Raw genomic sequence first — 121,896 nt, 5'->3', positions numbered from 1 at the left:
CATCACTCTATTTCTTTGGAAAATTAGCAAAACATTGTATTTCTTCTCCAAGTTTGCCACATATAAATTATGAGACGATGTTCCCTTGATTTTCATGGAGAGTTATTCGTCGATTACGTTTCACGAACCCCTCCTTTGGCGCAATATAGCCGTTTTGGCGGGACCTGTTTCATTAATCAATTAGGCTATTATTTTCTTTTTTGTTAAATAATAACCGTCGGGACCCATCATGCGATTACGTTATATGGTTTGTTACAATTTGACCGCCGGCCCGCAATCACTGAGTGAGCGAGTAAATTTGTTGTTCAATTTTGCTGGGATTTGTTGGCATTGGACGCGACCGCCGGCTAATAGGAAATTTCTTGTAGTGCAATTGCTTTACATTCCGGTTTTTCTTTTAGAAATCATTCAAAAGACCGTGGTTTGTACTGATGTGATGCTATTAATGAATGAAATTGCCTTCTGGCTTCAAAAAATATAAAAAGAAACTATATTAGATCGGGTATGTTTAAGTAATTTACTTTTTTTAAGTATTTATTAATTCTACCATGATATGGGAAAAACAATTGACTACATGGTAGCAAAAATTCATAGGTGAGTTTTGATTGGTCAATACTCTTTTTATATCATATATTTTCTGCATCATAGATTTTTCTTTATTATAAACATGAAAATATTTTAATTAATTTATCCAAAAAAAATTGTTGTAATAGAATTCAGAAAGAGAATGAATTAATTAATGTCACACTTTGTTTGTTGAATTTGAATCAATAATACTGTACATTAGTATGATAATTTATGACATCATCAATTAGATAATTTATTGAATTTTTCTAGCAATGGATGAATGCGCTGCTTTATTCGCCAACCAGAAAGAAATGTTTAAGAGAAGCTAAAAAATAATAACAGGTATAACACACACAAGTCAATACACATGCAAAAACTTAATTTCTAAGCGCGCGTCTCCACTGGATATTATTAGTGATAAAGAAGGTCCCACCAAGTCCAACTTGCTGGTAAAGTGGGACCAAATATGCCATGCACCGTCAGATGCTTTCCACACATCATCCATCAATTAACGCAATGAAGCGAATGAAGATCCACCGTCCGTCACAGCCTTCCTGCTTTTCTCTTTCATCTCCCCAACCCTTTCTCTAACTACGTTGTTACTATCCATTACGGATACTATTCCTCTCTCTACGTCCTCAGCTGTCACCAGATACCCTCCGTCCTTTTCAAACAGCCCACATCCACCGCCAATCCCATCTCCTTAACCAGCACAGACGCATTGACCTTCTGCTCTGCGTAAAGCGGCCATGCAAGCATCGCTACACCAAACCATAAGCTCTCGAGAGTTGAGTTCCAGCCGCAGTGAGAAACGAAGTCCCCAGTGGCCCTAGTCCTCTCCCTGCCGTCCGATCTAAGAAACCATCGGGCAGAACCTCTTCTACTTCTAGATTGGTGTAATCACTCACAGTGCCGGCTTCAGTCTCCGCCGGCCGACGCAGTGACCACAAGAAGCCGTGCCCACTCCTCTCCAGCCCAACTGCTATCTCCTTCACTCGAGCTTCATTGAACGCCCCCAGGCTTCCAAAGCACAGAAACACGACAGATGATGAAGGCTGATTATATGCTGTCGTCGTTGGTCTGCTGCAACTATTATTTAAAATTAAATATAGATATTTTAATTTTAAATAATAAATATATATATCTAAAAATATATATATTCTGAAATATATCAGATATATATTTCCAGAAATTAGAAAATATATATTTCCATATATTTGTATATATGGTTTGGTTTTAAATATATATTTCCAGAAAATATATTCTAAAATATTATATATAGTATTAGCACTTTGACTTCATGTGCATTGTGCAAGTTTGGAGTTAGTTGAAACACAAACCAACCAGGTCGGTTTTACTTAATAGAGGGTCGGTTTTGGTTTGGTCTATAGGTAATCCAACCAGGTTGGGTCGGTCGAAAAAACAATACTAAACCGACCCAACCCGACCCGTGAACAACCCTAATAACATGCATATAAACTTTTATTTTATATATTATATTGATGGAGCACGATCCGGCTGGTCTTAGCTGTCCGCTGCCTTGCTTTCGAACGAGGTAGCAGGGATCCTGAAACGGGAGAGATGGGAAAGCTCCGGGGGGAACCCAGTGTAGAGGCTCCGAAGCTCAAGTTAGAATCTTTCAAAAGCAAGGTAATACTAGATAGCGCAAAGTTTGCATACCTCCGTTGTCGGGGGGGCAGGGGGCTCTTATAGTCGCTTCGCGTACTCGTCCCGAGGCCCTTGTCAGATCGGGTATGATTACTCTTGCGCTTGTCAACTCGGCTGTCGTCCCTTCTGCTGAGACAGAACCGTCACTGCCTAACCGTCTAACTGGAGACGGCGGCGTCAGTGGCGGTGGCAGGTGGCCGTTTAGAGTGCTGCTGCCAAAACGTCAGATCCCAAGTCAGTCAGGCGTGGAGCCCTCGGGCACGGAATTCCCTGGTGCCAGGCATGGTATGACTTGTTTGGCTTTGGTGCCTAGAAGATGATGCGAAGTGCTGAGCGAGGCGGTCTTGAGCTCGGAGGTATCCCGAACTGTAACAAGGGTCAGTTCGGCGAAGTGTGTCCCGAGCTGTTACAAGGTGGCAGTTCGGCGAAGTCTATCCCGAGCTGTTACAAGGCGGTCAGTTGGGCGAAGTCTATCCCGAGCTGTTACAAGGTGGGTTAGTTCAGCGAAGTGTGCCCTTGTTCCCACCTAGGCTTGACCCCTTTTGCCGAGCTGTCGTTTCTGCCACGTGTCTCATAATAAAGAGGTCGGGCCAAATTTTCCTTCATCAATTGCCCCCCACTCCTTGCGCCGAGGGCCTTGCCATGGTGCGGGGAGTTTTCACGAGGTGGTTGTAGATTTGTCCCGTCCTTCAAACCTTCACTGTATGAGACGCTTTTGCTAGGGTTTTTTCGGTTTTCGAGAAGGTTGGAAACGTGCCTTACTCAAGAACGCTGGTGGTTGTGACCGTGCGTTTTAAATTTCAAACCAACTCGCGCCGCTGGGACGTGACAGCGGGTCATTTCAAAAAGGCACGCCACTGCTGTACGTACGCCGTCGACTGTCAGGGAGACGTGCGGCGCGTCAGATTCGAAAAGACGCGTGTCGAAGTGATGTCGGTTTCAAAAAGACGTGCTGACGTTTTGCTTTTTTCGGAAAGATGTGCGCCAATCACGTCTCGACTTTAAGGGTTGCACGGTTGGTAAGAACGTGGGCCGTCGGATCGTCTTCAGTCTGCACGGTCGATTCTTGGTTACTGTAGCTATAAATAGTGGGGGACCCCGGTTGGTTTGTCACTTCTGCGGTTGTCTATTGAGTTCGCGTCCAACCTTCCAACTCGCGTCTGAGTCTCTTCCAGCTCGCGTCAAGGCTGGTTATACAGTCTTCACGGTTCTTTAGCTTGTTCTTCAAACTTTCTGGTGAGTACTTTCTTGAATCTATCTTTTCCCCAATGTCTAGCTTTGATAGCTCAGACGATTCTTCGAGTAGGGCCGACGTAGGTTCCACCAACCGAGCCGTGTCCCCAGACTGCCTCAGTGACCCCGAGGTGGAGCTTGAAGACTATGAACTAGTGGGCCGAGTTGCTTCGGGCAGTTTGGCGTCTACCTCCCGCCGAGGTCGGATGCTATACAGGTTTGGTCCTTCGACCATGACGCCTGAGGGGCTTCAATCCATACTTCTGTCCTACAATCTTCATGGGGGGTACACATATTTCATTCCTTCGGGTAGCTTTCCTTGGGAACACGGTCCCGACGAGATCGTGATTTTTCGAGAGCAACTTACCGCAGGGATGCGACTTCCTTTCCATCCCCTCCTCGTCGAAGTCATAAACCACTTCGGTGTCACCATTGGCCAGCTTCATCCGAACTCTATTCGGAACCTGGTGGGGACGATATCCCTTTTTTGCAAGCAGAATTTCCCCATGGACTTAGAGATATTCTCCTCCATCTTGATGCTCAAGAGACAGGCGGGTCCTCTTCCTGGGGGGAGACAGGCGTATTACCTTACTCCTCGCCAGGGTTATAAGCTTCTGCACGATCTCCCTAACAAGGTCCCGGCGTGGAAGCGGGACTACTTCGGCGTGCGAAGTGCACAAGGATGGCCCTTTCAGACCGGGTGGGGTGAGGCCGCTCCCGACTCGGGCGTAACTCTTGATAAAGAGACGGTGAAGGGTCTCCGGCAGTGGGCACGGCAAGGCTTAAAGTGCCACCACTACTTAACGGAGGCTAAGCTTTTTGCAGTCGGCCTGAGTTCGGATAGGTTTCTGGCTATGCGGTTTCTTGCTTGCTCTGTTCCTTCATTTTTTCTGATGTCGAACTCGTTCTGCAGGTGTGATGGATGCGGAGAGAACTCGTGGCGGGCATTTGTTCCAAGGTATGAAGAGGAGGAAGCGGGTCGCCAAGCGAACTCGTAACGAGCTGCCCCTGGATGAGGAGCCCCAAGCCCCAGACCATACGACAGAGGATCTGCCCAGGGAGCCCGAAGTGACTCCACTGGTGCACGAGACTGCCGGGGCACCTTTCGCTGAAACCACTCATACGGGCGCTCCTGCGTACTCAAGTGCTCCTCACTCCGGGTCTGCTCATACGCGGGCTGGGCCCTCAGGCTCGGGAGCTCAAGGGGAGTTTAGGAGCGTGTTGATGCCGAACTACGCTCTTCAAAAGAGTAGGGATGCTACTTTCCCCGAGGAGGTCGTGGCGTGGACCGATCTTCCCTTGAATCAGGTCGCTTGCCGCGCCGTAACACATGCCATGGTGGTAAGTGAGATTCCGTCTTCCTTTTTTATTCTGTTGCTTCTACTGTTATTTGCTCACTTGTTTCTTTTGGTAGGTGAATTCTTCGATTCATGCCTTGGCTGCCCAAGTGGAGAGGAGCTCGCGACAGGCGCAAGCTGCTGAGGCTGCTGCTCATGCTGCTGAAGAAGCCTTCCGTGCTGCAGAGGCAAATACCCGGGCTGCTGAGTCAGCTGCTTACGCTGCTGAAAAGGCTACTCACGTCGCGATGGCTAGACAGGCGAGGTCTCAGCGTGACGCCGAGGCCATGGGGGTAGTTGTCAAGCACATGGCGGACTTGAAGTTGGATTTGCAGCATCAAGTCGAGTATCTTCAGGAGGACATTAGGGAGAGAACACAGATTTTCTCCCAAGGCATTGAAGACGCCAAAAAGAAGGCAGTTGAAGACTACATTGCCTCCCCGCGTTTTGGCGATCTGATGGTGGACTCTTACAGGAGGGGGTTCAAGTTGAGCCGGTGGATGATCCGGAATACATACCCCGACCTCGATGTAAGTGCCATAACCACTTCGCGCATAACTCAGGAGATGGCCAAAGCTGCCGATGGCGAGCCGGACTCTGAAGGAGAGGCAGGGCCTTCGGGTGTTATTGAAGTGCCTTCCGATGGCGAAGAAGTGGCTCCGGGCATGTAAATTTTTTTTTTTGCCAATGTACTATTTCTTGCAATGGAGTGTCTTTTTCCCCTTGCTCATCTTCCCCGAGCTGTTTCTTTGTCGGGTTTTTAGATTTCCGTGGTCTTTTATGCCGCGAACTGATTTTTTGCCGAGCTGATAATGTGCTGAAGTTCCTCGGCTTGCCTTGTGGCACGGCTTGATTTCGTCCACTTCGCTAGGTGGTTTATAGGTAGTATCGCCTCAAGTTCACGATGTTCCACGTTCGGGGTACTCGTTTGCCTTCCAAGGTTTCGAGTTCATATGCGCCCCCGAGCATTGTTTTTACTTTATAGGGACCTTCCCAATTAGGTCCAAGCTTGCCGACGCCGGGTTCGGGCACCATAATTTTCCGGAGGACCAGGTCGCCGACTCGGAAGCTACGTCGCTTTACTCTGCTATTGTAGTAGCGAGCTACCTGCTGCTGGTATGCCGCAGTTCGGATGTGCGCGAGGTCCCTTAGCTCGTCTAGTAGGTCGAGGTTGGTGCGTAACTCATCTCCGTTCGTCCGATCGTCGTATGTTTCTAATCGCAACGTTGGTATTTCGATTTCCGCCGGGATCACCGCTTCAGTGCCGTAGGTGAGGTTGAAGGGGGTTTCTCCCGTGGCTGTTTTTTCGGTCGTTCGGTGAGCCCATAAGACACTTGGTAGCTCTTCGGCCCACAATCCCTTAGCTCGATCCAGACGTGCTTTCAGTCCGCGCAGGATGGCTCTGTTCATTACTTCCATCTGACCGTTTGCCTGTGGGTGTGCAACTGACGTGAAATTTTGCCAAATCCCCATGTCCTGGCACCACTCTTGGAACTTGATATCCTCGAACTGTTTGCCGTTGTCGGAAATTAGAACCCGAGGTAATCCGAACCGACATACTATGTTCTTCCAAAAGAAGTTCTGTATGTTTCGGGCCGTAACAGTTGCCAGAGGTTCGGCTTCTATCCACTTCATAAAATAATCTACCGCAACAACTAAGAATTTTCTCCCGCCTGTTGCTGGTTGGAATGGCCCAAGGAGGTCGATGCCCCATTGTGCAAAGAGCCACGGGCTGGCAAGGTATTTGAGGTCGGAGGCAGGTTGATGGTGGATGTTAGTGTGCTTCTGACACTTGTCACATTTTCTGACGAGCTCGACAGCTTCTGCCTTCATCGTTGGCCAGTAGTATCCTTGTCAAAGTGCCTTTTGGGCGAGTGCTCTGCCCCCCAAGTGTCCGCCGCACAGGCCTTCATGAGTGACGCGGAGTACAAACTCAGCTACGGTAGGTCGCAGGCACCGCAAATAGGGGAGCGTGTACGACCGTCGGTATAACCGTTTGTCTATTATGACATATTTGGCCACCTGGCGCTGCACCCTTTTGGCGGCATTGCGTTCTACAGGGAGGGTTCCGTCTATCAGGAAGCTCGCGAGTGGATTGATCCAGCTCGGCTCTGCTTCTAAGATGGGAGCGACCTCCTCTGTCCCCCCGAGAATACTAGGCCGAGGTAAGTCCTCTATGTACACAGTTCTCATATTGTTGAGACTCGTGCTGGCTAACCGGGACAGGGCATCAGCCTCAGAGTTTTCGGACCTCGGGATTTGCCTGATGATGTGTGACCGGAAGTTGAGCAGGGCTTCTTTTACTTTGGCCAAATATGCGATCATGGAGAGATCGCATGCTTCGTACTCGCCGGAAACTTGGTTTACCACGAGCTGAGAATCGCTGCAGATGACCAAGTGTTTTGCCTTTAACTTTCGCGCTAGGTCCAACCCGGCGATTAGCGCTTCGTACTCTGCCTCGTTGTTGGATGCCGCGAACTCAAAGCGTAGCGCGTACTCTACTTTTGTGCCGCTCGGGCCGCGCAAGATTATTCCAGCTCCGCTGCCCTGTCGGTTCGAGGAACCATCCACGTGAAGGATCCAGGGCTCCTCATCCCAATTCGCTCTTCGCCTGATCAGGAGAGATGCCACACTGGATGCTACTTCATGGAGTTCGAACTCTATGGGTTCCAGAGCTCCGGGTTCACCGCAAATGGGGACCTCAGGCTCGACCTGTGGGACTTCGTGGCTGAAAGTGCACTCGGCGATAAAATCTGCCAAAGCTTGGGCCTTGATAGCAGTTCTCGGTCTGTACTGGAGATCGTACTCACTGAGTTCGATGGCCCATTTCGTCAGTCGACCGGAGACTTCGGGTTTGAGTAAAACTTGTCTGAGAGGTTTGTCAGTTAGGACGATGACTGTATGAGCCTGGAAGTACGGGCGGAGTTTCTGAGCTGCTATTACTAGGGCGTATGCTAGTTTTTCTATCTCCGGGTACCTTGCCTCTTTTCCCTGCAAAATTTTACTAACATAATATATGGGTCGTTGGACCCAGTCTGTTTCCTTTATTAGTACCGAACTGACCGCCTCGTCGCTTGCCGAGAGGTACAGTTGTAAGACCTTGCCCACCTCGGGCCGGGCTAAGGTTGGTATACTAGCGAGGTAACCTTTTAGTTCGTCGAACGCGAACTGGCAGTCCTGGGTCCATTCAAACCCTTTGCCTTTGACTGCCTTGAAGAAGGGTAGGCAGCGGTCTGCTGACTTAGATAAGAAGCGGCTTAGAGCGGCTATGCGGTCGTTTAGCCTCTGGACCTCTTTTACTTTCCGAGGTGGTTTCATATCTAGAATGGCTTTTATTTTGTCCGGGTTGGCCTCTATACCGCGCCGATTGACAATGTAGCCTAGGAACTTGCCCGAGGTGACGCCGAAGACACACTTGTTGGGATTCAACTTCATGCTAAAGTGTCGCAGGATTTGGAAAACAGAATCTAAGTCTTGTATTAACTCTTGTGAAAACTGAGTTTTGACGACCATGTCGTCTACATAGCACTCTATCTTCGTACCAATCAGGGGCCGAAATAGCTTATTTACAAGTCTTTGGAAAGTTGCCCCGGCGTTTTTTAGTTCGAAGGGCATGACTTTGTAGCAATACAGGCCGAAATCGGTAATGAAGCTGGTTTTTTCCTCGTCGGATGGGTCCATCCTAACTTGGTTGTAGCCCGAGTAGGCGTCCAGGAAGCTTAGCAACTCGTTTCCTGAGGTCGCGTCCACTAGGCGGTCAATTCTGGGGAGGGGGAAGCAGTCTTTCGGGCAAGCTCGATTCAGGTCGGTATAGTCGACGCACATGCGCCACTTGCCGCTTGCCTTTTTTACCAACACCGGGTTGGCCACCTAGCTCGGGTAATGGACTTCCCTTATGAAGTTTGCTGCGAGGAGCTTCTCAACCTCCTCGTCGACCGCTCTCCAGCGTTCTGGGGCTAAGTTGCGTTTCTTCTGTCTAACGGGTCTGACTACAGGGTCAGTATTAAGCTTGTGAGTTATCAGTCCGGGGCTAATGCCGGGCATGTCGGCCACGGACCAGGCAAAAATATCTAAAATTTGGAGTAAAAAACTTACCAGTTCGGCTCGTAGGGGATCTTCAATGGAAGCTCCGATGCTTAGTGTGCGAGCTGGGTCCGTAGCTGAAGCCTGGATTGCGACTGTTTCCTCCGTGGGCGAAGCTCGCTCCTCACCTTGCTCCGCCGGCCGCTCCAGCTCGAGGTCGTCGGCCGCCTTAGTTTTTCCCTTTAGGGCGGAAACGTAGCACTTGCGGGACTCGAGCTGGACGCCCCGCGCTACCCCTATACCGAAGTCCGTAGGGAACTTCATGGCCAAATAGTAGGTGGAGACCGCCGCCCGTAGGACATGCGTGATCGGCCGCCCTATTATGGCATTGTATGGGGAGGGGGTCGCGACTACCAGGAAATCATGGTTGAGTCTGACCGCACAAGGCCTTGTGCCGACTTCCACAAGGGCAGTTATTTTCCCGAGGGGCCTAACTTCCTCTCCGCTAAAACCTACCAGGGGAGTGTTCGCGGGCTTCAACTCGCTCCTCTTTAACTACAGTTGGTCAAATGCCGATTTGAAAAGGATGTCCGTTGAGCTGCCCGAATCTACGAGCACGCGCCTGACCTCGAAATCGCTAATCCTTAGCTTAATGACAAGCGCGTCATCATGGGGGTGGTGGACTCCTCGCGCGTCGTCCTCCGTGAAAAAGATTGCCTCTTCGGTCTTTGGCCTCTTTGGGGGGTTCCTTTCTTCGAGGGCCACTTCGCGAACTGAAGTCCGGGCTGCTGCCGAGGTACACCCCGCTACTACAGATCCTCCCACTATTACATGGATGGTTCCCCGAACTGGCCTCTCTTCCGGAGGCTGCTTCTGCAACGGTTCGGCAGGTCTGTTGCTAGACTCGGGTGCATCCTTTTCTTGCTCCCCTTGCTGACCTGCTTTATTGTTATTGTTGTGCTGTACAAAATTTCTCAAGTATCTGCGACGGATGAGTCCCTCTATCTCGTCCCGGAGGTTATTACACTGTTCGGTGCTATGACCATGGTCTTTATGGAAACTACAATACAAATTCTTGTTTCTATCGTTCGGATTTCCCTTCAGGCGAGGTGGCCACTTAACGTACGGAGCGTCTTTGATCGTCATTAAGATCTTTGTCCTCCTCGTGTTCAACGGCGTGTAGTCCGTCCGAACTGCTAAGGGGGCCCGGAAGGACTGGTTCGGCTTCGGCTCCCGGATCGGGTTTTTTCTACTCACCGGGTTGGGGAGCTCGCCTTCTCTCTTTCTTTTCTCGTTCCTGCCTTCGGTTCGTTGGTTGATCTCTTCCTCAGTCCTCATGAACTTATCCACGAGTTTGAGGAATTCGGCCACGGTCGTGGGCTGGTTGGCCACCATGTGCCATTTGAACTCTTTGTGTGTCACCCTTCTTTTGGCCGCCGCGAGTTGCACTGCGGGGTCCAACCGTGGTATTTGCAAGCATGCCTCGTTGAACCGCTTGATGTAGCCCCGAATAGACTCTCCTTCTCTTTGGACCACTCCGAAGATGCTTTCCTCTGTTCTGGGGCGAAGTGTGTCCTGAGCTGTTACAAGGTGGGTTAGTTCGGCGAAGTGGTCTGCTACAACTATTATTTAAAATTAAATATAGATATTTTAATTTTAAATAATAAATATATATATCTAAAAATATATATGTTCTGAAATATATCAGATATATATTTCCATAAATTAGAAAATATATATTTCCATATATTTGTATATATGGTTTGGTTTTAAATATATATTTCCAGAAAATATATTCTAAAATATTATATATAGTATTAGCACTTTGACTTCATGTGCATTGTGCAAGTTTGGAGTTAGTTGAAACACAAACCGACCCAAACAATTCAAACCAACCAGGTTGGTCTATAGGTAATCCAACCAGGTTGGGTCGGTCGAAAAAACAATACTAAACCGACCCAACCCGACCCGTGAACAACCCTAATAACATGCATATAAACTTTTATTTTATATATTATATAATATAATATATTACATATAATATAAATTATATATGTCATGTTATAATATTTATGTATAAAATATATAATATAATATAAAAATGACACGCATACATATGTATACATTATACACGAAATGTATAAGTTTAAATATAGGTGGGTTGGGCTGGGCCCGGGCCAGGCTTGAAGTATTAAGCCCAAGCCTGGCCCTAAAATTTGCGGGCTTGATGTGGGTCTGGGCCTGGGCCAGGCCTAAACACAAAACCCAAGCCCAAGCCTAGAATTTCCAGGCCGGGCTGAAATGATCACCCTACTCCTCATCCTATTGCCATTTAATAAAACATCTTGTTAGCTTTCATCTTACATAATAGTTCTCTATTGTTGTACCAAGAAGGCAAGAACTATTATTGGATTCCAGCATATATGCTTTGTTAATGTTTATCCTAATGAGTAAACAATTTTTCACTTTTCTTTCTTACTAGTGAAGCGATGTATGCTGCCTACAAACAGATAAAAGAGGAACTTTTATCTGAGTTCTCTGGGTATTAGGGGTCGATGAGGATGATGAGGAGCCCCTATTTCATACATACAGTAGTAGATTATTAAACTTGGGGAGTTGATGAGAACTCCATCAACCTTCTATTTCTTTTCTATTTCAATCTCTATAACCAAATATAATTTAATTAATCAGTTAAATTAGGGAAGCTTGTAAGACAAATTCTACACATTTCTATCACCTGAAAAAGTTCAGCCTAATCCATGGGTAATGGAGATTTGCTTTCCATTCCAAATTTTTGGTTTCTTTTATTAAAAGAAGATCAATACTTGGAATTTATGAAATTAATTTTTCTATGTGGAGGAATCCCATTATCAGTGATGGAGGTGGGTTGGGCACCTAATTGAAAAGAAAAAAGAAATTTGGAGTTCGATCGGCATTAAGTCTAAACTCCATCAGATTGAAATGGTAAATGGGACGGATGATGTGTGATCTGGTGCTCCCTGTTGGTGGATAGATTAAATGTCGGATTGAGTAAGTCGCTTGGTCGAGTTGCAAGAAAGAGATATCATTTTGCCTGAGTTGCTTTACCAGGGGTGGGCACTCTGATGCTTAAGTTAGCAAACTCGAGATGTGATTGCAAGGATGCAAGAGAGCTAAATCGCGTGTACCTTTTGAGGTTGGGGGTGAGACCCTTATATAGGCAAGTTGTCGTGAACCTCACGAAACATGTTCGAGATCTCCGGCCCGTCTGGTCCAAAGGTGGTTTCATACATGGAGGTGAACTCTATCTAAGCGGGTAGTTCTTATCCAATCGGGGTGATAATCGACTCTTCCGATGTAGTGTCGTGATCCCGAGAAAGTCGGAGACAATAACCCACTTTAAGGAGGAGGTTGCTTGACAGGCTACTAGTTGAACTCAGGTTAGGTTGGCAAAAGCATGTCATCTCTCATGCCAACCTGATGTCTTGTTGGGGCCAAGATAGATCGATGGAAGCCGGTTGCCTCTTACACCGACCTAAGGTCTCGCTTAGTTGTTCATAATTCTATCTACCGAGGTTGCTAATGCAGTTGTGAAGTGTATGAAATAATTTGCTTAAGTGATGTCGAGGTGTCACCCAACTGTTTTGCAATGCCACGTGTCATGATGTCATTAAAGGACCAAGTTACCCCTCATTAGGGACCAATGACGTGTTCAATTACTATTTGTGGGGGACAAAAACATTTATGCCCCTAGGGGACATGTGAGCTCTGGGGTCCTGCATAACTTCCTACAATCCCAATTGCAGGGCAACATGTTAGCATTGCATCATGTGTAGATTTCCCATGTGTCAGTAGAATTAACCGACATTTCAAACATCTCAAACATCTTTATCTTATTTTTAATTTATGAAAAATTATAATTTAATTTAGATGAAATAAAAAAATAGAGAAATTCTTGAGAATTTCTGAAAATAGAATTTCTTCTTCCTTCTTTCACTCAAAGCTTTCCACCACTAAACTAAGCACGCCTGGGCACCAACAGACCACCGATGAAACGCATTTGAGACAAACAATAAAGTTATTCTATTTGACCTTTTTCTCTTGATTCTGTTAAACAAATAAGCAATGAGAATCTTAGAATATAAAGCTGCCTTATATCTTGAATTTATCATATAGAAGGTGAGGCATATGAGAGTTAGGGTTGGATTCTGGATGCGGAAGTGAGACATGTGTTGTCTTGTCAAACCAAGCTACACCAATGGTAGAGTTGAACCGTGCCATAGAAATATGCATTGTTTGAATCTATATATTTTGTACATCAAATGTAGAAATATGTGACTAGTTATAGATCCCTCTCTATTCTGAGATTTTCGTTGCTATTCTAATTAATGAAATTCACAGAAAGGCCAAAATGAGTTCCTATATTGATTATCTCAGGTGTGCAGTTCTCGGTCGATGCTCAGGCATGTAGTTCTCCATCCATACTTCATCAGTGTTCAGGCATGTTGTTTGGTGGAGAAAAGCCTTGAGCATTAAGAAGAAATAGTGTCAAAGAAGGTTAGAAACCCCTTTCTTTTCTAGTAGGCGTTAAAACCCTTCTCTTATCCATTTATCCCTATTTTTATTTCATTTAAAATTTCATGCAATTTTTCTTATCTTAAAAATAAGATGCACGGACGTTTCAAACATCTGTTAAGTCTACTCGCACATGGAAAATCCGCATGTGATGCTAATGCTAACATGGCGCCCTGCAATAGGGAGTGCAGGAAGCGAGTTCACATCTCCGAGTTCAAATCAGCCCCCCACAACGTCCCACAACACATCCTCTCCATGTATTGATAACATCTCCCGATGATGACATCATCATTTCTGGGATTATCATAGGGAGATGTTCCCAATACACGGAAATGATGTGCTATGGGACATTGTGGGGGGCTGATTTGGTCTCCACATCTTTGCCCCACAACGTCCCACAACACATCCCTGTTTGGGAACATCTCTCGATGATAGTACCACTCTCGATGATGTCATCATCAGGAGATGTTCCCAATATACAATAGGGATGTTGTGGAACATTGTGGGGCAGCCCCTTGTGGGACAGAGATCTCACAGGACGGCATGTGCAAGAGATCCAAACTCATAAGCGGATGCTTGCCTTTCTATATACATGATAGAATAAAAGTTGTATCCCAAATAATTTAGGGCTTCTAGTAGATAAGGGCAACTTTTTGCCTTGAATATCAATAAAAAGTTATATTTTATAAAATAATTAAAATAAGGTAACTTTTTTAGAAAAATATCAAAAAAAGGGCATTAATACTGTTCATCGTCTTCCTCTTGTAATATAGGACTTCTAGTAGATAAGGGCAACTTTTTTGCCCAAAAGTTGTATTTTTATAAATTAATTAAAATAGGGTAACTTTTTTAGAAAAATATCAAAAAAGGGCATTAATACTATTCATCATCTTCCTCTCTTGCTCTCTCAAGAGGAAGACGATGGAATGATATTTTTGCCCTGAATAAGGGTAGTGGTTGAAGGTTGTTGTAGCGGTTGAAGGTTTTCTTGCAGAGGTGACACGAAAAATAGGTGTAGCCAATGAGTATCTGGACGGGAGTCGGTATCCAATACTAGGTACCCACACCTACAACAATATTTTTATCTCCCACCATATCGTTTGGTTTTGTGTACGTGGAGGAACTCAAACTATTAGGCAGCCCAATGTGTAAGTGTAGCGCTACGGTGACGCCATTCCCGTCTTCATTGCCGGCCGTCTCATGATTTTCATCTACCGCTAGTGTGGCCGGCCGAAGCAAGCAGCTGAGTAATGGTAGAGGCTCCGCAAAGTTTTGGGTTGTATTATTTGTGTCTCGACATAGAGCACAAGACTCATTATCCTTAGCAAAAGAGTTAGCCACGAGATTTGAGTCATCACGACAATCTACAAAAGATTCCATGTTTAATATTTTAATTCTGATATGATGTATCTCTATCTACACTAGTCTTCACAGACTACACTTGTCTCGAAATCTTGACATATATATGTTTGCATAAATTAAAGATCGCAGTGAAAGTACAGGAAAAATTGCAGTGTTTCAATATTATTACAGAGCCCTCAAACGAATACAAGATGAACGACCCACTGCTTTCAAACGAATTGGGATTGCTGTAAAATATTTTCTTGGGTGAAAAAAGAAAAGGAAGACGATGAACACAAAGCCATTGCCCTTATTCAGGGCAAAAATATCATTCCATCATCTTTCTCTTGAGAGAGCAGCAGAGGGAGAGGATGAACAATATTAATGCCCTTTTTTGATATTTTTCTAAAAAAGTTACCCTATTTTAATTATTTTATAAAAATATTACTTTTTATTGATATTCAGGGAAAAAGTTGCCCTTATCTGCTAGAAACCCTTACATGCACATAATTAAATTTGGAATTAGACATTGCACACGTGCCTACTGTTGGGCTACTATCAACAAATATGGAAAATTATGACCGTTTGGTCGTTTAGAGAAGTCCAATGTTTTCAAATTGCTGTTGATCTAGATGGTTGGATCGTTCAGACCAGGAACTGTCCAGACAATTGGTTTCGTTTTACCTTAAACCTAGTCCCCGGCTAAAAATCGTACGTTGAATTAGTCAATGACCCATTGACCCAAGCAGTCAAATCGTCAACCCATTCGACCTGTGTAATGGTTTTGGCCATTTTTATTTTAATTATTTTTAATTTTTTTTTATCAAAATGGTTGTTCGTTCGAACCAGATAGTCGAACCATCGACCCAGAAACCAATGGCTAGAACGGTTTGAGTTTTGGGCCAGTTTTTAAAACATTGGAGAAGTCTCTAATTTAGATGAGTTCTATGGGACTAGACATAAAAAACTTAAGCCTCTTTTTAATGCTCATTCAACGACCATTATTTTTCCTAAATTTCCCTTGACCCCTTTAAAATAAAACATAGGGGTGCAAGTCAGGTGGGCTGGGCCGGGTTTAAGCTCAACCCAAGCCCAACCCTAAGAATTGGGCCTAAGGCCCAAGCTTGAGGTCAAGCCCAAACTTTCTAACTCAGGGAACTAAAAGTTGATGCACTTGGATTGCACTCAGGCCCAGAATGGGTTTGGGTTGGTCAATCGATCCACATTAAGGATGGTAATTTCCGTCATCTCTATTGAGTACCCAACCTCCCCGACCCCATGGGGGAGCAAAATCCTTGCCACGTCCCGACCCTAATTACATATATTTTATATTATGTCATACTTCAAGCATGTTTTTAAACCTTAATTGTTGTGATTTTGTCTCATTGAGGAATGCTTCAGAGTGGAGTTGTTGGCCTGTGATGTGATTTTCTCTCATGCCTTTCGGGAAGAAAATCAGGCAGCTGATTGGTTGGTTGGTGAAACAAGCTCTCAACTCATATTCTCTTGTCAGGATACCCTGGACTTAGCTCACCTTTATTTAAAAAAAAAATGGGAAAATGAAAGTTAAGCACAAGGTCAGAATTTTTAGGCCCAAAGTAAAATTGGGATAGGTGCCAACTCGAAATTGATGGGGTTTTTAACATTTTGAATGTTCATTGGGCCTTTCCGTACTTTTCCAAAAAAGATACCTCAAGGGTACCTAATTCTAGGGGACAGGATCTCTGCAAGCAAAAGCTTGACACCCTCTGAAAGCACGGGCACCCAGCTGCACGGTGGGATCATTTCCCTGTGAATTCAACATACATATACGGAAGATATTCCCGTTATACGGCTGGATCCAAGAGAGCAAGATTTTTGCTTGCAGGAGATCTGGCCTCAGAATTCCCATGCTTTCTGGATATACCATGCATGGTCTTGGTAAGGAAGGTATTGACCTCTTCCTGTCCGTTCATGTCGGATCTGTTGACTTAAGCAAAGAGTATTTTGGTTTGATGTGCCATTATAACATTGAAGCAACACTCAAACATATACGAAGCTTATGGCCTAGTGAAGAAAATGCCTGTGGAACCTGATACAATCATACAAAGACAAAGCTCAGTGGTGACCATCCAAGCACATCCAATTTGTATGAATGAACCATGGACATTAATACGAGAAAATGGAAACCAAGTGGGCTACTTGCTGAGTAACATGTCTAGGAGTTTTGTTGGCCCTCCCAAAATTTTAGTACATTTCTAGTGACTCAAGAACCCTGCGAGCTTGGATATATAGAGCTGTCTGCCTCTGATCTGGATCAAGGGTTGACCCAAACTGACTTGCTGCCCATATCAATGATGCAGTTTTCTCGCCCAGAAGTCGTCTTATATCTTCATGTATTGTCAACATGGGAGGCCTTTCCCTACCATTTACATGTCCAATGAGCAGCAGCAAGAATTCTCCACATTTGATTCTACAAAAACCATAACTGTTTATCAGTACTGTTGAGATTGAAAGCAACAAAGAAGCGCCTAGCGTTCTTTACAGTTGCCAATTGATTTATGGCAAGGCTTGGATTATAATTAACCATATAGTAAAGTTGGACAAAAGCGATTTGCTATTGATACAGGTTACTAAAATTCTTCAAATAGGTCTTTTAACCAATCTCAGTTCGAAGGCAGCACCTAGCTCTTGCAATATGGTAGGCATAGCTGTAAGCATTATTGTCCGAGTACCCCACCATATTCAATGATGCACTATCATCTTATTATTTGAATTATTTTTCAAGGCTCCAAACATTGCACCATAAATTTAATTTTCAGAGTTTGCCAAGGAAGGCAACACTAATTTCAAATCTTGAGCAAGGCAGGTTATCAAAGTGAGCTTGTGATTTTATGGGATAAGGTCTTCCAATCAGGTGAGTTATGGTTTTATGTAAGGTATCCTAAACAAACCCCACATATTTCAGCTACGCAGAGGAATTCTGTAGCCAATCCAGACAGTGCATTGAATGAGGGGATCCTCCGGATCAGCCAGATGTTCACTCCTCCAGTCCACCCCAGTCCTATACCCCACACCTTGTATTAACTTTACTTTGATATCAGCAGTCAAAAGTTTCAACTTAATTAAAATAATGCTCAAATAATGGCTTATTTCAGCCAATATGGAACGATGAATAGGTAGGGCCAGCTTGGGGCCCAATCAATTTCACCGTGTGGAAAATTCCCAAGTAATCCAACTACTAAACCTAACATCCACCCATCCATCCATATATGCATATACATATGATTCATGTATGGGTTTGCTAGTCAAGTCAAATGGAGAATATAAATCACTTTGGAATGGTGGCCATGGGCTATAACTGTGCATTGATGCAAGTATGCGTATATACCACACATGTATGGACGGTGCCAACTGGCTCAATTGGTAAAGGTAAGGTCTCTATTTGGGATCAAACCTCACTGTCACCAGGGTTTGGGAGGGGGGGGTAGGGGTAGGGGGGATAGCCTACCCCCTTTGTGCGTGTGGGGTTCTCAGTTGCATCATCCCTCTAGGATAGGTCATGTAGAGAAGAGCTCTAATGAACCTGATCAGAACTCAGGTCCATTAGAGAGGTGGGGTGGGGGAGGCAGTAGCAATAGCACATCAAAGAAAGAAACAAGAATCCACCTTTTTCAGGGGAAGGTAAGAAAAGAAGAGCTTACCTTATATTTTCATCCACTTGTTTGTCTTTAATAATCTCTGCAACTTTCTCAATACCATGACATGCCTCAAAATCCTGAGAAAATGGAATAACCAAACTAGATCCATAAATCATAAAAGCATGAGTAGAAACATAGAAATTAACAATACAAATAGGAGAGGAGGTATAAAAGGGTTAACTGCATTTACCACTAAAAAGGTTATTGAAATTTTACTTTGATTTGATTTGAGGTAATGTCAAAAACTTCTGTTGTCCAATGAGGGCAGATAAGCATATAAGTTTGGATACTAGCTGGTACAGTTGTTAAGTCAAAACCAAGCATAAAGAAAGGCTATTTTTTTTCTTTCTTTCTGTCTACCTTTTTTTCTTTTTTTAGGAAAGGAAGAAATTATAGAGGAATGCTAGTAAGTAATGAGTTTATGCAACTCTTGAATTTCTTCACCCCAAAGACAAGGGTTGTGTTTGGTACCATTGCCACTTCTAATTGCAATGTTTTAGGTTGGTCAATACAATTCAATTTTTTGAGAAATTGTATTGTTCCATCACATCAGATAACCACTTCCACTAAAAAAAATATAAGCATTGGATTGGGTGTTGGAATTTATAGTAAAAACACCAAATTTGATGTTTCATGAAGAAACAGCAAGGTACCAAGTGTTGTATTGATAACTCAAAGAATTTGTGGTAGAAAAAATATATTCTCATAAAATTTGTATTGATTCACTAACCTAAAACGTTGCAAGTGGGAGTGGCAATGGTACCAAACACAACCAAGGTGGACGCATGAAAAGATCTGCTTAATTTTGTCTTACAGTGTGTCTTTTCATGAGCCCAACTCCCATCATGTCTGTAGGTTCAGGTATCCAAGAGTTGCATAAATACGTTACTTACTAGCATTCCTCAAAATTATTATTAAGAGGGAAGAGAAATAGGAAAAGAAAATAACAAATGTCCCAGTTTAGAGTCAAATCTCCACAAAGAGCATCTTTATGCTCACTGAATATAGGTTATTTGCAAAGTTCACACTGCTAAATAACTAGCTGTATATGACAGGAAATCACAAAGTAGGGAAACCCTCATTAATGATGAGAAAAGGTATGTGAACTTTGCACATTCAATAGTTCAATGATGAGATTTGATGGTATGGTCAATTTTATTAGTAAAGCCAATGCTTTATATTTTTTTAACATTTAGAATGGGTTTACTTCTTATTTTTAATTAGTAAATCTAGGGCAAGGACTCTGACTTCATTTGCACTTACACTTGGAACATTAATATTGCTGAGGAGGTTAGCATACAATCTTTACATCTTGTTCTAATGAAGTCTCAAAATATGGATTTTAGTATAAGCAAAAGGGAACTTCTTAGGCCTGGGGACAGAGAACCCATTGTTGAGATTGGAGCATCTAAAATTTGTTATTTTCCAACATTTCAAGGATCAGGATGATCCAAGGGTGCAACTTGAGTGGATCTGGGTTGAGCATTAGGTGAATTCTCTAAGAGCCCCAGTTGGGCCTAGGGACCAGATCTGATGCAGTCAACAGTGACTGGTGGGTCCCAACTAAAATGTTGGTTCCAAAAAGATTTTGTTTTTTTTTTTTTGAAGAATCAAGAATAAATTTCATTAAAATGAAAAAAAGTACATCTCAAACATAGTGGTTGTCAAATTGACAGACCAATGACATATCTGATCATATGTCATTTAGCCATTTTTTTGAACATTATTGAAAAAGTTAATTTTTGTATGCCTGGAAACAACTTTTTCCCAAAATCAAATGACTATTTTGAACTGTGTGTTAGCAAACCCTAGCAGACTCTAGGTTGAAGTAGAGAAGAAGAAAGAAAAGAGAAGGAAGAAGAAGAAGAAGAAGAAGAAAGGTTCGGCCAGACTAGAAGAGAGTCAAAAATCACTCTTCCCTAGCTGACCCACTTGTATTTATTCAAAAACATAGAGTTACAGGAAAGACCATTTTGTCCCTCATAGAAGATGGGACACATAACTTGAACTCAGATACAATAGACCTTTCACTCTCAAGAAGATAATCCAAAATGACCAAAATACCCCTGACTCGAGCATTCTAACACTCCCCCTCAAGCTGGAGAGTATATATCATATAGTCCCAGCTTGTTACAAATGTAATCTATTCTTCCCCGAGACAATCCCTTTGTGAGAAGATCTGCCCACTGATTTCCTGAGCTCACATGAGATGTGGTTATCACCCCACTTATCACTTTATCTCTTACAAAGTGACAATCAACCTCAATATGCTTAGTTCTCTCATGAAAGACAGGATTGGAAGAGATGTGAACAGCAGCTTGGTTATCACAGTATAGTTTCATGGGTTTGTCAATTGAGAATCCCATCTCTTGAAGCAAGTTCTTCAGCCATACTAGCTCACATGTGGTATGGGCCATAGCCCTGTACTCTGCTTCTGCACTACTTCTTACCACCACTGTTTGTTTCTTGCTCTTCCAAGTTACAAGATTGCCACCAAGGAAGGTACAATACCCTGTAGTTGATCTCCTAACTGATATAGAATCAGCCCAGTCAGCATTTGTGTACCCTACTATCTCAAGAGTTCCTCCACTTTGGTATAACAAACCACGACTTGGAGCACCTTTTAGGTACCTAACAATTCTCAGAATAGCTTCCCAGTGAGAAACCCGAGGATGTTGCATAAACTGGCTCACCACACTCACAGCAAATGATATATCTGGTCGGGTAATGGTCAGGTAGTTCAATTTGCCCACCAACCTTCTGTATCTTCCAGGATCATCAAACTCTTCACCCGCATCAATACTCAGCTTGGCATTGAGTTCCATAGGAGTCTCTGCTGGTTTAGCACCTAACAACCATGTTTCTTCAAGTAGATCAAGAACATATTTTCTCTGACATAGGTTGATCCCATGTTTTGACCTCGCAACCTCTATTCCCAGGAAATATTTCAGCTTCCCCAGATCTTTCGTATTGAAGTGATCCTGTAAGAATTTCTTCAACCTGTTGATTCCATTGCTATCACTCCCAGTTATGACAATATCATCCACGTACACGACTAGTAGGATTTTCCCATCCTTTGAGTTATAGCTGAACACAGAATGATCAACCTGACATTGTTTCATCCCAAAGGTTTTCATCACTTCACTGAACCTACCAAACCAAGCACGTGGAGATTGTTTCAGTCCATAAATCGCCTTTTGAGCCTACACACTTTGCCAGACTCCCCCTGAGCAACAAACCCTGGTGGTTGCTCCATATACACCTCCTCAACTAGATCACCATGCAAGAAGGCATTTTTTATGTCAAGTTGTACAAGGCCAATCATACATAGCAGCTAATGAAATCAGCACCCGAACTGAACCAATCTTAGCCACAGGAGAAAATGTCTCCATATAGTCCACACCATACATCTGAGAATAACCCTTGGCCACCAACCTCGCTTTCAATCGCTCCACACTGCCATCAGGAAGAAACTTAATTGTGTAGACCCATTTACACTCAACTGTGTGCTTACCGGAAGGAAGAGCGGTGAGTTCCCATGTGTGATTATGTTGTAGAGCAGAGAGTTCTTCTTCCATGGCTTGCCGCCACCCTGGGGAGGCAAGAGCTTCCTGGACAGTCTTGGGAATGGGAATAGATGAGAGTAATGATATAAATTTGCAATGAGAAGCAGAAAGGTGAGCAGTAGAAACATAGTGTGAAATGGGGTGAGAAGTACAAGTACGTTTACCTTTTCGCAGAGCAATAGGAAGATCAGGATCTGAAGGAGAAGGAGCAGTAGCAGGATCTGTCGACAGGGGCTGAAGTGGAGGAGGGCCCGATGCACTTCTGCAGGTATACACTTGAGTGATTGGCGGCTTCTCAGTAGTAACAGGCATAGGATGTGCATCTGCAGTAGAAACAGGAGCTACTGGAAGGATGTCCACAACAGGTACAGGAAGGGGAACCACAGAGGGAGAGGAAGAGACCCCAAAATCTGAGAAGAACGGAACTGACTCAAAGAAGGTGACATCAGAGCACACAAACGATTTATAGGATTTTGGGTTATAACACTTATACCCTTTCTGAGTCCTTGAGTAGCCAAGAAAGATACACTTAGTAGCTCGAGCATCTAGCTTGTCTAACCCAGGCCCCAAGTGTTGAACAAAACACACACAACCAAAGATTCTTGGGGTAAGAGGAAATGGAGGTAAGGTGGGAAACAACACGGAGAAAGGGGATTGACTTCCAAGGATTGACATGGGCATCCGATTGATCAGAAAACAGGATGTGAGAACAGCATCACTCCAAAAATGTTTTGGGACATTCATATTAATCATCAAGGATCGAGCAGTTTCAAGAAGATGTCGATTTTTTCGTTCAGCTACACCGTTCTGTTGTGGGGTGTAGGCACAAGAAGTTTGATGAATGATCCCATGATGTTCTAGGTATTGCTGAAATGGTGAGGAGTTGTATTCTTTGGCATTATCGGAGCGAAGAATTTTAATATGAACACCAAATTGAGTGCGTATTTCAGCATAAAATTTTTGAAAAATAGGGAACAACTCACTACGATCTTTCATAAGATAAATCCATGTCATCCTTGAAAAGATCAACAAAGATTATAAAATATTTATACCCATTGTATGACACCACTTTAATTGGACCCCATACATCGGAATGAACTAAAGAGAAAGGACTTGAGACACGACTATCAACTCTTGGACTAAATGAGACTCTATGATGTTTACCCAATTGACATGACTCACAATCTAATGATGAAAGATGACTCAAGGAAGGAACCAGTAACTTCAAGGCCTTGAGAGAAGGATGACCAAGTCTGTAGTGTCATTGAAGAGGAGTAAGAGATGACTGAAAAGCTACTGGAGGACCACCACCATCAAGGTAATATAATCCACCTGCTTCATGCCCTCCACCAATCTTCCTCCCCGTCTTGAGACCCTGAAACACACAAGAAGAAGGGTAGAAAGTTACAGAACAATTAAGAGACTTGGTTAATCTGCTGACAGACATAAAGTTAAAAGGAAACTTAGGAACATATAAAACAGATGATAAAGGCAAGGAGGAGAGATTAACATCACCAACACCACAAATAGGAGATGTAGAACCATTAGCAAGTGTAACTGTTTGAGGTGTGGAGGAGTGGGAAAGGGAAGAAAATACATCATGAGTCCCAGACATATGGTCCGAGGCCCCGGAGTCAATGATCCAGTGTGAGTCTTTGGAAGCTAAGCAAGCCATACCTGAATGGGCAAGTATAGCGGTGTTCTGTTGAGATGTTAGAATGAACTGTTCATATACTTCACGTGGTACACTCACCATTTCCTTCTCAGAAGCACAAGTAGATGTGGAGAGGATTGGGTCAGTTTGCTGACTTTCAGTAATTGTGTCACTACCCTTAGTCCTAGCATGGTTAGCCCAAGTGTTGGGTGCACCACGCAAATCATAGCAGAAATTAACTGTGTGCCCCTCTAAACCACAATGTGTACACTTTCTCTGAGTATTACTCCTTCCTCTTCCCGGACCTCCCCCTGAGTCTCGGCCTCTAGCCCTGCTAAACATGTGACCACCACGGTTGCTTGGGAGTCCACTCCTGACACCACCACTTCTATTTCCACGACCACCCCCTTTAGTCACTACCAAACCAGATCTGTCAGAGAGAGAATAATGTTCTCCCAACTCAATAGATGTCCTCTTAAGACGAGCAAAGACTTCTTCAAGTGAGGGAAGAGCAGATCCTCCCAATATTTGTGCTCTAACAGGCTCATACTCATCCTTCAACCCCACAAGAAACCTTGTCACATCAAGCTGCTCACGTTGCTGTTGTTGGATCTGAACATCTGATGTTAGAGGATGATACACATTAAGCTCATTACGAATGTTCCTCAAACTTGCATAGTACTCTTCTAAGCTTTGACTCCCTTGCTTCAAATTGAAATACTCTTGGTACAATTGATACACCCTAGTTGTATTGTCTTGTCCAGAGTATAACTTCTTAGCATGATCCCAGATTTCCTTAGCTGTATCTAGGAACATGAAATTCACACTAATCTTTGGTTCCATGCTGTTCCAGAGCCATGTCATTATCTGTGCATCTACTTGTTCCCAGTCACTGAACCCAGGGGAATCAGAGGGGAGGTTTCTCCTCTCTTACATGTTTTACCTTCGTCTTGGCCTTCAAGAACACCTCCATAGATTTTGCCCATGGTACATAATTCTCACCATTCAACTTGATGGATGTCATTTGAACACTTAAATAGTCTGGAGAAAGCATGACACCTGTTTTGTTATCATCCCCATTTTCAAATGAAGCCATCTTAATTATTTCCCCTTCAAATATACAACACAACCTCACACTCTTTCACAAGACTTATCTCACTTATAACACCACCAATTCCAGCTTCTTTAAATACACATTACACACCACACACTAAGGCTGAAATCACTCAGTCTTCACATTAAACACCTGAGCTGCACACTGCAGAACCACTCACCACCAACACACTAAGACTGAAATCACTCAGTCCTCACATAAAAAGCTTGGGCTGCACACTGCAGAACTGATTACACACAAGGTATAGGAGATCACTTTTAAATATTTTGAAACATAGATACACCAATCACCACGACACAACCACCACCAATCTACTGTTGTTGTGAACTTCAGCGGTCGACAACTCTTCTTTCAACATATATACAAAGAGAAATGCAGAGGAACACGACCGATATGCATATCAGTCACACTGAGCACCATCACAACCAACTTTTGAAACAAAAGGAAACATTCGCAGTTCCTTACTTGGACAAACAACAGTAGTGTTCATACCTGTCCACATTCAGCCCTCTTCGATACTGAATAGAGGGTTTAGTATACCACTCCAACGACCACCACAGCAACGACCGGAGGCATCCTCACCTCCAGGCCCACAAAACAACATCTCCTTTTCAGCCCCTTATCGAACCTCCACTCAGGTCAGTCGAAAAGGAAGAAGATGACTGTGAAAGTTGGCGACGAACCCAAAAAGAGAACAACAGCAAGAAAGAAATGAGGATACGACCTTACAGCTCTGATACCATGTTAGCAAACCCTAGCAGACTCTAGGTTGAAGTAGAGAAGAAAGAAAAGAGAAAGAAGAAGAAGAAGAAGAAGAAAGGTTCGACCATACTAGAAGAGAGTCAAAAATCACTCTTCCCTAGCTGACCCACTTGTATTTATTCAAAAATATAGAGTTACAGGAAAGAGCATTTTGTCCCTCATAAAAGATGGGACACATAACTTGAACTCATATACAGTAGACCTTTCACTCTCAAGAAGATAATCCAGAATGACCAAAATACCCCTGACTCGAGCATTCTAACACTGTGCAAGTTGTTTTTTCAGCACAACTAATTTCTTAGGTTGGATCCATCAGACTGCAGATCCCAATCCTTGAATATTGCACACATGACAAGTTATGGGGACAAATGTGACCAGATCCATTTACAAGCACTGCATCTCCAGACCAAAGATGTTGCCTAAAATGCATGAACAGAAAACATTATAAATGATATTTGCTTAAAAAGGTTGAAGGTCAAGCAGTAGAGGCATGGTAAAGGCAGCACATGTTAGCAGATGTCATGTCATGAGGCAAGCAGTAAAAAATGCCATTACTCAATGTTGGTCCCAGCTATCTAGGGTTTTGGGAGGGGTAGACTGGATATGATCCTAACCTTTGGCATTTTTTATGCAAAGTGGCCACTCTCAGACATGAACTCACACTCTTGAAATGCCAGCCTAAGATGAACTATTATTTTTATTATTAATTTTTTTTTATCAGTAACAATGACTTATCATTAATAGTAGTGAAAGAAAATTAAACATCAGGCCACAACCAGCCCAACCCCGAAGAAAAAATTACAATACTGCCCGATACATCTCATTTCTAGTGACCCAAGAATGAAGCTTCTACTTCCCTAGCAATACACCCAATCTTCCTCAAGGCCTCTCTCTATGTGTCCACAGACCTAGGCTTCCCTTTTGCATCCAAGAAATTACCAGCATAGAGTCCTCTTCAACCTCTCACCATCTGAGATTTAATTGCTTTACTAGTCCTAACCCATACAAAAGGGACATAATTTCTACATGTAGGGAGTCTCCCGGCCCTAATGGTCCTGAATATAGGGCCTTTATCAAGCCATCCTGGTCCTAAAACTAAACAATATTATTGTAAGTGATATTAGCTGGCATATTATATATTTGATCTATGAAACTTTAGCTTTAGAAAATCCACTTCATTTATGCAAGAGCAAGGCTGTTAGAGGCTTAGAGCACATATAGCCAGCAAGGATTTAATGACCTACAAGCCATGCACTGATAAAGCTATTAATGCTCTATAGTCTTGATAAGTTGATATATTCAGAATAGTTTAACAAGGTTTTAGGAACCTATATTCAATTGCTTCTACAATAATGCACATTGGATTTTCAATAACGAGATGCCCCAAAGAGAAAACCCAGAAAAGGAAAATTGATTATTGAGGACTTTAAGGAAATCAATCATGGATGAAAAGAAACCACTCAAGCTTACACCAATTACAATGGGAGTTATAGCCCATGGTTTTAGGAGATACCATACCATCTGATTGGCTGAAGAATCTAACATTATAGAGATTAAAGCATCCAAGCAGGGTCCTTGGACAAGCAATCCTCGAGTTGATAATATATTCATCAGAACCTGGAAATGATCAAGTTATTTTAGCCCAAGCTCTATAATCAACATGCCATGAGTAGATTTCATCACAGAATAAAGTTGAACCATGCCAAAATTCAATTCAGAAGCTTCAATGATGCAGTAAACCAGTAAAAAAAAGGGGGGAAAAATAGCATCCTGAGAAGAGGAGTTATTAAATAACTCATAGATATCTTGATCAGATTGGTGGCCCAAATGGCCAGATAAAAACTTGCGTCCTGTTCAGACAAAGTAAATATCCATACTTAGAAATACAGACTTGTATATCCATACTTAGAAATACAGACTGGTAACAACATCATGACATTTTTTATCCAATTAATATTGCACTTCACATTGTGATATTAATAACACTCAATCACCAACAAAACTAAGCCACAAGAGATGGGGAGAACTATTATTAAAATGATAAGAAACTCTATTGAATTGTGGATACCTTGATTGCTTTATGCTTATGAGCCAAAGCTGTATTGTCCCGGTAGAGTAGACAACCACCTTCTAAAACTCTAAGAGCAAGTGCAATTTCAGTGTCTGTGGAAGGACTAGTTATCTTCACGGGTTCCAAGCTGAATATATCATCCAAATTGGGGACTTGGTCATCTCTTGATAGCTTCAAGGAATTCTGGAACAGAACAGGAACCACTGTTATAGAGCATAAAATTCCAACATTAGACATTTGAATCCCAATAGAAGCACCGCGTTTTGTGTAAAGCAAAAGCGTAGAGAATCTATACAATGTCAAATTATAAACTCCCGACTTTACATGTATCTTGTATGTTTAACCATCGACCATATTGGCCCTTAATCACCAAAGATCAATGAAAAACAAATACACAATGGCACTTAAAATGATGGGTTTGGATTGAAATTAAAATCACTATGTGATAAGCAATCTGCAAGGTCTGTAACACCCCATAACCAACACTGTCTGGCTAAATAAGGTAGTTTTAACAAAAGTTGTGGCGAGATACGAATTAGATTTTACACATGACCAACTCAAATAAAGTTATGAATCTGATATTGTCCCTTGAACGCCCTGGATCCGAAGAAATGAATGAAGGGGATAAATTTCTGGAAAAAAAAAAAGAAATAGAATAAAGAAAATGAAACCTTGGAGTTCTGTAAGAGATTGGCTGTGGCAGAAGAGGCAAATCGTCGAGTCAGATTCGGCTACAGATCTGAGGAACTTGAGAATGTTGCGAAGGCCACGAACTCGGAGGAACGAGAACTCAGCACGAGCGTCTCTCAAACCTGTCCGAAGGGCGAGGGTGACCTCCCTGTAAATTCTCTGCGTGTTCAGAGAATTAACCAACTCCTCAACTGCCGAAGTCGCAGATGAGGATTGAGACTGAGATTCAGAGCTCAAACCCTCTGCTTGCCACAATGGTTTCTTCAGATACATCTCGTTCTCCTTACGTTCTTCTAGCCCTCTCCTCTCTGTCCCTCTCTCGTTTTTCTTGGTTTTTTTTTTTTTGGTTTTACGCAGCACACAGAGGGGAACGCTTCTGGACAGTCCGTTACCCGCTCCATGTTCCGAACTCGAACTCTTCCATCCGTCAATTGGGCTGGGCCGTTCTTTAGGCTCAGTTTGGGAAAGATTGGAAAAGAGTACAAATGCAAAGTTCAAAATCTTGTATATTGTATTTCTAAATCTTTTATGCATATCATACATATTTGTATTTGCATTCTTCGCAAATTAATCTCCAAACTGAGCCTAATATATGCAGTGCAAAACCCTTATTTACACTTATATATTTACATCTTACTCTTACCAACCAAACTGAACCTTTGTTCCATTGAGATGGACTGATTCCCCTCTTGTAACTTTTTGGTAAAATCTAAAAACCTCCATGAGGTTTTTGATAATGATAAAAACCTCTCTTTAAGTTTTACTTTGGCAAAAACCTCCCCTGACCTTTTGAAAAATTCAACACAAATCTCTCTTCCGTGACTAACCGAGACAGAAAATATTTGACTGATGTATTATTTTTTCAAAATACCTATTTTAACTTTTTGTATATAATTTTACATAGAATTAAAAAAAAAAACTTTTAACTTGAATAATACATTTGTATTTCCTCCTCTCTCTGAAATTCAATGGAGTCAAAGAAGAAAGACAACATTCAACCACTGGCCCACCGTAGGAGATCAACTTCAGTCAGTGCAAGGCCTGTTCGAACACCATACGAACAGTCTTTACAGCTTTGCTTCGGGAACATTTCTTTACTTCTATGCTTTATTTCATGGGAAGATATTCCCAATGTAAGGCTATAATGACTGTTCGAACAAACTTTGCACTAACTAAATCCCAGTTTCCCACCGTAGACTTTCTCACTTGATATGTAGTGTGCTCATTTCTCGAAGTTTCAAACTCGATGGTGCGTGAGAGGTTGGAATTGGTGTTAACACTCCAAGGTTGCCTCAACCTTTCCTAGGCAAGATTGGCAAGATTGAGCATGTGCTCAGTGATAGGAAGAAATCACACCTAGGGATGGCAATTTTTCCCACCCCTAACAAGGACCTGATTTCCCCGACCCGATGGGGTTGGGGATGGGGATTGAAATCCCCGCTCCCCGCCCCACCCCGACCCCAATTATATATATGTATATATATATATATATCAAATACATATTATTATATATATCGAAACATATTTAAAACATTATTTATAATTTAATTTTTTTATTTATTTTAAGTAAATTTATTTTTCAAAAATTACTATTATTTAAAAAAATTTGGGCATTTAGGTCTCTGCGGAGGAACCCGTCCCTGTTGAGGAACGGGGATCGAAGACGGAGATGAGGATTAATTTCAAAATTAGAATCGGGGATGGAGAATATGATCCCCACCCCTAACCCGCTCCGTTGCCATTCCTAATGATACCATCTAAACTTAAGACCTATTTACCACTATTCCAAGAACCAAAGTCTTCTCCGGTTCTTCTATTTAACTCTCCTTCGACTCAAAAGCCAAGGAGGTCGAGAAAAAATAAAATGGTATTCAAGCTTCAAGCTTTTGCAGCTTTCTAACGTGTCAAGGCAATTTTCTGTGAGAGCAAACGAATTTTTCCATGGGTCTTATTTGAAGTTTTCCAATCTTCTTATTGCAAGGTTATCATGACTTGGACTTCTTTTTTTGGAATCGTTTGGTTACAAAGAGTTGTTTGCAGTAGAGAATCTTTTAATTTTAAGTCACATCGATCCAAATGATTGTATGCTGATAGTCTGAGGAACCCAACTCTTAAAACCGTTCTTAGACCAGGGTAGGTTATAGAGAGTTGTTTCCCCTGATTTCAACTACATCTTCAATGAATGCTGAAGTTTGGTTCAATCACCTAAGCTAGGGGAATGTTAATCCTAGGTAGGTTTCCCCTGGTCAGAAGCTCTCCAATTTGCTTAGGCTCGCACTCCTGTACAACTATGATGGAATTTATATAGATCATTTTTTAAAAATGTCATAGGAGCATGCAGACCTTGATCTTGAACAATGTTGTTTTGGTATGTATTTGGTATAGCTTTCATTTATTAAATAAAGGTTTGTATTTGATTTATCTTTAAAATCAAGCAAAATATTTGATAAATTGTTTATTGACAAGTAGATGCCATTAGACATTACATCAGTGAAACAGTAAATAAACACCTTTTGGGGAAGCATTAAAATGAAGCTTCCCCCAACAATTAATCTGCACATAAATCAAAACTCACATTTATAAATATCAATGCATAAGAATGAATATAATGAAATTGACATGATGACTTTTTGATAAATGTTTATCAAAAAATGTCTACAAAACAAAACACATGCTTGATCTTTGACAAAATGCACCCATTGCTTTGCATGTTCATTAAAGAATTTACAATCAACTTCAATAGAAATGAGTGGGACCACAATGGGCCTTACCTAGTTCCAAAGGTTATTTCAAGAGTGAGAGAGAGACCTGGCTGTAATTTCAGAATGTTGCCACCGCCTAAATTTTATCCGGTTGATTGGAGTAGGGTCCGAAGCTTCAAATGGCGGAGTCCTCTGCGGTAAGGAAGTCTGAACTTATGGCCCAATGGGTTTGCACACCGTCCCCATGGCATGAATCTGAAATCGATGGATTTTCAGGGGTTGGGAGATTGAAAGTGGAAAAAGGGAAGCAAATGGGTTATTCAAGTTAAAGCTTGTTTTATGATTATTTTAGTAAAATTTTATGTTAAATCATATGCAAAAGGATAAAATGGGTATTTTAAAAAATAATACATCAATCAAACGTTTGGGGGGGTTTTATTAAAGTGAAACTTGAGGGGAGATTTTTATGATTGTCAGAAACCTTAGCACTAAGGTTTTTATATTTTACCCTAACTTTTAAGTGCTTATACCCAGAACAGTCAAAATGGGCGTTTGGCAAAAAAAAAAAAAGGAAAAAAAAAGAAAAAATTCCCAATAAAATATTTTTCACCCAAATAAGTCCATTTTGAAGAGGCCGAAATTTTGGGTTTTTATTCTTTTTGGTCTGTCCTTTTTTGCTCAAAATACCTATGCTACCCTGTATTTGAAATAAACATTTTTTCACCAAACACTTGCAAACTGCTTATTTAATAAGCAATTATTTGAATATTCCCAAACATTGGCTAAATACTTTCGGGGTGAACAAAAAAAGGTTAATCAATAAATGTCTGTTTAATAATGGCTGAAGTAGCTGAATTGAATGACTCATTCACTTGTCATTTAGTTGTGCTTGGCTTGAAGAAAGAAAAAGGTAGGAAAAAAGAGAAAAAGGTAGGAGAACCTATAAAATTATTGAGTAATTCGGGCACAATGATTAAATGTGGCAGGAATTTAACATGGGCAAGCTTAGATTGGGCTTTTATAAAAAAATGAATGGACCTGAGCCGAAAGAAGCATAAAATGCTAACTTGGGCCAATCCAATTTGCAGTTGCAGCCTAATGAATGGCGTGTTTCAGATATTGCTGTATTCTTTTTTTTTTTTTTTTTTTTCTGAAGCCTATTAATTCTTAGGAAAAATCTATAATGCAGAAAAGATATGATATGAAAAAAATTTTGATCAATCAAAAATTACACAGAATTGTAGTCGGTAGTAGCTTCATATTTGATAATTGAGAAATTATATAAGGTCTGTGACAACCAATAAAATCTGAGACCAAATCTAAAAAGTTCTGATCTTGCTTTTCTTTTCTGCCTTACCGGATCTAGATTCATAATTGAGTGGATTCACAATCAGGGTGCAAATCCAATCCATCCAACCCTCTTATCCTGCAAGGTGGGCTTGATCCAAATATACATTAATCCATTTCTAATTGATTGAAAATCTATTAAGTATAAATGTTTTCAATGAGTCGAATCCGGTTCAAGATAGGCTGTACCAGTCTATTGATTGAAAATCTATTAAGTATAAATGTTTTCAATGGGTCGAATCCGGTTCAAGATAGGCTTTTGTACCAGTTTCAAACTGATTAGTAATTAGCTCTATATTGCAGATCCAAAAATGGTTTTATTTATTATTAATCGGGACAGTCAGGTCTAATCGGGTCCAATTATACTTGAGATCTATAATTATCTTTCATATATAATAGTAATATAAAACTTTGGTGGCATTTGGCAAGTCTTTCTATGTGATTTTTAGGACTTCAACAAATTTGAAAGACCGAAAATAAATCTTTTTTAGTTTGTTAATCAAAAGCTGAAAATATGAGAAGATGTGTGCATAGAAAGACTCAAAAAGCCAAATTTCAGGAAACTTCAAATGAGGCTTTATAGTCTTTATGTGTGATAGATAGCTTCTAAATGCATTTTTAAAAGTATGATAAACCGATCCTCTTACCAAACAGTCTTTATCTTTAGATACAACACCGCTTAATATGTCTTTTGACCATTTGTTGGAAGATCTTTTTAAAAAGATTTATCAAATGACTCCTTTATTTTTTATAATATAACCTTAATAAAAATGATAGAAGATAATACTTTTTATCAAGGTTTTAAAAATCAAACTGGAAATGGAACCATTCTAGTCAACATTTTCCGGTTCAGCAGTTCAATTGTCTGGGTCGAACGATTCGACCCATGACATCATAAATAAAATAAAAACAAAAAATATTTATAAATAATGAAAAAAATCATAATAATTAAATAAATACAAGAAAAAATTTAGAAAAAAAACATCATATGAAATACTATATATATATATATATATATATATATATATATATATATATATATATATATATATAAATGAAGAAAATACAGAAAATTGGATATATTATACCTTCACTGCCGCCGGTAATGGTGGTGTGGTCTGATCACCTGTGATTAAAACCGTTGCTGCAACTAAAGATTCATCAATGAAGAAAAAAATTCCAAAACCGTCGATATATATGTCACCGCTGCAAAACCATCGCTCGTCGTAGGTCGATGTAGGTTTCAATACGTCTTCAGATGTCATCGAAGGTCGGAGGTAGATGGGGCCCCAACTGCTTGACGGCTCAAGTGAGGAACAGGGAGAATCAATGAATAATAGGTCACTGCTGCAAGACCACCGGTCATCGGTCGCCATGGGTCACCGTAGTTCGTTGTAGGTCGTCGTAAGTCGTCGAAGGTTGTTAGTCAAAGCAAGAGAAACTGAAAAACAGAAAAAGAAAGAACAAAAACCATTTTTGTTTGATAAAACTCTAGCCCCAATTTGAAAAAAAAAATATAAAACATAACTCGTAAACCACTGCCTCAATAGAATGGTTTAACGGTTCGACCGTCTAAATCAACGATTCTCTGACCATTCCAATGTTTTTTTTTTTTCTAAAGAATTACCGGTCCAGAGCAAAACGGGACCCGGACCTCAGCATTGGCATTAGATAGTTAAGATAGATAATTCCGCCAAGGGATGTTGGATACAAAACTCTGAGTTATGCGACAAAATTCCAATTGGTATAATTGAAATTGGGATTTCATGAATTCCGCTGTAAACTGTTGAAACCATGATTTAAAGGCCCATATCAAAACCTTAAAACCTATAAGGAGCAACAAGAGATCAACTTATAATTTTGGATTTTTTTTTTCTGTGAACAATTTCTTGGCTACAGAATATTAAATTACAACACAAATTAGATAAATTAAACCAGTTAACCGTGTATATTTTTTTATACGAGCAATTACAAATGAGATCCATTCAATTAAATGGTGGCTCCATGAGAACAAATTAATGAGGACTAGCATCCTAATTTGCAGTATTCTGCTTTCAAAAGTTGCCTTTTCTTTTTGTATAACATTTTATTGACAAATCTGCACATGCAGAGAATGGTCGCAGTAAACAATTAGACATGGCACAGAAGTTCCTAGCCCTTGACCAACTCCAACTTATCTACATTACACACTACAGAATTAAGTCAAATAGTCATTAATTAACCATTTATCATCAGAAATCACTTCTTTTGACAGTCTAGAAGACCAGAAGATGCACTGAGCTTTTGGGGTCTGTTGGGTAAGCTTCTACCAAGTTGTTTAGAACAGATTGGTAGACAATTTTATATAGAAAGTCCAAAAGCTTCATTTGAACTTCAGTTCAGAGAACTATTCATATCCATGTTTTTGCAGATGAAATATGCCAATTTAAAATACTAAAGGGTGTTTGTCTCATCTCTTGATCTGTAGGAAGCTCGAAAGACCAATAACTTGTACTACATACACAGTCTGTTGGCACCATTGGCCATTTGGCACTCATTATGATCACCATGTGAGGCTGTTAGAAGGGAAAGCTTGGGCTGCACTGCTGCACATGTTGGCATGGAAAACAGTCTCTTATTCCGGTCAAATAAGAAAATGGGTTGCAAAGATTCAAATTGGGTGCTGACAGTAGGGCCTGGACATGTGTCGGTCTTCAATGTTAATGTGCCCATCAACCACTTTTCTCTCTCTCTCACTTGTGATCCATTAACCTATCATCCTTAATTATCCATTGAGGATTCATTATATATAGGAGACCATAAGAGTGATTTGGACATGGATCCAAGTAGTTGGAAATGAAAATGATTTGAAAGCCATAAACTAACTTAACAATTAATGGATGACACAGAAGGATTCATGTAGTTGGGACAGGATTAATTTAGTTGAACTGTGCACTACATTGTTATAGGCGAACTTAATATGGGCAATGGTGAAGTCCCACTGTTTTGGCCTCTCCTGACATATGCTGCGAATTAAATTCCCTAAGGTTTGATTTACCACTTCTGTCTATCCATCTATCTGTGGATGGGCTGTAGTGCTGAAATTAAGTGATGAATCAAATAACCTCCACAGGGTTATCCAAAAGTGACTGAGGAACCATGTGTCACGATCTGATGTGATGGTCTTGGGTACTTCATGCAAACGGACAATCTCCTTGAAAAACAATTTGGCTGTAGCGGATGCATCTGCTGTTTTCTTGTATGGGAGGAAGTGAGTCATTTTTGAGAATCTATCAACCACCACGAAGATGGAGTCCATGTTTCTTTGGGTCTTTGGCAAGCCTAGCACAAAATCCATGGACAGGTCTTCCCAAATAGCAGTAGGAACGAGGAGGGGCATGTAGAGACCTGTATTCTGGGTTTGTCCCTTAGCTGTTTGACAAACATAGCACCTGCTTACAATGGTAGACACGTCCCTTCTTAATTTCGGCCAGTAATATCGCCCCTTAACCGTTTCTACTGTTTTATCCCTTCCCAAGTGTCCTGCTAATCAACCCCCATGCAAATCCCTGATGATCTTTTTGCGGAGGGAGGTGCAAGGGATACACAATTGTTCCCCTTTCATAAGGAACCCATCATAAATAAAGAAGTCCTATGCTGGCTGCTTGTTCACACATTTCTCCCATGCCTGTTGGAAGTCTTCATCCTGGGCAAATAAGTCTTTTATGCACTCAAAACCCACAATCTCAACACTTAGGGTCTTGATGAGAGCTACTCGCCTGCTAAGTGCATCGGCCACTTTATTTTGCTGTTCTGTCTTATACACAATTTTATATGGGAACTTGTCTAGGAAAGCAGACCATCTGGCATGTAAATCACTTTTTAATTGCTTTTGCCCACTAAGATATTTTTAGGGCCTGGTTGTCAGTATAGAGAACAAATTCTTTTGCAATTAAATAGTATTCCCATGTCTTCAAGGCTCTAACCACAACATAGAACTCATTGTCATAAGTAGATCACTTTCTTCTGGCTTCACATAATTTTTCACTGAAGAAAGCAATGAGTCTTTTCTCTTGGGACAATACAGCCCCTATGCCAACTCCACTGGCATCACATTCTACTTCAAATAATTTATTAAAGTCTGGCAAGGCAAGAACAAGAGCAATACATAATTTTTCTTTTATGAGAGCAAAACTTTGCTCTTGTTCTTCTCCCCCATTGAAATTTACCATTTTTCAAGCATTCGGTAATGGGAGTCATGATACTACTAAAATTCTTAATAAAACGCCTATAGAAGGTTACCAACCCATGAAATCGCCTGACATCTGTGACAGTGGATGGGGTCGGCCACTCCCTAATGGCTTTCACTTTTTCCCCATCTACTTTCACACTTTCCTTGCTTATAATAAATCCCAGGAATAATAAATTATCATTCATAAAGATGCAATTCTTCAAATTAGCGTATAATTTATTTTCCCCCAATGTTTTCAGGACCTCCCTAATATGTCCCACATGCTCAGTGATAGATTTGATGTATATCAAAATATCATAAAAAATAGACTACCACAAATTTACCAATGAAGGGGCGCAATACCTGGTTCATCAGCCTCATGAAAGTGCTGGGTGCGTTGGTTAGTCCAAAGGGCATGACTAACCACTCGAACAAGCCATCTCTAATCTTGAAGGCTATCTTCCATTCATCTCCGGGACGGATCCTGATTTGATGATATCCACTCCTGATATCTATTTTTGAGAAAACTATAGCTCCGCTTAGTTGGTCCAGCATGTCGTCTAGCCTAGGAATGGAAAAGTTGTACCCAAGAGTAATCTTGTTAATGGCCCTACTGTCGACACACATTTTCCAACTGCCATCCTTCTTAGGTATAAGTAAGGCAGGTACTGCACAAGGACTCATGCTGATTTGAATGTGTCCCTTTTTCAATAATTCCTTTACCATTTCCTGTAAGATATCATTCTCCTTAGGACCCATCCTGTAATGTGGGAGGTTAGGTAGACTAGCACTTAGAACAAAATCAATATGGTGCTTTATATCTCTCATGGGAGGGAGTTCATTTGGTAACTCCTCTGGAACTACATCATTGAATTCATCCAGTAGTCCATTGGAATTCTATTTTCATCATTAACATCTCCGTTTACTACTAACAAATGTATTTCATGGGTATCCCTACATTCTTTAACAAATTCAGCATGATGATGAGTGATGGTAAGGAAATTCTTCTCATGTGTTTTTGGAACATTTGTAATATTTTTTTCTGCTATGGGTAACAAAGTATAACGTGTACCCTCTTTTTCAAGTTGGTAGGTACTCTTCCTACTCATGTGCCTTGCATCTGTATCAACTGCCAAGGCCTCCCTAACAAAATATGGCAAACATCCATATCTACAATATCACAATATACTTCATCATGGTACTTACCAATTGAAAAAGATACCTTGCAGCGTTCTTCCACTCGTGTGCCGCCTCCTTCCTTGATCCACCCAATTGTGTATGGGTTGGGATGTTTTTCAGGAATCAACTATAATTGTTGGATGATATCCCTACAAATAATATTTTCCTGATTGCCACTATCAATAATTAAATTAAATAACTTTCCCTTGACAGTACATCTGGTACGAAATAATCTGTGCCTTTTGAGAAGTATCATTATTTTTTTAGGACAACATTAATTTTCTTATTACACAAATATACTCCTCATGTTCATATGGACCATCTTCATCCTCCCCATCAGGTCCATAGTATACTTCCTCCTTAATATCTTCTTCCTCCTCCCTTTCTACCATATTAACTGCCTTCCTCTTGAGACAGTCACTGGATCTATGTCCCATCTCATTACATTTAAAACATTTAATAGGAGCAGGCCTTGCATAAGGGTTACTAGGTTTAGGAGGGTTGGAAGGATTACCTCGAATATGTCCTCCTATAGTAGCCTTATCGGCGTTACTTATGCTTGCCGGGTGAGAAGGTTGTACTACCGGGACTGATTTGTTCCTGTCGACAATTGTCGATCTGTTGTCTCTCCCGTAGTACCGACGGTAATTATCACTACGTGCCTTGTCTTGGAACATTAATTCTGCTTTCAAGGCTAGGTTCCTTGCTTCCTGCACACTGAGAACCATCTGTACACCAATTTTGTCCCTAATGAACGATCTCAACCCGCTCAGATAACGGGCTGCCTGCCGGTTATCGCTTTCAGACAACTGGTTTCTTTCTGCTAATCTTAAAAATTCTGATGTGTACTCATTAACACTACGTGAACCCTGCGCACACCTCTGATAAGATTCAAACATATATTGTTCATAGTCAGGAGGTAAAAATCTACCTATAATTAATTGTTTCATGCGCCTCCAGGTTCGAACAGGACCCCTTCCTTCTCTCATCCGGGTCTTTCTTATCCGTTCCCACCAAACAGATGCGCCTCCCTTTAATCAGAAAGCTACCAGTTTTACCCTTCGTTCCTCGGGTATCTCCATGTAATCAAAGAACCTATCGAGTTCTGTGATCCAATCCAGAAGTCCCTCTATGCCAAGATTTCCACTAAAAATAGGAATATCTACCTTGAGTTTAAATTCATTATTATTCCTACGGGGATTGAAATTACCTTGATTGAGCCAATTTCTACCGTTTCTGTCGTTGCCGGGAGGAATTGGAGCACCACCAAATTCTAGATCATCATCACTGTCGTCGTCCAAGACTGGTTGTCGTAGCGTGGTATGGACGGGTGGTCTGTCATGGTCATCTTCCTCGATTTGCTGTGTATGTTCCCGGTTCCGTGGAGCAACCTCCCGTAACAAGGTTCACAGTTGTTCAGCCATCTCTGCCAACTGCTGCTCGATGTTACGTGTGGCTATACGTTGTTCTTCAATTGCTCTCCAAACAGCTGAAAACCCCTGATCTCCGTCACGGGGTGGGTTGCAATTGCTACCGTCTGGGTTGGACATGATTGGGCGAATTCCCTGCTCTGATACCACCTGACGCAACGTAGAAGCAATGAGAAATCGGGCTGGCTATGCAAGCATCGGGCAATCGCTAGCTTCTAGCGAAGAACACCGAATTCTCTAGGAGAGAGAAAATGTGGCGAAAATAGAAAGAAGAGAAATTGAAGAAATTCTGAAAATATGAAGTATGAATTGATGATTAATTTTGGGAAAATAGTAGTATTTATAATATATTTAGAAATTGCAAAAGAACTAGGAAATAACAACTAAGATAGATTTAAATATCTAATCTGATAGGATCGAACTCTCCTTGGTTTGATCTCCCTAAATGCATGAATCTTGGATTATCTTGCTAATCTTGATGCTTCTTGGAGTCTTTCTTGATAATCTTGGAAGAGACTTGCTTTATCTTGCTAATCTTGGATCAGTTCTTGCTTATTTTGAATTCTTGGACTTATCCTTATCTTGAATTGACCTTATCCTAGGAGCTACCACCCCTAGGGGTGAGATGGGCCTCCATCAGCTGCGCTGCAACAATCAGTCATATATGATAAACAAAAAATCTCATACAGATTCCTCTCTTCAAAGAAAAAAAAAATCCTTTTCTTAGGAAAAAGATGTTAGAAAAGGGTAATTTGAGTATTTTAAAAACTTAATTAAAATCAAATGATACAAATATGGCCCTTTTTTCATCTATTTTCTTGACAAAAGGTTAACAGAAGAGGTTATTTTCTACACATGAAAGTTTAGCTAGGAGGTATTTGAAAATTGAAGAAACTTTTGATGGTTCAGGTAGTAAAAGTGAAGTGATACACCCCCCTGTAGTTTGGTGGGGTTTTAGAAATTTACCCTTACTGAATCAAACACATGCATGAATGACACTCGGGATGAGTCCCTATCCCTATTGACCGGATTGGATCAGAGCGATGATCTGAAAAAGGGACTCCAGAGTAGTCGGCTTCTGGACCTACAGATTGGACCATTACTCCAGTCCAGTGAGCTTAGTAATGTTATCCATTGGACATAATTGGGTTAATTCTAGCTGTTTAATAGCCTTGCAAAAAATAGGGTGGCACTTGGTTTAGGTTTATTTATTGGTCTCTGATTGGGTTGAGATGATGGCATTCATAAAAGCCCAAATTTCCAGTCAGTTCTCAACCTATAAGAAAATGTCAGAGGTTCCCATTTTCCATTGTAGATCGGTTCTGCTGATGGGTTACAAATTTCGTCCAGTCAGTTCTCAAAAAGATGCGTCCTCTGCTGAACTCAATATCAATTGGGTAGATTGGACACATTAGTGGGCCCACATAGAGGCCCAACTGGGGAACCTTCTATTGGCAAATTTGAGATAAGTAGCATCAACCCGTACGGCCACTACGCATTGCAAACAAAAATTTCAAGAGCTAAAGAATAGAGGCCAAGTGGCATATGGCAACATGAACACCCTTCTGCATTTTGGCTTGCCACTTGGCATGCAACAAATATCCTTGATAGCCATTTTTTTTCATTGCCTATTTACTAAAACACCCTCATTCTCTCTCTCTCTCTCTAAAGCAGGATTGGTGGTAATAGGAGTCTACAATAGGGGAGAGAGAGAGAGAGAGCAGTTTCTTCATTTTTAAACAATTTCTTCATTTATATGTTGTGAAGCTCTAAAGCAGGATTGGTAGTAATAATTCGTATTTAAATGCACCTGCAACATGTCAACTAACCATGCACTCCTTTACCTGCTAATATTTACTGCTGTCCTTTAAACCAACTCGGCTATATATCATTCACCTCTCTACCGTCCTTTGGAATAAACCCTTCACTCCTTAGCAACCATCTCTCAGTCTTCTTCATCTCTCTGTCTCCTTGTTGTCGTGTTGCAGGGCTGTTGAAGCCAACATGGAGTTGCCCAGACCTCAAAGCTCCTTCTTCATCTGGGCTTTGTTCATCATGATAGTTTCTCAGAACTTGGCCATTCCCGTTCTTTGCAGAAGCTTCACAGATCAAAAGAACTACTACCCACGTGACCCACACCACGGTACTCTCTCTCTCTCTGTTCTATTTTGTGTCTCTGTATACAGCAAGAAGACATAGAGAGGTGTTCTTTACATGCAAACCAAAGTTCTTTTCTAGTTTCTGAAACAGGCTTCCACTCTTCTGGTCGCATTTGTATTGTAATGGATAACCTGAAGTTCTCTACACCCCCCAACAGCCTAACGCTACTCCCCACATTGAGATGCAGGTTCTCACGGGACTCCTTCTCAAGGAACACCGTCACACGGTTCAGGTGGTAGCTATGGAGGAAGTACACCAACCCCATCTCATGGAAGCGGTGGAAGCTGCAACCCACCTTCAGGTGGAGGTGGATATTACTCGCCCCCTGGACATTCTACGCCCGTAAACCCACCGTCAACTCCCACTCCGACCACTCCCACCCCAAACGTTCCTGGTATCTCTCCGCCGTTTGATCCGAATGCACCACCACCCTTCTTCACTGGTACTTGCAAGTAAGTAAATATGGAGATGGGTCTCTATATATCTTCCCTTCCTGATTTTTTGTTTGCAGGGTCATCCTAATGCTAACACGGATGTATGCCTTAATTCTTGCAGTTACTGGGCTACCCACCCACAGTTGATATGGGGTCTGTTTGGCTGGTGGGGAACAGTAGCTGGGATATTCGGGACTCCAACTTTTGGGACGAGCCTTACCTTGCCACAGGCGCTCACTAATACACGTACTGATGGATACAGTGCACTTTACAGAGAAGGAACAGCTTCTCTGCTGAACTCCATGGTCAACAAGAGGTTCCCTTTCACAACTCAGCAGGTCAAGGATCACTTCGCAGCATCAGTAGTATCAGAGAGGAGTGCAGCAGATCAAGCCAAGATTTTCAAGCAAGCTAACGAAGGCCACCTTAAGCCCAGAGCTTGAAGGCTGAAGCCAATGCTTGGCTCTTACTTTCAAGCTCAATGGCTTCTGTTCTGTTTAGTGCTTCCTTGGTTTCTCCTTCCATTTTTATTTGTTGAAGTTTCGTGTGTTTTCTTTGGTACTTCATTGTCACTAGCACGGATTCCTGGTTAGTTGTTGGTTTCTGAGATGATGTCTATTGTGTCATATTACATGCATTAAGACAATACCTTGGTTAATGCTAGCTGAAATTTTCTGGGTTCATTATTTCTCAAGTTTGTGTTCTATATTTAAAATTTTAAATAGTATCTAAGAGTGTAAGATACTCATGAGAAGCCATTAAAGATGGGTTGCTCCAATAAATTAAGTTCAGTAGATCGAACTCAAGTGGGTATTGGGAATCGCTTAAAGTTGAGAAGCTTTTTCTTAATTTTAAAATGAGAAAGAACTCAACAATTTCCCTTTTTTTATGGTGATTTTAGTACAAATTGAAGTCCAGTCCTGAGCTGGTTGGCATCGTCTGGTTTGGGCCAGGAAACGTTTTACTTAGGGTCAGAATCAGAACGTACCTGGTAATTAAATCAGGAAGCGCGTGCTTCACATCTCCTGTATGAATTCTTTTAATGGAAGACAGATAGACCAAGGATAGAAAGAATAAATGCTAACACTACAGAGCAGTACAAAATGCTGAATATACAGAAGATATAGTAAATACTATAGCTGTAATATCATGTATACACTACATTAATTTCTTACTATGTCAGATAAAGAGGTTCCACAATGAAGTATAGAGCTGTCACAAGAAGCAAGCTCATTCAGTAGGTTTCAGGTTAGCTTATTCACTCAGTAAATGCCCCTCCTCCCAACACACACATAAACTTTTATTGTCTTGAAGCAATGAAGCTTCACTTGCTTCTTGGGTTTCTAGTTTTCCAATCTTTCCTATATACACTTCTTTTTTTGTACAACTTTTCCTAATTCTGGTAGAAAAAATGTTTCTTAAACCCAGTTTCTCTACTCAACTTCAATGTTTTTTAAAGGCAACCCAGTGAAGAAATTGTCTGAGCGATTTGGCACAGCATTTAATGGAATTCTGCACTGTATCATACCAAACGAAGGGAGACTGACCACTTGAAAAAAGTTTTAAATTTCAAAAGAAACAGACTTGGAACAAGTGAACTTATGCATCTAGACTCCAACGGACCAACCAAAAAAAGGGAATTGAGCATGGGCTGATAACTCTGCAGCATAGAAAGTGAGAATAGGCAGAACAGATTGTTATATTTTTGCTACATGGCTTTTGTGGCAGGCATAAACTAAATAAACTAGAAGTTTGCAACCACGGTTTGAGGTTTTTAGTTGTATTCTGTTATGCATTTTTAAAGGTAAAAAAGAGGATTCGAGATTGATGGCTGACTACTACATGGTTCCTAATAGGACTGTAATCGGATCATGTTCTTTAAAATCCGTATCCGATCCGATTTATTTAAAACTTGCATCCAAACCCTGTTTAATTAAAACCTCAAATTCGAATTCACAACTTTACAGACCCGAATCGGTTTCAGGTTTAATCCGTCTCCACATTTATTTTCAACTTATATAAATAAATTAATATTATATACTAAATTTATTGTATATAATATATTTTTATAATTTTTAATATAATTATATAAAATTTACATATTAAAATCAATAAATATTATAATATATTTGGATTTGGATCTTGATTGGATCAGATAAAGTTAAATCCAAACTGATCTGATTATTTAATCGGATGGAGATTGCAAAATCCAAATCCAATCCGATTACATAAACATATCATCCAAATGATTAGGTTGCAGGTTTTCGAGTATCATTGATAGGCCTTAGTTCCTAAGGCTGCATTTGGAAACAATGCAAATGGAGTATAAATCTAGGTTCAAGGTAAATTTGCACTCTAGTTCACTTTTGCATGTATTTGGCAATATAACATTCATATGCATTGACAAATGACAGAGCATTACATATTTACATTGATAATAAGATGTAAGAGTACATCAATAAAAAAAATTGCATTCAAATGCACTTTTGATAAAAAAAAAGCATATGCTTTATTAGAATTCATGTTTGTATCCATTGCAGCTAAAAAGTCTTTTTGGTAATAAAGTAAATTTGTCAATGCAAAACTAATCCAATTTTGCAATTTATATGAACCATTTTACACTATATATTTGCATTTACACTTATTTGCATTGTTTACAAACACAACCTAAGGTTCTCTTGTCCTGCCGATAGGCTGGATTTACCCAATGGTTATGAACATAAAGTTGTACTGACCCAGAACCAACCCTTTAATTATCTCATCCTTATCTGGCCTCTATACCATCCCTGAGCCCCTAGCCTGACTAAAACCTAATCCATTGAAAGGCATGGGTAAGCATACATCTTCAAAGTTCCTTTCTGGAACAAAGTGTCACCACTCGCCAGGTAGGTTCAAGGTATTGATACAGGGTGATACATCGATAGGGCACATCAGCTGGTATTTTTTTGGTTTTATTTTATTTTGACTCTGGTTCAGAGGGACAGTTTAAGGCCGATCTAACCCCTGAACTAGTTGTCGACCCAAAACAACCCCTGTAGGGGCATATCGGGAAGGCTCCGATATGATACGTATCAGCTTACAAAGGTTCAAAATATCGATACTCCCAATACATCGGTAAGAGCATATCAGGCGTTTGATACATTCTTTTACTTTTTCTATTTTTTTCAAATCCGGTTCAGAGGGGCCAATTTAAGACTCTTCCACCCCCTAAACCGGTCAAACCCCTAATACACCTACCATAAGGACGTATCAGGGAGGTCCCAAAATTATACATATTAACCGATACGGGTTGATATGTGTCAATACTTTAAACCTCATCGGCCAATACATACCAATACTTTGAACCTTGCTCACCAATACACGAAGAAGTTGCATGTGTTTGTGTTGACGTGGCAACATAAAATAGAAAATACCTAAATTTTTTTTTCTCCATTTACATAATTTAAACATTTACATGGTTAAAAAATGGGCAGATTATGTTGGATTGCAACTTGCAACCTATGTGAAAATACAAAGTCATCAATGGATGCAGATTGGTCTTCAACGGGCATCCAAATCCCACCCAACCCATTCAATAGCCACCCCGCCTTAATCGAGATTTATTATTATTAGATTGAACCAGAGACCATTCATTGAAGCTTGTCTTCTAAACATGCCATCTGTAAAATTTGGATTGAATTGAATCAGTAGTAATAAAATTGATCTCTTAATTCATGAATCTACTGTTCAGGTGTTCCAAACTGACTGTTGAAAAAGAACACGATTTAGTTCAAGATTCTACCCATTGGATTGCTGTTTGGCAAGTCTTTTTAATAAAATCTTTTGACAACTCAGATGATCAATGGGCTGATTTCGGGAAAATCCAAATGAAGCTTCTTGCGCCTTTCACGTTTTAATCTAGTGAGAAAAGACCCTAAATGACGCACGGAAAGACACGTCTACCAAACGGTCTTCGGGCTGCCCAGATCTTATATCAAAAGCTCAATGTGTCTATTAACTGTCAGAGCTACGAGAAGATCTCAAAAAAATACTCGCCAAACGAGCACTATCTTAGCCTACCATGGTCTATCGGGCTGTTAGATAGGAACTGATTTTCGGCCATTTTGGACTTCCTGCTCCCAAAAGCTTTTTGTTGTACGGATCTTTCTGGCTTCCTCATTTTCATTGCCAAGAAAGACCAAATTTTGGTCTTCTGAAAGACAACACAGAAAGATTTACGCCCCATCAATATTTTTCCCAAATGGTTGGCACTTGGCATATGCATTCAAATTTTAGTCTTCCAAAAGCTTTTTTGTACTTCAAAATTATGAATGAAGAGTATGATGCAAGCACGACAATAGATTATATATATATATATATATATATATGAAAATAACATGTCTGATTGCCTGCATTCTAAATAGATTAATTTGATAAAGTATGTACTTTATCATATAGTGATCATAAAACGTCTTAAAACCCAAATAAAAAGATCACGTCTTAAAGCCAATGTCAGTGCATTATCAAATAGTAGTAATAACATAACTAGTGTCGGTTTCATCACCTAGGTAAGAAAATCCTCTCACTGTCTTGCAGTCATAGCTTGCTTACCTTTGCGAGTTACTACGGCTCACAAAATGGTGTTAGATCGATTTTGAATGGACGTTTCCCCCTGCTGACTCTCTGAGATGTCAAGTGAAAAACAAAGAAAATTTAAGTATTAAAATATGTTGAGGAAATACTTGCAATATAGTCTGGCATACACTATGTGTGGCATGATAAAGGTGTCTAGACCCTAGTTGATAGTTTCCACCACCTAAAACTAGGCCAAAATGTCAGCTCAATTGGATCTTGCTGACCATCTAATCTATTGCAGAAGTTGATAACCAGTGTTAAATGTTCAACTCCTTCCGCTAGAGGCTGAATAAATCAATTTCAATTTCAATAAAAAAATGGCTGGTTAGCAAGAAAAAAAAAAGAATAGTCTAGAATAAAGACAGTAATGGATCAGATGGTTGCAATCATCCAATCTGATAGTGCTTTCTGCATGAGGTGGTAACTGAATCTTTCCATCCTCTTGAGGGCACTGTTTTCACCAAAAACAGCATGGATATAGAAATGAGAGGTGCCAGAAGAGACTGAGCTATGGTTTATGTTTCATACTAAAAATAGAACCAAGCCAGTTTCTGACCCTTGTAACCCAAAGTCCCAATGCAAGTATTCATCATAAAAAAGCAATTTAAGATTGAGTTAAAGAGCTCACAGCAATCTCAATGAGCTCCTCTAGTAGCTCTTCCAAATGGCGCAGGGGCTATTGGAACAAATAAACATCAAGTGTCAATAAATGCTCTTGATAGCTTTGTCATGAATTAAAGACTCTAGAATATCTAAAGCTGAATAAATGAAAAAAATGAAGAAAATAACAAATAAATTAGGATGTTGGCATGGAAACAAACAAACTCACCCACTGGGTTGGACCATCAACAGGCGCATTTGAAGGATCATCATGCACCTATTGCACCAAAGAAGATTTTAGAAGTTTCAGCAAAACTGAACATAAAGAGTTAAAAAAGACAAAAATGTCATTCTAATAAAAAGGTCTCAAGTCGGACAATCCAGAACTCCAAGACCAGATCTAGATTTCTTACTGGAGTTTGATTGGCAGCAGCAGATCCAACCAACTGCTAGTGGCTGGCATCGGGGGAGTTATCTTACACAGAGAAGGTTCTGTTATTTGTGCTTTCAGTGGCCAGTTGGTTCTGTAGATGCTTCTGAAGCTGAAATCAGAGCTTTGGTGATGGGTCTGAGAATGGTTAGATCTCTGCAGCTGAACTCTGTTCTCATTGAGGGGGATTCCAGAAATGTTATTAAATGGGCTTCCCAACCAGAATAGGGCCCTTGGAGGTTGGGTCGTTTCCTCAATGAGATCTCCGAAATAACCTCTTCTCTGCACTGCGGCTTTAGATGGATTCCAAGGGAGCTGAACTCAATTGCGGATCTTTTGGCTAAATCTGGGGTGGATAGAATTTTTTTGTATAGTGCTAATAGTTTGCCCCCTTAAGTGGGGTGATTTTATAGTTGTGAGATCTTGATGGTTTTGTACATCTTCTCATGTACATCCCCCCTTTTTGAATTTAATAGTTATCCTTTCTCAAAAAATAAAAAAATAAAAAGGTCTCAAGTCCTCAGGATCATGATTTTAGTTGGGTAGCATGACAGTATGAGTCGCATGAATTTTGCTACTTGATTAACCACTTAAGAGGAAGCCTTCTGTTGTGAGAGAGGGGAAAAGAGGTAGTATTATGACATTGATAAAAGACTACATGGCAGAAGCCAAACTAAATTGAATTTAGCAGAATTTTGAGTTAGGCCAGAAACTTCCACTGCGACACCACTTTGACCCATTTTCTTTTATCATGTTTTAATTCATGCCTCACTATTTGGGTAATCAAAATTCACTAACCACAGAAAGAGGCTGGTCAACACAATAGACATCAGCAACAACAAACCAGCTCTAACATACAACAACAGAACAAACACAGGACTCATCAGAAAAGAAATCCATAAACCATAAACTAACTACAACTCACAACAGCTACTTAATCACTAGGGTTGAACAGAAATTCAAGGTGGAGGGAGATCAGTCCACAAAACATAAACCACGAGACCTTTTACTGCACTATTAGGGTAATTGAAATTCATTAACCACATAAGGAGGCTGATGAACACAATAGACACCAGCAACAAACCAACGGACTCTAACATCCAACAACAGAACACAAGACTGAAGACTCATCAGAAAAGAAACCTATAAATCATAAGCTAACTACTACTAATAAAAATAGCAACTAAATCACTCCCCATCCTCAACAGAGGATTGAACAGAAATCTGAGGCGCAGGAACATCAGTGCAAAAAAACAACCACCACGAGGCCTTTTACTGCAGTATCATGCATTTCTGCTAGGTCCTTTTTATATACAAAAATGAATTTCATTGCTACCTCACTGGCAAGCTGCAGAATATCTTGAAAAAGCAATCTCTTGCGGGCCATCCAAACCTTGACAAAGCCAAAATGGCATTCCTCACTTTATAAATTGCCAAGTCTTCAATTCAATAACCAACTGCATTCCTTCAATGGCAATTACCTCGACAATGGCAGGCAAGATTGTGTAATAAGACCTACATTTGCTGCCAAGAAAAAACCATCTGATGCTCTGTAGGAAACTGTGGACCCCACATTAAGAGTAGTTGTGTGACATCCTGAGATGTACTTAGATTTAATTGATTAGGATCAGCTTTCCTAGTAGGATAAGTTTTATTCTATCTTATCTAGGATTAGTTTTATTTTAATCTTATCTTTTATTGCCATGTAAGCATTAAAGTTCTTTTACAATTAGGAAACTATGTATATAAATTAAGGAGTGGGGCGGCTGTTTTAAGCATTAAAGTTCTTCTTTCAAAGCTCCCCCCACGAGTGCTCCTTCTCTATCTCTCTTCTTCTCTTTTATTTTCTGTTCAAAACCTAAAGAGTCTCTGTAATCTTGTACGACTACTTGTTATCAAAGCCAAATTTAGGGCTTCTCATGTGAGTTTGATCCAGCCGACCACATGAGAACTACCTAGAGCTGGAAGAAAAGAGAAAGCTCCCTTTGGCTGATTCTTGGAGGTTATCTACAGCAGCAGTCCAAAGATTGGATCAGATCTTTGACAACCAGGAAGAATCAGAGGAAGAGAAGAGGATCAAGTCAAGTCTTGATCAAGACTAAAGGTGGTGATCAAAGTTTCAGAAGAATTCTGGTTCAGGATCGGTTTCTTCTATTCATGACTGAAACTGATTATCAAGATCAGAGTTTCTCAGAATTTTCTGGTAAGTTTTCAAGCCTTACCAAAAATCAGCAGCAAGGATCTCTTGATATAAGAGGTACGGTTAAGCAAAAAACCCTTTGTGCATTTTTCCCTCAAGTTTCAGGGCTGTTATTGCTTCAGGGAGGTAATCAGATTTGTCTCCCTTGATTTTTCCTGTGCTCTTTGGAAGATCCAATAGTTCTTTTTTAACAGGACTGATACAGTTCAGTCTCAATAGGATGACTGTCACAAAATTAGGGTTTCTGAATCAGAACCCTACTGTTATCTGCTACAGACCCAATAGGCCAATTGGTACAGTAATTAGGAAGCATTCTAATGGAGTTTAAAAAAAGCCAAGGGAAGGGAGTTTTTGGGGCTGGTTCAGGCAGCATGGTTGAAAACACCTTCCAAATCACAACTGTAAAGTTTGATGGTTCAAACTACTTAGAGTGGGCCCAATCAGCCATGATGGCCATTGGGGGAAGAGGAAAGCTGAACTATTTGTTGGGAGATGTGAAGGAACCAACCAAGGAGGATCCCACTTATGCTAAGTGGATCCAGGAAAATTATTTGGTGATGACATGGCTATGCAACTCTATGCAGCCACACATCAGCCGAAATTACTTATGGGCAAAAACAGCTAAAGAAATTTGGGATGTTGTGAAAGAAACCTACTCTCAGCCCCTTAATATTGCTAGGGCTTATGAGCTGAAATGTGAGGTCAAAAATCTCAGACAAGGGGAGAAACAGGTCTCTGCTTATTTCTCAACCCTAAAATCCCTGTGGCATGAGATTGACCACCTTGAGACAATTGAATGGGAGAGTCAGAAAAATGCATAGACTTACAGAAAGCAGATTGAAACTAACAGAGTATTTGAGTTCTTGGCTGGTCTAAATTCTAAATATGATATTGTAAGACAGCAACTACTGACGAGAAAGTGTGACTCTATCTCAAGTCTATTCCCTAGTGCACAGTGAAGAGACTAGGAGAAAGGTTATGTTACAGCAATAGCCTTTCGAATCTGCCCTAGCAGCAGTTAAACCCAAGCCAAGGGGAGATAAGGAAAGGGATATGAAGAAAGAGGCTAAAAAGGACCTAGTTTGTGAACATTGCAAGAAACCTAAACACACCAAATACACTTGTTGGAAGTTGCATCCACATCTAGTTCTAGCAAAACTCAGAAACAAAAAGGGTAATGCCAATATGGCTGTCAACGCTGATAGTGCAGCCTCAATGGCTTCAAGAGGTACCCCTCTTGATACCCTAGTTGTTGTCTTAGCTGCTCTGACACAATTAGAAAGTGAAGTCAGTAATTCAGTATCATCTCCTCAGCCATCATCGACTCCTTCAACCTCATCTTTTGCTCAATCAGGTAATTGGGCCTCAGCTTATCATGCTTCAGCTCCAGGTAATACAAAACATTCTTGGATAATAGATTCAAGAGCATCTGACCATATGATTGGCTTGCCATCACTATTCTCTACCTATTATTTATCTTCTGGTAAAGATAAAGTGTCCATTGCTGATGGATCCCTTGTTCCTATTTCTGGCAAAGGAGACATCAAGTTGTCTGATGCAATTTCCCTATCCTCTGTCCTGCATGTTCCTAAGCTTAATACTAACTTGCTCTCAGTTAGTAGCATTACAAAAGGGCAGAATTGTTCAGTAACCTTTTTTCCTGATCGATGTGTTTTTCAAGATCTGGAAACAAGGAAGGTGATTGGGACTGGTCGTGAGACAAATGGAATCTACCTACTTGGAGGAAGTGCTCATCAAGAAGATAGTGAAACTAAGAAATCCTTTGTTTCCCAGTTTGTTGATCAGGTGATGCTTTGGCATAATAGATTGGGCCATTTATCCTTTCAGGCTTTGAAAAGTTTGTTTCCCAGTATATTTGAATCTGTCCAGATGACTAGTTTGAAATGTGAAAGTTGTGAGCTTGCAAAACATTGCAGTACTACTTATTCATCAAGTAATAACAAAAGCAATATTCCTTTTAAAATTGTGCATACTGATGTTTAGGGACCCTATCATACCACAACCATGGGGGGTACAGATATTTCCTATTATTTGTTGATGATTACACTCGATTTTCTTGGGTTTATCTTATGCGTTTTTGAGATGAAGTTCTAGCACTAACCCGGATCTTTCATTAAATGATTTTATCACAATTTGGGGTCAAAATTAAAATTTTTAGATCAGATAATGCAAAAGAATATTTTGCAAACCCATTAGCCTCCTACATGCTTGATCATGGGATTATCCATCAAAGTACCTGCCCACATACACCACAGCGGAATGGGGTTGCTAAAAGAAAGAATAGACACATATTGGAGGTAGCCAGACACATTATGTTTACCTCAAATGTGCCTATACGTTTCAAGGGGATGTTGTTTATCTCATCAATAGGATTCCCTCACGGGTTCTTGACATGAAAATCCATTTACCCTTTTATACCCTGATAAAGAATTGTTTACCATTCCCCTCAAAACCTTTGGGTGCACTTGTTTCGTTCAAATCCAAGGCCCTCATCGTTCCAAATTTAATCCCAAGGCCTCCAAATGTATTTTCCTTGGTTATGCCCGAACTCAAAAGGGATAATGCTGTTATGAACCGACTTGTAGAAATAGATTTGTCTCAATGGATGTCACCTTCTTTGAGGATTAACCCTATTATCCAAGGGTTTATCCTCAGGGGGAGAATAGTGAAGCCAGGAGTAGCTCATCGGAAGTTCCTTTTCCAATCCCATTAAGTGAAGGATGTAATGGGGAAGGATGTCAAAGGTGCAAGGATGTGAGAGTCTATCACAGACGATGGAGACAGGTCAATTTTGGACATCAGTAGTGCAAGGCAGTCCCAATCCCCACTACAGATCCAAATCCAGGTACCATAGTAGCCCCAGTTCCTTCTGCAGATCCAAATCCAAGTACCACAGCAGCCCCTGTTCCTTCTGCAGATCCAGATCCAGGTACCACAGATACTACAAATGAGAGACATTCAACCATGGAGCCTTCACCTTCATTCAGTGACCTTGATCTCCCCATAGCAGTCCATAAAGGCAAACGCCATTGCACCACAACTCACTGCATTTCTCAGTTCCTATCCAATGATCATTTGTCTCCCTCCTACAAGTCTTTTCTCGCATCCATTGCTGATATTCCCATTCCCAAAACAATACAGGAAGCATTGGAAGTACCGGAATGGAAAGATGCAATAAAAGTATAAATGGGTGCCCTCATCAGAAACAATACCTGGGAGATAGTTGATCAACCTAAAGGAAAGAAATCGGTTGGATGTAGATGGGTATTCGCTGTGAAACATAATGTTGATGGGTTTGTTGAAAGGTATAAGGCCCGATTAGTTGCAAAAGGATTTACTCAGACATATGGTATTGACTACTTAGAAACTTTTGCACCAGTAGCAAAGATGACCACTATCAAAGTACTATTATCTCTTGCAGCTAGTTACTCTTGGCCATTGTATCAGATGGATGTTAAAAACGCCTTTCTCAATGGAGACTTGCAGGAAGAAGTTTACATGCAGTTGCCTCTAGGATTTTATGGTACGGAGACGGGAAATGTTTGTCAGTTGAACAAAGCTCTATATGGACTAAAACAGTCCCCTAGAGCATGGTTTGACAAATTCAGACGAGCCCTTGATAGGTTCGGATATGTGCAAGCTCAGTTAGACCACACCTTGTTTATTAAGAGAGTGGGTTCCTCTGTAACCTTGCTTGCCGTGTATGTGGATGATATTGTAGTAACCGAGAGTGATACTAGTGAAATTGAGTCTCTTAAGCAACTCCTTCATCAAGAGTTTGAGGTAAAAGATCTGGGGGAACTACGATAATTCTTGGGCATTGAGGTAGCTAGATCCAAGTATGGGATTTTTGTCTCTCAACGAAAGCATGTTCTTGATCTACTAGAAGAAATAGGAAAATTGGAAGTTAAGCCTACGGACACACCTATTGAATAGAACCACAAAATTAGTGCAGAGGGTGGAGAGCCTATTGAAGATAAAGCTATGTTTCAACGGTTAGTTGGAAAGCTTCTCTATCTTTGCCTCACAAGACCTAACATCAATTATGTAGTCAATGTAGTTAGTCAGTATATGCACTCTCCTAGAACTACTCACCTCCTTGCGGTTGAAAGGATATTAGCATATTAAAAGAGGTCCCCAGGCAGAGGCATTTTGTTCAAGAAAAATGACCACATGAAGATAGAAGTCTACACAGATGTTGATTGGGTTGGGAGTGTTGATGATCGAAGATCTACCTCTAGATATTGTGCCTTTGTTGGAGGTAATCTAGTCTCCTGGAAGAGTAAGAAACAAAGTGTTGTTTCTCGTTCAATTGCTAAAGTTGAATATAGGTCCATGGCAAATGGTGTGGCTAAGATTCTATGGTTGAGATCATTACTTGAGGAATTGGGTATTGTTTATGAGAAACCCCTAATGTTGTACTGTGATAATCAAGCTGCCATCAATATAGCCCATAATCCAGTACAAAATGACAGAACTAAGCATATCGAAGTGGACCAGCATTTTATCAGAGAAAGGGTTATATCTCAAGAGGTATGCCTTCCCTACATCACCTCCAACATGCAACTTGTAGACCTTCTCACCAAGGCTGTTTCAAGAAAGAAGTTAGAAGAAGATCTATGCAAGTTGGGAATGACAAATATCTACTACCCAACTTGAGGGGGAGTGTAGGAAACTATGGACCCCACATTAAGAGTAGTCGTGTGACACCCTAAGATGTACTTAGATTTAATTGATTAGGATCAGCTTTCCTAGTAGGATAAGTTCTATTCTATCTTATCTAGGATTAGTTTTATTTTAATCTTATCTTTTATTGCCATGTAACCATTAAAGTTCTTTTACAATTAGGAAACTATGTATAAAAATTAAAGAGTGGCGTGGCTATTTTAAGCACTCCGACCATTCTCTTCTTTCAAAGCTCCTCCCACGAGTGCTCCTTCTCTATCTCTCTTCTTCTCTTCTCTTTTTTCTTGCTCTTATTACAACACCAAAGGAAACTTTCCCATCCTTCTTTTAAGCACCAATAACCAAAGACTCATCACATTCTGTCCTGATGCATTCCACACTAATTGATGAAGAAAGAAAGAACCACCTTACCTGATTTTGGCTAAGGTCCTATCTTTGACGATTAAAAAGTTGCTTCCCTCCCTCATCAGTCAAGCTCAAGGTGCCTTTGTTCAGGGGAGTAAATAATTGATCAGATTCTAATAGCAAATGAATGTGTGGAGGAGATAAAGAGATCGGGCAATCAAGGTTTTGTTTGTAAAAACTAGATCTTGAAAAGGCCTATGACCTAGTGGATTGGAGCTTTTTGTTAGTGTGGGTTTGGGGATAGATGGTGCAAATGAATAAACCATTGCCTTACCTCTTGTCATTACTCTATCTTAGTCAATGGGATTGTTAATGAATTTTTCCAAGCATGTAAGGGCCTAAGACAAAGTGATCCTCTATCACCTTTCTTATTCACACTGGTTGTCAATGCTTTTAGTAGAATCATATCAAAAGTGGACAGGAATGGGTCAACAAGATGGTGAAGAATGGGTAGAGATATAATTCTAGTTACTCATCTTCTGTTTGCAAATGACATTATTTATCTTTTGTGAGGGTTGTTATTTGATGAAGGTGAGAAATCTGAAAAATCTAATAATTCTCTTTGATAGGGCTTCAAACCTAAAAATCAATTTTGAGAAGAGTTGTGTGGTGGGGATAAACATGAATTGAGGGGAGATGGAATCTATTGCAGCCTGTTTAGATTGCATTTGGTGACAGTGGCCTTTATCCTATTTAGGACGTCTCCTAGGCATTAACCCAAAGGAAAGTAGGTTTTGGAACCCTATGGTGGAAAAGTTTGAACAAAGATTGGCAGCATGGAAGAAAAACTATATTTCTTTGGACGGGGGGGTTAAAGTACTTTGATTAGAGCAACTTTCTAGCCAACCTAGGATACCTAACAAGGAGGCTAAGAGGTTAGAAAAATTGATGAGAGACTTCTTACAGGAGACTGGGGAAGAGGAAAAAGATCTCTTGATCAGGTGGGAAAGTGGTGAGCAATTGGGATTAGAGTTAGGGAATGTAGTGAGTAGGAACGAAGCTCTTCTAAGCAAATGGTTTTGAAAGTGACCCTTGGAAAGAGAGGTTATGGTATGAAGTGGTGAAAAGTATCCATGGCGGTTTTGAATCTAGTCGGGATGTTGGGGTATCCCGAAGGGCTTTGCTCACAACACCTTGGAAGGCAATTTCTGGCACTCTCCATAAATTCCTCGGGTTTGTAAGGTATGGTGTATGCTCTGGAAATTCTGTCCTATTTTGGGAAGATGTTTGGGTGGGCAGTCAACCCCTAAAAGACTGTTTTCCTTCTCTCTATTCTATTTCCCTCCTTAAAAAGAAACCTGTTTCAAGGATCCTCTCCCCCCTGATTCTCCCATTGGCTTTAAACTAGAACTTTGGATTTCATAGAGGTTTAAGGGATGATGAATATGCTTATGTTTCTAAGCTTTTGCTTCTTCTAAACTCTGTGTTTGGACCCCCCCCCACCCTAAAGATCTGATAAAAGGACTCTGACTCTGAGTGGCCCCTTCGGTTGTGTCTCTTTCTTTAAATCCCTCTGTTTCCATCCCTACCTCTCAGGTTTTCCTTATTAAAGAAATCTGGTCAAGGCCAACTCATCCTAAAATAACTGTTTTCTATTGGGAAGCCTATTATGGTAAGATCAATACTTTAGAAAACATGCAAAAGAAGAGACCTTATTTGTCTTTATTCCCAAACTGGTGTATCTTGTGGAAAGTGAAGAGTGAGGACTATAACCATTTGCTGATATCTTTTTCTTTTGCTGCTAATATTTGGAATTGGATTTTAATGCTATTTGGGTGCAGGTGGAACTTGACCTCCAAAGTAAAGCTGCTTTTTAACCGCCAGCCTTTGGGCAGCTGACAAAAAGAGGGAATTTAAGGTGGAAGTGTATTAGAGCAACTAGTTTGTGAACAATTTGGAAAGAGAAGAATAATAGAATATTTCAAGAAAAGTAAAGAAGCCTTGCTGAAGTAAAGGAGTGTATCATGAGAATGACAATCTTCTGGCTGAAAACTTCATATCTGTTTGTGAACTACTCTTTTTATGTTTTGAGGAGAAATTGGGCAGCAATGGCATCCACAACCTCCATAAAGAATAGTCTACAAGCAGAACAGAAAATATTGGTACCACAAAGTGTACCGATAAAGGTAATTTTAGGATACATATTTTGAATTCATGATATGCTTTGGATATGTATAGATACAGTGGAAATAATTAGGATTCACACTAATATATTAGGGAACCTAGTATAAATCCCAAAAATGCATCAGTAACACTAAATTTAATTCTTAAATAAAAACACATAAGAAACACATAATTTAATAGCTTATGTGAAGTGTGAACTATAGGATACACTTTGGAAGGTTAAAAAATGGTTGAAGAAATAAAAATGCATGTATGCTCTTATAAAACCAATTAAACTTCATTAATGTTTGCAAAATACTGATTTTTTAAAAAAGGTGACTTTCAGTCCAAAAAAGACGGATGTACATGAGAAGATGAATTTGCACTATACAATGAATCCCTTTCCACCCCATTTTTTTGCTATAACATCAACCAGACCATTTAGATTTATGGGAATTCATCTAACTCTGCATTGAAGCTGGTTAGAAATGTCAAAAATTTCTTCCAGGAAGTGAGCGAGCCTCAAGGACCTGTTCTCTTTTTAACCCAATTGAAAGTGATTCTTGAATCACCCTGCAAAGATTTATCTGACTGGAGGCCCATCAACAAAGCCAGAACCTCTGCTTCAGGAGTATCTTGAGCAGAAACAGAACCACTGTAGAACCAGACCATGTTCCCACCAGAGTTGTAGATGACTCCCCAATTCCATCCGCTAAAGGAAGGTCAGAGACCCTTCTTAAACTTCCACCGGACCTCAATATAAAGGCACTCTCAGTTCTTGTGGAGATGGGAAGTTGAAGGACCTATAGGAGAGGAATGGAGGAAGCACCATCATCCAATTCCTTACTGTTACAGGAGAAAGACCAATTTTCGATTAACACTAACCCCAGATTGGTTTCTACTGTTCTTAAGTCTATTACCGTCTCCCCTGTTTCTAGCACTGCCCTTCTTTCATCGAACGAGAAAATATTAACACCATGTTTTACACCTAATTTTTCCAAGATAGCTTCCTTAATGCAACCTCAATCGGTCCACCTTCTTCCCAGCCTTAAGGATAATTTTTTTCTCCCATAATTCCTTGCTGCAATCCAAGACCATTTTCTGCACTTTATTGGAGCTAAACACGACAATGCCTTGCATATTATCCTCTCTCAGACTCCTTGGCACTCTTCCACATTTCTTCCAGACTTACTAAATGAAACCACAGGTTCCTCACCAAATCTTCTCTGTTGTTCTTCAATCTTACGCAGATTAATGATTTCGGCTTCCCCCTTCAGAAGATAAGTCTGTAGCTTCTCCGCAACCAGCTTCCACAATTTTCCTTGCTTTCCTTCAGGTAAATATATTAGTTGTTTTCTGTTATGTCCAAAAAATTCAGATACTGCCACGAACCAACCTTTTTGGTTCCTCTTTAGCTCCACCAAATACCTCCTCCTTGGGATTTCCAGAGTCTTTCCATCCTTCCACCTTTACCGAGTACAGTACTCCATTAATGAAGCATTTCAGCCATTGTGTAGCTTCTCCCACTGGATAAATGGTAGTTTTTCCTTCTCTTATCTTCAATTATATTTATCCCCTGTTCTTCCCTTCCTTCAGCAGCAATTTCTTCATTTCTATCACAAACTCTTCTCTCCATCTAGACTCTGGGATGAAGACTCCTCCATTTCTTCTCTCCATCTTTATAATCTTATGTTGATGTCTGTTACTGATGGAGTTCTCTGCCTAGCTTGCTGAAACCTCTGCCATTCATAGATACAGATACCTGTTTCATAGAAGTCATCCCAAAGTTGGGGAGGGGTGTCTTATTGTTCCTTTGGAAAAATGAGGAAAGGGCATTGGAAAACTCCTCCAACCCAACCTTTTCGCACCTCCTGGGACATAATTCCTCTAGAATTTTCCTCCCCTCTCCAAGAGGCTATCCTAATGTAGCAGCCACAGGAGTTAGATCTCAGCTGGAAAGTAGTGAAATGGAAAAACAAAAAAGTTTTTTAATCTTGTTGAGGATAGGAATTGGCTAGGGTTCTAGAAAGGAAATGAAATAACTCTGTGGTAACCTCTTTTGTCAAGGAAACCCTAGACGAAAAACCTTTTCCCATTTCAGTGAGTGACAGAAACACTCGGCAGAGAGCTGGTGAACCTGATGATTGGACAAAAGGTAGGACGCAAAAGCTGAGAACTAGATCTCTTTACCACCGACAACATCAGAAGCAATGGCGATGGCATTGGATGGCAACAGCTGTGGGGTTGAAGCACTCACTAATTTTAATGATCATTTCTCCTTTTAGCTTTCTAGTTGAGCATTCCTATATAACACCATTTATTTGAATTAAATGTGGCCAAAGAGAAAGATTAAAAGATGGGATTTGAAACTCCACAATTAATGGGCATCAATGGTAGAACAAAACCACAATTAATGAGCAAATAGTGGGATTTATTGATTTTCATCACAACTTATGAACAACAGTTGTAAGGATTAGAGATGTTGAAGAGAAGAGGAGAATGCTTGGTGTGGCACTGTTCACACCAAGAGACATTTCATTTTTTTCTTCACAAGCAAAATTACAAAGGTGCCCTTGAATAGGCACCCAAATACAAATAAAAGAGACAGAAACGCCCTCACACTCTTAACACTCCCCCTCAAGCTGAGCATAGATATTTATCATGCCCAGCTTGTTCAAATTGTTGTCAAGCTTTGATTTAGGAACACCTTTAGTAAGACAATCAAACAACTGAACTTCAGACCTCAATTGAAATGCCGATCAACCTCTATATGCTTTGTACGATCATGTTGAACATGGTTGTGGGCTATGTTTATGGCAGCTTAATTGTCACAATATAATATCTTTGGAGTATCAATTTGCACTCCCATTTCTGTCAACAAGTTCTTCAACCACAACAATTCTAAGACTCCATGTGTCATAGCTCTGTACTATGCCTCTGCACTAGATGGAGTCACAATTGATTGCTTCTTGCTTCTCCAAGATACAACCTTACCACTCACCAAAGTACAATAGCCAGAAGTACACCGCCCTATCATCAATGGAACCTGCCTAGCTAGCATCAAAATCGGCCTCTACCTTCAGATGCCCATGATTAGAATACAACATCCCCTTTCATAGACATCCCATCAAATAGGCAAGTATTCTATTCACTACTTGCATATGAGATGATATAGACTTGTGCATGTATTGGCTGACCACACTTACAACATATGATATATCTGGTCTAGTCAGACACAAGTAGAGAAGGTGACCAACAAGTCTCTGATACACACCTTTGTTAGGAAGAACATATCCATCATCAACTCTCAGCTTATGATTGGGATAAATTGGAGTTTCAGCCGGTTTACAATCCAATTTTCCTACCTCCTAAAGCATATCACGGACATAGTTCCTCTGAGAAATATAAATGCCCCTCTTTGACCTTGTTACCTCAATCCCTAAGAAATACCAGAGATTTCCGAGATCATTAATTTCAAACTCAATTGCAAGGAAAGACTTTAGCTCAGCAATCTCAAAGATATCATCCCCTATGATAATAATATCATTGGCATATACTATCAACAAAGTTATTTTACCATTTGCTCTCCTAATAAACAGGGTATGGTCAACTTGTGATTGTGAGAAGCCAATTTTTAAGACAGTTTTTCTGAATCTATCAAACCAAACTCGAGGAGACTATTTAAAGCCATAAAGGGATTTCTTCAAACGGAAAACCTTTCCTTCACTCCCAGGGATGTTCACTCCTGAAGGAAGTTCCATGTAAACTTCTTCCTGAAGGTCTCCATTAAGGAAGGCGCTCTTAACATCCATTTGATAAAAGGGCCAAGAATAGTGGGCAGCAAAACACATGGTAACTCGTATTGAATTCATCTTGGCTACTGGAGCAAACGTTTCCCGGTAATCAATGCCATAAGACTGGGTGTAACCTTTTGCCACAAGTCGAGCTTTGTACCTTTCAATTGAGCCATCAGATGTATGCTTTACTATGTAAACCCACTTGCAACCAATAGGAATTTTGCCTTCTGAATGAGAAACGATTTCCCATGTCTAGTTTTTTTTAGTGCCTCCATTTCTTCGTTCATAGCATCCTTCCATTGAGGGAACTGCACTACCTCAGTTGTGAGGGATAAAAGCAAAAGCAATAGAAGAAATATAGGCACAATAGGAGGGTAATAAAGTAGCATAAGAGACTGTTTGAGATAGGATACTTAGCACATGTCCGTCTTGCTTTACGAATTGCAATGAGAAGGTTGAGGTTAGAATCTACAAGAGGCGGCTCAACAACAGATTCAACACAAGCATCAGAAACAGAAAGAGGTTCAAAATTCAAATTACCTAAGTCCGAGAGGTCAAATTGTAATGGACATTCAATCTCTGGAGTCATCCTCTTTCTTCGTCTGACGAACCACCAAGGCCAAGACCGAGGAATAGGAGGCAAAAGAGGAGGATAGGAAGAGGACTAGTACGACCACAGGGAGGAGGAGGAGGAGAAGAAGGATTGATAGCATCCGTTGCAGGAATCGACATACAAAAGGGAGTTTGATCTTCACTAACATTCTCCCCCTGAAGAAAAGGACGAGAGACGGAGAAGAAGGGAGTAAACTCAAAGAATGTGACATCTTTGGGCACATACCTTTTTTTCCAAAACAATGGTCATAACAACGATACTCCTTTTGGACTGAAGAATATCCCAAGAAGAGATACTTGATAGACTTTGGGTCAAATTTCAGCCTAGAATGACTCATGTCATGGACGACACAGACACTCCCAAAATCCTTGGGAGGAAGATGGAATGTATCCTCATCAGGAAAAAGAAGCTGATGAGGAGACTGGAGATGCAAGGTCCGTGAGGGAAGTTTGTTAATAAGACAGATAATTGTTTGAGCAGCATCCCCCCAAAACCGAGTTGGAACATGCATCTGAAATAACAAGTCTCTAACAACTTCGATCACGTCCATTTTTCCTCTTCGATACCCCATTTTGTTGGGGAGTATGAGGGCAAGAACTTTGGTGAATCACTCCTTTTTCTTCAAGGAAGGTTTGCAAGTGCTTCTCAAAGTACTCCTTGGTGTTGTCAAATCTAATAAATAATCTTCTTCTCAAACTCTATCTCCACCATACTGAAGAAGCCTTTCACAATGGAAGGAACTTTTTTTTTGATAATTGAAATAAGTTTATTAATGAGCAATAGACAATAGTACAAAGTCCCCGAGTAGAGGCACGAGTTGCAACCTCTTCGGGCTAGTTAAGCACAATGGAAGGAACTTCATCTCGGCACTTCATCAAATACAACCAAGTATACTACGAGTAGTCATCAACAAAGAGAATGAAATATTTATAGCCACCCATACATGGAATAGAATAAGATCCCCAAACACCGGTATGTATTAAATAAAAAGCAACATTACTTCTTTTATTACTTGCAAAAAAGTTGTTCTACATTGCTTTGATAGTTGACAGACTTCACATTGCAGACCAAAACTAGACAAGGACTCAAACAAACTATGAAACAAAAATTTCAAGGAACCAAAAGACACATGCCCAAGAGGATGATGCCACAATTTCAATTGACTTAATTTCTCATCATGGAAAGACATAGACTGACACATCAACCCTAACATTGGAGACTGATCAAGAAGATAAACTCCATCGGCTTCATGTCCACTGCTAATCGTCTTCATCGTACTCATGTCCTAAAAGACACAATGAGATGGAAAGAAGGTTACAGAGCAAATATGAGAATTTGTAAGAGAACTAACAGATAAGAGATTTCTATGCAAATGTGGAACATGGAGTACAGAGTTCAGAGAAAGGCTATTGGTAAGTTTAACTTCACCCAAACCCGACATTGGGGTCTGGGATCCATCGGCAACGGTAATCTTACCTTTCCCTAAAAAAAGCCTAAGTGGTAAAATAGGAAGGCATGCCAATTGTATGATCATTGGCTCCTGTGTCAATTATCCAAGAGCTAGAGGGTGGAGCATGACACGCAAGTGCAGTTCCTGATTTTGCAAAGGCACTAGAAGAAGCATTTGAACCAGTAAATTTAGGCAACCCGCTCTTTTCAAGATGGAATAAGCTGCCTCTCAATTTTTCCATCACATCAGAGGTGTCATGAGTAAATGTTGGAGCAGGAGAATTTCCCTCAAGCATTTGCGTCTGAGAATCATGACTTGTGGCGGCAACATGAGCATTTACTTTCTTTCAGGTTTTAAACTTCTCAAGTTTCAGGTGGGGATTTAGCCAGCATCTATCCTTGGTATGCTTCGGCTTCTTATAGTATTCACAAAATACTTCTTCAAGTTTACCAAAACTCTTCTTAGGTTTTGTGGACACAAGAGCAATGTGCTCACCTACAGACACTTGCATAATAGCATTCCTCCTACTCTCTTTAGTCTGTACAAGAGAATATGTTGTGGAGAGTGACAAAATATCAGCACTACAGATGTGTTGCCTAGTGAAGTCATAATCAACATTCAGCCCAGCAAGAAAATCGAAAACTTGGGTTTTTTCAATGTACTTCCTATACTGTTCAGCATCAACAGGATCTTTCCACTCCAAAGACTCAAGATGATCAATTTCTTCCCAAATTAATTGTAAGGAGGAGAAATACATGACCACTGATTTCTCCCCCTGTTGTATATTACATGCTTCTCTTTGCAACTAATAGATTCTAGCAGTGTTTTTCGCTTGAGAATAAGTTGCAGTTAGTCTATCCCAAATATCTTTAGTTGTTGGAAGGAACATATAGTTGCGAGCGATGTGTGGCTGCATAGAGCATACAAGCCAATGACATAACCAGCTCATTATCCTGCTCCCATTTGGAATAGTTTGAATCTCCAGGCTTCGGCTTAGCTTCCTTACTGGTAATAAGTCCGAGCTTACCTCTTCCATCGATTGTAAGCTTGGCTGATTGAGACCATTCAAGGAAATTTGTCCCATCAAGTTTTATGGTAGTAATCTGTCCTCCAGCATTGTCATTGCTTCCTAAGAGAACATAGGTAGGTACACGGACGTCATTGTGTGAGTCCATCGATCACAGCCCCTCTAAAAAAAATTTCTCACCAGCACCAGTCTTGCAACAACAGCTGAACTCCCAAACACCTTTTCCACAAGGTTAGACACGAGTTACAGCTAAAAAGTTAGGAAAAATAGGTACTGGAGGCAAAACATGGGAAGAAAAAAATTCAAAAAAAAAGTTTTAGGGCTCCAAAAAATTCAGGACTACTTCCTATAGTCCCAGGGGTTTGCCACGACTTATACACAAGAGGTTTCAGTAGCAACCAATCCACCATATGAGCATGCAAGCCCTAAACCCCAAATCTGGAATTTTCGCCAATTTTCATCTGAAAAATCCAAAACAACTTCAAACCACCATGAAACTTATACCAAAATTCCCCTAAAATCAGGAGGAACCACCGACCATCAAAAACACATGAAGATGTCACCAGCTGTACGGACTTCTGACATCAACCAGTGGCATGCTGATGTCAGCAGGTCTGCCTGTGAGTCACGGCCAGCAGCAGAGAATTTTCTTGATTGTGTTTGGCTCTAATACCAAGTTGTCAAGAATGCTTGGTGCGACACTGTTCACACTAAGAGACTTCATTTTTTTCTTCACAAGAAAAATTACAAAGGTGCCCTTGAATTGGCACCCAAATACAAATATTCATAAAAGGGCAGAAATGCCCTCACACTCTTAACAAACTAAAATCTGAAATTCAAAGAATATGGTGTTTGTTGGCTGATATAGACTGATACAAACACAACGTTGGTGATATAGTCCGAGACAGGACGAATGGCATCAAAACTGAGCCATCCCAGCCATGCCACGTGTTGGCCCCCTTGGAAACTGATATGATATGCCATGTATAATCCTGTATCAGACGTATTGTACCAATATTTTAAACCTTGGTTATGCCTTAAGCACCATTTCATGTTCATTTTTATTCTGTTGTCTCCAGAACTTTATGTATTGAGTCCATTTAAGCAGGAAAAAACGTTAACTTTCCAAGGAAGCAAAGAAACATTTAAGATATCATTTCTAACAGATTTTGATCCTATACCTCCATAAAGATTCCATCTACTCCAACAGCAACTGATGTCCTTGCAATACATGGTATTAGTTCACGAAGACCCCCACTAGCAACACCTCCACCATCCAGCTAATTGAGAAAGAACATACTTCAGCTCTTTCACTAAGATATGTAAAAATATTAAGCAATCATAAAATCTGAATTATGACACAGAGAGACAAGCTTTCCTACAATGCAGCTAGCAATAATATCCCAAGGAGAAATCAGTACCACAGAGGAACTTAATAACAAAGAAATGCACAATTTGTGATTATGAGATGAAAGAAACAAAGGCAGGGACTGGAACCTCCTTCTAATATGTGCAAAAAAAGATAAATACACAAGACTTCTAATTGACAAGAAAAATTGTGATTCATACCAAGAAAGTTTTTCTCAGAAAAAGAAAGAACAAATATAGCCAGAAGAAAACACTATCGTAGGAAAGCCCCATTTTAAATTTCTTTACTAGGGAACCAAAAAGGATACCTGTGTTAATATTTCCAGCATTAGATGGTTAAATGTTGTGTTGGAATCCTGTTGTGAATTATTTGCAACCATGGAGGGAGTAATTTTTTTGGTCAACTGAATAAATTCAGTAATCCTTCTGTATCAACAAAATACAGCTCATCTTTATACATTACCTAGTTTATGCATGTAATAGAAGGAAATTTTTATGGGCTTTTTGATTCGTCCAAGTAAATTAGAGCTTTATTTCTTATATTTAAGCTGATCATCACGAAGAAGCCAATAGATATATCAATTGAAATGAAATTGCTTTGCTTTACATTGGACCTAGATATATGCATGCATTTCTTTGTCAACTGTAACCTAAATTGGTCCAAACCTTCCTCCCAGCAGGTTGCTGTAATGAATGTGTAACATCTGCTACCTGCAGTGAAACAATTTCCAACAGAGAAGCAGCTGATCAGAAAAAGTTAGATCAATAGAAGAGCATCATGCAACAAACTAGAGATAATAGCAACAGATGGTACAATAAGGACCTTAAGTTTTGAATGATATTTATCAGGAGAAAAAAAGTACATATGCATCAATAGAGGTTTAGACATCAAAGAGGTAGCATAATGACTTGAAAGCGCAGATCATACATGCATTGAATCATAATAGATTACCAACACTCTGCAAGCCGTGCCAAGTCTTCGAACAGCTGCTAAACTCTTCTGGTAACCTCCAAGAATCAGCCAATGAACACTTCTTTATAAACTTCCAGCCCTAGATAGTTCTCATGTGATCGGCTGGACTAGACACACATGAGAAACCCTAGATAGGCTCTGATACCAAGTAGGCGATCAAGACTACAATCAGCCTTGAATCCTAATAGATTTCATATTAGAAAAGATATAAGAAAAGAGAGGAGAAGAACAGGAGAACACAAAGGTTTGAAGGGAGGGACAGATTCTGAAATTGATCTGCCGCCGCCACTCTCTTAGTATTTATAGGTTATGTTCAGTACATAGAGGAAAGGACAGATCTGCCCTAAATATTTACATGACAAATAAAGCAAATAAAAAACTGAAATAACAAGCTGACCACCAACTAACACTAACATGACTGAAACAAATAAGTGCACATACTGTCCTATGAACGCTGTGGTCCCCACATCAGTGTTCTCTACACACCCTCAAGTTGGGAATAGATATTTATCATTCCCAACTTGGATAGGTCTGCCTCTAACTTCTTCCTTGTTACAGCCTTGGTTAGGATATCTGCTAGCTAGATGTTGGATGTGATATATGGGAGACACACTTCCTATGATGAAACCCTCTCTCGGACAAAATGTTGATCAACTTCGATATGCTTAGTTCTGTCATGCTACACCGGATTGTGAGCTATATTAATAACCGCCTGATTATCACAATACAACATCAAGGGCTTCTCATAATCAATACCCAACTCTTCAATTAGTGATCTCAGCCATAGGATCTCAACCACTCCGTTAGCCATTGACCTATATTCAGCTTCGGCACTAGAGCGGGAAACAACACTTTGTTTCTTACTCCTCCAAGAGGCAAGGTTACCTCCCACAAGGGCACAATATCCAGAGGTAGACCTCCTATCATCAGCACTCCCAGCCCAATCAGCATCTGTATAGACCTCCACCTTCATGTGAATATTGTTCTTGAACAATACCCCTATCCGGGCATCTCTTCAAGTATGCTAAAATTCTCTCTGCTGCAAGAAGATGAATAGTTCTAGGGGAATGCATGTACTGACTGACAACACTAACTGCATAACTGATATCTGGCCGAGTGAGGCTGAATATAGGAGCTTACCAACCAACTGTTGGAACATAACTTTGTCTTCAAGAGGCTCCCCGCCCTCTGCACTGATCTTGTGATTCTGTTCAATGGGTGTATCAGCAGGCTTGACACCTAACTTTCCAATTTCCGCCAACAGATCTAGAACATATTTTCTCTGAGAGATAAACATCCCTTGTTTAGATCTAGCAACCTCAATACCCAAAAATTATCGTAGTGCACCAAGATTTTTCATCTCAAACTCTTGATGAAGGAACTGTTTGAGGGACTCAATCTCACTACTATTATTTCCTGTCACTACAATATCATCCACATATACAGCAAACAGGGTCAAAGAGGAGTCCACCCTTTTAATGAACAGTGTATGATCTGACTGGGCCTGTACATAACCGAATTTTCCAATGGCTAGTCTGAATCTATCAAACCAAGCTCTAGGTGACTGCTTTAATCCATACAATGCTTTATTCAGTCGGCAAACCTTCTTACCTGTCTCTGTATCATAGAGTACAAGAGGCAACTGCATGTAGACCTCTTCCTGTAAGTCTCCATTCAGAAAAGCATTTTTAACATCCATCTGGAACAAGGACCAAGAATAACTTGTTGCAAGGGATAATAGAACTCGGATGGTGGTCATCCTGGCTACCGGGGCAAAGGTCTCCAAATAGTCTATACCATAAGTCTAGGTGAACCCCTTTGCAACCAGTCGGGCTTTGTACCTTTCAATGGAGCCATCAGCATTATGCTTCACAGTAAATACCCATCTACATCCAACTGGCTTCTTTCCTTTGGGTAAGTCAATTAGCTCTAAAGTGTTATTTTTCAACAGGGCATCCATTTCAACTTGCATTGCATCTTTCCACTCTAGAACTGATAAGGCTTCTTGCACTGTTCTGGGAATAGGGACATTGGCAAAAGAAGTGAGATAGGACCTGTAAGAGGGAGATACATGATCATAGGATAAAAACTGGGAAATGCAGTGAACTGTAGATGTGGTGCAATGCCGTTTCCCTTTACGGACGGCAATAGGGAGGTCAAGGTAATCCGCAGGAGGGGAAGTGGCAACAATGGAAGGTGTCTCAGCGGGCCCTAGGACTATAATACCTGGATCTGGAGCCGTAGAAGGAACTGGAGTTGGCCTGGACTGCCGATGACCGGGATCAACCTGCCTGCATCGCCTGCGATAGACTTTCAACTCCTAATCCCTTTGACCACCCTCACCATTACAGCCTTCATCACCCAATGGAATAGGTAAAGGAACAGCCTCAGATATGTTAACCCCACTCTCACTGCACTCCCCCTAAGGAAAAGACCCAAATCCCCACTCTCACTGCTTTCCCCCTGAGGAGAAACCCTAGGATAATAAGGTGTCTCCTCAAAGAAGGTAACATCCATGGAGACAAACTTCCTCCCTGAAACAGGATCATAGCAGCAATAACCATTTTGAGTTTGTGCATAATCGAGGAAAATGCATTTAGAGGCCTTAGGGTCAAACTTGGAATGATGGGGCCCGAGAAGCTGAAAGAAACAAGTACAACCAAAGATAGCATCACCCCAGAAGCGAATAGGTACATTGGAGGTAAACATAATGCTTCTAGCCACCTCCAAGATGTGCCTATTCTTCCTTTCGGCAACCCCATTCTGTTGTGGTGTATGAGGACAAGTGCTCTGGTGAATAACCCCATGATTAAGGAGGTAAGAAGTTAATGGCTTAGCAAAGTATTCATTTGCATTATCGAATTTGAGAACTTTGATTTTGGCCCCAAACAGGGTTAGAATCATTTGATGAAAGTTTTGGATAAGAGTGGGAACCTCATCTCGAGAACGCATTAGATAGACCCAAGAAAACCGGGTATAGTCATCAACAAACAACAGAAAATATCTGTACCCACCCATAGAAGGAATGTGATATGGCCCCCAAATATCAGTATGCACAATATAAAAAGAATTATTACTCCTTTTATTACTCAAAGAATAAGATGTTCTACAATGTTTGGCAAACTCACAACTCTCACATCTCAACTCAAATAAAGCAAGAAACAGACTCTTCAAAGACCGGAAAGATAAATGACAAAGGACTTCTTATCCACTGGTTCTTCCCAACGAGAACTCTCTCCGAGCAGATAGATCCCATTCGTCTCATGGCCAGTCTCAATCACCTTCCTTGTCTCCGAGTCCTGAAAAACACATCGATCAGGGGAAAAGGTTACTGGACAGTTCATATGTTTGGTAATACTACTGACTGAGAGCAGGTTAGTATCTAGCTTAGGAACATGCAAAACAGAAAATAAAGAGATGGTATCAGATAACTTGATGTCACCCTTGCCAGAAATGGGAACAAGAGAGCCATCAGCAATGGATACTTTATCTCTACCAGAGGATAAGTGATATGTAGTGAACAATGATGGCAAGCTAGTCATATGGTCGGATGCACTTGAATCTATTACCCAACAATGTTCAGTATTACCTGAAGTTGAAACAAGGTAGGTTGAGGCTTGAGTACCTGAATGTGCAAATGCAGATGTGGCAGGGGCTGATGGTGACTGAGATGGCTGAGCTAAACCCCCAACTTCCTTTTCCAACTGTATTAGGGCAGCCAGAACCGTGGATAAGGTCTCTAGGGGTGTGCCTTTTGTGCCTGACAAGGATGCTGAATCAGTATTCACAGCCACATGAGCATTACCCTTCTTATTTCTCAGTTTTGCTGGGACCAAATGAGAGTGCAGCTTCCAACAAGTATCTTTTGTATGCTTGGGTTTCTTGCAATGTTCACATACTAGATCCCGTTTGTCTTCCTTCTTCCTGCCCCTTTCTGTATCACCCCCTGACTTAGGTTTAACAGCTGCTAGGGCTGGGGAAAAGGGCTGAGGTTGCATCATAACTTTCCTCCCGGTCTCTTCACTATGCACCAGGGAGTATGCGTGAGAGAGGGTCACACTATCTCTGGTCAATATCTGTTGCCTCACGATGTCATAATCTGAATTCAGGCCAGCCAGAAATTCAAATACCCTATTTGTCTCGACTTGCTTTATATAAGTTTGTGCATCTTTGGGACTTTCCCACTCAAGAGTCTCTAGATGATCAATTTCATGCCATAAGGGTTTCAAGGTAGAGAAGTAGACAGAAACCGGTTTCTCTCCTTGTTTAAGACTATTCACTTCACACTTCAATTCATAGGCTCTAGCAACGTTAAGGGGATGGGAATAAGTTTCTTTCATAGCATCCCATATCTCCTTTGTTGTCTTTGCCCACAAGTAATTTCGGTTGATATGTGGCTACATAGAGTTACACAGCCATGTCATAACCAAGCAGTTCTCTTGAACCCACTTGGTATACATTGGATCCTCCTTGGAAGGTTCTTTCACATCTCCCAAGAGGTAACTTAGTTTTCCCCTGCCCCCAATAGCCATCATGACTGATTGGGCCCATTCCAAGTAGTTTGACCCGTCAAAATCTCACAGTTGTAATATGAAACCTAGTTTCAGATATACTACCATAACTGTTGTTCCCAAAACTACATTCTCCCTGATTTTTAAACTCCATTCTTGGTCAAGAATCAGTAGTTACAAACTATTAGGGTTACTACAATAGAAAACAGCACTTGAACAGTCGATCACAATCAGAAATCAGTATGGAATCAATGCAGGTCTGATCTGAAACCAATTTGTAATCACGGTAATATGCATGAAACTAGTGCAGGTCTGATCTGAAACCAATCGGCAATCACAGTTCCAAGCAGTCTGTACAAGTTTTCACCCCCTAAAAGAGCTTGAGACCAAGAGACAGGTCTGAAACCAGCTTAGAGAGCAATCTGAGATGCTGGAACAGAATTAGGGTTTTAATCGTAGGTCTGAAATAAGTGCTCAGCCACACTTTCCAAGGTGTTAACAGTTAGGTCTTGCCGTAGGGTCAATGTGAAACCCTAAAAAACTGATCACCTCTGAGAGAAAACTCCAATAACAGTTCGGTCGCTCCTTCTAGATAGGTCCAACCTATCTTGACTGATAGCTATCTCTAGAAAATAAATAAGACTTACCCAAAGAATTATGTTCGCTACCTTCCAACGTTGCCTGAACCCTAGCCTTCTCTGATTCTTCCTGATTACCAACACTCTGCAAGCCGTGCCAAGTCTTCGAACAGTTGCTAAACTCTTCCGATAACCTCCAAGAATCAGCCAATGAACATTTCTTTAAAAACTTCCAGCCCTAGATAGTTCTCATGTGGTCGGCTAGACTAGACACACATGAGAAACCCTAGATAGGCTCTGATACCAAGTAGCCTATCAAGACTACAATCAGCCTTGAATCCTAATAGATTTCATATTAGAAAAGGTAGAAGAAAAGTAAAGAAAATAAGAAAAGAGAGGAGAAGAACAGGAGAACACAAAGGTTTGAAAGGAGGGACAGATTCTAAAATTGATCTGCCACCGCCACTCTCTTAGTATTTATAGGTTATGTTCAGTACATAGAAGAAAGGACAGATCTGCCCTTAATACTTACATGACAAAGCAAATAAAAAACTGAAATAAATAACAACTGAAATAACAAGCTGACCACCAACTAACACTAACATGACTAAAACAAATAATTGCACATATTGTCCTACGAACACAGTGGGGACCACAGCTATGGGGCCACATCAGTGTTCTCTACATCTTCAAACATGCGATATGTTTCTCTAAACTAAATTATTTTTATTTTAATCATCCCTACATGATATTTCCAATTTTCACATAATGATGAACAAGACATTTTGATTGAAATAGGAATGCACCATGTACTTGTTATAGAATGGACCAGAGAATGCACAAGACAATATGCAAAGAAAACAACCACAAGAGCAATCTAGCTTGTATTTGGGAAAAAAAAACTGCATAATGAAATAACAACAAGTATTAAAACAACCACAGGGGCAAGGAATTTGCAACCCTTAATAAAATTCTTTGGAAAACTTGCTAGGTTGAGGACTCAACCTAGACAAGAACTGCATGGAAAGTATGAATATGGACAAGGAGGTAGGGAGGAGGTGAGGAGGTATACATTTATCTTAGGATATTCAATGATTCATTGACCAATGAGATATCTGGGACTATCTCTCATGCAACCTAATATCCAATACCTTCTAGAATCTTGTCTTGGATAGATTTTCTAAAAACTTCTAATTGGCTAAGAATATAAATATAGAGATGAAGAATCATGCTAATAAACTCAACCTTCAACAACCTACCTCTCCAATTTTAAGACTTCAGCCTCAATTGCAAAAAAAGTTGGAGAAAACAATGAAAAGATTTTCTACAGAAACCAAAGGATTCCAAGAGAGACCATTTGATAAACTGGGAAGCAGTATGCAAAAGAAAATAGCATGGAGGATTGAGATTAGGCAAATTGGCATTAAGAAATTCGGCTCTATTGGGCAAATGTCATAATATGGTTGCTAGCATCCATGAGGTGCACGTAATGAATAGGATACTAGTTTGACTACAAGATTAATGTTGGCAATTACCAAAGCCATCTTACTTAGGTTTGATATCCTTTCTTGAGTTTTATTTAGTATGATGTATTTTTAGGAATAAGATATAATTATGAGAAGACCTTTGATCTTGGTGGGGGAAAAGGTCCTGTAAAAGATTGTTTTCTTGTTCTCCATTTCTTCTTACAAAGCCAAACTTGTCTCCCATTTTGCTTGTGTTAAACCTTGGGATTTGAGTTTTTTTTTTTTTTTGATAAACCAACTTGGGATTTGAGTTTTATAAAAGGTATAAGAGATTCTAAAGCCCCAGTAGCATCAAACTTGTTAAGACTTCTAGAGGGTGTGCTCTTAGAGCTTGACAAACTTGATTGTAGAATATAGACCACTAATTCTTCAGGGGTTTTCACATGTGCTTCCTTTTTTCAAAGCTCTACTACACATATAAAGTGGACCAATGCCACTCAAATTGAGGGCTTTCTGTTGAGAGGTATACCAAAAAAAAAACTAACAATTGTCAAACCCTTCAAAAGAGAAGACCCTATTAGTGCTTATTCCCAAATGTTTACCTTCTTTTAATGTGAATGGAGAATCTGCTTACCATCTACTAATCCCCTACCAATTTGTTGCTAGTATTTGGGAATGGTTCTTTTCTCGGTTTAGGTGCATTCAAACACTGGAACCGTCCAACTAATGTGAAGTGTTTCATCAAAGCCTCCAACTACCAAGAAAGAAAGGGAAGATCATGTGGAGAAGTGCCACAACAGTGGTTCTTTGGACTATATGGGAGGAGAGTAATGAATGAGCATTCAAAGGAACAGTTCAAACAAGCACTCTTAGTGAAAGAGGTGCATTGGATCAAAACTCTACATCTTTTCGACCCCTTTCTACATGGATGACATTCTTCGAGGATGTTAATTGGTGGCATCTTTATCTACAACAGTACCTACAGTTTAATTACTCTAGTTGGATATCAAGTTAAGTTAAATCTAAATTCATGTAGATTAGGTAATCCTTAATTTTCAGGTATGGGAGGGATACTTAACAGTGTTCATTTTCTCCATATGCTTGAGACCCATAGGCTGTGGATTCCACAAGGCTGGAGCTACTAGCAGTGTTACAAGGTTTGTAGATAGGAGACTGATTAATTTGAGGAGCTCGATGATGTAAGGGAATTTTAAAGTATTTATGGGCTGGCTACTTGGCTAAAGGGCAACAATCCAGGATCATTGCAATAATTCATCATGAGGGTGATAAAAGTCATGGAACAAGAACTAGGAATCGCCTTTTCTTTGGTCCATACATCAGCAAACTGTTTGGCTTATACTATGGCTAAACAAGGGGTGAATTGAATAGGTTGTTTTGGAGTCAGTTAATTGAGCAGGGAAAGTCAATGGTGAAAGAAAGGGTTAGGTGGCAGATGGCATCCTAAAGCACACAGATGCATGTCAGCTTGACATATTTTGCAAGTAACTGATTCTTTTTCTCATGACCAATAATTTTTTTGTTTAGAAATGTAAGATAAATTTTATTAGAAACCAACAAGCATATAGTACAACAGCTCTCTAGCCTCAACGAGATCAGCCAGGAAAACAGAACAGAATACAAGCTCCAAAGGGAATGGGATCTTAACAACTCAGACACATTCTGGTTTTTGAATTCAGATTTAACAGATACCCAAGATATCAGTCTGCTAACAGCAGAAAGGATTAATTCTTCTGAGCTCTTCACTTTGTTACAGAAGATTCTACTGTTCCTTTCAGTCCAGATATACAGCTGCAGTCACAGACCACCAGACAATCTTTCCTTTTTTTCTTCAGACCTTGGACATTCCAGCAGCACAATAAGTCTTTGACTGAGCTCGGCATAACCCAACTGCATTGAGAAAATGATCCCACACCTTAGAAGTGATAGAACAGTGTAACCCTAGGTGGTCAATCATTTCAGGAACCAGACCACAAAGGCCACAAGACAGATCCAAGAGATGCAGATCCCTTCTCTCCAGATTTGTTCTAGTGAGGCATTTATCCAAGACATAGCCCAAACCAGAAAGTTCACTTTTGATGGAGAAGTAGGATTCCAAACTTGCTTGCAAGGGAAATCTGATAGACCTGAACTGTTCAGTTTTAAAACCAAAGATCTCACTGAGAACCACCTATTAACATTCCACTTCCAACACCACTCACCCAATAAAAATCATTTGCTACCAATCAAAAAACGATATCTGAGAATAGGATTTTACACTTGTTAGCCATCAAGAAAATACTTGGTTTAAACACAAACATGAGATGCAGCACGAGAACAGAAAAAAAAAAAAAAGAGAAATTATTTACTTACAATAGGACAATTAGCTTCCCTCATCCACTCCAAGTTGCGTGGGTCAACAATCAAGTCATCTACAAATTAAATCCCAATTTAGTTGTTTAACTATACCAAGAAAAAAAAAAAAAAGCTTCTGCCAACAATGCAAGAGAACTTTATTCCCAGGATATGACAATGGAAAATAAGTAAAGAACTTGTAGATCAATTTGCTCCTAAAATTCTTAGAGGAGACATTGGCTAAACCTTCATAAGGACACTTTGGTTGTTTAGCACAGAATGTAGTAGCCATATGCTATTTGGCCCAACTGCATTCAGCATGCATTCAATTGGCAGCTCTTAATTTGCTCCTTCAGCAAGAACTCAAAATCGTTTTATTGCACAATCAAGACATATTTCTTGCACAATCCAAAAAAATATTTCTTGCACAATTAAGCACATTCTAGACCCAGTGACAGTTTAGTTCTACTTTTGCTTGCACAGTTTCATCTGGCTACAATAAAAAATGGGTCCTCAGTGTCCAAATCAAAAGGAATCTGGAAATGGTAATTTTACAAACTCAAGAAAAACAAATAAACATTAATAAGTTATTGAAGAAAGTAAGCAACTTCTGTGGACTTACTATAGCCAAACATGGTTCCCCGCTCACAGACCATTACATTTTGATTCCCTGCCAATCTAACTTTCTCTGCAGAATTTACCATGACCTGCCAGATATCATGATTGTTAATGAATCCAATTTTTAAGATGAAAGAGAAAAAAACATGAAAGTTTATAATTAACAGATCTGGTTAATTGCAATCTATAATAGAATGGTGAAATCTATCAAAGCATTAGCATTAAATTTGCATAATAGCAGTTCCTAAAGAAAATTATACTGAGCACTGTGCATCACTATCCTACCAAACTGCTAGCTGGTCGCTTCAGAGTCAATACATTGATGACCTCCAGGGATTTCATACCTCTCAAAATCCTTCTAAAACTCAAGTTCCAAGAGGAGTTTCTATTATTTCAAAATTTTACCGTTTAACCCATCAACGGGTTAACTCCAACGTATTGTGAAAGAGTGGTCACTGGAAAGTTAGACATAATTATCTTCCATTCTTCCATGGACATCTAAGAGTGGAGCTTCTGGCAACCCCAGAATCTTACCTACATTCAGCCATGAATGCTTCTAATCACCAAGTGCCAGTGTCCTTGCCTTCTCTAGGAAACCTCCAAAGTGACTTTCAAAAAAGAGAGAGATGTTCTTTTTCTTCTCTTTCACTCTTCCTAAGCCTAACCCACCATCCTCCTTGCTTTTAATCACCACCCTCCAATTTGTATGATGATCCTTTTATCCCTTGCCCCAGCCCCCACAGGAAATCTCCAATTATTTTTTCGATGCTCTTTATTACACTCCCTATCCCTTTAACAGAGATAGAAAATATATAGGCAAATTAGAAAAGGTACATCTTATAAGTCATTCTTCCTCCAATTGATATGTAATTCTTCTTTCAAGCCTCCAGCTTCCTTGAAAATGTTTTGATACCCCCTCCTAAAAATATGGCTCTTTTGAGTTCCCACCGAATGGGGAGCCCCAAGTATTTAATTGGCCATGACATAATTTCACAACCCAAGATTTGCACAAGTTTCTACGTCATTACTGTTGAGTTTGATCCCCACAACACAAGGCCACTCTTTGTGCAGGTATCAAGATATTCTAGTTGGATAGCATGCTTCCAAATGACAGTCAAGGCTACAATCAGGGGATGAAAGGAATTATGGAACAGAAACCTGCAATTTGTAAAACAGGTCCTGTTTGGCTGGAAAATAAACATATTAAAGTTCAAAAAAAAAAAGTATAGATGATTAAGAAACTCACAGAAGGAGCACAAAATTGGCCCTTCTTAATATTGATAATTTTCCCAGTCTTCGCAGCTGCAACCAGAAGATCTGTCTGTCATAACAAGAAATATTATGATATTAGCAGAGGGGAAAAAAGAAAAATTCACACCCACACCCATTCTAAATATAAGTTTTTCTTTTATTATTATGGATGCTGAATTGGCACTCAGAACGACCAAAATGAAATTGATCTATAAAATGTTAAATATGTTGAATTTTTATGAAAATAAGTTAAATATTTTAATACCAACCTGACGACACAGAAAAGCTGGAATCTGAATAATATCTGCAACCCTGCCAACAGGTTCACACTGGGAAAAAATGAAATGTTTTGAAAACAATCATAATAAATTAGTCATCCAACTTTTCTCATCTATAGTTTGCGCTTAGCTTTAACTTTGTAATGAAACTTCATATCCAACAGGCACATTGAATAAATCAAAACTGACAGAAAGATAATGAACATGAGTGCTGACGTTTGTTAAAAGAAGCATTTCCACATAGAAGAGTTTAGTTCTGAAAGAGAAAAACAAAAAATTACCTGGCTTGCCTCATGAACATCTGTCACTACAGGGATGTCATATGCTATTTTGACCTTTTCAAGTATCTGCATTTGAAAAGGACTAATAAGAATAGTTGTTTTAAGTCTATATAAATCCATCATTTTGTATATGTCAACAATAACTCTTATTCAATGCTACAAACATATTGTTGCACTTTTCTTGATAAATTTGCCAAAATTACAAATACATGAAAGATTCTACCTTTAGACCTTCAGCCATTCCAGGACCACGCAATGATTTGGAGGATGTACGGTTAGCCTTATCAAAGCTTGACTTGAATACCAGCTGTAAACCAAGTCTAAAAAGTTGATATGAATTTACATATCAGAATTCTGACATGCATTTAGAGAGGAACATGTTTCTTATACAATTTAGCAAAAACAAATGAACTATTAGCAAGGCTGGTAACTTACTTCGAGGCGATACTCTTTATGTGTTTGGCCATCCGTAAAATGTGCTCCTCTGATTCAATCACATTAGGACCCGCTAATAAGAAAAAAGGTTCTGCAGCCTGTTTGCAGTCATTAGAAAACAAAATCATACATCGATCTGAATTTAATTATACATAAGAAAAAAAGGTTCTGCAGCCTGTTTGTTATATAGGAAGAATTGTAGGTTCAACAAAGTTACAAAGAAAAAAGTTTCTCAAGAAAATATAATAAAATTTTGTATCTCTTCTAATCAAGATGAATCAGAGAGGCATGTTAAAATGCTTCTTTTGAACAGTCAAAGCTCCTTTATGGGGGAAACTCTGTGTAATTTGGGAACACCTGGTCCAAATGGGGTTAATTGGAATCTGGGCTTCAGAAGGGGCCTTAGGGAAAATGAATGTGAGTCCTTAGTTCATTTGCTGGATCTACTAGGACAAGTTCACTTGGACGGATCCTTGAAAGATTCCAGAATTTGGGTAGGCTCTTCAGATGGCCTCTTTACTTGCTATTCTTTCTTCAGTATTCTTTCCTTGCCTAGCATCTCAGTTGAGAAATTCCCTGTGGAAGAAATTTGGAGTAAGCCTATCCCCCCCCAAAAAAAAAAATTCAAGTTTTCTGTTGGGAAATTTTCCTTAGCAAGGTAAATACTTGTGATATGCTGCAAAGAAGAAGGCCTTTTGCTTGCCTTTCTCCTCACAATGTGCTCCCTTTGTAAAGAAAGTGGTGAGACCCTTTCACATTTATTAATATCTTGTTCCTTTGTGCATCACATTTGGGAGTTCTTTTGTATTTTCTTTGGTTGCCGGTGGGTTTCCCCTCAAAATGTCGCAGGACTTTTCAACTGTGATTTCTTGAGACAACCAAAGAAAAGAGAGATGTAATGTGGAGAGTTATGAAGGCAGCAATTTGTTGGGTGGTATGGGAAAAAAGGAATAACAGAATTTTCTTGGAGAAAAGTAGAATAGTGGAGGAAGTAATAGACACTATAAAGGTTAAAGTCCTTGCATTGCTTCCAAGATTTCTCAATCACATTCTAATAACCTAGACAAAAATAGCACAGTCTTCAAGAGAGAAAGAGAAAGTAAGGATGGAGTGGAAACCTCCAGAAGGCAACAGGATTAAGCTGAATTTTGATGGGAGCTCCCTTAGAAATCCAGGACTATCAGGTATAGGAAGAGCAATCAGGAAGTCTGAAAGGAGGATATTGGCTTTGTTCTCAGGACCGATTGGCATTGGAAACTCACTAAAAGCTGAATTATTGGCACTGCTACAAGGGCTGAAGCTAGCTAAGTAGCTAGGACTTAGGCATATTGAGGTAGAGGGAGACTCAAGAGTGATCATCTCTTGGCCTACAAACAATAGAATCACTCCGTGGACCTTCAAACATGTGATTAGGGAAGTGGAAAAGATTGCAAAGGAGGTAAAGGCTGGATTCAAATGGATCAGAAGGAATGCAAATGGGTTAGCTGATTATCTTGCCAAACAAGGGGCACTGAGGCAACAACTGTTTTGGGCTGTGCTATAAAGTGGGACAGAAATATGTACTAATTTGGGAACATTATTCCCATCTACATGTTGTAAAACTTTATTTTAAACCTATTTTAAATAAAACACTCTTTTACTGATAAAAAAACGGTCAAAGCTCCCTAAGTTGTACAAGGGGTATAGATACCCCTATAATTTAACCAAACTAGACTCAATGCCATCTAGCATGAAGTGCACATTTCTCAAGACATTTCACCTAAAAATCAAAATGCCCATGCATTGAGTCAAAATAATGCTAACATGGTTGTTTGCTAAAGTAATTGCCACCTAAAAATCTAAATCCCCAAGTTGGTGCATTCTGTGCAAAGCCAATGGGAGACTTGTTATCACTTACTAATCTCACATCCATTTGTTACTTGTATTTTGGAATGGTTCTTGTCTTTAGTTTGGTGCAGGTAGACTCTGCCTGTGAAGTGGTTGGGTTGTTCTGTTTGAAAACTTTCACATGGCCAAAGAGAAGGAGAATTATGTGGAGATACACAAGGGCAGCAATTTTATGGATAGTATGGAAAGAAAGAAATTCAAGAATCTTCAAAGAGAAGGAAAGAAGCAAGGCAGCTGTAATTGGATATATCATGGCTAGGGTGATACATCGGATCAAATCTTTGGAAATTGTCAAACCATTCTCATATGATGATCTTTGGAGAAAGTGAGGGGAAGCGGCTGCAATTTCTTCAACAAAAAGAAGATGGTAGTACAAAGGCTATGGGCACCACCTAAGGATGGCTACAAACTTTGATGGGAGTCTTGGAAACCAAAGTCCCTCTAGAGTGGATGGAGTTTTTATGGTGTTATTATGACCATGTTCTCAACCCCATTGGCAATGAGGATTCTACAAAGTCTGAACTCCATCCTATACTCCAAGGAGTGCAAAGGCAGGAGACATGGACTTGGAAAACTAATAATTAAATGTCTCTGAAGTGGCGGTTGGTTGGCTAAGAGACAATGAGAAAGCAACGTGGGGCTACAAAGAGGAACTTAAAAAGATTAAATGGCCAACAAGGATTCATGTAGCCGACTTCATACAGTTGGCACAAAGCTAGATGAAGGTGATTATTATAATTCATTTGGAGATACAATTTGAGTAAGAATTAAAAAAAAAAAAAAAAATTGCAATATCCTGTGGTTGACATGTTGTATCGATGTTCTTCTACGTTAGGGGTGGCAAAACATTACAAAAATTGTTTTACAGCCTTCAGCATCAAAATCTACGATAGTTTTCTTCACCTTTTTCCCCAATTAGAAAAAGGTATTATCAGAGAAGTTTCATTTTTTCAAAAAAAAAAAAAACAACTTTTGCAATAGTTTCTTCTAGAATGTAAAATAATGTATTGTAACAGATTTTCAAACTCATCTTTCAAAAAGGCAGCATAAATCATTCTAACATTCAATATCATCAACAAACAAATGCAGCTGAGAGTAGAAAGATAATTAATAAATCAGCATGAAGAAGCTGCACAGGAAAATAAGTGCAAGAAATCAGTAGGCTGTTGGACAAGTTAAAAATAGTAGTAGAATTAAACCTTAAGCTGGTTAAACAGCAAAGTGGAGGATTCCATATTTTGATTGCACTTGCCAATCAAAACTCAAGGCTGCAGACATGAAATCAAAGAAAACCATTGAGAAGCACAAATAAATTAAAAATAATAATAATAGCATGTTTTTGAGAAAACAAAAAATCTATAATACTAAGGAAATGTACTAAACCAAAATATATTAATCAAATAAATCATCTGGAAACATGCAATCAACATTATCTTCTAAAGTAAACATATGGGTCTATTCATGAAATTTGCAACTATAAATGGAATTTCTGCTTGTAAGAAAGAAAGAAAAGAAAAGATAGAGAGAAGAGAAGAAATCTATCTCCACCCAGTGATTTAAAAGGTATGCCTAGGCACACAGGCAAAGTGCATTTTAGGGTATGCGCCTCACCTAGGTCCTAGGCGCAGCCCTTTCAAAAGGTGCACGTCTGATGCGCCTTGCACCTCAGCCCAGGTATGCGCCTTTTTAAAATTTCACGCTTTTTGCCGCTTGCTTCGCTCACTCACCGAAGCTCTGAGAACCCCTTATTTGCTAATGTTGCTCATTCATTCATTTTAATAAAATGTCTTCTTCAAAGGCAATTAAAGTTATAAAATCATTATTTTTTATGTGAGAATTAAGATTTAAGACCCTAACATGGACTTATTTGGGCTTGCCTCGAGGAACGTGGTACAAAGCAGCTCGTAGAATCAAGAATGCAATATGTTTTTTTAATGAATAGGAATGCAATATGTTTTGCTTCAAGTAGCTATTTTCCTCAATTGCATTACTTCAAGTAGCTAATGTGATGTAAAACAAGAATGCAATATGTTTTACATCACATTAACTACTTGAAGTAATGCAATTGAGGAAAAAAAGAGATTGTAAGTTTTACATGCTTGAAAATGCTTTATATGCTTGATTTTACTTTTAAATTTTCATTTGAATACGCTTACATGTTATGTTCATGTATTCTAATTTTAGATAATAGGTTTTTTAAAGCATTTATTTTAAAATTTAAGTTTATATTTTTAATTAAAATTATGTTTAATATTTTTTTTATTTTTTGCATTTCTTGAAGTTTTTGGCATTTTTTGAATGTTCTTTTCTAATATTTTTTATTTGTTTAGCATTCTTTATTTTTGCGCCTTGCTTCAAAAAAGCACATGCCTCGCCTTGCGCATTGCACTTTTAAAACATTGTCTCCCCCTCTGGCAGCCATATTTATTTATAGGTTAAGAAACCATGCAAAAGATTGTTCTGCCCCTAATAAGTATGGGACAGTAACATAAAAATGGGGACAACCTCTAACAGCACCCCCGTCCACACACTTCTTAACAGCAATAAAAAAAAACAAAAGCTACAGGAATGCATCTAGTCTAGTAATATGAACTCTGGCAACCAAAGTAATGAACAAAATTGAAGAATTTGTTACAGAGCCTAATTGTTCATGGAATATTGTTAAGAAATATTCAAAAACAATCAGCAAAATGTCAAAAACCAAACATAATGTTAGTTTGTGAAAGCTAGAAAATATGTCAGATCAAGCAACTCAAGGAGACAAGGACATCATACTGTACAACATCTTATGAATCTGCAAGCAACTTGACAATAGTTTCAGTGGTACCAATGAGGTGAGAAAGTAATGGTTGTTTTGGCTTCTCTAGTTGATGCCTAGGTGCCAACTAATTGCTGAAAAAGATAAATTATAAATTTATGATATTGATGCAATCTCATAAATAAGTTAAACAACTATGCAATAAAATAATGATATTTTAGTTTACAGTATTTGTTTTCCAAACATAAAAAAGTTAGGTTGGACAGGTTAAGATAGGGAATTATAGCCTTTGTTTTTCCAAAGAAAGAGTTTGTGGCAAGTCTATAACAGCATGCTACTAATTAGAAGAAAACTTAAAAGAACTCATCCACTGTTTCTCTAATTTTATGTTTTTTTTTTTTCATTCTATAGACCATAATCCAATCATGTCTCATGACTCTCATCACAAACATTTAACACAGCAGCATGAATATAACAAAATACAAACATATTCTATATTATTTCAGATAACTATAAATACAAACAAACAAATAAAGCTTTAAAATAACTATGTGGTCATTTAGTCAACGTAGTTGATGCTTAGTTTTCCTAGGTGAACACATCACAAGTACGGACTCACTAGTTAGTGATGCAGTTAGTCTGACCAGCTGGCCCCAAACTAACTAGTTGATAGACTAGGCAATGATTAGTCAACACTTTGATAACACTGGATAGTCTGATAAAAAACTTTCCTAGGATTAGCTGACAATCCTCCAATTCCCGCAACAACAATCAAAGAAAATTGATAGTTTTCTGCAGTGTCCTTTAAGCTATTTGCTTATCAGGTTTTCTTTTAAGGTTTCTGACATCAAATGTTTTGAACACCCGATAGACCCAATGGTACCTTCTCCATTTTTGATACATCAAATACTTTTTCTATCCTACAATGCTAGCACAATGAGTTCAGCAACATTGTTTTTTGAAGTCAAGTGCTTTTGTCATCTGTTCACTAGTAATTCTTAAATCCTTTACTGCTTTGGGTTTCTGTTCCATGGTTATCTTAGATCTCGTTTGAAATCATCCTTTAAGAAAGTTCCTTGCCTTGTCATGATCATGAAAATGGAACAAAGACAAGATTTCATTTTTAATTTATCCCTTCTCAAGAAGTCTCTCTACTACCAAGGCCATGTTTGGGAGTTCTGATTCGAAACAAGTGCTTATTTGGGAAATTAAGCACTTATTGATATTTGGGAAATAAGCCCGAAATAAGGGCTCATTTGGGCCCTGTTTGATGACTTAGTGGTTGTTAAAAGAAGTACTTGTTACAGAAGTACTTATTTTAACAACCACTTAAGGATGTTTTGTAACCCCCTTGCCAAATCACTTATTATGTTTTTAAGCACTTATTAGGGTGGGGATGTTTGGTAAACTACTTTCCCCATAAATGCTTATATTGACACAAATGACAATTTTAGCCCTCACTTCACTCATAGATATATACAAGGCTTTTCACATGTTATACTGTACATTTCAACTGAGAGCCTAGATGGACCCCACATCATGACAACTGAGAGCCCACGTGGACCCCACATCATGACAACTGAGGGCCCACGTGGACCCCACATCATGACAACTAAGAGCCCACGTGGACCCACATGTGAATCTCCATGTGGACCCAATTAATAATAATTTCAGGCATTCTCTGCCTTTGACAGCACTGGCCTGAACGCCCTCTATAACAATTTTGTGAATTACTTGCTGAAATGACCTTTGAGGCAATTCTGCTTCTCGTGTTCTGTATCTGCTTGCTGATAATTATTTGTCAGTGCCACAGAGTAGAACTCCCCCACTGTATCTGTATTGTCACCCTCCAAAACAACGCACTGGTACTTCCAACTTTCCAAGTAATATGGGAAGAGCTTGAGGAGCCATCAGATGATGAAAGAGCCAAGGGAGCTACTGGAATTAAATATCATGGTAACGACAACAGAAATAACAGCTCGAACACCGCAGCAACTGATCAAAATGGATCAGTTTACAACAACCTGACTAACCCAGAGAACGACAAATTAGTAATGGGAATGTCGATGTTGGGAAAGATCACTCATGGAACAGGCCATTCATCACCAGTTAGCAAGACAACTGGAGCCTCCACACAGAATCCTGATTCAGTTATCACAGATGATAAGACGACCCAGCAAATGGAAGTAGTGAATGTATTCTGCTCAAACTTTGTTTTCTGTTGTTATGAGACGACTGACACGCCAAGTGGAAGTGACCCAAGTAGATGGAAATGAGTTCTTCCTCAAAGTGTTCTGCGAGCACAGGACTGGTGGGTTTGCGAGATTGATAGAGGCCATGAATTCTCTAAGACTTGAAGTAACAAACGCCAATGTAACCACTTTCAGAGGCCTGGTTTCAAATGTTTTCAAGGTTGAGGTAAGCTTATATATACTTCTCCTCAATCACCATAAATAAGACCAGAGAGAGAGAGGGAATTAATACTTCTCCTCAATCAAGCAGACCATGTGAAAGAGTTGTTGCTTGAGCTAGCACGCAATTCAGAACCGGTTGCATCATCGGAAAATGGGCTAATGGCGGATTATCACCTCCACTGCCGCCACTGCTATCTGAGTTCACAGCGCCGCCATCTCCACCTCCATCACTGAAAATGGCAGAGTTTAGCGCAGCGTAGTAGTTATCATTAGGAGGGACAACTCTGCCTAAATACGTCCTGAAAAAATCTGGGTACTCCCTGATTGCCTCCAATACTGAACAAAAGGTTATACCGGCGGCCCTTAACAAGTCCCAGTGCCGGTGCGTGATAGGCAATAGAGGACCGAATGAGCACAACGAGTAAATGAGAAGAATTTCAGAAAATAGAAGAAAGTGGCCAAACGAAAGGTCCACTGGCCACTTTTCCTCACCGCCGATCGTCGCTAGTGGACCTGTAACTGGGTGCGTCGCTATCTGGAAGATATGTTCGAATGAGAGGAGATGGAGGTATAACCCTTGTGCAGGGGTATTTTAGGTATTACAAGAAAATATTAGGGACTGGTTCGTTCTATTTTTTTGGAGAAGTGCTTCTTCAAGAAGTGCTAAAAAAAAGCCAACTTCAGGTCACTTTTTTAAGAAGTACTTATTTCCCACTTTTTTACCGCACACATCAAACCACTTAATGTGTGGTCCCAACTCTTAAAAGAAGTACTTCTTATAAGTGTTCTCAAACATGGGCTAAATTTCCAGCTTTTTTTAAGTTCTTATACAATAAGCACTTATTCAGATATTTTCTTCCAAAATTATCCGTAGTTGAATTTTAAAATACCACTTATAAAATTATAACTAGTTGAATTTTATAAATGTACTTTTGTAAAAGTGCTTTCGTAAAAGTACTTTGTTGAGTTGGTCCGAGTTGTTTTTATTTAGTTAGGAAGTTGTTGGGCTTTAGGCCCATTAGTTTATGTTTTTATAAGTTGTGACTGTTCAGCTATATTGGTAGCCGCCCTACTATGGGCACCCTTGTAATATCTCAACCTTTAAGTTAAGTATAAATATAATGAAAGGTAGTCGGCTAGGGTTAATTTTACAATCCTGGTTAACTTCCTACTCTTTTCTTCTTCTCCTTTCTCTACTGTTGAAACTTTCATCTTCCCCCTCTTTCCTTTCACAAGAAACTCGACTAAATCTGCAATTAGTGATTTCTACTTGGTATTAGAGCGGGTCGAAGGTTCCTTGAAGTTGTTCACTCATGCAGCCCTAGATCGGCCGACTGCATGGTGATTTAAGAGGCTGATCGAAGCTCTCAGGTAAGCCCAGTTTTTGGATTTTTTTTGGTGGATCTGTGTGCCCTGTAACTGGTCTAGGATTTCTCATCAAAATCAGGAAAAACTGGAGAAAGGGGAACAGTCTTGTTTCTGTTAGACCCTTCAATTTTGACCTAGGAAGTGGCGCCCTAATTTTTTAGGGTTCCTTGGAGTTTTTTGTAAGGGGCAAATCAAGTCCTATCTGATTTGGAGGCTTCTAGAGAGAGCGGCTGCCCCTTCTCTCTCTTCTCCCGTCCCATAGAAAATGAATCTTTTGTGGGAAGAAAGTCTAGGACACCAAAGAGGTGTTGTTGGTTCCAAAAAGTGTTTTGTTTGATCTTGTTGCAAATTTCAATTATTTTCTTTACATTTTTTTAGAAGCATGGAGGGCCACGGAGTTGAAAATAAGCCTAGGAGTGAAATGGGACCAGTGGAAGGAGGTGCCAGAAACCCTTTCGAGGTTAGGACCATTACTACAGTTAGGTTGGATGGTGCAAATTACTTAGAATGGTCACAATCTACAAAAATGGCGATTGGTGCTCGTGGGAAATTAGGGTATATCACTGGTGAAGAGATGAAACCCGAAACTAGCAACTCCCGATGGGTACAGGAGAATTATATGGTGATGACTTGGTTGTGTAATTCCCATGTTTTCCCATATAAGTAAAAACTTTTTATGGGCAAATACAGCTAAGGAAATATGGGATGAGGTTGCAGAAACCTATTCACAAAGGGAGAATGTTGCTAGGGCTTATTAGTTGAAAAATCATATTATTTCTACAAGGCAGGGAGATAGACCTGTTGCAACCTATTTTTCAGCCCTTAAAACCCTATGGCAGGAGATTAACCATTTACAGACATTTGCTTGGGAAACCACTAAGGATGCAGCTACCTATCAGAAACATCTAAAGAAGTATAGGGTGTTTGAATTTCTTACTGGCCTTAATCCTGAGTGTGATATTGCAAGACAACATCTTCTTTCCAGAGACAGTGTTACTCTCTCTCAGGCATATGCCTTTGTGTCAGGGGAGTGCAAGAGAGATGTGATGATGAAAAACCTTAATCCTAATCAGTCTGCCATGGTAAGTGTTGTGAAACCTAAACAAAGTGGAGATCGGGGTAGCAGTGAAATCAAGAAGGAAGATAAAAGAGATTTGATCTGTGACTACTGTAAGAAGCCTAAACGCACAAGAGATACTTGTTGGAAGCTTCACCCACATCTTGTGCCGAGTAGATTGAAAAATAAGAAGAGAAATGCACACATGGCAATTACTGGTGACATTCCAGCCCCTCCTACTACAGCTGCTCTGGAGTTTGTTGCAGTTGCTGCAGAACTTGAGAGGTATGGGCTACTTCTGAACCAGCGGGATACAGCCAGTTCCAGTTCAATCGCAAGCGGACAGCAAGGTACAGGTGGCACTGGTGGAGTCCACTCTACTTCCTTTGCTCACACAAGTAGTTCACACGTCACTGCAAATTATGCTTCTACTTCAGCTAAGGAGGGACCTCCTTGGATTATAGATTCTGGAGCCTCAGAGCACATGACCTAGAGCTCTACTATTTTTTCAACTTACCAGCTCTGTTCTGGCAAAGATAGGGTCTCCACAGTTGATGGATCCCATGTTCCTATTGCTAGGAAGGGATCTGTCAAGATTAATGATTCTATTTCTCTACCCTTTGTCCTTCATGTTCCCAGATTGAGCACTAATTTGTTATTTGTTAGTAGTTTGACTAAGAACCTGAACTGCTCAGTAATTTTTTCTCTTGGTCGTTGTATTTTGCAGGATCTGGATTCAAAGATGACGATTGGGAATAGTCATGAAGTGAATGGAATCTACCTCCTAGATGTACTTCCTCCTCATCAGAGTCATCATGTCAGCAAGGATAGTGAGTCAGGGTCTGTGGGTCAAATTATGCTTTGGCATAATCGTTTGGGCCATTTACCTTTTTCTTCATTGAGTTTTTTGTTTCCAAAAATTTTTTAGTCTGTTAGTTTATCAAGTCTCGAGTGTGAAGGTTGTCAACTTGAAAAGCATTGTAGACATTCATTTAAACCTAGTAATAAAAGATGTTCTTCTTTTGATGTTATTCATTTGGATGTGTGGGGCCCTTACCATGTTCCTTCTATGGAAGGCTATCGATATTTTCTCTTATTTGTAGATGATTCCTCACGATACTCTTGGATTTACCTGATGAGATCCCACGATAAAGTACCATCATAGGTGAGGCAATTTCATCAGATGGTACTAACACAGTTTGGAACAAGAATAAAGGTGTAAAGATCCAACAATGCCAAGGAATATTTTGAAAGACACCTTGCCTTATATATGTTAGAATATGATGTTGTCCATCGGAGCAGTTGTCCCTGCAGTCCACAGCAGAATGGTATTGCAAAAAGGAAGAACAGACACATTGTTGAGATTGCAAGAAGCATGATGATCACATCTACAGTTCCAGTTCGGTTTTAAGGTGATGCAGTTCTCACAACAGTATATCTGATTAACAGGGTGCCCTCTCGTATACTTGGATTCAACACCCCATTCAATCTCATTTTTCCTCAGGGGGAGATGTTTCATATTCCTCTCAGGGTATTTGGGTGTGTCTGCTTTGCACATATCCTTGGTCCTCACCGCTGGAAGCTTAATCCCAAGGCAAAGAAGTGTCTTCCTTGGATATGCAAAGAATCAGAAAGTAAAATGAAAAGTTGTCAGTTTTATTGCAGGAAGGACAAGGTCCAAAACCAAAGAAGCACGAGAAAGGTTAAAGTTCTAGAAAAAAAAAATTGAGCACGGTTGAATACCAATCTTGCTCAGAAAGGTCATGATTTGAAATTTTCTGTTGTTACTACCAACAATTCTTATTTATCAATTAAATATAGGTACTACTTAGGCCATGTTTGGGAATGTTTAAGTTAAAAATAAGTGCTTAAAAACAAGTACTTATTCAAATAAGCACTTATTTGCATTTGGCGCATTTGGTAGTCTTTTTCTGCAATAAACACTTAAATAAGTATTTGTGACTATTTTGTCCTTCATTTTCTTTCAAATTTTCAAAATATATACCCTTACGAAAGTACTTCTATTAAAATACTTTATAAAAACACTTTTGTGAAAGTACTTTTATGAAAGCACTTTTATAAAAGTACTTTTACGAAAGCACTACTTTTATAAAAGTAAGTAGAAATCACTAATTGCAGATTTAGTCAAATTCCTTGTGAAAGAAAATAGGGGGAAGATGAAGATTTCAGCAGTAGAGAAGAAAGGAGAAGAAAAGAGTAGGAAGTCAACCAAATTGTAAAATAAACCCTAGCCGCCTACCTCTCATTATATTTATACTTAACTTAAAGGATGAGATATTACAAGGATGCCCTTAGTAGGGTGACTAGTAACATAGCTGAACAGTCACAATTTAAAAAAACATAAACTAATGGGCCTAAAGCCCAACAACTTCCTAACTAAATAAAAACAACTCGGACCAACTCAACACTCCCCCTCAATTTGAGAGTAAATGTCACACATTCCCAACTTGCGTAGATCATGCTCCAGCTTGTTCTTTGCAACACCTTTTGTGAGAACATCAACGAACTGTAGATCAGAAGCAATGTATGGAAGACAAACTTCTCCAAAAGTTACCCTTTCTTTGATAAAATGTCTATCCACTTCAATGTGCTTAGTTCGGTCATGTTGGACTAGGTTATGGGCAATGTTAATTGCTGCCTGGTTATCACAGTATAGCATCATAGGTTCTTCTGCCTGTACACCAATTTCTTCTAACAGGGAACGGATCCAGAGAAGTTCTGAAACTCCATGTGCATTGGCCCTGCATTCGGCTTCAACACTTGATCTTGCCACCACTGTTTGTTTCTTAATCTTTCATGAGACAAGGTTACCCCCAACAAGGGTGCACACTCCTGAAGTTGATCTCCTGTCATCAAGGCATCCTCCCCAATCTGCATCTGTATAAGCCTCTAGTTTCAACTGTCCATGATCAGTAAACAATATGCCTATGCTCGAGTATCCCTACAGATAAGCAAGAATCCTGTCAACTGCCTCCCAATGCTGGACTCGTGGAGCACGCATGTATTGACTTACTAGACTTACTACATAGGAAATGTCTAGTCTTGTCATACACAAGTATAGCAGCCGACCCACAAGTCTCAGATATCTCCCAATGTCCTTTACTAGTTCACGTTCTGATGCATTGATTTTATGGTTCTAATCAATAGGGGTGTTGATTGCCTTTGTTCCAAGCTTCCTTATCTCTTGAAAAAGATCCAAGACATACTTCCTATGAAAGATAAAAATTCTATGTTTTGATCTTGCAACTTCAATGCCTAAGAAGTATCTCAGTTCTCTAAGATCCTTAATTTCAAATTCTTTATGTAGGTCTTATTCAGACCATCAATCTCACTCAGATCATTCCCAGTAATAACAATATCATCCACTAAACAATTAGGACTGACACCAAAGATCCCATTCGCTTCACAAACAATGTGTGATCGGATTGAGTCTGAGTGTAGCCAAAAGCAATCAAGGCCTTTCTGAATCTGTCAAACCATGCTCTGGGAGATTGTTTCAAGCCATAAAGTGAGTTCTTAAGCATGCATACCTTTCCCTTTTCAGTATCATTGTAAAATCCAACAAAAAGATCCATATACACTTCTTCTTGCAGATCCCCATTTAGGAAAGCATTCTTCACATCAAGTTGAAACAAGGACCAAGAGTATGAGGCAGCAAGAGAAAGAAGTATCCGAATAGAGGTCATCTTTGCAACTGGTGCAAATGTCTCTAAGTAATCAATGCCTTAGGTCTATGTGTACCCTTTTGCAACAAGTCTTGCCTTGTACCTTTTTATACTTCCATCTGCCTTATATTTGACTGTGTAAACCCATTTGCATCCAACTGTCTCATTGCCTTCTAGTAGATCTACAATGTCCCATGTCTAATTCTTAATCAAAGTTGTCATCTCTTCCTGCATAGTTGTCTTCCACTCAAGTTTGGAGAGAACCTCACTAAAACCCTTGGTATAGACACTGAATCAAGAGAGGAAAGAAAACATTGTACCTGGTTCAAAACTGCTACTCTAATCAACCGTTACCTCCATTTTACCTTTCCTTTTTTGGACTTCAACAAGCATTTTTGACAAGATCACCACCTTAAAGGATACATAATGCTGGTAGTCACTACCTTAGCCCAATCAAGCATATTATATTTCATAGGAGAAGGAGCAAACCTATCCTATGCCAAATCTAAAGTTTAACCCAAAATAGAGTAAATTTACAACTCTTAATGGGTTTTTATTGGTAAATTATACATGGAGTTTAGAATACATTACCCCTCCCCCATTCAAACATGACAACTAATCAGACAATTTTATCTTTGAGTCTGAGTGAAAGAACGAAAGAGATGGTCCATGTTGTATATCAAGACTGCTTATACTCAAACTTGGATTGTCCATAATAATAAAATGAAGAGGAACTTAACAAAGAATAGAAATAATTCTAGTGAATAAGATCGATAACGACAAAAAAAGAGATTAACATCGAAACTAAGAGAATGGTAGTTATACTACAAACTCAGTTAAACAAACACAAATCAACCAAGAAAGCAAATATCAAAACCTTACCTGAACAACTTAAAGAACAAACTAAGATACAACCTTGAAAAAATACTCTCTAAGGCTGAAATTTAATGTGAGAATTTTAACTAATAATTAGTAAAACAAATCAGTCATAGTAAGCTACCAATAACCAAACAACCTAACATCTGGATACCACAAATCATGAATTAGCACACGCTTATCAAACAATGTAAGATAATTAACAACTTAATCAAATAATCAAAAATTATATAAGAAACTATCAGAAAACAAAATAATACTAAAAGAAAGCTTCATCAATATAAATCAAATTCAGTTTAGTGGACTTCCCTATAGCTAGCTGCTAATTAGGAATACTTTAAATTTTGGCTAGGAATTGCATTGAACACATTAAAGTCCATTAATAGACTGCAATCCTGGTGAACTCCATCTCTCCACTCTCAATCAGCGATTAATAGATCTTATAACAACTCACTCAAAGAAAGGTGAAATACAAATAAAAAAAAGAAACAATTGAACCATAAAATACATCATAAAGAAGCAATATGGACCCAACACATACCACCATGAATTAACTTGGTGGATTAGGAAGAAGTCCCGGACAAAAATCCTCTCTCTCGATAAGCTCAATGCGAAGTCCCCTCAACACGACATCCAATGCTACTCCACACCCTGTTACGCCATCACTGACAACAAGAACAACAAGAGGATTAACAGAGATGGTTACCATCAAAGTTCTTGGACTTCTTACGAAGGTACAACAACGTCCATCTCATTGATCTTCTTCTTAATATAGATAGCTACCATCAAAGAAAATTCTTGGACTTCCCACAAAAGGTACAACAACGTCCATCTCATTGATATCCTCGGTCATTCATTCATAGGCAGAGTTGGGTCCCAAAAACTTAGTGCACTGTAAGCTCCAATGGCGGCTACTATAGTAGTGTCAAAGCTCTTCAATTAAGCAGGTGTAGCCATAAAGGCAAATTCTTCAGATTTTCAAGTTTGCATCTATAGGAAATTCATAGTATGAGTGGTTTAAGAGGAGCACATTAACGATGTTGGTTGTGGTTTTAGGGGTTTTGTCACCTACCTCTTCTCCTCTTTCCCATCATCACCTAGTCTCAAAGGTAAGTAAAATTTGGTGAAAAACAATGAGAAGACTACAATAAGCCTAAAGAAAAGAAACCAATCTAAGGAGCTCCAAGCACAAATTTTCAAGATCTAATTATTGGAAACCTTGCCCCTTGCAACATCGTTACATGTTAGGGATTAATGGGGTTCCAATTTAGGGCTGGAGTTGCACCAACAACTAGGGCTGCAACTTGAGAGAGAGAGAGAGAGAGCACCTCTAGTGGATCCGACAATGGCGATATGCATCATCAGCAGCAGCTTGGAGTGGCAAATCTCTTCAAAACAGAGAAAGGGTGAAAACAGAAAGTGTAAAACACTTTCTCCAATATGTTTCTTAAATAATTAAACCAAAATTCCAATTGAACCGGTTAGACCCAATTTACCCCCCAAAACTGCTGCCTTGCTTTTTATTTTCTTTAGTTCAAACTTCTATCGGCGGGTCTGAAAGATCACCGCCTTAGACACCTGAACCAGCGATATCAAATACCGCTGCATTGCCCAGTTTTCTTGTAATGTAGGTTGTTCAGCTTACTAAGCATGATTATGCTTGCAGCCCACGTTGTGTTTGGCTGATGCCCTTGCCATTGGGCTTAGGCAGTTAGGCTTACATCTTACCTAGACCAGGCCTGTATACTAGTCCAGAGTCGCCAGACACACTATTAGGGAGTTCACATCCGTTGCCACCATAGTTGCAGCATTTTTCTTGTGACCCTCCAATAAAATATATACATAATGCCCAATGGAGATCTTGCCCATACTTTAATGGAGGTCGCATGAAAATGCTGCAATGGTTGCAGAAACAATTGTGAATACTATAGTAGTTTAGAATGCTTAGCTTCTAGTCTAGGCTTTGGGTGTAATGGAAGGAGATTACCTAGTGGGTTTAGGAATTAAATGGTTTGTATGTAAAGTATCTCCATGCCTAGATGTAACAAGTGTTCTCTTCGCCGCAACTTCAAGTGCCAATCACCATGCCTACAGCCGCCACTCCAGCATCCAAGTGTGTGCCATGGGTGGTCTATGCATGTACTTTTGTATGGGGGATTGCCAATGGTACTATTGTAATATTGTAGTATTCTTTTTCACCTTTTTGATGTTTCTTATTATCACTCCCCCAAAAGCTTAACGTACTCTTGGAGGGGAGATAGGTAGTCGAGTGAGTTCATAAGCATGTAAAGGTTAAGCACGAGATCCCCTCGACACCGTATTGTGTGCTTGTGCTTGCCACTGATTAATGCAAAACAAATAGCCTTTTGCTAATTCGCGTTCCATCTTGTTGCCTTTTTGTGTGAGTTTGCTTTGTTGCGTAGGCTTACTCGCCCCTTTCGAGTGCCGCACGGGGCCATAACAATTATCCCCGTGACAGTTGGTATCAGAGCAGGAGCTCCTCTTAAGCCATTCGGCCCGCGACGTGAGTGATAGCATGAAGCATAACAAGGACATCGTGGTGGAGATCGAGCATAGACTCTCCACAGCACATGAGGCCGATGATGTGCCCGCCGATGACATCGGCAAGGACAAGGAACCGAAGCCCAGCAAACGTGAGAAATCTTCCAACAAGCATGCAGCCGTTGAGTTGCGCATGCTACGTTGTGAAGCCACCGTAGGTGAGATGCGAGACTCGATAGACGAGCTGCATCAAAACATGGAAGCCATGGACAACACACTGGTCGAGATTGAAGGTCGCTTGAGTGGAGTCATGGACGAGGTCCGAGACATAATCAATGGCACACTCAAGCAAATTTGCAGCACTGCGCGCCAACAAGAAGCAAGCTCCTCCAACTCGCAGGTCCAAGACAGGCTTGATAGTTTTCAAGCCCAGCTCGATGAGATGAAGAACGAGTGGGCAACGTGGAGAAGAAGCACCTCCACATCAATGGTCGTCCAGGCCCAGCTAGATGAGATGAAAGCGGAGTGGGCCTCAATGAAGTCCGCCGCATGTTCCTCCTCCGACACCCAAGCTCAATTAGAGGAGCTTAAAGCAGAATGTGCAATCCTGAAGCGGGCCATCGCTAATCCAACCAGCACTTCCTTTACACATACTCCCTCCCACATCAAGATTAGGGAGCCAACCCCCTATTCGGGAACCCTCAATGCAAGAGAGCTTGACAACTTTCTGTGGCAAATGGAACAGTACCTCGCCGCCGCCAATGTGACTGATGAAATGACTCAGGTACGTACCGCTACTATGTATTTGACTGATGTCGCTATGTTGTGGTGGCGCAGAAGGTGTGTTGATATAGAACGTGGTACGTGTGTTATCCGTACCTGGGCTGACTTTAAAAGAGAGCTGAAGAGACAATTCTACCCAGAGAATGTGGAATACCTCGCTCGTCGCAAGATGAAGACTCTCAAGCACGGCGACTCCCTCCATGACTATGTCAAAGAGTTTTCAGCCCTCACTTTAGAAGTCACCGATATGTCAGACAAGGACTTATTGTTCAACTTCATGGATGGTCTAAAGCCCCGGGCCGAGATCGAGCTCCAACAACGCAATGTTCAGGACCTTGCCTCCGCCATGGCCGTGGCCGAACAACTTAGTGAACAAAGATTGTCGGATGACGAAGGAAGCGAACCAGCTAGCCCGCGTACCACACATTTGAGTGGGGGAGAAAGACAACCCAGTCCCCCAAAAGAGAAGCCACCCTTCAACCACAAACCAGTCGAGCACCACAAGGGGAAGCAGCCACAAGGAAGTCAAAGCTACTACAACAACAGATATCAAGGGAGACCAAGCCGTCCTCCCATTTGCTACATTTGTGGGGAGGAGCACTTCACCAGGAATTGCCCAAAGCGAGCAAAGTTGAATGCCCTCATTGCCAAGCTAAGTGATGATGAGCAGAGTGATGGGGAACAGAGTACCCAAGCGCCAAGTGTGGGTGCCCTCCAACTTTTCAATGCCATGAAGAAGAAAGGGGCTACCTCTAAACAGCCCTCCTCAGTCAAAAGAGGACTGAGGTATGTTGAAGTAACCATTGGCGGGAGGCCAACCAGAGCCCTAGTTGACACATGGGCCACTCACAACTTCATATCCATTGCAGAGGCCAAGAGACTAAACTTGGCCATTTCCAAAGAGCCTGGCTGGCTCAAAGCAGTTCACACAAGTGCCAAACCTATTGAAGGCATGGCCCGCCGAGTAAGACTACAACTCGGTACCTGGGATGGAGAGATTGACCTCTCTGTCGTCCACATAGATGATTTCAATATTGTCCTTGGAATGGACTTCATGATACAGGCCAAAGCTTCACCGGCGCCTCACCTCGACACCCTGATGATCTTGGACGAGCAGTCACCTTGCATGGTTAACATGATCGGCACCACCAGCACCAAGAAGAAGCACGTCTTTGCCTTACAACTCCAACACCACCCTCCACCATTGTTGGCCGAGAGATCTACAACTACCACCATTGCAACAGGAAGTGGTCGCAGCAACTCTGGGAAGAAGTCAGTGCCAGTGCCAGTGCCGCCACAACAACAGCAGTGGAAGCCACCGTTGCAGCCGAAGCCGCACACACCCACAACTGGTGGGCCCAACAGAAGACCCAAGGCCGCATCAAACTTTGCCCACGCCTACTACCACAACCACCGGGGAGAACGAGTGCCACCCGAGCCATCTAGGGACCTCATTCACATCATCTCTCAAGATAAATTCTGTAGTAGCCTTGTGAGTCACCCTTGGGGAAAAATGCATGGGAACCAATACCCTAACAATCCAAAATACCATTTTGACCCAGCCTTAGCCACCAACTTTCCTACCACCATCAGGAACAAGTCAAAATCCTACCTAGAAGCAGCCAAGCAGGGACATAACTTAGGGACTGGCCATAGGTTTTCCCACCATCAAGAACATCCACTAGCAATCTACCCGACCTACTATCAGGGCCTTGGAAGAAACCCGGTTCGTAGAGCAGTCGAAGAACCTTCTTTCACCAACAACAAGTTCAAGCCTCAAACAGAAGATAGTCTTCGAGGACGAAGACTGAATTGAGTGGGGGAGACTGTAACAAGTGTTCTCTTTGCCGCGACTTCAAGTGCCAATCACCATGCCTACAGCCGCCACTCCAGCATCCAAGTGTGTGCCATGGGTGGTCTATGCATGTACTTTTTTATGGGGGATTGCCAATGGCACTATTGTAATATTGTAGTATTCTTTTTCACCTTTTTTATGTTTCTTATTATCACTCCCCCAAAAGCTTAACGTACTCTTGGAGGGGAGGTAGGTAGTCGAGTGAGTTCATAAGCGTGTAAAGGTTAAGCACGAGATCCCCTCGACACTGTATTGTGTGCTTGTGCTTGCCACTGATTAATGCAATACAAATAGCCTTTTGCTAATTCGCGTTCCATCTTGTTGCCTTTTTGTGTGTGTTTGCTTTGTTGCGTAGGCTTACTCGCCCCTTTCGAGTGCCGCATGGGGCCATTACAATTATCCCCGTGACATAGAGGCAAGCATGATCACCAATCTGGCTAGCTAGGGCCTTTAAATCATTCTTAGTTGTTCATTTGTTTGTTTGACCACAGTGCTTCAACCTTGTTTCTTGCTTCAGAACTAATAATTATTTTTCCATTCCAGCTCTATATATGAAACCAGACCTTAAGCCCAGATAAATTACTATTGGAAACAAAAAGATCCAAAAGAGTAAGAACATAATGACGTTGATCAGCAATAGATGTAAAGGAGAAGAGGATTCGACACCCACCAAATTTTGGCGTCATTGCCGGGGATTGGTGTCCTTAATAAGATTTATTTTCTTTTGATTGGTTTATGCCTCGTTCTTCTCGTGCAGGTGAACTCCAATACGATCCCAAGATCGAAAGCACAGTTCCCCGGTTAAGGAAGGAAGCCAAGCAATGTCGCAACCAATCGGCATCGCTCCCATCTCCTGAGGTGAAGTTAGTAGCAGACCTTGTCGAGTCATCTAGCAGCTCTGAAGAAGAAGTCATGGCCAACATCGACAAAAGAACTCTTAGAGAGCTAACTGCACTGGATCTGAGTCAACATCGACTAAAGAACTCTTGTGAACCTAGTAATGAGGACTTTAGTCGATGTTGGCCATGACTTCTTCTTCTTCAGAGTTGTTAGATGACTCGACGAGGTCTGTTGCCGACTTCACCCCGGGAGATGGGAGCGATACCGATTGGATACGACGTTGCTTAGCTTCTTTCCTCAACCAGCGAATTGTGTTTTCGATCTCGGGATCGTATTGGAGTTCACCTACACGAGAAGAAGGCATAAACCAAGCAAAAGGAAATAAATCTTATTTAGGACACCAATCCCCGACAACGACGCCAAAATTTGGTGGGTGTCGAATCCAACCAAAAATAAAAGTCCTGCTCGGATTAAATATTTTTGTATATAGTGATGAGCAAGGTCATCTCCACAGAGATTGGATTGATTTATATCCAAGAAAACGAAATAGAGGGTTGTTATAAAGACAAGGAGTGTATGGAAAGCCAGGGGGATTAGTTGGGTGGCAGCTAATCCAACCAAAAATAAAAGTCCTGCTCGGATTAAATATTTTTGTATATAGTGATGAGCAAGGTCATCTCCACAGAGATTGGATTGATTTATATCCAAGAAAACGAAATAGAGGGTTGTTATAAAGATAAGGAAAATGGACAAGGAGTGTATGGAAAGCCAGGGGGATTAGCTAGGTGGCGGCTCCACCGTGGGGTGCTTCCGGGGGGATTGTAACAATGTGGAAGAGGGATGTGGTTGAAGGGATGGAGGAGTTGATCGGAAAGTACTCGGTTTCCATGAAGTTTAAGCAGCAAGAGGATGATTATATGTGGGTGCTCACAAATGTTTACGGACCGAATGATTACAAAGAGAGAAAGGAGTTGTGGGAGGAACTGGCTGATGTTAGAGGGTTGTGGGATGGGCCTTGGTGCATGGGTGGGGACTTCAATGTGATAAGGGTCTTGGAAGAGTCCAAAAAGATTAACCAGAGGGTGACAAAAAGCATGAGGAAGTTTAACAGTTTTGTGGATGCCTTTGAGCTTAAAGAGATTCCCCTAGCGCATAAGGCATTTACATGGTCAAATCTCCAATCTAGACCCATCTGCTCTAAGCTAGATAGATTCCTATTCTCTTTGGATTGGGAAGAACATTGGGGAACCTTGGATGCTAGAGCTCTCCCAAGTGTGACCTCGGATCACTGGCCCATGGTGTTATGCAAGGAGGAAAGAAGGTGTGGAGGTCCTACCCCCTTTAGATTTGAAAATGTGGTTACTGCATCCAGGATTTACTAACAAAGTGAGGGAGTGGTGGCATGAGTGTAACCCGTCGGTGGAGTAGGAGGGGATAAAATTCCATAAGAAACTACAATTCTTGAAAGCAAGAATTAAGGAGTGGAACTTGATGGAGTTCGAGAGGACAGAAGAAAGAAAGGGAGACTTGATGAAGAAGATTGAAAGCCTTGACTTTAAAGAGGAAAGGGGAGAATTTGGAGAGGAAGACAATGACCTCAGGAGAGAATTGAGAAGACAGTTAGAGGATTGCATGCACAAGGAGGAAATTAACTGGAGGCAAAAATCTCAGTGTAAATGGTTGCAAGAGGGAGATAGAAACACTAGGTATTTCCACTCTCTAGCAGATGGCAGGAGAGAGAAGAACTTTATCTCCAAATTGGTAGTAGATAGAGTTGAGTTAGTACAGCAAGAGGAGATTGTCAGGGCCTGTGTGGAGCATTTCAAATCTATTCTAAGAAGGCCTGTGAGTAGAAAGGTGTGGGTAGAAGGTTTGGATTGGACAGATGTAGGGGTGGAGAACAAGAGAATGATGGAAAAAAGCTTTAATATAGAAGAGATCAAAGAGGTTGTGTTTTCTATGGATAGAACAAAAGCTCCAGAGCCGAATGGGTTTACAATGGCTTTTTATCAGGATTGTTGGGATATTTTGAAAGATGATCTCTTGCGGGTGTTTGAGGAGTTTTTCAGGAGAGGAATTGTCAATCCGGGTGTGAACTCTACATTTATAACCTTAATTCCCAAAAAATAGATGCATCCCACCCGAAGGATTTTAGGCCAATAAGTTTGGTGAATAGCTTGTACAAGATCATTGCAAAAGTGTTGTCTTTGAGAAAGAACAAGGTAATTCCGGATATCATTGAACACTATCAAGGAGCTTTTGTGAGTGGAAGACAAATTACATACCAGATTTTAATTGCTAATGAGAGTGTGGAGAACTTTAAGAGGGATAAGAAGAAGGGAGTGGTCTATAAGTTGGACGTGGAAAAGGCTTATGATTTGGTGGACTGGGAGTTCTTGAGGAAAGTTTTAACCAAATTCGGGTTTGGGGCTAGATGGTGTAAGTGGATCATGGGTTGTGTCCGGAATTGTCGTTATTCAGTGCTAGTGAATGGGGCAGTGGTAGATTTCTTTCCAGACAGTAGGGATATAAGACAAGGAGACCCCCTTTCTCCTTTCTTGTTCATTTTAATTGCGGAGGTTTTGGGGAAATTGATTCACAGAGCAGATTCTAGGGGGCTCATTAGAGGCTGGAGGGTTGGGAGGATGAAAACCCCCCTCACACATTTACAGTTTGCTGATGACACAATTTTGTTTTGTGAAGGTGGTAATGTGAGGTTTATCAGGAATTTAAAGTCGGTGATACAATTGTTTGAGCAACTGTCCAACTTGAAGGTTAACCTTGGGAAAAGCTGTGTAGTGGGGGTGAATTTGGAGGAGGGAGAGATCAGGGAGAGTGCTGAAGTGTTGGGGTGTGAAGTCACGGGGTGGCCTTTGAACTATTTAGGATTACCATTAGGTGATAATCCCAAGAGAGAGAGGTTCTAGAACCCGGTGATGGAAAGGTTTGAAAAAAGATTGTATCCTCGAAAAAGAATTACCTCTCTCTTGGCGGGAGAATTACATTAATTAAGGGCATGCTTGCTAACTTACCCATCTTCTTCATGTCGGTATTTAAAATCCCAGTGAAGATTGCTAATAGATTAGAGAAGTTAATGAGAGATTTCCTGTGGGAGCCGGGAGAAGAGAAGAGGGATCATAGAGTTAGTTGGGAAATAGTGTGCAGGAGTAAGTCGTGTGGTGGTTTGGGACTCGGGAGTATTAGGAGAAGGAATATGACTCTGCTGGGGAAGTGGTTGTGGAGGTTTCCTATGAAGAAGGAGAAGCTATGGGCTAGAATAGTGGCAAGAATTCATGGGCTGGAGCACAACAGATGGGACGCTGGAATCAGAGCTAGGATCACAAGCAATTCTCCTTGGAAAGCCATTCATGACCTGCTAGCAGTTTTCATTCCTAATATCAAGTATGACTTGAATTCCGGTAATTCCATAAAATTTTGGGAACCTGGGTGGGGAGCACCCCTCTAAAGGATTAGTTTCCGTCTTTGTATGCTCTTTCTGATTTGAAAAATGCCGATCTCGTCATTCACCACCCCATCCTCTTCCACTTCTGGGATTGGGTGGAACTTGGGTCTAAGAAGGGATTTGAGGGGTTCAGACTTCGACTGTGTTTCGAGCCTTCTTGTAATTCTTGATAACGTTGTCCTAGACCCCACTAGGGCGGATTCTAGAATTTGGACACGTAACCCCAATGGCATTTTCTCTTGTGCTTCTTTCTTCAAAGTCTTAAGTCAGTCCACCAGTCCTACCCTATCCCCTTTTCCTGTTGGTGAGGTTTGGTGCAGAGCTATACCTCCTAGGGTTGGTAGTTTTTGTTGGAAAACCTATCTGGAAAGAATCAACACTGGTGATCTACTCCAAAAGAAGAGACCCAATACTTGCTTGTCACCTCAGTGGTGTGTTCTGTGCAAAGCAGATGGGGAGACTAGTTTTCACCTAATGGTGTCGTGGGATTGGGCTTTCTCCTTGTTTGGATGCAGCTGGAATCCCCCATAAGACCTACAGGGCCTTTTCACCCCCTCTTTCTTCAGGTGGCGATTAAAAAGGGGAAGGACAATGTGGAGAAGACCAAGGGTTGCAGTATGTTGAACACTGTGGGAAGAAAGGAACTCCATGATATTCTCAGAAACTCAAAGAGGGACAGCAGATTTGAGGACTATCATACAGTTTAGGGCGGTACAGTGGCTGAAATCTCTGGAAATATTCACAGACTACACTGTGGATGACATGTTGAGGAAGTGGGGTGAAATTGCAAGTTGCACGCAGACCAAGCCAGTAATGAGTGTGGCTTGAACCCCCCCCACCTAGTGGATTCTTGAAATCAAACTTTGATGGATGCAGTAGGGAAAACCCGGGACAATCAAGGATCGGGGGTGTTTTTAGAAATGAAAATGGGGTCATCTCTGCAATGTTCTCAGGCCCAATTGGAGTGGGTGACTCCCTTAGAGTTGAGATATGTGCAGTAATGGAAGGAGCCCAAAAAGCTAAGGAATTGAACACCAAGAAACTTATAATTGAAGGGGATTCAGAGGTGTTGATAGGGTGGCTGACCAAAGAACAAAATGATCTTTGGAAGTATAACAATGAAAAGAGGAAATTCAAATGGCTGATGCGGGAGATGGAAGTTAAGACATGTTGGATTAAGAGATCAGCTAATTCCCTAGCTGACGGTTTAGCAAAACAAGGGGGAGAAAGGGATTCCTTGTTTTGGGCTAAGTTGTAATGTTAGTGTCCTTGTATCTTTGTATTTTCTTCTTTCCTTTCTTGAAGTTCTTTGTGACTCTTGGAAGATAAGTGTGTTTGTCTACCACTTGTAAATTTTCTACTGTTGAATTAATGAAGGTGTTATTGATAAAAAAAATAAAGATAAGGAAAATAAAATAAAATAAAGTAAAGGTAAGCTCGATAGAAGGCAGCATCCGGTTGAAGGTATAAGTTCAACCTTGATTCTTACAATTGATCATCGATGCAAGGATGAATTCAGGTGCTTATGAGTAAATTGGTTATAGCTACTAACAAGCTCTAATAGCCAATCTCTACTTGTATTTTCGGCAATCAAAACAAGCTCTTTGATTGCTTCTCTTATTAATAGACAACCCTAAACAAGCTCTTAAGGTTTAATCTATTAATAGCATTAAGAATTAGAGAGACTCAATTCTGGTCAGCGAACACACAAGCTCGGTTTGTTTAAACCAAATTATATATCTTCATAACATGAACCGAAAACTTGTCCATAATTGGTTTATGTTATTTGCCACAAAGATTAAATCTAACAAACATATACGAATTTGATAATCTAATCGGCAATAGGTTATTTTATCGACTGAACAATGGATCCTGTTGCTCAATCAAAAAAATAATCTTAAACAAGAAATCGCAGAAAATATATAAATACTCATAAACAATGAACTGAAATAAAATCAATTAGATCTCACAATTTTGTAAAACCAAGACTTCCTCAACCTTCAACTAGAAAATAAAAGCTAATCGAACTTCATGGAGAAATCGTAGCTTCCAGATGAGGAGGACGTCTTCTACTTCCTTCCTTCTTTTTCTTCTTGCTTGATTGAGTGATTCTCGATTGCTAGTCCACCCCCCTTTATATAGCCTTAGGGGGAGGGGTTGTTTCCAATACCTCTTAGGAGTTATTTCTCAAAATAGAAAGTCCAATTTCCTAATGGGATAATGCTTAATTCAGATCTAATCTTATCCTTATCTCTAAATAGAAAATCTTAACTAAGATGGACTTTGACTTTCTTTCTTGTTTTTCTTCTCTTCTTTTCTTTTCTCTCCGCTTCCCCAGGAGAAGCCTACAAAATCTCCTAAATTTTCTCTCTAGATAATAGTCTTCAAGTCTGACTTATCAAGAAAAATATTAAAAATAAGATAAAACAAAATTCTAATGCAAGTGGGAGAGTGGTGATTTCCGCATATGAAAACTTGTAGGTTAAGGGACGTTTCTAGCACGTCAGCAGTGCGGTTGCAGCTACTTCGGACCCGATTTCAACTTCGATGCAATCAGTATCTATCAAAACTCAAAACATGAAAGTAGTGGAGTTTTTCCTTATCATTCCAACGCATCTTGAATCATCTCAATCGAAATTCGGATGAGAGAGTTATGCCCAAATTACGACGCGGTGCCGAAACTGTCCAAAATTGCCCGATTAGCTTCGTTTTTCACTTAACGCCTCCATTTGTGCCCTCCAACTCAATCGAATCCTACTACGATTGATGGGGTCCACTTCTTGTATGTTGAAATCATATTGGTCTTCTTCCAACGTGCTGGGGCTTTGCTACAAGCTCCTTTCAGCTCGCTTTCCCAAATTGCTATTTTCTAAATGAAACACAATATAATCCATTAATTAGCTTACTAATTAAATAAGAAAAATACAAATAATATGGAAATTACGCACACTATCAAATCCCTCTATTTTGTTTTCTTGGAAATAAATCAACCTAATCCCTGTGGAGACGACCTTGCTCATCACTATATACAAAAATATTTAATCCGAGCACGACTTTTATTTTTGGTTGGATTCGACACCCACCAGTTTTACCTTAGCATTTACAGGAGATTAGATCTGTTGGCACCTTGCTTCAACGAAGTGGTGGTGGCTGTCAGGTAATAGGAGTACCGCATGCTTCAATGCAACGGCAACAGCATCACAGTGGTGGCATCTACCAGTGAAAGGTGGGGAACTAGAGTAGAGAAGGAAAGGGAAACAGTGTGTGTAGGAAGAGGGAGGAGAAGAGGAAGGTGTTTTGTTCAAAGAGTCCCTTTAGCTTTTAAGTTATGATTTCCTAAAACATAAAAATAATAAACGGTATTCTCACATGATTAAGAGGATCAAACACGTGGAATAAACAGTCGTTAAAATAGTTAAACATCCATCAAATGCAGCTACTCCTAATTCAAAAGATAGAGAGTGGACAAATGCACAAAGTTTGTGCACAGCTAGCGGTGAGTAACATAGGAAGGAAGATTGAGAGATAATATATTAATCCAAAAGACAAAAACAAAGAAAGAATCTACAAGTTCTATTGTTCACTAACCTCATAAAGAGACAGAGAGAAAGGCTTCAAACAGAACCTTCTTCATGGATTCAACTGAGAATGGGTAGTTAGAGAGCAGAGAGTACAATGTAGAAGCACAAGGAAATGAGAAATAGTGGCGATCAACTAGTTGTTGCATAGCAAATGAAAAGAGAACGAAAGATGTTGCCTCCCTGTCAATAGGGATGGACACAAACCAAGCTTTTCATGAGCTATTCGAGCTTGGGTCATGAAAAGCTCAACTCCACTCGGTTTAAACTGTGCTTTGAGCCAAGCACAAGCCCAATATGTAGGCGCATTTGCTAATCAAGCCATGCTCAAGCCTAATGAAGCTTGACTCATGAGGCTCACGAGTCTAATTGAGCTTATATTATATATAATAACTTTAAATTTTTTTATATATAATAATTTTTTATTTTTATATGAAGCTTGTCTCACTATCGAGCTCAAGCTGAGCCAAGCTCAAACATACAAGCTTTTTAGTTAAGCTGAATTAGAACTCATGTCTCTAACTCAAGTCGAACTCAAGCCCAAACTCGAGCCTGATTTGTTTTGCCAAGCCAAGCTCGAATAGTCAGATATTCAGCTTGGATCAGCTCAAATCCAACCTTACATGCAAATATAACAAATAATGTAACCAAAAACAGTTAAGTAGGGATGTGAACGGATCAAATTCAATATGGGTTTCCCCCTCACCCTAATCCGACCCTCTAATGCTTTCACCAAAACCTGATCCATAGAATTTCAATTATATCCTTTACAGCACATTTTCTGAACATAATAACATTATTGGAATTTCCCAATTCAGTTGATGGCTCCAAGTCCAAGGCCTCACTACATCCAATGCAAAGAAAGAAAAACTAAAACAAATATGAAAAGAAAAAACTAAAAATTTTGCTGTGTTTGGTTTGAAAGAAAAGGTAGGGAAATATACACCGGACTAGCAATTTTCCCTACCTTCTCTTTCTAACCAAACGCAATCTTAAAGCTATTGGTTAGAAACAATGTTTAGAGAACCCTACCGAGCATAAAAGGGATACTGGGAGAGGTTCACATTCACAGATCAAAGGTCCAATCGGGGTCAAATCGGATATAAAACCATGATGACGTAATAAGTAATACAAACAACATTTCAAACCTTCAATGTTTAGTTCAACAAAATTAACTATGTATATTTTATTTCAATATCTAACTAAAATTAAGAAAAGAATCTTAGCAATTACACAAGTATTCAATAATCTGAATTCAATAATTAAAAATTTATAATGGCATTCTACAAACAATTTTAAACTTTGTCATTCAACAATTTTAGAATTAGAACATGTATACAATCAATTTTAAAAGTTGCACTTGCATACAAACAATTTTAAATTTTAAAAGCTGCATACAAATAATTTTTAAATGGCATTCTACAAACAATTTTAGATTTGTTTTATCCAAATCTAAACCGAAACTTGAACACAAACAATTTTAAATTTTTAAGACCACAGTTTGTTGTTGAACATCCCATATTTCTCCGAATTAGATATTAATGATTTTAAAATTAAAAAACACAAAACAGAGAATAATGGGTGAAAAAATGGTGTTGCCGCCACTAACCTTTAGTGAGATACCAAGCTAGCCTCCACGGATGGAAAGAGTAGCCTCTTTACACTGCAACGAATGAGACACAGAAGCCCAGGGTAACCGCTGACCTTCACTTGGCGTGGATATCGCAAGCCTGGGTGGTTAAACAGGGCATTTGACGGTGGAGACACAATAACGGAATGGAAAAAGGAGGAGGAGGAGGAGAAAGAGGAGGGAGAGAAGGAGAGATGACCCACAGCTCGCAGGTTATAAGGTGAGACACAGAAGACCGAAGAAGAAGAAGAAGAAGAAGGGAGAGAGAAGTTTATCAAAAATAGAAAAGAAGGGAGAGAGAAAGAGAACAGTGGCGATGGCGGTTTCGAGTTTTAGAACATGGAAAGAAAGACAAAGTGAAAACTGAAAAAATGAGGGTTTTGTACTTTGGGCTTTAGAAGTTTTAGGGTCCGTTTGGTTAAGGTCGGATCGGAATGGAATCGAAATCGAAATCTCTTAAAATCAGAATTGGAAACGCTTATTCCTAATGCCTGTTTTGTATTATTATTGTTATATTATTTTTACATTATTGTTAATTTACTAATAAAATAAAATATTATTGTTTTGTTATTATTTTATCAATATTTTTATTACAAGTTTGTTAATATTGTAATATTATTTTATTAGTATTTAATAATTGATATTTAGTACATTATTATTATTAGGGTTTGAGTTTTTTTTATTTGTTAGGAGTTCTTTATCTAAGAAACTTTGGAATAGGAATCCCATTTCTGCCCCACAACGCCCTATAACACATCCCCACCGTGTATTGGGAACATTCCTGATGATGGTACCAGTCGGAGATGTTCTCAATACAAAGCGGGGATGTGCTATGGGGTGTTGTGGGGCAGAGATATGATCTCGTCAAAGGGGGGCTTGGAATGGCCATTCTCCCATACAGGGTGGGGGGAATCCCATTCCACCAAGAATGAAAATCGGAATGCCATTTTAGGGTATAACCAAACCAACCAGGGGATCAGTCATGGTTCATCCAACCCAACCATCCAATACAGTTTGGTTTTCTAAACATTGATTAGAAATCAATATTAGCAATAATATGTTATTGGAGCATGGTTTTGAAAACCAAACCAGAAACTGAACCACTTTGACCACAATTCTAGGGTCAAATGGGTTCAACCATCTGGTCCAAACCTTGATTGGATGGTTTTGGGGTCCAAAACTAAAACCAAAGCCATGATCCATTCCTGGGTCAACCAGTGCAGCCATCCAGTCCGATCCAATTTTCAAAACCATGTATATGAGCTTCATGATCTGATGGGTTTGGGATTATGAAATCTGAACCCAATTCAGGTTGGGGCATCTAAACCCTAACCCACACTACACTTAAATAAACCTGATCCCAATCCACCAGGTTTACCGTTTTAACCACCCGACCCATCGACACCTCTCGTGTTATTTTTCATGGGAGATGTTCTCAATACACGGTCGAATGTGACTGTGAGATCGGTGTAAGGAGCAAATCCCAATTCCCAACTGACCCACCACACAAACATCAACAAACAACCAGGCAATCTCATCACGTATTCATATATACATTCAACTTATAATTTTATAAATGAAAGTTGTGAACAATTAAACTTCTAAAAGAAAAAAAAAAAGGTTATGAACAAGCTGGCTCTCTCTCTCTCTCTATCACAGACACATACTTTTTGTTTGAATTAGTTTCAGTGGCATCACGCAGAAGTCTGTTCTCTTATTTGCCCTGGGAAGACAGAGAGGAATCAATCCATGGTCCCTCCATCGACATGCTCTTCTGCATCTGACCTTCATGAGATGTGATTGAGATGTATGATTGGCTGTCATGGGAGAGCTTCTCAAAGGCCTTAAATCTCAACTCTTCATCTGCTGAGCGCCGCTTGACGAGAGGAGCTTGGATGGCAATTTTACCTTCTATCATGCTTACTACGGCAGACTTGGCTGGCCTGAGGGTAGGAGATGGATTGGTGCATAAGAGAGCCAAATTGAGCATTCTTAATGCCTCTTCTTTAGAATAGTTTGATTCAAGGATGGGATCAACAAGCTCCAAGAGATTCCCCTGCTCTTCTAACACATGTGCCTGTAGTTCCATAAAAGAAGACACTATATTTTAATCTCATCAAAATTTTCAATCCATCAAAGTGCATATGAATTTGTTAGTCTGATGCTATACCAGTAGATATATGTGCATAACCAATTAACAAGCAACAGTTTCCAAGTTCTAGGTTCTTGACTAGTAAAAATAAATTGCTCCATGAAGAACTGCAAAATGCTCAGCTTACCCAATCAAGAAGATAAACGAAATCATCCTTTGGCCTATAACTTGTGTTGCTCTTTCCGCTGACTATCTCTAACAACACAACTCCAAAGCTGTAAACGTCTGCTTTGTCAGTCAAATAACCCCTCATAGCATATTCTGGAGCCATATATCCTCTAAGGGAGAAAAAAGGAAGTGTGTCATGTTATTGCAAACTTAATCCAGATAAAGATGTCTAAATCTTAAACACAACAATTCCTCGACCCTGCATAGTCAAAAGTTTGCAACTTGCCCCTAGGAGAGATTTGCTTAAGCAACAAGCTACTGAGATCAGTGATTTGGTTTGTTCCACCCAATTGGTAAGTTTAGCAAAGTTCTCCAAGCTAGCCTATATATTGTTTCTTTCTTAACATGTGCAAGTTCTTTGTTTCTTTTTACTCTCGTTGTCCTACTGACAATTTAAAACTGATTATGTAAATATATTATTTAGTTGCAAACTTTCTTTGTTCATCTTTCAATAAAAGGATTGATGTTCTTCTAGAGGCACTCATCTATTTCTAATCCTGTTTCTTAAGATATTACATTAATACTATATGGATGGAAAAACACCTCTTGGTATGTAGGACTGCTTGCTCTGATGCCAACTGATATAGGACTTAAATGATCAAGAGATGAGTTTAAATTTGTCAAGTTTCAATTAGGGAAAATAGGTCTAGGGTTACCAAGTTTGGCATGGTCCAGAATACATCTTGGACAAAAGGATGGAAATTGTAGGATTGGGAGTCAAATAAAAGAAGTAAGGAATATAGGGTTTTAGGTAGAATTTTGAAATGATATTTAGAGAGATGAAAGGGTGTAAGGATATATGGGGGCATCCAAATATGTGAGGGATTGGAGTTTGTTTGGTACACTCAACTAGATCAATTCTAGTCCTTAGGGAATGTTGAATGATCGTCTTTTGATGAGAAACTTCTAGCTGATTATGGATTTAAAGATTTCTTGAAAGATTAAGAAAGAAAATGGAGGGAGAAAGAAGTGGTAAGGTTCATAATCACTTAATGAGGTACCTAGAATCACTCTAGGGCATAGTTCTCAAGGCGACGCCTAGGCAACAAGGCGTCCTTTGAGGCTCGCCTTGCCTAATCACCAAGCATTTTTTTACTTCCTAATATAAAATACTTTTTTATTCATTCTTTTTTGAGATTATAATTATAAAATAGACACAATTAAACTAAAATAATCATTCTTGTGTTTATATACTAATTTCTTTTTATTATTTTCTCATTTATTAGGGTTTAATCAACAAAAACATTGCTAAATGTTGTATTGAACCCTCAAAGGCTTCAAAACCCGAACCAATAAGTAAGGAAGAACTTAAAATTTTATCTAGTCAGAACATTTTATTCTTTCATATATTCTTTAGAACCTGAACCAATAACCATTACTTTTTCTTTTCTTCTTTTCCTATAACAAAAATAAGGGTTCATCCCCTATATTTTTTGAATTTTATTTTCCTTCTTCTTTTTCTTCTCATGAATATGTTGATTTTCTATACTTTAATATGAACTTTATACTTTTCTTATGAATAATTATTAAGGAAATATGGTTATGGTACCTAGGAAACTACCCTAGGATCTATGTTCCCAACATAAAAAAAAAAAAAATCCACTACCTAGGCAACTAGGCGACAAGGCACCCCCTGTCGCCTAGCCTCGCCTTGGTGCCTTGAAAACTATGCTCTAGGGCATGAGAACCACTCACCACAAATAGCATAAGCTTTATGATCTCAAACAATCTTCATTCACTCATCAGATCCACACTTTTGCAATTTAGGCATATATATAGACATTATGGGGATAGTAAATCCTACTAGAACTAGGAAAAACTGAAATTAAATAGTTGCCACTAATAAGAAAACTAAATAACTTCTAAACTGCTTAACCATTAATTATGAAATCTTAAATACATTATTGGTCTATTTTCTGGGCCAATAGGTGAAGGAGATTTATTAAGGGCTGAGATCTTGGCTATGATGGAATGAGTGCAAAGAGCAAAGGAAATGAACATCAATAAATTGATTATAGAAGGAGATTCAAAGCTAGTGGTGGGATGACTGCAAAAGGAAGAATCTAGACTGTGGACTTATATAACGGAAAGGAAGAATTTGGAGTTTATAGCATAGCCCCAACACGTTGGAAGAAGACCAATACGATTTCAGCATACAAGAAGTGGGCCCCATCAATCCTAGTAGGATTTGGCTGAGTTGGAGGGCACAAATGGAGGTGTTAAGTGAAAACGAAGCTAATCGGGCAATTTTGGACAGTTTCGACATCGCATCGTAATTTGGGCATCTCTCTTATCCGAACTCCGATTAAGATGATTCAAGATGCGGAACGATAAGGAAAAACTCTACAACTTTCATGTTTTGAGTTTTGATAGATATTGATTGCATCGAAGTCGAAATTGGGTCCGAAGTAGCTACAACCGCACTGCTAACGTGCTGGAAAAGTTCTTTAACCTACAAGTTTTCATATGCGGAAATCACCACTCTCCCACTTGCATTAGAACTTTGTTTTATCTTATTTTTCTTGATAAGTCAGACTTCGAGACTATTATCTAAAGAAAAATTTTAGGAGATTTTATAGGCTTCTTTTGGGGAATTGGAGAGAAAAGAAAAGAAGTGAAGAAAAACAAGAAAGAAAGTCAAAGTCCATCTTAGTTAAGAATTTCTATTTAGAAATAAGAATAAGATTAGATATGAATTAAGCATTATTCCATTAGGAAATTGGACTTTCTATTTTGAGAAAGAACTCCCAAGAGGTATTTGAAACACCCCCCCAAGGCTATATAAAGGGGGGTGGACTAGCAATCATAAATCACTCAATCAAGCAAAGAAGAAGTGAAGAAAGGAAGTAGAAGACGTCCTCTTCATCTGGAAGTTGCGATCTCTCCATGAATTTCGATTAGCTTTTATTTTCTGGTTGAAGGTTAAGGAATTCTTGGTTCTACAAAATTGTGAGATCTAATTGATTTTATTTCAATTCATTGTTTATGAGTAAAACGATAAAATAACCTATTGTCGATTAGATCATCAAATTCGTATATGTTTGTTAGATTTAATCTTTGTGCCAAATAACATAAACCGATTATGGACAAGTTTTCGGTTCATGTTATGAAGATATATAATCTGGTTTAAACGAATTGAGCTTGTGTGTTTGCTGACCAGAATTGGGTCTCTCAATTTCTTAATGTTGTTAATAGATTAAACCCTAAGAGTTTGTTTAGGGTTGTCTATTAATAAGAGAAGCAATCAAAGAGCTTGTTTTGGTTGCCGAAAATACAAGTAGAGATTTTCTATTAGAGTTTATTAGTAGCTATAACCAATTTACTCATAAGCACTTGAATTCATCCTTGCATCGATGATCAATTGTAAGAATCAAGGCTGAACTTATACCTTCAACTAGATGCTGCCTTCTATCGAATTTATCTTTACTTTATTTTCCTTATCTTTATAACAACCATCTATTTCGTTTTTTTTAAAATAAATCAACCCAACCCCTGTGGAGACGACATTGCTCGTCACTATATACAAAAATATTTAATCCGAGCAGGACTTTTATTTTTGGTTGATGAAGGTTTGAAGAGTTGAATTCTGATTCAAATTGCATGAAGAATGCCTCCATGACACACAAGTTTTGATCTGAATTTGTTAATTACTGATTTTGATTTTCCAAAGCTGTGTTTGGATGGAGGGAATGTTAGGGCTGAGATGAAACTGGTTGCCCCAATTCTACGTTTGCTTTTTTGGAAGATTGAAATTTTATGTCATACTCATTCTTTTATCCAAACACAGTCTTAGCTTTTCATTTCAAAATTCAAATCAAGGTCCTTGTTGAATACTAATTTCTATGTGATTGGTTTCAAAAGCATTAACATGAATTCTGCCCATAAAAATCAACCCCTCCCCCCTCATTTCGCATCTCATGCCTTGATTTTGGCTCACCGTTGATTGAAATCACCAAAACTCAAACTTCCCATATACTTTTCGGAGAAAACTTTGGCCGTCCACGTTCAATAGCCTGAGCTGTCAACAGGGCTCTCTTCACGTTGTTGGATAAACTACGTGTCATACAGAGTGAGCCTTGTTGACAGCACACACTGTCAAATTTTAGACAGCCCGAGTTTTCTCTGTTTAGCTATAGAATTATTCCACATTACACCTTGTAGAATGAGGCAACCCAATAGTTTAATTCAATTGAGTTGTTCTCAATGCCAAAAGCCATTGCATGAAAGCCCTCCCAACAGGCACAGAGTTAGAGGCTCTCAGCTTTATATAAGCTGATCTCGTAAGTAAGCAAGCCAAGATGCTTGGCTCATTCTGCTGTAATCTTTTAATTATCTTTGAATCGGTAGGTTCAAAGAGGTAAAAGGAAAATTCATTATAGGACCCCGGCATTTTACAATATGATTTTTTTTTTCATTTGTTTTTGGATTTGTCACATCAGCAAAAAAACCACAAAAATATGGTCTTGAATTCTGTTTTGTTTTTAAAGGCAAAAATAAGTTGGTTTTGGTATAGAAATTATATTATTTATGGAACATGATGTTGAATAATTAGATGAAAATATGAATTTGAAACCAGATTCAAGAACATGTTTTTGGTTTCAGTTTTGAAAACAAAAAACATGTTTTATGTGTTTTTATTTGAAGAACAATCTGTTTTCACACAAGATGATTTTGATTTGTTTCTAGGACTGACAACATGAAAAACAATTCACATTGTATGCCCCCTTAGCATTCCATCGATGCATGGTCTGTGCCTCCGACTCTCTGCTGGTCTTTCTTCCTTCTCTCTCGTTAAAAGCTCAGGAAAACAATAGAAGGCTATACATGGTTTTGAAATTTGCCATTAATCTTCCGCTTCTCAAAAACCTTTTTTTTAGTATTTTTAATACAAATTTTGGAATGCTCTGAAACTAACCGTTGATCTTCCTCTTCATTGGTTTTAAAGGTTTTTCTTGGTATTTATTTTGGTTTTTTAAATATTTAAAAGTTTATTGCTACATTTAGTGTCAAGCTTAATGAAATTTCATTTTATTTCATTTCAGTCCAATTGACCAAAGGTCCAAAATAACTGAAACACTGGTCTATATTAGAAACCTTGGCTTCATAATAGGATTACATCTTTTACAGTATTGAGTGTTCTGTTTCTTTCTTAGGCCACAAGCTAGGATTCTTGCAAATTGACTCTCATTATCATCATCCAAGCCTTATTTCAACCATATAGGTCCGTTTCCATGATTGCGAGAGTTTAGTAAAAGTTTTAATGTTGGCTTCCAACCATGGAGATATATGTCTGAATTGGATTGGACCTAAACCAAATTTTGGTCTGAATTGGTTTGAATTGGACCTAAACCAAAATTTCAATAATCCGATCATAAGACCAAACCCTTGTCCAATTTGAAACCGATCAAAACTGAAGTTGGCATAACATCACTTTTATGAAAGTACTTTTATGAAAGCACTTTTATAAAAGTAATTTTATGAAAAGTACTTTTACGAAAGCACTTTTACAAAGATACTTTTACGAAAGCACTTTCAAAAAAGTGTTTTTATGAAAGCACTTTTATAGAAGCTGCTTTATAAAAAACACTTTAACAAAATTACTTTTATAAAAACACTTTTAAGAAAGAATTTTTACTTAAGTACTTTTATAAAAGCACTTATACAAAAGTACTTTTATAATAAGTACTTTTACAAAATCATTTTCACAAAAGCACTTCTACGAAAGTACTTAAGTGCTTTTACAAAAGCACTTATACGAAAGTACTTTTATAAAAACACTTCTATGGAGGTACTTTTACGAAAATACTTTCATTAAAGTACTATTATAAAAGCACTTTTATGAAAGTACTTTTATCAAAGTACTTTTATGAAATCACTTTTATAAAAGTGGTTTTTCAATGCCAAAAGTGTAAAATTTTTATATTTTTTAGATTTCTTCATTTGGATATATTTTTGTAATTTTTATATGTACTGTTTTTATATATAATTTTTGATATTTCATTCAGTTTGGATTGGATCCAATCCAGTCCATTTACATTTTAATGGATTGGATTGGATTTAGACTGAATTCGTTCCAGTCCATTTGTCAATGGACTCACATTGGATTGAATCATATTGGACCAAATCCAGTCCAATTGACACCTCTTATTGTCTGCGATGCACATTTTTTTTCTTTCACTTAATTCCTAAACAAAAAAGAAATTAAAGATGTTTAATTAGTCAAATATGAATTTGATTGGTGACAACCCCAACACTTGCATGTGATGATCGCAATGTCAAGTTTCTAGCTTACAAGGTCCATCAAAGTGGGACAATGGCAAAAGCTTAATAGGTCCCCTTCAGTTGCAATGGCAATAATTTGTGATATCTGTCAGTTGCATGTTGCTTTCTTTCTTTCTTTTGATGCATCATCCTGCTTGTACAATGTTTGAAGTACAAGTGCAATTTGAAAATTGCCCATGAAGGGATGTCTTCTAATGTATTGTTCTTTTTCTGAGCTAAAAATAAATCAAAACCATTTGGTTTGAAACATGTTCTTGGCTGCAATATGTGTTTAAAACATGTTTTTGAATTTCTAGTTTGAAAAATATGTTTTCATTTGATGATCTATTATCATGTTTAAACTTATGATATCATACTTCTTTTTCTTTTCTTTTTTTTTTCAATTTTAAAAGTCATCATTGTGATGGTTTAAAAAACATGAATATTTTTTAGAACAAATTCAACTTGTTTTTTCTTCTTAAAACAAAAACATAATTCAAGAGCATGTTTCATTTTTTTATTTTGTTATTTTTTTCTGATGCATTGATTTAAAAAATAAATGAACACAAAAGCATTCATGATATAAAACACCAAGAAAATGTATGTGCTTATGCTTTTGGGTGCACATTCTTGGGCCCATAGTCTGACAATGGATGTGGCACTGAATAGAGTGAAATGGTGGAGCAGGCAGACCCAAAAAGATTGGATAAGACTTAGTTGAGTTGAGTTGTTGGGGAAGTAACTTCTGTGCAGAATGATTTTGTTTTAGAGTTTTAGTTTTCTTGGTCCTTGAAGTACCCATATGGCTGGACATTGAGAGGATTAGGATGAGACTGCAGGGTTTTGCGTTTTTAGTGGAGAATCCAAGGATCGACTTTGTTGAGCAAATCTTCAACTTCAAGAATTAGGGTTTAGGGTCTCTTTGGTTTGCAGGAATAGGGTCTAGAAGCAGAACCGGAATGGCCAGCCATTTAGTTCAGTGAAATGGAACTTTAATTCTCATTCTTGGTGGAATTGTGTTTCCCTATTCGAGGGAATGATCATTATGGCCTCCCCATTGGGAATGAGAATCTCATTTGCAAAAAAAAAAAAAAAGAAAAAAAAAGAAAAAAGAAAGAAAGAAAGAAAGAAAGAAAAAGACAAATGACTTAAAAATCCCTCGAATCCTATTTCTCTTTATCGATTTCCATTGAACCAAACAGGTGAAGGGAAGGGAATGGATGACTCTGATTCCTATTCTAGGGGATTTCCATTCTGGTTCTGACAATGAACCAAATGGACCCTTAATACTTAGGTCTCGTTCGCTTTTCGGTAAGTTACTTACCCAAGTAAATGCAATTACTTGGGTAAGTTTTTCCTGAAAAACACTTACCTGGGTAAGTGCATTTACCCATGTTCTTTTACTTCTCATGTAAATAAGGCAATGACCATTTTAGCCATAAAAATCTATTATTAAAAGAGGCATTTTTGTCCAATTCAAGTGTTGGCAATTATCCCCCTAGGTGGGAAAGTTATTTATCCACCTGGGAGATGGGTATCACTTACCCTGATAAGTGGTACCCAATAAAATAAACTTTCCATAACCCCCACATAAATCCGAAAAAAGAACATGGGATTCTTGATCAATGGGAACCAAAATCCCATTGACCAACTTTCCCCATCTCAAAATCCGAAAAAAAAACGCCCTCTTAGAACAAATATGAAAGTAGGTGAATTAGGGATAAAGGAGGCCTATAGGGGTAGTTTAAAATGTATGAATCTAGAGAGTGGAAAATATCAAATATTGCCAAAATAGAGAGGATTGTGTAACATATTGATTTAGTCATTCTGAATTTTCTTTTCAGCAAGGCATTGAAGGGTAATGTGATTGGATGGACTTTGCCTGGATTTGATGTAGCATTCTAGTCAGTAATCAAGATTCTATTTTGACTAAAGTTGTAAAGATATCTATATCTTGTTTCTGATGTAGAAATACAAACAACTGGTGGGGATATGGAAAGCAAATCTCCATTACTTGGATGGTCCAAATTTGTGGAGAGATGAAAAACATATAGCAAATGTACATGGAGAAAATGGATTCATTTGAACAAGGACATTCAACTACTGAATCCCAAACTGTAGAGTTGTATAAATGGGGTTGTAATGGAAATCTTCAAGCTGTTTGCTGTCGGCAAGTCCTTTTAAGCTTGAATTACTGCAATTGGAAACTTGTTGGCATGATTGCCTCTCGACAGTTAATAATCCAGCAGAATGTAAAATTGTTCTACAAATTTGGAGTCTATTTTGTAGTGGATTTGAATTTGGGGAACATACATATGGGTAGTAGTCATTTCAAAGCCCGTGATTTGAGGAAGAAGCGGAAGTTAATCCAAATATCCGTAACTCAAAATCCCCATGTGGTGGGCTTGAATTTTGGGGAACACAGGCTTTTAGCTTTGGAGTTTTGAATCTTCATGGAATTTGGAAAGATAAGTGGGCGAGTAGTCATTCAATTCCTGAGATCCTGAGATCTGAGGCATAAGTGGAATTTAAATCAAAATCCCTACAAATCCAAAAGCACATTGAGGATCAAAAGAAGGGAAAGAAAAATGATAAGACGGTCTTGAAGACCTCCAAAATTTAGTATAGGCTGAGTTTGGAAGGAGTACAAATGCAAATATGTAGAGTGCAAAATCTTATACTTTGTATTATTATATATGTATTTAAACTGTACATATTTGCATTTGTACTCTTTTCAAACTGAGCCATAGGTTTTTATGATTTGAGCCATCAAAACTTGCCTCAATACCAAAAAAAAAAGGGAAAGAAAAACGTTTTGGTTTATTAATTCCAAAACATGTTTTGGCTGGCAATATTGCACCGAGAAAAATCATGTGCATCCAAGGGAACCAAATCAATTAAGGCTTCATTGGACTGGGTGGAAACTGGAAAGGGAATTCAATCTTTTGTGTATCCTACATGACCCGTTTCTTTTGTTGTGCTGAAACAGCACGGAAGTGCAGGAGTACTGGCCTGAACTTTCATTTGTGACAAAGACCTTCTAAATTTTTACTTTGCCACAAGTACCCTTTGGCCATTAAGTTAGATGACGGAATATGCTAAATTACCAAAGTACCCACTTACAAATTTTATTTTATTTTATTCAATCTTCTCTCTTAAACCCTAATTAACCCAAAAATACCTCCATTTTCTCCCAATCAAATCAGCTAAAATAACAAAAATCATCTCTTGACATTGACAAACAAGTTTCTTTAAATTTTTGTTTTCCACTCCTTTCTTCAATAAATCAAAAAAAAAAAATCAAACAAAACCTCAAATTTATTTCTATCAGAAAAGAAACCTCTACCATTTCATCTGAATATTGAATCCAACTAGAAATTTGCATGGATTTTATTGAAACAATTGAGAGAACTATGATATTATGTTTAGAAAACTAATTGAATCATAACTCATTTATATAAAAAAGAAAAAGATAATTTGAGGATTTAAAAAATGTTAAATAGTTGAATGAGATTCTTTTTCAAAATTAATTGGCAGAACTTTACTATAAGGGGTATTTGTTGCAAAGCGAAAGCTCAGGGGTTTTTGTTGCGAATGAAAGTTCACGGGGATAATTGTCACTGACCCCATAATACAAGGGGCTTTTTGTAATTTAACCATTTTTGTGAAGGAAAATCTCTCTCTCTCTCTCTCTCTCTCTCTCTCTCTCTCTCTCTATATATATATATATATATATATATATATATATATATATAAATTTAGTCCAGTTGGGCCGTGCCATGCCAAGCAATGTGGGAAGAGGGCTAGGCACAAGCTGGTCCGTGGGCCAGAACAATTTCTCACATTTGAGTAGATTTAAAATATTTACTTAAGGCTAGTCATTTTAAAATCCCTTTCTTGTGTAGGCTTGAAGATTTTAGGGAGGTAATCATCTTGAAATCTTTTTATTGGATGGAATTTGAAAGCATGGAGAATTCTTTTTCCATTTTCCGTTTTTTCACAATTTGATTTAAAACTCACCTAAACCAAGGAAAAATCTAATTATCAAAATACAAATGCCTACCTATGGATGAACCGTTTTAAAATATTTAGGTTATTTTTAAATCAAGTTCTTATAAGAAAGTGGTTGTGAAAAGAATACATACATACATACATACATACATACATACATACATATATACATACATACATATATACATATATACATACATACATATATACATATATACATACATACATACATACATTATTGACAAAATTATCCCTGACCAACTATAATAGAAGTGATTTATTGTATCATTATTATTTATTTATTGACAAAATTAACCCTGAGCAAACCAATAAACCTTATTGACTATTTTTTCGATGATAAAAATATTTTGCTTCATTTCATACCCTAGTTTATGTTATTCAATCATTTCACAACACATAATGCTTCACCTTTTCATTTGTTTTTTTTTTCACACAAAAATAGGTTTTAAACTTTGGCCTTTGCCTCTAGATCAAGCTAATGATCGTATTTTGGGTTAAAGGGTAGAGATGAACAGAAGGGTGTTATGATAATCTTGTAGGGATTGTTTGCCTTTTAATAGAAAATGCCCCACAAGAGGGTCTCTAGAGGGAGCCTAGATCTCCTGGAAGCAAAAACTTTGTATACATAACATCCAACCACATGTATGTCAAATTCATGAGGAGATGATCTCAACGTGTGACTAGATGCCCATGCTTTTAGCGTGTGTCTAGAATTTTTGCTTTCAGGGAATCCCATCTCCTCTCAAGAGGGAGTTCACTCTTGCTAGAATGTGGTTTTGGCCTTAGGTGAAAAACGTGAATCACACAGTCTTTGATGTATTGTTATGGCCCCACTTTGACATTATTAATCATTTTTTTTCTCCAAGGCTTATAGAATGGGGCGGGTAGCCCATCTCCCAACCCAGATGCAGACGGGATTTGACCTTAACTCCCAAAGTCTCCACTATGATCAACAGGAGACCTTACTAACCAGCGGATTAGCACATTGGGACATCACTTAATCTGATTCAAGGTGGGACGACAACAATATATCAAAGGTTGCGATTCCACGATTTCAGCCCAAGGCTAAAACCATGTCGTAGCAAAAGTGGTTTGTAAAATTCAGGGTAAGTTTTAAGAAAATCACAAAAAAGTTGGGGAGGGGGGATCATGTTTCATGAGCATTTCATGATGACGACAACAATATATCAAAGGTTGCGATTCCACGATTTCAGCCCAAGGCTAAAACCATGTCATAGCAAAAGTGGTTTGTAAAAATCAGGGTAAGTTTTAAGAAAATCACAAAAAAGTTGGGGAGGGGGGATCATGTTTCATGAGCATTTCATGATGATGGCCATTCTAGCCATGCCATGCCACCTTGAGGGGGCAAAAGCTGCAAAACCTCCATGAGTGCTTCTAAATTAATGCTCCTTGACTTTCAAGTTTCATGAACATTTAGAACTAAAATAACTTTATTGCAGTTAATACTATTAGGCTATTTGGTAAGGAGAATATTGAGGCAATGTGTAATTATTGCATGTTACTTATACCCACGCATATCCTAGAATATTGTCATTATGGCAATAATTCAATAAATGTGTCATGTATGAGATCCATGTGGGACCAGCACTATATTCTAGATCAATAATGAATACCCATGAATTTATGAGGTAAGGCTGGTAATGGATTGGATTGAATCTCATCCAAATCCTTAAATATAATTGAACTGAATGAGATATAAAAATATAACTTTTTTTATGAAACCTATAAAGCGCTGCAATGTAAATCGGTAAATCCTGAGATCGGATCTGCTCTCACAGAATGTACTTCACATCAATCTCACAGTTTAGTTATACATCTAGTTATGCATCTGAAATATTTTCCCGTCAATTAAAACATTTACAAATACTAGATATTACAGGTACAAGGCCACAACGTGTTGTAAAGTTAGTGTGAGGGATGCTCAATGATAGGCAGATCTAGACTCAATTCATAAACCCTAACTTATGTAGTAAGGGGTGATGCCAAAGATGGATAATTTATCAAATTGGTAAATCCACAGGAAGGGTCTGGCTATATGATGTAAAATTTATGTTGCAATGGATTTACCATATCATTTGTCTCTTTGAATGAATTTGGGTTTTGGTTTGATTTATAGTAAATCAAATTCAAATTTACCTTTTACATATCCATAAGATATCAAATCAAATTCAGATTTATAGTATTCTTATTGGATTGGATTCAAATATATCTCTATCCACATTCAATCCGATCCATGCAGATATGGAGTCACCTCAATCTCGTTAATGCATTGAATTAAAAAATAAAGTATATAAAACTTAATGGGTCTGTCATAGTACAAGTGAATAACCTCAGCCACATATTTTGTGGGACCCGGTGTGACCCATATCATAATGAGGAATGCACACCCATACAAGAGGGGGGAGGGGGATGGCCGATTGCATATCTACAGTTCATTCCCATATCATAAATTTTCACATAACAGTATTTATTAATCTTCATAGCTAGGATCCGTTTGGTTTCCAAGAATAAAGGTTTGGAATCAAAATCGAATAAACTGTTTCGTTGGGTGGCATTAGAATCTCATTCCCATTTCTGATGAAATGGTCATTTCTTCATCCTTTTCTCTCTTGGGAATGAAATCCTATTTCAATTAACTTCAATTCCTATTCTGATTCCTATTTGAACCAAATAAACTATAAGAATAATCCATTTCTATTCAGAGTCTGACAAATTTTAATTTCAATTCCGATCCCAAACCAAAAGGACCCTTATTTTTTTTTCTTTACTGATTTATCGTAACCATT

At 39.5% G+C, this 121,896-nt stretch overlaps 5 protein-coding genes and 1 long non-coding RNA gene across 13 annotated transcripts; 1 reads left to right on the top strand and 5 right to left on the bottom strand.

Moving 5' to 3' along the window:
• Positions 1–16,733: 16,733 nt before the first annotated feature.
• Positions 16,734–28,816, bottom strand: ISI1 (binding protein). The gene is made up of 5 exons (XM_088950407.1): positions 28,242–28,816; positions 27,568–27,773; positions 27,018–27,116; positions 18,407–18,480; positions 16,734–17,175 (listed from the first exon to the last, which is right to left on the bottom strand). Exons 1-5 carry the CDS (start codon positions 28,801–28,803, stop codon positions 16,950–16,952), a joined length of 1,167 nt encoding a protein of 388 aa, XP_088806533.1. The 5' UTR covers positions 28,804–28,816; the 3' UTR covers positions 16,734–16,949.
• Positions 28,817–30,868: 2,052 nt separating this feature from the next.
• Positions 30,869–33,750, bottom strand: LOC148847855 (uncharacterized). Its single transcript, XR_016100714.1, has 2 exons — positions 33,398–33,750; positions 30,869–31,217 (listed from the first exon to the last, which is right to left on the bottom strand). It is a non-coding gene; the product is annotated as an uncharacterized LOC148847855 (long non-coding RNA).
• A 7,208-nt stretch (positions 33,751–40,958) lies between these two features.
• On the top strand, positions 40,959–42,405 carry LOC148847854 (protodermal factor 1-like). The gene is made up of 3 exons (XM_088949573.1): positions 40,959–41,271; positions 41,476–41,740; positions 41,844–42,405. The coding sequence occupies exons 1-3, from the start codon at positions 41,133–41,135 to the stop codon at positions 42,163–42,165; spliced, it is 726 nt and encodes a 241-aa protein (XP_088805699.1). The 5' UTR covers positions 40,959–41,132; the 3' UTR covers positions 42,166–42,405.
• A 2,730-nt stretch (positions 42,406–45,135) lies between these two features.
• Positions 45,136–106,934, bottom strand: LOC148847852 (2-dehydro-3-deoxyphosphooctonate aldolase). 8 transcript variants are annotated; one of them, XM_088949567.1, is made up of 15 exons: positions 106,456–106,849; positions 80,866–80,934; positions 77,780–77,877; positions 77,568–77,664; positions 77,345–77,410; positions 77,055–77,114; positions 76,781–76,855; positions 75,539–75,623; positions 74,935–74,993; positions 65,703–65,747; positions 64,850–64,948; positions 47,166–47,213; positions 46,965–47,012; positions 46,313–46,384; positions 45,136–45,381 (listed from the first exon to the last, which is right to left on the bottom strand). In XM_088949567.1, exons 2-14 carry the CDS (start codon positions 80,899–80,901, stop codon positions 46,325–46,327), a joined length of 876 nt encoding a protein of 291 aa, XP_088805693.1. In that variant the 5' UTR covers positions 80,902–80,934; positions 106,456–106,849; the 3' UTR covers positions 45,136–45,381; positions 46,313–46,324. The 8 variants fall into 8 exon arrangements, with proteins under 8 accessions (XP_088805693.1, XP_088805690.1, XP_088805694.1 ...); XM_088949564.1 differs by having other exon boundaries at positions 45,357–45,914; XM_088949568.1 differs by having other exon boundaries at positions 45,357–45,911.
• Positions 69,071–70,487, bottom strand: LOC148847853 (uncharacterized). The gene is made up of 2 exons (XM_088949572.1): positions 69,635–70,487; positions 69,071–69,308 (listed from the first exon to the last, which is right to left on the bottom strand). Exons 1-2 carry the CDS (start codon positions 70,347–70,349, stop codon positions 69,283–69,285), a joined length of 741 nt encoding a protein of 246 aa, XP_088805698.1. The 5' UTR covers positions 70,350–70,487; the 3' UTR covers positions 69,071–69,282.
• Positions 106,935–108,028: 1,094 nt separating the features above from the next.
• LOC148847851 (putative LRR receptor-like serine/threonine-protein kinase At1g53440) lies at positions 108,029–108,974 on the bottom strand. The gene is made up of 2 exons (XM_088948174.1): positions 108,756–108,974; positions 108,029–108,553 (listed from the first exon to the last, which is right to left on the bottom strand). The coding sequence occupies exons 1-2, from the start codon at positions 108,897–108,899 to the stop codon at positions 108,191–108,193; spliced, it is 507 nt and encodes a 168-aa protein (XP_088804300.1). The 5' UTR covers positions 108,900–108,974; the 3' UTR covers positions 108,029–108,190.
• Positions 108,975–121,896: the final 12,922 nt, after the last annotated feature.

This window comes from Nelumbo lutea, chromosome 6, assembly GCF_056320005.1.
Source record: "Nelumbo lutea isolate HS-2025 chromosome 6, American lotus-T2T, whole genome shotgun sequence".
Taxonomy (NCBI): Eukaryota; Viridiplantae; Streptophyta; class Magnoliopsida; order Proteales; family Nelumbonaceae; genus Nelumbo; species Nelumbo lutea.
This window is presented reverse-complemented; position numbering and strand designations above follow the sequence as displayed.

Excerpts from the sequence above, each read along its gene's own strand:
- ISI1 (XM_088950407.1), bottom strand. The coding sequence starts at position 28,803 with ATGTATGATATGCATAAAAGATTTAGAAATACAATATACAAGATTTTG. Across the intron at positions 27,117-27,567 it reads ATAAGCATAAAGCAATCAAG|GTTCTGATGAATATATTATC; the intron begins GTATCCACAATT and ends GATCATTTCCAG. Across the intron at positions 18,481-27,017 it reads ATTCTTCAGCCAATCAGATG|GATTTTGAGGCATGTCATGG; the intron begins GTATGGTATCTC and ends CCATTTTCTCAG.
- LOC148847854 (XM_088949573.1), top strand. The coding sequence starts at position 41,133 with ATGGAGTTGCCCAGACCTCAAAGCTCCTTCTTCATCTGGGCTTTGTTC. Across the intron at positions 41,272-41,475 it reads CCCACGTGACCCACACCACG|GTTCTCACGGGACTCCTTCT; the intron begins GTACTCTCTCTC and ends ATTGAGATGCAG. Across the intron at positions 41,741-41,843 it reads TTCTTCACTGGTACTTGCAA|TTACTGGGCTACCCACCCAC; the intron begins GTAAGTAAATAT and ends TAATTCTTGCAG.
- LOC148847853 (XM_088949572.1), bottom strand. The coding sequence starts at position 70,349 with ATGAAAGAAACTTATTCCCATCCCCTTAACGTTGCTAGAGCCTATGAA. Across the intron at positions 69,309-69,634 it reads ATCTGCATTTGCACATTCAG|GACTCGGAGACAAGGAAGGT; the intron begins GTACTCAAGCCT and ends TGTGTTTTTCAG.
- LOC148847852 (XM_088949563.1), bottom strand. The coding sequence starts at position 80,901 with ATGGAATCCTCCACTTTGCTGTTTAACCAGCTTAAG. Across the intron at positions 47,013-47,165 it reads TTGATGGTCCAACCCAGTGG|CCCCTGCGCCATTTGGAAGA; the intron begins GTGAGTTTGTTT and ends TTGTTCCAATAG. Across the intron at positions 46,385-46,964 it reads AGGAGCTCATTGAGATTGCT|AGAGTCAGCAGGGGGAAACG; the intron begins GTGAGCTCTTTA and ends TTGACATCTCAG.
- LOC148847851 (XM_088948174.1), bottom strand. The coding sequence starts at position 108,899 with ATGGCTCCAGAATATGCTATGAGGGGTTATTTGACTGACAAAGCAGAC. Across the intron at positions 108,554-108,755 it reads TCGTTTATCTTCTTGATTGG|GCACATGTGTTAGAAGAGCA; the intron begins GTAAGCTGAGCA and ends ATGGAACTACAG.